At 39.2% G+C, this 144,179-nt stretch overlaps 1 protein-coding gene across 12 annotated transcripts; it reads left to right on the top strand.

Annotated features, from left to right (window-relative positions):
• Window positions 1-28,929: 28,929 nt before the first annotated feature.
• Window positions 28,930-110,367, top strand: NETO1 (neuropilin and tolloid like 1). 12 transcript variants are annotated; one of them, XR_006278948.1, is made up of 11 exons: window positions 28,934-30,530; window positions 36,780-36,833; window positions 39,289-39,426; window positions 48,547-48,795; window positions 83,414-83,455; window positions 83,534-83,691; window positions 90,202-90,430; window positions 104,211-104,324; window positions 106,800-107,358; window positions 108,537-108,625; window positions 109,825-109,923. XR_006278948.1 is itself a non-coding variant. In XM_043508182.1 (11 exons), exons 1-10 carry the CDS (start codon window positions 30,503-30,505, stop codon window positions 108,609-108,611), a joined length of 1,608 nt encoding a protein of 535 aa, XP_043364117.1. In that variant the 5' UTR covers window positions 28,934-30,502; the 3' UTR covers window positions 108,612-108,625; window positions 109,825-110,367. The 12 variants fall into 12 exon arrangements, 10 of the variants coding, with proteins under 10 accessions (XP_043364121.1, XP_043364119.1, XP_043364117.1 ...); XR_006278949.1 differs by lacking the exon at window positions 109,825-109,923 and adding an exon at window positions 109,368-109,774; XM_043508182.1 differs by having other exon boundaries at window positions 108,575-108,625; window positions 109,825-110,367.
• The last annotated feature ends 33,812 nt before the right edge of the window (window positions 110,368-144,179 follow it).

Here is a 144,179-nt window from a genome sequence, read left to right as displayed (position 1 = left end):
TCCGACAGCCAGATGCTTTTGAATGGACCCTGAAATCATTTTATTTACTCATTGTTATTGTTTTTTTATTATTATTATTTTCTCTGGTGTCTAGACCTTGACTGTACTTTGACCAAGAAATTTGGACCTTGACAAAAAAAATTGACTATCGCTGACCTCCATCCATCTGCTTGCCTCCTGGACACCTTTTCCTTCCTTGTGGGGCTCCCACTAACCAATTCTGTCTTTGAGAAAGTGGGCTATAGGCACCTAGTCTCTTTGAGGCTCTTCAAAAGCATTCCTTTTAGTTCCTGTGCGGAAGCGGGGATGCCAGGTCAGACAGAGCTTCCTAATACTACAGTCTGTGATCCACAGATCTAGAAGCTAGTGCTCCCCACTACTCTATTGGTGTCAGACAACCAACATAAAGAAGAAAACTAGTGGCTTAGAGGGACAGTGGCCTCACCTGACGGCTTTCCAAACAGCAATGGGGTAGTGCCGGTCCCAGCGCCATTTATAATAAGTGAACTGCAGGAAAAGGGAAGATGCTCATGGGATGGTGGAGCAAGACTTGTAATTGAACCTAATTTCTTCTGAATCCTAGATGGGAATTTCTTTATGGGGTTTTTATCTAAAACTTTGGAACATGAATCCAGATCTCAGTCTAGACCAAACACCATCAAATTTCAGATCTATGGATCCAAATTTATTTTGCCAGCTCATCTTTAATACCAATCAGCTAGAATAAGACTCTCATTTTAAACGGGTGGTGATTTAAAAGTTAACAGTTGCCACATGGATAAGAGATCCGTTTTAAAACCTGCAGCAATCTCAGATACCACTGTGTGTTTTAATGGCAACCATTATGTCTCTTATATAATAAGGACCTCTTGGGTGATCAGGGTCAATATCCTGCATCAAGTGGAATTATTTTAGAATCTACAGAACCCTTCAGATACATGTAACTAATCTCAAACACCTCTCGTAGCTTCCCCATAGCTGCTTTGTTAAGCAAGCTGATCCATTGTCTAATTGTACTGTTTTTCTTTTTATTTCCAGCTGAAGAAACTCTAAACATAAACAGTCTTTTGACTGATGAATGCATTAGATGTAATATAAACTTGATTATCTATTACTTATTCATTGGTTTGCACAAGTTTCAAAACCCATACTCTCTTGCAAACAATCTTTTGAATGTGACACAGAAGTTTGCTTGGCGTTCTGAAGAAGCAATAATTTTAGGTTGAAGGACAGTGTCTAAAGAAGATCTTATAAGATAAACTCACAAAAGTTGCAGAAAACATGAAGTATCATAAAGCAGATCGTCACTAAGCAACCACTTATACGCTGAACAGATGGTAAAATAAATTCGAAGGAACAGTTTTTCAAAGATCAAGGTTTTCTAAAGTAGAATGTTAGAATTTTGTTCTCTTGGACTGTTTTGCTGAAGTAAAATACAAAAATCTATTGAATAGAGGATAAATTAGCCATGACTATGGAAACAAAATGAATATTCAAAATATTTACAAATAAAACCATGTTCACACACCTACTGTAGCAATATGAATTTGTAAGTGAATATATACTGTAAATTACATTAAAATTCAGGTTCACTTTTTATTACCACTCATACATTCTTGAATCATTCAGGAATGATTAGAACTAAAAACAAAAATTATAAAATTAAAACTTTTAAATATTACCATATGCTTGATACTATTCAATGAATTTGGAATAGTAGTGTGTGTTCTTACACTTTAAACTCTGAGATATAGCTACTCATTAAGTGGTGTATATTTAAATATGTCTGTAGGTAGTTATCCAATATTTTTTCTCTTAATACATAGTGACTCTGCTCTCTGGAGGCAGAGAGCTAAGGAATAGCATATAAATGCTACTATTATGGATAGTAATGGATCTTTCATTTCATATAACAGTGGTGGGGCTGATACTCCTGAATTCCTGGTCCCTTGTGTCAATTGCTAGCAAGTTGGATTTTTTGTTTGGGGACTGACTTAATAGTTCCAGTGTCTGGATCCTTCTGCAATACACATGTGCCTACATAAAGGTGCAAAATACCCCAGTCTGGCAAACTCTTAGTGGATGCAAGTAATCATTACTACTATGGATAAACTTGTACAGTATTGAGCTCCTGTATTGATGTAAATGTAGCTTAGTATTTTGTGTTAGGATTTTATCTACATGTAATGCCAAGTGCATACTGTACTGGAATAAGCTACATAGAAATAAGAATCTGCCCCAAATCTGGAAGGGCTTAACTCAAGAACATCAGCTCAGGTGTGCAAATGTTTGCAAATGAGCTTGCTGCTGACAAACAGTGACTCCCTAGCTAGCTATCTCCATCTCCCAGGCCTCCCTCTCCTTACCTTTTTGTTCCATCTTCTTCTGGTGAGTTTTGGGAGCTGTGTGGCTTCACCCATATTCAAAGCATTCCTAAAGATGGGTGACCCTGCAGGGTGCACCAATTTACCCTCATCTAAGCAGAGTCTTCAGGAGCACGCTTGATATGGGCCACCTCCTTCCCAGATGATACAGATAGAGCCCAATAATGCAGCTGAATGAGAGAAATTCTGCAGTCCTTCCCAGGTTAAGTGTCAATATCGTACTTCAGAATCTGTAGCTATAACTATAGAACCTTGGTGGGCTCTTGAGCAACTGTGTACTAGGAAAAAGAAGCCCACAATGCTAGTTTGTAGTCATTGGGTAGCTCCCAGCAGCTTTCTTAATAAAGTTTTTGGATTATCACTACCATGGCAATATCTGCTGGATTTAAGCTCTCAAACTAAAAAAAGAGAAGACTGAAGTGTTGCTGGTAGAAAGAGAGGGACACATTTTTTTTGTGAAAGTCCCCAGAACACTGACCTCTCCTTCCATTCATAGATTCCAAGGACAGAAGTGACTTTTTTTGTGATTAACTGGTCTGACCTCTTGTGTAACTAGGCCATAGAACATTCTCAAAATAATAAATATTTGAATTTGAGCATATCTCTTAGAAAAACATCCAATCTTGGTTTAAAATGGCCAGTGACTGAGAATTCATCACAACCTTTGGTAAATTGTTCCAATGGATAATTATCCTCACTGTTAAAAAATTATGCTTGATTTCCAGTCTGAAGTTTTCTAGCTTCAACTTCCAACTATTGGCTCTTGTTATATCTTTATCTGCCCGATTTGAAGAGCTCAAATACATGGGGAACAGGTAGGTACTTATACACTGTAATCAAGTCACACCTTAACCTTCTTTCTTCTCTTTATTAAGCTAAATAGATTTAACCTCCTTGAGCATATTCTATAAAGCATGTTTTCTAATCCTTTAATCATTCTCAGAGTTCTTCTCTGAACCATCTCTAATTTATCAGCATTCTTCTTTCACTGTGGACACCAGAACTGGACATAGTATTGCACTAGTGGTTATACCCATGCTAAATAACCTCTCTACTCCTACCTGAGATTGCCCTGTTTATGATTCCAAGGACTGAAGGCAACTTTTGTCTGTTCAGCAACTGATGAAGCCTCAGAGTCTTACTGGGGTTCATGCCAATCCTGGATCTATAGGTAGTGACAGTAGTAAAAAAAAATTCTCTTCATCTTACCAGGAAATTGTCATTTTATCTTCAATAAGGATCTATCCACAATGACCCAGGTGCTTGGCACCTCTGGATTAGACAATTGTAATTCACTATATATAATGCGAAGGGTGAAGACATCAAGGAGCCTCTGGCTTATGCAGACCAATGACTTGCTTCCTTAGATGGAGAAAAGTCAAGAATACATCACACAAGAGCTCTGCATCTTTCATATTCCCATTTTGTTTCAGCTACCAAATCAAAGCCATACTTGATCTTTAGCTCTTCTGTTGGCTGGGGTCTGGAAAAAACAAGCTGCGTATAATTCATGGACCACCAAGACACCTACCTATGCTCCTCTGAAAGAATACACTCATGCACTACAGATCCAGAATTAAGGCATTCTCATTTTAAGCCTTTAACTATGGAATGACATACTGGAGGAGAAAATACTGAAAACCCTGGCCATTTTATACCACTCTATAAGATGCTCACTTTTCCTTGCAAAAAGCCTCCCTCTAATAACTGATCATTCTCTTTTAGATTCAGCATCTTATAAAGTCCACTTTGGATAACTCTATGACAATATTAATTATTGTATTTGATACCTAGGTACCTTAGAAATAGCTCACACTGAGTATGGGGCATATCTGCCCTGAACTCATGGAGGGATCTCTGACAGACTAATGAATGATAATTTCTTCTCATCATCTTAGTGCTCAAATGTTGCATCTAGCCAGAACCCAATATCTGTGGAGCACAGAAGGAGTATAGCCATTGTACTACTTTCAGAAATGAATCCATTCTCATTCCCATCTGGTTCCAGGCAGCTCTCCTGGGGGGAGGGGGGAAGTGCATGCATTTCTTGTTGTTGTTGTTGTTTTTTGTGTGTGGGGAGTTAGGTCCCTTGGTCCTGTTGGCCTCTGGCCTATCAGAAGAACTACAGCCTTGTGAGGTCTTTGTACTCCCTGATGCAAGCACTGACACTGTAAGCAGTCCCTGCACAGTAGATGCAGAGGGTATGAACACAGTGAAACTGTTCTGGTTCCACTGAAGCAGAGTGAGACAGGGCATGGAGAGCTGCACATTTACTCTTGTGTGTATTGTGCAGAACAGACCCTTGGAACTAGATGCATTCCAGTACAGACTAATGCACAAGTATGACACCTCTATGTGTATGGTGTGCACAGTACCACAGGGGCTTCCATAGTTCTGAGGCTAGCCTACTATGAACTTTTAAAATGGCTATTTCTTGCAGGCTGGAGGAGCCAAAATTCTGGCTCTTTTCCTATTTCCAATTTCCAAATTGTGCAGAATTTTAGCTATTAATATCTATTTCCTCAATATTTATACTGCACCAATCAGAGTAATATCTGTGTGAAATTTACATGGCTTGAATTAAAAGCAAAAATACTTCACTGATACAGGAAGCTAATTCTTCATAACTCCCACAGCACCACAACTGTGAAGGACAGAAAAAAGGAACCTTTTTTGTTTTGGGATGAAATCCAATTTGCTCCTCTACCATGACTTCTTTGTAATCAGCTGCCATGGGGTCAGTTTGTCAGGGGATACTCTGACAACCTCATTATTATTGCCAAGTATAGCTGGGCTTGAGTTTGATTTAAACCAGAGTGCAGTACCTTTAAATAGAGAAATACCTCTGTGCTACTGAAGTGCAATGTCAGCAGAGGACATGAATTCAAGTCCCAGTTTGGACTTGAACATACCCTAGTTGACCACTGGTGAACCTCCTCAATCAATCATTGTGATTTTACTAAATCCAATATAACTTGAATTAACTGAAAAGTTCTTAACATTAATGAAATCCATTGCATGCATGATAATCAGGGTAGGCTATATTTTAGGTTATTAGTTCTCTATGAATTAATATACATCTGCCAATAATCTGCCAATCACTGGATTCACCTTTACTCTACTGAAACATATAGACAAGAACATTTATTTGGGAGAAAAAAAATGGTTAAAAAATAATCTGAGTCTTCAGCAGCATTATATTTCAATGAATTTTCAGCTCCTTGCCTGTTTCATAAGTGATGCATCATCCATCTGTAAGCAAGGCCTTTGCCAGTTGATTCATTTTTCAATGTATCACCTCTGCCTGAAGATAATGCACCTCAGATACACTGATTTAGGACACTTGGTTTACTGAAAGCATCCTGATCTGTCTAGTATGAAGGACCAGTGACCATTTTAAGTTATGTTGTGAACCTTCAGCATTAACTTAATTGTATACATCATTGGAAAGGTAGATATCCCAATTTCCACCAATGTATATAAGTTTGTTTATAGCTCTGATGCTTCTTGGAACATTGAGCCTTATAATTTATTGCAAATTCTAAATGATAAATCCTCTTCTAAATGATATGGGTTTAATGAACACTATGTCAGACTTTTAAAGCGAGAACCCATGTCATTTACAATCTGAAAGCTTGGAATCCTAGCTTTAAAATGGTATAAAGTCCTGAGACTATTCTAAATTGTGCTAAAGAGCAAACTACCTCCAAACAGCACCAGGATCAGTGGTAGCCATAAGGGTGGCATTGTCCTATCCCAAGGTCCTGCATAGAGTGCAGCTTGACTGAACAAAAGGACTATATTCCAAATGTCTTAAACAACAGCTAACATAGTTTGTTTTAGTAATGCACACATTACTGAATCCCAGGGCCAGGTTTTATCTGTCAAAACCAACTTTGGACATTAAGGGTCTGCCTACACAGTGTGGTACTGCATGATTTCTAAAGCACGTTAATGTGTTGTGGGTTATTTGGCCCACACAGTTCCTGCTGGTGCTCACTAAAAGTCTCTAGTGTGTTTAACAGTAGTATGTTAAAGCACATTAGGGAATTTTTAGTGTGCACCAGCAGGGTCTATACGACCCAATTAATGTGCAACACATTAGTGCACCTTTAGAAATAACATCCTCATTGTACACATTCTTGCACTGTGTAGACAATTCCTAAGAAAATCTGATGAAGTTAGTTGTCCCACCATCTTACCCCACTTACCTCTTTGCCTCTACCCCATGATTTTTATCTGATCCATAACAACCGTCATTAGGAACAAGAATTTCCTTAAACCCATTCTGTCATACCCTTTTAAGTTCTCACTAAGTTGGTTGCTGCTGTTTCCAGAATCTTTTAGATAGCAGGATCCACTGGGGCCAATCACCACTCCTACCTCTTCACTACCTCTCTCATGCAGGTAAAATAAGTTGTCCTTTAGCTTCTTTCAATAATTCAGGAATTCTTAGCTGAGACTCAGTTAAAGTGGGAATGATAGGCAGGGAGTTTGAATATAGAGTGAAAACATTCTCAAAGAACACCAGTTATTAAGTAACTTCTCTTACTTTTTAGAGATGACCTCTGCATGTTCTACTTGTAGGTTTAAGGTGTCTGCACTGTGAGCTTCACTACATAAAAGCTAAGTACAGAAATTCTATGCCATCAATAAACTATAAAAAAGCCATTGTACTCCACTATATTAGATTGCTAGAATAATTCAAAAATTATTCATAAATGTAACTAACCATAATTTCTAAGACATGCTAAATAATTCACCATTAAAAATATCCATAAAACAGCTGAAGGAGAAGGGGTAAAAAAGGAAAATTATACTTTTTTGTACTTTGTAATGAAGTCAAGCTCTTGATGAAGCAGTTTGTAAATGCTGCTATTTGATTTACAAGACTGCAGTCCAGATCCATTGTTGCACTTACTAAACACATAATATATGTAGGCAGAGGACTTTCTGGGGATCTGCTGTGTAGAAGAATATATTGTCCTGGTTTTATAAATTATAAAGTGATTTAATCACATATGAAAGCCTCTCAAAAGATTGTAATGGCTGTAGAGTTCTAGAAGGATAGAAGTTAATGCAACTTTTGGGGACAATTCAGAATCTATTCACTGTAATATCCGATTATCAAATAAGTGTATAACAGGAAACTACACTGAAAATATCATTTCAAAATACAATTTGATGGCTGGGCTTTATTATTCTGTAACCTTCTTCTAATGCTTTCTGGGTTCTCTTATATCTGCTTGGAGGAGAGAAATTCATTCATAACATGAACTGCTATAGCTCTGGTGAGAGGCGAATTGAAGCTCACTTCAAAGCTGGATGATTCTGAATCAGGAATGAGGTGTCTGATAAAAAAACAATAGCAGATGTTCCATACTATCATGAAAAAAATATAAAAATGGCTTCTTATGCAAGAAAAACAAATTGTCTTAGTGTAGACAGAACAACAGTCTGCCATTTTAATTAGTAAAATATCCTGGGGAAATAGCTAAAATGAATGGTAAATATGAATATACCAGTGAAAGAGAGACCATTAAATTGTCATTTAAGCTATGTGCCAAATTTACAGAACACAGAAGCAGCAACATTAGATTGGTACCAGTTGCCAAAGGCCTAAATAGAAATAAGAAAGTGATCAACAGCAGCATTGACAGTGTGTGCCAGTATGTCTCCTGGTTAGATTTATATTTGATTGCTCTGATAAATTCTGTTCCTGAAATCAGATTGTGGCAGACATTTGATGCATCAACTAAATCTTTGTCCCAAAAGGCTGAATTTCTACACTAAACAAAGCATGCTTTCAGCTAAACAGTGCTGAATGCTCACACCAAGGATCTATCTATACAGCATACTAAAGCCCAGAGCGATGGGACCTGATCTTGTGGACTCTGTTTCCAAGCCTTTGCTTGAGTATTCACACCACATTATTAAACCTGTGTTTATTATTGCTGAACCTGAGTCTCACAGCTGTACTACACATCCAGGCTGTGTTACATAGCCATTCTGACTTGGATCTGTGGCTTGAACTACATCCACATAGCAAAATGACAGATCTTGGACCCGAGTCACAACAGGATTTGGGCTCTGACTCCCCCATAGCAAAGTCCTAGGATCTGAGTCCACAGTGCTTGCTGACCCAGGTCAAACTGATTAGTGTCTCTACAGAAGGGGGGCTTGGCCTGAAATTTGTCACAGAGCCTGGACTTAGTGTGCTGTTTTAGACATACCCCACGAGACCAATACTACTCTCCTACTAAAGTCAATACAAATCTTGCCATTAACTTCTGGTCCAAAATAGGCATTTAGCTAACAAAACCACTACATTGTCAATTACAGCTGAAAAAGTTAGGGTAGGTTTGTCTTATTTCAGCTGTACAGAATGGTGAAACAGCTATTGGCCAAACCAGACAATCTCTATGCAAAAGAATAAGTGGACACAAATCAGACATCAAGAATTATAACATTCAAAAACCAGTCGGAGAACACTTCAACCTCCCTGGACACTCAATGTCAGACCTAAAAGTTGCAATTCTCTACCAAAAAAGCTTCAAAACCAGACTCCAATGAGAAACTACAGAATTGGAATTAATTTGCAAACTGAACACCATTAAATTAGGCTTGAATAAAGACTGGGTGTGGATGGGTCATTACACAAAGTAAAAACTATTTCCCCCCCCACTGTTACTCACACCTTCCTGTCAACTGTTTGAAATGGGCCATCCTGATTATCACTACAAAAGGCTGGGTTTTTTTCCTTCCTGCTGATAATAGCCCACCTTAATTAATTGGTCTTGTTACAGTTGGTATGGCAACACCCATTTTTTCATGTTCTCTGTGTATCTATATCTTCCTACTGTATTTTCCACTGCATGCATCCAATGAAGTGGGTTTTAGCCCATGAAAGCTTATGCCCAAATAAATTTTTTAGTCTCTAAGGTGCCACAAGTACACCTTGTTTTTTAGTTATTGCAATGTGGCTAGAAACAGGGTGACTGAATTTTCAGTCACTGAAACTCTGCTGAAGTTGACTGCAGTGAAAATGCAATGAGTCTAAGTGACTGAAAGCAGAAGAGATTAGGGTGATTAGACAGTGAGAGCATGCAGCAGATGATTACACTGGGCATCAGAGACTTGTGCCTGGGCAGACAACCTCCCTCCCTCTACTTCCACCATGGAATTGACTTTCTCTGTAAGGGATAGTTGGCTCAAGGACTTGTGCAATTCAGGTAGGCTCACTGGAAGGCCCTGAGGATGTGTATTGGGAATGCAGGAGTGACACTGTACCCCATATTCTTCAGTGATATTATTATGATTTTTGACATAATTAGAATGTATTTTATGCAAGATAAGTCACGTGAGGTGTCATTGGAAAAGTTATGATTTCCTGAATATGATTATCGTATTTGTATGCATATCATTTTTGTATCTGAAGTTGTGAATATTGACTAAGTATTTGTATTTCAAATGTAGTTACACCTGGGTAACGCTCACTAGACAAGATGCTTTTGGTCTAGATAGTGGGTGGGGAAGGGCCTATCGGGGCAATTGGCCATTAGGAAAAAACAATAGACCTTAGGAGAAGCTTATCTCCCACATGGGGTGCCTTCCTGAGAATGCTACAGGCAGCCTCTGAGTAATGGCTGCTGTGACTCTACAAGGACATGTGATGAGACCACATGTCTTTAGACTCCATCTTGGGATGTCAGTATTGTTCTACAGCCTGGTCTGGGAACCAAGGTTTGGGAACAAAGGGTTCCTGCCATATGCAAAAGTTATATAAAGCAGGGAGTGACATCTGGTGTTCTTCACTCCCCACACAAGAAGACTCCTGGAAACACCTGAGGAACAAAGACTGAACAGGTGGAAGTGCTGGACCCAGGCTAAAGGGATTTTTATCCTGTGAATGAAACACCTGGGGATTCCAAGCTGTAAAGCAATGCAGTTTGCCTCTTAAGAATCTACAGCCTGCTTGTATCATCTCTTAGGGTGAGAATCTGGTCTGCTATTCATATTCAATCTATTTAGTGTATTAAGCTTAGTTTACCTAGCAAATAAATAAAAAAGTAATCTGCTTTGATCTCTTTGGTATCACTTATCATCACATAAAATCTATCTTCTTTTGCAGTTAATAAACTTGTTTTTGCTTTATCTAAACCAGAGAGTGGAAGCTAGGTTAGGGACTCATAACTCAGAGGCAAAATGCTGTTGCATATTTCTCTCCACATTGAGGGAGGGGTGAATTTTATGATCTTACGCTGTACAGTTTCCTGTATAGTGCAAGACTGTATAACTTTGGGTTTATACTCCTGATGGGGTGCATGCCTGAGGAGCTGGGAGTGGCCTTCCCATGCTGGTGCTGGTCAGAAAGCCTGCTTGGAACTACAGCATGGTGTGCCCCTACTTGTATGTATGCTGGTGAAAGTGCAGAATGGAGGGCTTTGTAACATGTCATAGCAGTAGTGTGAGAGGGAGCCCAGGCTGGTGGGTCTGTGGACTCAGTGGCACCTCAGGAGGGAACCCGTCCCTGCAGGGTGTTGGCATAGGATATGCCTGGCTTATCTGTAAGGGGCATATATGCATAGACAACCTGATGTCTATCTCACCATTTAAGAAGGTCAGGGACTCGCTCATGTGGCCAATCCACAGGGAGGTATAAATACAAGGTCAGAATATTTGCTGTTGTAAAACTAATGGGGACTACTCTGGTTTTCAGGAACAACAGTCATCCTAGCTTAGAAATAGCAGTGTTGTAAGTTGCAATGTCTACAGCACAAGGTTAAAAGTAAGCTTGAAGGATAACTTAGATGCTTAGAGCATACATGGAGTAAAAAAGCAAGAGGGTGAGACTACAACACTTTTAAAAAGACGTTCTTTATTAGTCCATATACATCTATTTTTGTTCAACAAAAGTATTATTTGCTTCATAATTTTTTACTGATTAGCTAAATAAGTTATCCTAAAACCTTCCTTAGTGATCTCTGAAATATTACAAGGAAACCATTCTTTATCATGATACCCATTTAGTGTCCTTAGTTACTGCCTTCTCCTTTACATTGGACAAAAGAAGACGATGGAGAGGAGTGTTAGATGGACATATAATCTATACCCCTGCAGCACAACCCTATATAGATCAAGGAGCTACTGAGATCACCACATCAAGGGTGCTGCTAGGGCAAGGATTTGGTACATTGCATTTCCCAAATGAAACCTGTTGAGGGGAAAAATATCTCTCATCATGGAGTTTCAAATAATTTTTACAGATGTGTTTCATTTACTGGATATAACATTTTTCCTCTGCATTAGTTTAATGTTGCTTTCCTCTTCAGACTGCAGTTATCCATCTGGCAAACACCAAATGGCCTCCTTAGTTTTTCTGTATCCTAAATTTACACAGAGATTTATCCAAAATGAGTATAGCAACTAAAGTTTACAGCTAGCTTAACTTGCAGTATCGGTTGTAACCTTTACAGATCTTCAGAGAATAGCCACAAAAATTTGATAGAATAGGATCACATTTGAGAGGAAAGGCAAGACAGCAATGAGAATGACATAATCATGACCTCCAAGTCTCACCAATTATCTCATAGAGCTGGCTGGAACATTTTCGGTCAGATGAAATTTTAATAAAATGGTGCTTTATCAAAGCCAAAATGTTTCACGGTGATGTATCAGTTTCCATAAAACTTTTGCTGCGAAGGGAACATAAGAAAAAGGTGTGCTTTCCATACCTGGGTGATCAGGGTACTGACCTGGGCTATGGGAAACTCAGGTTCAGTGCTATGCTCTGCCTAATAGAGTTTTCTGGGATGAAAAATTCTGCTCTGAATCAGGCACCAACTGAACTCCTAGCAACCTATCCACCAGGCTGTAGAGTGACACTTGTATTCAGGTTTTGGTTTTAGTCCAATTCAGAATGAATATTTTTTTGAAAGTTGCTTGTAACCTGGAACCTGACCTTGTGGACCCTTAGAACTAGAGAAAAGATTCTATGCCAGCTTTCCAGAGGCATTGACTTCCAACTTTGATGATTCATAAGATATTGGAAAATAAAGTGGTTCCTTATTGTAAGTTCTAAGAGACCCAAGTCCTGATATCCATCCTATTATATATTCTTGACCAACTTGAATAATAGTTCCCTCCTTCAAAGATAATGTATCACTGGCAAATTTTATGTAGCTTCAGACTATTTGGTGGTTACTCTTTTTCCTACTTTCTTTGTCAATATTCTACTGTTTCTAGGTAGCTTTTATTCTTACCACCTATATCATTCAATACTAGGTGAGAGATTCCGTGGCTAATGTGAGTTGTTGAAATTGGTAAATGAAATCTTGCCTGTCTCTTTCACTACTTCTGGAAAGGCTTTGTGCTTTTTTTTTCTTCCTGTAGGAATGGCACTATATTTTGCTTGAGGGTATTCTGCAGAGAGTAGTCTATTTTTTTGCACACTATTTTGTTATACCTTAGAATACTCTGGATTAGTATCTCCAACATCATGCTACTGCATCTGACTTTTTTCCCACATCAGCATTTGGCCATATAAATTATATGTATGTCTTATTCTCTCATTTTTTAAACTACTAGAGAATACATAGGCAAACTGCAATGAAACACCTGCCCTAGGATAGTGGACTGTAGATGCAAAGCAAAGAAGACTGAAGTCACCAGTCATTACCTCAAGGTCAGAGGAGAAGGCTTGTTTTAGTTAGTATAAAATTATTACTATCACTATGTTATCAGAATGGCTCTCCCCAGATGTATTTTTTCCCCTCCTACCCTCATTATGCGCAGCCAGGGAAAAGTCCTAGTTTTAGTCATCAGGTCTTCAAATTATAATTTGATCTCCTTGTTGAGTCTGGTAACCATGCAATCAACTGACTAGTCCAGCTGTGTGGAAGATCTGAATATTGTTTCTTTAGGCTGCATTTCAGCAGGTGGATAAGCTGCTTGCTCAGCCAGTCCATCTTGGCATGCAGTTTCCTCAGTTTGGGGTCTTTTATGATGCATGCCAGGATCCTGCAACTTTAAGTATTATGGCCATTTTGTGCTTCTCTGCTTATATACATAATGAGGAAATGATTATTCAGCCTCATTCAAGCTTTCCTTTTATGGTGTCTTTGAAGCATCCTAATGTTAGATCAAGGGTAAAAAATGCTTTCACCATTTCTGGTACATTGTGTGATGTCTATCCATTCAGAGCTATTCAAAATTTCACCCCAAGCCCTTTTTCCTCCTCCACCCAACATTGTCATTTTGATTTTTAGTAACCCTGAAACACTCAGTTTTGGAACCTGCAGAATTACTCCACCCCCACCTATGATTAAAAATATGTCTAATTTACTAACTTTTTATGTTTAATCATCTAAACTATGGTGCTATAACTATTCACAGTGTCGTCAAAGGAGCACATACACTGTTTTAAGCATGCTTATTTTAGCTGTAAACAATAAGAACTCTTCTATTTGGGCTGTGGTTATGCAATACTGTACTTTAGGAAGGGTAGATTAGATAGTTAGATGAGCCATTCAAGAAAAGGTCTCTTTTTCACTGTACAAGAATTATGTGTGCATAGTTGTCATAGGCACTCTGGAGAAAGCTCTACTTACTCTGGAGTGCAGCCAAATCTTGTGAACACAGTTCTTGATAATGTCATTTTCACTGGGAAGCAAACACTCCCTTTCATTTACTACATCTGTATGAAATCAAAAAACCCACTAACATCTCTATTGTGATTTCAATTTTATCCTACTGTCACTTTATTTGTTCATTCATACAAATAGAAAGCAGTGTCCTGTCTAAACTGCAATATCCCAAACTAAAATATTAGTTGAAAAGTCATTCCTCCATACAACCAATAAATGAACATGGGGGGGAAAACACAAATAGTAATTACAATCTGTGCTAAATCAAGTAAAGAAAGCAAATTCAGACTATGATATGGGTTGACAGACTAGGATTAAGAGTCTTATTCTTAATCCAACTTTAACTCATTTTTATAGTGTCTAGATGGTGGTGTGGCAGGTACTGTAAGATCACTGGATCATGCATTTGGTGAATCACAGACACACCTGTAAACATGTAGTGCAGAAGAGAAACAATTAACATCAAAACTTCTGAATTAATAGAATGTCCTTCCATTTGTATGTGCAAGTCACAGCATTAAAGTTAATTTCATTTTTTTCTCTTTTTAATATAGCCTTTGGAGAGATTTTTTTACAAGGCTGTATTGAGAGACAACAATTCACTGAAATGAACAACAATATTTTAAATAGGGAAGGGCATTAGTTAGATAAATGAAGAGTTGGACTAAAACCTCCTTTTGAAGTTATAATCAAACTGGCCTTGAAGCTTTTTTTGACATTCTTTTAAAAACAAAAACAAAAAAAGATTTTTTTTAAAAAAATGCTTCTCTGCCCTTCCTGGTGTCAGTCAGTCAGGACTAGCGCTGGTCTGCCGGTGGGTCTAGGTACAGAACTGAAAGCAAAGAGATTGTCACTGTTTTTGTGCTCTCCGTGACTCCCCCGCTGGCACCCAAAAGCATGGAGGAGGCAGCCATTTGATTCAAATACAAAGTAACAGCAGCCAGACATAGAATGTTACAGGGGAGGGCCAGAAAATTGGGATAAGGAGTCCAAGGGGCAGAGAACTACGACTGGCAAGGCAAGGAGACCAGCTGTAGGAGCTGTATAAAATGATGAGCTGGGGGAGACTGGGACTGGCAAACTTAACAAGGAGCCAATGTGTAGGAGGAGAGCTGGGACTGACTGGGTGAAGAGACTGGGACAGGTTGCTAAGGGAGGTAAGAACACTGAGATTGGATGAGAAGCCCATGGAGGGAGACAGGGACTGGGAATCAGTGGGGACAGAGAATGTGAGGAAGGTGGGCAACTGAAGACTGGAGAATGAGTGGGGAGGGAACTGGGAGAGACTTGGGAAGGAGACTAGGGGAGAGAGAGAGGAGAAGTCTAGGGCTGGGAATAGGTGGGTCTGGGCTGGAGAGGTTCAGACTAGGATTTGTTGGGCAAAAAACCTGGGACTGGGAGAAGAAGCCTGAGGAGAATGGGACTGGGGTGAGAAGTAAGTAGAGACAGGACTAGGACAGGGACCTGTTGGAACAGCCAGGACAGAAGGTGTCAAGCTTGGGAGGAATGGGCAGAAGAGTCTGCATGTTCTCTCCATAGCCTGAAATGGATCTCAAGACCCCCAAGTCTGACCAACTCTGCTGTCAACAAATATCTCTGAACTTCACTAGAAAAGTGTGCCATACCCCTCTAGTGTTGGTCCACAGAGAGGATAACAACCTATTACTGCCATCAGTTACTGTGTTAGCGCAAGTGTTAGAGGCCTTTACAGTGGATCTAAATGGTCCAACCCTGCTGATGAAGCATGTGGGTGCCAATATGATGCCACATGTTGAAATGTGTTTTCCCAGTATGCATTTTTCCTGTGTTGGGGGAAAAAGATGATTATGTAATTAAAGACTGTATCATACTACATACACACAAAGGGAGCAAATTACATTTTCAGAGGTAACTTTACTTCTGGCATTTCCTAAATTTTGAATGCTTGATTTTGCAACCTTAAAGGTCTGTTAACATAGGTTTATGTATATCCTATACAGATTGTTATACTGCACTGATCACCATAGTATCTGAATAAAAGTCCCAGGGCACAGCTGCAGCTAGTTGGGTCAGCTGACTCAATCTGTGGAGCTAAAAATTGCAGTGTGGAGGTTTATGCTCAAGCTGGACCCCAGGATCTGGGCTCTGCCCCTCTTGCAGGGTCCATGAGTTCAGGATCTAGCCTGAGCCCCAATGTCTACACAGCAATTTTACAGCCTGACAGCCTGAGGCACACTAGCCCAAGTCAGCTGACCTGGTCAGCCATGTGTTCATGTACCTACAGTGTTTTCCAGTGAGTCGTACATCAAGCAATGCACTAACATTTGACGTGTTTTTTCTCTCCTCCTCTCTGGTGTGTGCAGTGCAGTTTTTTGTTTTAGAATATTTGTATAATATATATATGTGTGCACACATGTTGCTCTGTTTGCGAAGGCAGGTCACATATGCAGCTTCCACTTGGAGCAGCAGATGGTGAGATTTGTGGTGGTGCTTAGTTCCTGTGGCAGTTCACTCCACCGTTCTGACTGACCCCCAAGAAATATCTGTCTCCCATACAGATGAGTTTTATTCATATTGTAGAATGTCCCATTGTATTAGAGAGGTAAAATTATCAACCACTGTCTTCATCCAGAGTTTCTCATTTGTTTAGATATCCTGGGCCCAGGCCATTGAGAACTTGGAAGATAAAGACAGAGACCTTGAATTTGATTTGAGATTCTAGAGGAAGCCTGTGTAGAGAGCAGAGAACAGGTCTGCTGCATTCATGGTTGCCTCTGTTGCTAAGGGGATGTGCTGCAGTGTTCTGCACCAGTTGGAGTTTTCTACGCACTGAAGGCTTCGTATCCAGGTATACTGTATTGCTGTAGTCCAGCTGAGAGGTAATTTAGATATAAATAACTGAGATAAGATGGAGTCCTCTAGCCAATTGGAGAAACTTATTCCCCCCTCACATTCAGACTCCTTTGGATGCAGACACCCTTACTAATGTGTAACTTACACTTTGAGTAAACTGAAGCAGTTGTAATTTAAACAGGATGGAGATCATTTTAACTCACTGCTTCTAGGGAAGACTTGTCCTATGTTTTACCCTCTCTGTGAACTTGTAAAGAAGCAATTAGTAGAATTTCACAATTGGGGACTAATTCCTCCTGTAGAGTGAATGGCCTGAAGGGAAGGGCTATATACCAATTGATTTGTTCATAGTGAGTTGGAAGGAGATTAATGAGAGAATCCCGTAGCATAATTAAGAAACGTTGTGCCTGATCCTCTCAACTCCCATTGAATTCAGTGATAAGATGCTCAGATCTATGCTCTACACTTATTTTCTCTTCTATCTTTAGAATTTTTCTTTGAATTTAGTTGAATTTACTTCTGGCTTGTAAGCATGAGGTTCTGGGACATTTTGTGTGTGCGTGTGTTTGTTTTGTTTTTTTTAAAGAAACAGACGAGTCCTCAAATGGGTTTTCTCGGGCTGTAAGTAGAGAGCAGCAGGACTTTAGTATTTAGTGTTCTTTTAATTAAAATAGCAGTTTACTCTGAGCCTTGGAATTAATTATTACTTCTTGAATTGCCTCTCTGTTTTACTAACACTGTGTTTGACAGTTTTGCAACTGAATATCTGAACAGGAGGCTGTTCATTTTTAGAAAGCTGATGCAGAATATATCGAGTAAACTGAACTATAATTGTCATGTACAGATACGTAGTATTCATCTTAAACATGAAAACCTCTGTGGAATTTTCATATGTGAGCTTTGAGTGAAAGGTTGTTCAAAAGATAGAAATCAAAACTAATTTTAACATTAGTGACCTAATGTTAATAATTTTTTTCTCCAACAAGGACTTGAAATACAGCTGATTATCCTTCCACAGACCAAGCAGTTTGCATTTTACAGAAAATATGTACTACAAAAGGAGTTTTTATAACCAAATTTACTGTTGTACAGAGACTGATTATAGCAGCTGTATATCAAAGCAAGCATTTTAAATGAAACTTTATGAAATGTTTAATCATGTAACTACTCATTCATGTAGGCAATATTCAAAAAAGAATTATATGTATAGTTAACATCTTGGAGAGATTGCAACCACAACAAAATTTCAAACATTTTATTTCTGGAAAATATAAGTTATGTTGGCTTACCTTGGTCAGAGCACTGTGTTTGATATCAGTTTCCTAAAAGACTCATGTATGCAAAACAAGGTAAACATCTGCTTTAATTAAGAAGCTTGCTTTCTAGGCTGTTGCTTGAAAAAAATCCTTTCAACATATACAATTCTGTAAAGCTTAAAACTAAATCTCTTCTTAATGGGAAAAACTATTGCAATATTTTGTCACTAGTTTGCATCTGGTCTGTCTGCGAACTTTCCTGCATATTTTGTTCCTGGCACAAACTGCTGTCACTTAGGGTGAAATTCATTTCACCAGGGTAAAGCCAGTGTGAAAAGGCTTTTACACTTTTTCAGTACAGTGGAGATAGGATATGAAATCTATTGCCCCTTCCACTGCAACCAAATGCAAGAGTTCAGAGTTTCAGCGTGAAGCTTCCCTCTAGTCCTATTTGTACCTATTTTGCTGGGTCTGGTCCCACTTGTAGCAACCCCATCATTTGCTTGGTAAACATGAACATGGTGGATCTCTCTTGGTCTACCTCCATTGTTAACCTCAGTGCTAGTCTCTGAAAGTTCAAGGGACAACTGTGCAGCACACAGCCTGTGGGGAGCTCACCCCCACTCTGCATGGTCACTCTGCTTGTGGATTTTTGAATCTCCCTTTCTTGAGTAGAAATCTAAAGGCTTGGTGCTGCATTCCTTATTTGGTGACACCATTCTTAGTAGTCTCACAGGGAAAGTCAGTGGAAAGACTCCCAGTGAAGTCAAAGGAAAGGCTTCCAGGGCTTTATCCACAAAGGAGATTTAGACCCAGTATTGTCATCCCTAATGTTTAGGCACCCTGAAACCTAGTGGAATCCACGATCCCAAGTTAGGCATCCAGGTCTCCCAATATAACGCATGGGGCGGGATGGGCACCTAAAAATGTCTTGTACAAAGTCCAGCAAGCTGAGTGGAAAGCTGCCTAAGCTAGCCAATAGAAAGAAAATGCTGAGGAGAGGGGTGAGGCTTCAACTCTCTGCAGAATGTAAGTGTTTAAATCCAGGCTGGACTGAGATTCCTATCTCTACTTGATATTCATAGCTGTTAACCCTTTCCAAGAATTAGGTGCCTAAGGCCTTTCTTGCAAAAATGGAGGAGGAGCAGATATTCTTATGATAACCTTTAGCCCAGTGGTTAGAGCACTCACCTGGGATTTGGAAGACCTACATTCAAATCCCCCTCTGCATGCTGTGGTGTGGGGCCTCTGAACCTAAGTTTCCTACCAGCCATCTGAGTGTCCTGACTACTGGGCTATGGGATATTCTGGTATGCAAGAGGGGTCTCAATCTCTCCTATTGAAGCTGTTCCACTTTGTATAAATAAAGCCATTGGAACGGGGACCTGAACTTGGTTCTCCCACTTTCTAGGTGAGTTCCCTAACCATCAGGCTAGAGAATCGTTCTAACACGTTCTGCCTCAATAACCATTTAATTCATTTATACAAAGTAGAACAGCTTCAACGCCCCCAGAATACCTTGTGGTTAGGGCACTCACCTGGGAGGTGGGTGACCTAAGTTCAAATCCTTATTCCACATCAGGCAGAGAGGGGATTTGAACCCCAATCTCCCACATCCTGTGTGAGTGCACCAAACAGTGGGCTAAAGATTTATGGAGGACACCATCTCCTTTGGCCTTGTTTTGTGCAAAGTCCAATACATTAGGCTTGCTCAGAACACACCTACTGGACTGGGCTCTGTAGGCAAGATAGGCAGGAAGGCCTAGTTCGAGGATTCCACCAGGTGTTAGGCATAAACTACGTGCCCTGGTGTCAGGACATAGATAGCTCTGCACATGCCCAGCAACAGAAATATAGGTGCTTAGGGGACTTCACCAGCAAAACTTCGGTGCCCAGAGATGTTAGGTGCCTACAGGGTTAGGCAGAGGCTGAGCAGGAGTTTTGATTATCTAAATTTTTGGATGTAAGCACCTAAATCCCTTTCTGCATTCTTTCCTTCTATTCTTCTCCCTCTTTCTTCCCTGCCCCTTTTCTTAACAAAACCAAACCTCAAGTCTAAAGTAGATGTTAGTCTGGAAATTAGCAGTGAAGCCAGCACCTTAGCTGGTGTAAATTAGTGCATCTCCATTGAGCTCAATGGAACTGTACTGATACATACCAGCTGAAAAATTAATCAAAGATATGCAATCAATTCAACACATGAATAGAACCCTTCCTCATTGACGATTGTTTCAGCATACTTACTGGTATACCATCCTGTTACATTAACTTTGACACATAATGGTGCAACTCTAGGTGCAGAAAAAAGAATTAAATAACATGCAGCATTCAAACTTCTTTTTCCCCAGAGTTAAGAGTACAAACTAGTGCCTACAGCAATATGTGTAGAAATTAGTGTTTTTCAGGGCACCTACCAGTAACTAATTTGAATTCAAGAATCAGTGGGATGTTTTGTCTATCACTACCATTTCACTACCAGACATTTACTGTGTCTGAAAGTTGAAGTTTTTAACAGTGCCACATGATTTCCACAGACTTCTATCTACCATATGATACTATGAACAGTCTATTTTATTTAAAATAATAAAAAGGACCTACCTTTTCTCCTCAGAGTGAGGAGAAAGTATTTGTTCTAAAATTTAAATAAAATCCTATTAATTATCCCCTGGAAAATGTAATTAAGATATTCCCCCCAGAAAAGTGATGAAATAAAAATTAATTGAATTTTCCAATTAACTGCTTTTAGGATTATGCAATATGAGTTAGTTATATCAGTGTAGTTTATCCTAATAAAAAGAGGTGGGTTTTTTTGTCAAAGGCTAAAGAGATTGTGTAATAAGCAACAGTGGAAAAAACTATGTACAGTAGAACCTCAGTTACGAATTACGAAGTGACCCGTCAACTGCACACCTCATTTGGAACCAGAAGTTTGCAATCAGGCAGCAGAGACAAAGGGGGAGGAGGGGAGAGTAAATACTGTACAGTACAGTGTTAAATGTAAACTATTAAAAAATAAAGGGAAAGTTTTTTTAAAAAAAATTGTTAAGGAATCTGTTTCTGTGCTTGTTTCATTTAAATTAAGATGGTTAAAAGCAGGATTTTTTTTCTCCAGTTTCAAAAGCTGTATTAAGTCATTGTTCAGTTGTAAACATTTGAAAGAACAATCAAAACATTTTGTTCAGAGTTATGAATAAGGATATGAACATTTGAGCACAAACAACCTCCATTCCCAAAGTATTCATAACTCTGAGATTCTACTGTACCCTTAATTGAATAGTAAGTTTTGCCCTAAGGTAATAGGACAGAACAGGTAATTTTACTGTAAATCCTTTGTCTCTAGTTACAACACATTATTTTTTAAAACAAAATTTCCAGTTCCAACCACCACTTGATATTTGGCATTTTTTCATACAAATGTACCCATTGGAACTGGAATGCCAAGCAAGGCTATAATGAGCTGTGTCAATAGTCAGCACAGTTGGATCAGGTAAGTATGTAGTAAGTTATTAAAATATGCACATGTGATGCTGCATAAAATGTGATATCCTGTATATTGTGTTAGTCTTTGAAACTTACATAGTTAGGCCATAAGCCACTTAATCAACCTTAATGGCCCAAGGCCCATTGAAAACATTTTTCATTCACATGTCAAAGACAGACAGACAAAATAATACTCTGTTTAGTTACTGCAAATACTACACGCTGTAGTTAAATGTGAATTATAGAAGCATATTCTCTTCTGTGCCAGACTCCTGCTTAGCATTCCCCAACTCTAGATGGTGGGGGAGAGCCCAGAGCTGGCACACTTACCCCAGCTGGGAGTTCTCCTATTTCATGGGAATTCTCTTTTGGCTGTCTTTGGCCAATTCCCAGATACTTTACATCTCCTAAAAAACATGGAAAGAGGACAGATTTTAATAGAGAATCCAGACCAAAATTTCCATCTTAGCTCTCCAGTTTTGTTCTCTTTATAATTTTGCTAAACACATTGCTTTTGATACTTTCCTCAGCTGGTCTCATCCAGATGTGACTTTTTTTAAAAAGTTTGAGCAAAATGTATGCAGGAGCTTATTTTCATATATGCTTTTTGGAATTATGCAAATATGAAAATGAGCTCCTCCAATATGTTCTGCTTTGTTATATCTTCATATTGGAACTGATGTAACTCATAAATAGATGGAAATATAATTTTCAGCGCTTGTTTTAGAGTCCTCATTGCAGAAGATAAGAACAATTCCAATATGAATAAAATTAGGTCTAATTTTTTGCACATTAGAGTTGGTGTGCATGGGCTACACTTATGTTTTTTCCACTGAATGCATCCGGTGAAGTGAGCTTTAGCTCTCGAAAGCTTATTCTCAAATAAATGTGTTAGTGTCTAAGGTGCCACAAGTACTCCTTTTCTTTTTGCGAATACAGACTAGCACGGCTATTACTCTGAAACCTGTCACTTAGTGCTGTTTAGCAAAGTGAATCTTTACAGATTAAGATGCCTTTATTAAGGATGTCTCAGATTAGGAGCACCATAGAGCTGAAACTCAAGAACCAACGAGTTCTGTTATTGATTGATTGTGTCACTGTCTCATCATGAGGTTGTGATTAACTGCTCTGTACTTCAATTGGGGAAGTAACAATAGTTATTTTCCTACCTTAAAGAAATGATGTGAGGATTTTTTGAAAATATTTATTTTCATCTATCATACTCCAGTAAAGTGGGGGAAGTAGGTTTAAGCATAAAGTTATTACACAGGCATTGGAGAAGCAGTTATCAACTATTTATAGTCTCAGCGTAGTACCTGAGACTATAAATGATGCAGCATTTTATGTTTTTATGAAATTACATAATATAACCATCAGAAGGGAACACACATACATTTGACCTTGCATTTTACAATACCATTACTTTTTACCCAAACATTTTTATTAAAGATTGGTTACATGTTAACTATCATGATTAAAGGGTCCCCCATAATTTGAATATGAAGACCTAAATCTACTGACTCGTCATCAAAAACAAGCACTGCTGTATGTTGATCCCACATTCAGCAGAACTTTTCTACCCTGTTAATGATAGAAGGTTGGTGGTGATTGGACATCTAACATAGTGAATGTCAGTTAAAATGAGGTAGGATCAGAGGCTAAAATAGGAAAAGAAGAAGTTAAAAATTACTTAGACAAGTCACCAGGGCCTGATGAAATGCATCCTAGTCTACTCAAGGAGCTGACTGAGGAGATATCTGAGCCATTAGTGATTATCTTTGAAGACGGGAGAGATTCCAGATAAGTGGAAAAGGGCAAATATAGTGCCAGTATGTCCCTCCAGCAGCTCCCATTGGCCTGGAGTGGTGATCCTGTGGACACGGCAGGTAAACAAACCGGCCCAGCCCACCAGGGGCTTTCCCTGCACAAGCAGCGGAACAAGTTTGGGAACCACTGATCTAGAAGATAATAAGGTGATGAGTAACCATCAGCATGGATTTGTCAAGCAAGAACAAATTGCGTCACACCAATCTGATAGCTTTCTTTGACAGGGTAACAAGCCTTGTGGATAGGGAGGACATGCTAGACATGGTATAGCTTGACTTTAGTAAAGCTTTTGATATCATCTCACATGACCATCTCATAAACAAACTAGGGAAATGCCTAGATGGAGCTACTATAAGGTGGGTGCAAAACTGGTTCGAAAACCATTCCCAGAGAGTAATTATCAGTGGTTCACAGTCATGCTGGAAGGACATAATGAGTGGGGCCCACCAGGGATCAGTTCTGGGTCTGGTTCTATTCAATATCTTCATCAATGATTTTAATAATAGTATACAGAGTACACTTATAAAGTTTGCAGATGAGGGGAGGGGTTGCAAGGGCTTTGGAGGATTGGATTCAAATTTAAATTTAAATTCAAATTTAAAATGACCTGGACAAAATGGAGAAATGGTCTGGAATAAATAGGATGAAATTCAATAACGACAAATGCAAAGTACTTCATTTAGGAAGGAAAAATAAGTGCATACATACAAAATGGGAAATGACCACCTAGGAAGGAGTACTGCAGATAGGGATCTGGGGGTCATAGTGGATCACAAGCTAATTATGAGTCAACAGTGTAACACTGTTGCAAGAAAAGCGAACATCATTCTGGGATGTATTAGCAGGCGTGTTGTAAGCAAGACATGAGAAGTAATTCTTCTGCTCTACTCCACGCTGATTAGGCCTCAACTGGAGAATTGTGTCTAGTTCTGGACACCACATTTTAGGAAAGATGTGGACAAATTGGAGAAAGTCCAGAGAAGAGCAACAAAAATGAGTAAAGGTCTACAAAACATGGCCTATGAGGGAAGATTGAAAAAAATGTGTTTGTTTAGTCTGGAAAAGAGAAGACTAAGAGGGGACACAATAACAGTTTTCAAGTATATAAGAGATTGTTACAAGGAGAAGAGAGAAAAATAGTTCTTCTTAATCTCTGAGAATATGACAAGAAGCAATGAGCTTAAATTGCAGCAAGGGAGATTTAGGTTGGACATTAGGAAAAATTTCCTAACTGTAGGGTGGTTAAGCACTGGAATAAATTGCCTAGGGAGGTTGTGGAATCTCCATCATTGGAGATGTTTAAGAACAGTTTAAATAAACACCTGTCAGGCAATGTAGAGGGGAAGTGGACTAGGCTGAGGGCCAGTGAAAGGGATGACTGGGATAAACTGATACTGGAGTTGGAGAGAGGGTCTAGGAGAAGGACAGGCTGGAGGCACAAGGAGCAGAAGGGGACAAGCTTGGGGAAAACAGGGGCAGAAGTGTCTAACCACTGAAGTTCGCTCCTCTCAAAACCTACAGTAGAACTCAAGATTCTTCTGCCTGTAAAGAGCAGTGAAACCCACTGGCAAAATGTGTGTCTCATCTCCCTCTAGTGGCTGACCCACATAGAGTATGATGACCTAGTACTGCTGTCGCTTTGTTTATATAGCACTGTTTTTATATGTGCACTGAATAAGGTGGGGGTCCTGTGTTTAAAAATAGTACCTGTTATGTATTTAAGGACTATGTCATAATGCATATGAGCAAAGGGGCCAAATTAAGGAAACCTTTAATTCTGGCATGTAACTGTTGAATGAATGTTTGACTTTTCAACTTTAATGTTCTTTTTTAATGTTTTAAAAATATAATTATATGAATAATCTCTGATCAACTCTCAAGCCAGTGTAAGTGGGCAATTTACCATAGACTTCACGGCAGAACTGAGTCTTGAAAAGAGATTTGAAGGAGGATGGGAAATTGGCTCTTTGGATTCATTTGTGGTGGGCATCTGCTACATGAAGAACAGCATGGAAGGAACTGTAAAGTTGTTTGTGGAAGAAATAGACCAATGGGTGATAAAGTCTGGCATCATTAATGTATTTTTCCATTTCTACTTATAGTCTAGCTATTTTTTTTTAAATAAGCTTTTTAAAATCAAGGTTTCCAACTATTTTACCCAACTTTTTTTTCTTTTTCCCTTTCTCCCCTCCACACATAGTCAGGCCCATATCCATAAAGGGACTTAAGTGGGAAACCCATGTTCAAATCCCTTCTCCTCAGGAAGAGGGGGAATTGAACTGGGCTGTCCCACAGCCTGGTGAGTTCTGTAACCAGTGGACTAAAGGCTATATGGGAGGCTGCCTGCCTCCCTCCCTTCTGGTCATTTGTGATGTTTATATATGCTCTGAGAGTACTTTCTAGATCAGGCCCCAGAGGTGAGAAAGGTAGGATAACACCTAGTTTCAGCATCTGCTGGGACTTAGCTCTGAGATAAATGCTTGGACACCTAGACTGAAGTGTTCTATACATGACCAATAGCAGAAATAGGGGGATTTTTTAGCAAAAAATGTAGATACTGAGGCATTTTAGGTGCCTCCACAGTTAGGTGTCATCTGAGCAGAGATTTTGAGGATCTCAGTGACACCTATGTTTTGGGCTTGGATTCCTGAAGTGGGAGTTAAGCACTTTAAATCCTTTTCTGGATTTGGGCCTCAGTACTTAAAAGGGCCTCATCTTGTAGCTCCACTCAAACACCCATTTAAAATCAATAGGAAGGTTCAGGGAGAGAGGCTTACAGGCAAGCTGTGGTATAATGGGATTATGTGATGTATGGTTATAAAAACAGAGAACAACATTTTGAGTTATATGCATGTTAAACCATGTGTGAACCAAGAACGTACACTTTGGGCATATTGTTCATTTTGATACCTAAGATTAAAATCTTACTCAATACAACTCCCTTGAAATTTAGTTATACCCTAATGTATTTAAATAGAGTTAAATCATGATGACCTTATTGAGGGGAAAATTTCCATTTTAAATCAATGGCGTTTTGACAGTGAAAGGTATACAGGATTCTAGCCCACACTGAGTTGCCCCAAGGAAGAATTAAAATATACTATAGTCACCACTGTTTTTTCAAAACCATTTCATTACATGGGAAGCCTCCCTTTTTCAGTTTGCTGATGAAACTTGATAGGCTGGCCAGATAGAGACTAATATAAATACATTAGGCATTTATTATGTAAACTATTTACCCATATAAGCAAAAGCTTGTGTAGTGAAAGGTTTTTGCTGGCCCAGTAAAGCTACCACATTCCCTACACTTATTATGTACATATACATAATAGGTTTTGCAGCTATAATCTGAAAAATCTTAGAAAAAACATACAACCACCCAAGAGCAGAAATTAAAAGGTGAAGATTACTTTAGTGGCTTGAGGTTTACATCTTCCAAGGCTATCTAAAAAGAATCCTCCAGCAGAAACTGATTTGTGGCTAGCTTCCACATATACTTTTTCCTCTAACAGCTTCAATTTTTCTAAACCTGTTTGTAGAAACAATAAAATAAGTAGTATGTGACATCTAAACTAATCACAGAATTCCTGAAATTCCTACCATAAGGTAGTCCATAGTAGTTGAGGGATACTATGACTGTCACTTCATTGCTGTTAATTTCCAAAACCCAGCTATTCTGAACAGTGTCCTGGCTAAAATGAACACATGCCATTCTATATTTGTTCTGTGCCTTCCCTCTAAAAGCTCCTTGGCAGCAGGGACCTGTTACATTTTTCTCACACTTCCCAACATCCACACCAGCTGCTATGGAAACAATAATATTGTGATGGTGCTCTCGAATTAAACAGTTGCACAGATCAAGAAGCTAAGGGATCTTTAAAGCAACCAACACCTGTATGGGAACATAAAGAATGCATCTAGCAAGAGGGAGAATATGGAAGCTTAGCGTTGTAAAATGTGACACAGCACATTTTCCCAGAACAGCAAAATCAGCTGTTTTGTGTCTACTTGTACCTTAACCTTTTGTAAATAATTATAACTTGAAACTTAGCCATATGGATGGCTGCATTGCCCTGCAGGAGATGAGGCCAATCTGCTTATAAACAACCTTATTACAGTATGTTTCCAAGCCCTCCCTTTTCAATTGCGCTACATGTTGCTTGTCTAAGAAAGCAAGATTCCGCACATCTGCATGATGGAAGTTGATCCTCAGCTGCCTCTCAAATATACCGCAGATGATGAGGTTCTTTTTGACTGGGGAGAGCGAGCGAGCAGAGAGTGCGAGTGTAACTAATTTATTAAGAGTAACAGCTGCCGTCTTGATTTTTGCCTCTAGTAAAGCGAGTAACAGAAAAACCTAGGGAGTATCAAGCGACCAGTCTCCTTGCCAATCTTGTTTCCTCTGTATTCCTTAATACAAGTAGTCCGCTGCTGTGTCCTCCTCACCCAGCAGGATTGTAAACTACATAAAGTCAGGCAAAATGGATGGACTGATGTGCGAATCCCATCGGCCAAGATTATTTCACACTCTTCTTGTGTATGGAGCTGGAGCTGACAGACTGCATATTTAACTCTCTATGGCAGATACTTTCCTGGCTCCAGATTACACAGTAGCGGATCCACAGCACAACTGGAAATATGAAAGGTGAAATGAGGATCTTTGATACATCCAGGCTGGTTTACTGTAAAATGAAGTTTTCTTGTCATACACCTTTTGGGCTTAACAGCTGTGCGATTCAAGGGTGTCCTAAAGGTAACACAGAGACCTGCTTTACAAAAAGATAAGGGGTTTTTGTTTGTTTGTTTTTAAAGGAGCCAAGTCAGTATAGCACACATCAGCGCCTAATCATCTATTTATCTCACAACGTGTGCGGCCATTTAAAGACAATTAACTCTGCGCGATCACGCATTAGTCATTACACAACAGAGGTTGCGTTAAAGCCTCCCCAGAAAATCTGGGAGGCAACTGATTTGGGGCAATAGCCACCCACGTTCTTTTGAAGGGCTGCTTGCAAAACAGAAGTGCAAAATCAATCTTCAGGGGGTATTTCAAAAGCACCAGCAAATTTGCATCGGTTGGAGACATGACGACGTCTACATTTAATTAATATTAATGCATGACCTCCCCACCCCACCCCGCCAAGCCGAACCTAAAGTGTGTTTAGTTATTGTCTCTCTATCTGCTTTCCCTCAACACTTTTCTCTTTGCAGATGGAATGAGCTTGAGGTACGGAGAACAGGGGCTTTTGCTTTTTGCAATCGGTCTGTTTCTTCCCTCCACCCCTTTGGCAGCCTGGAAACGAGAGTTGGGGGGTTTCTATCTGATCCTGGCTATGCTGCGGGTCAGGACCTTCCCTCTCCCGCAGCCTGTTCAGCTTCCTCTTCCTCACCCAAGCCCAGGGGAGGGAGAAGGAGGCGATGCACGCTCTCTTTCCGGGCCTCAGCTTCGCTGCTGAGGAGCAGGCGTGGGAGTCGCAGGACCAGGGGTGGGAACACCCCCAGCCTTTCTCACTTGGGGCAAACACCGCGGTTCTTTCTCTTTCCCATTGCCCCCCTCGCCTCCGCCTTTGTTCCCTCCTCCATTTCCTCCTGCGCCGGTGTCTTGAGGTCCCTGTGTAGAAGGAGCTGGTGTTGCGGACTTAACCCAGGGCTGCTGCGGTGGGAGCTTGCCGCTGCTGGCAGGACCAGGAGCGGGGGAGGAGACTGCAGTCCCCCCCCCCCTTGCATTTTCATTTCTCTTTCTTTCCGCCTTCCTGAGTCGTCCTCTTCTCTAGATTTCCCCCTTCTCTCTCTCTCCCCCCCTTTCCCCCAGTATTCTTCTGCCACCTGTGTTTGGGCTGAGAGCTGGCTGGGGAGGACGCTGGGGGGGAGAGTGAGGGTGAAAGATCTGCCTGCCTGCCTGCGGATTGATTGGAAGCGGCGATCGTATCTGCAGCCGAAGGATTAACCGCTAAACTTTTACTGCTGCCTGCCTGTGTGTGCATGTGTGCGTGTGTGTGTAAGTAAATGGGGGAAATCTCAGCTCAAAGCGGGAACGTGTCTTGTTTCCTTTTGACAGATGCAGTTGGTGGGGTGAGGAACAATGAACATTTTCTTTAGGACATAAAGTGAAGGAGGAAAACCCCTCCACTGTTCTCCCCCCACCCCCCATTCAACAATCTACAGCAACCCTCCCCCCCCCCCCCCGGCGTGGAGTGAATGGAAGAATCTCCGGGATTTTCTTCTGCTCTTCGCCCTGGACTGTAGGCGTGAGGGGATCTCTCTCCACGTACATCCATCTCTCTATCTCGCCATCCATCTCCGGGAGGATCTGAGCCGGTGCAATGTGCTTTCGGCCTCTTGCTCCTGCTGCTGCTTGACACTATGCAACACGCAGAGAGAGGGCTTTTCAAAAATGGATTGGTTCGATTTTAAAGGACGTCTTCTCCAATAAGGATTGCAGTGCCCACAAATATGACTAAATCTCCCGTTTGGTAAATCTTCCTGCCCCCCTCCCCTTCGGGCTCCCTCCCTCCACCCCCACCCCTTCAGAGGACCAAGGGAGCTGATGACGGACCCATTAATCCTTCCTTCAATGCATCAAAAGAACCCAAAGGTCTGGGAAACGCTGGGCTTGAAATCCTACAGGAAATGCTTCGACCGGCTTTTGGTTTTGTATGAAACCGGCGATTAGGGGGGAGGGTTGTGCGAGCGACACCCCCCCCCCCCCGTCCCGTTGCCCTGGCCTCTTTCCTGGCCCCCTTTTGATGTGCTCTTTGCCAGGTGCTTGTCCTCAGGTCTCTTTCTCTCCGGCCCCTCGCCGCCAGTTATGCAGACTCCCTGTCGTACTCAGCGGCTGCTGCTTTTGATATGATTCAAAGATGGGGGGGGGGGGGTGGTGATGATCGCTCTGGTGTGATGGGGTTGAGACGGCGGTGATTGTTTGAAGGCGAGGAGGAGAGAGAGGAAGGGCTGCTGCTACCCTTCGCTGCGTGTGTGGGCTTCAGTTTTCCTACTCCATCCTCTGCCCACCACTGGACGTCCTCCCGTATCTAAATGGAATTAGTGGAGATCGAAGCCCCTTGTGTAAGGAACAGACATGATCCATGGGCGCAGTTTGTTTCACAGTAAGTATCTTTCCTGAAGCCGCTCTGCTTCGCAGGGCAACTATTTTTCCTTCTTCCAACAGCACAGGTGGAGACGGTTAACACTGGGAGGCTCACAGCTTCAAGGCGCGGGTTTAAGCTCCCCCCCCCTCCCCATGCAGTATAATTGCAAGAGGTGCACGAAAGACGTAGATATAGCCTGGCGTTTGCAGTGACACATGCACTGGTTTGTTGAGTTTGTGGTGATGAAAGGGAGGACTGAGTATACCTGTAATTATAGAGAGAGCGAGCTTTCAAAGTAACCGGGGGGGAGGGGGGGTGCAAAACTAGCAGCTAAAAGGTGCTGTAGGGACTGATCGATATACCATCTCCTTGCTTGTGGGATGCTAACGCGGGTTAACTCTGAGGCTTGGGTTTGAACCCTCAAATGACAGACCCGAGGATCTTCAAACACGGAGCTAAATTCTGCTCTTCTCCTAAATCACACCGGTATTAATCCAGAATAGCTCCATTGATTTCATTTTTCAGAGTAGCAGCCGTGTTAGTCTGTATCCGTAAAAAGAAAAGGAGGACTTGTGGCACCTTAGAGACTAACACATTTATTAGAGCATAAGCTTTCGTGAGCTACAGCTCACTTCATCGGATGCATTCATCGGCATTACTTCGGATTATTGCCGGTGTCACGGAGATCTACGTTTGGCCCATGGTAATCAAAATCATTTAACACAATGTGGTGGATTAAAGGATAGAGTTTCAGTCACAACTAGGAATTTACTTTTTTTTTTCTTTTTCCCCATCAGACCCTTAAATGCGATTTTCAGTGTTAGGGGCGGTCTATTCTGGATGCTAGTATGTGTTCTCGACTGATTTGAAGAGCTCAATGGGAAGGGATCAAAAGCCCTGGTAGCTTGGTCTTGGTTATGAATCTATTCTAACGCTGCGGCGTTCTCCATCCAAAATCCGCTAAGCTTTAGCGGTAGTTCATGTTACTCTTGCAGAGCATAGTTACGTGAATGCTGTGAGTTGCGCATTGACAATGGTTCGCATTCCGTAAAAATCACCTGTCCAAACAGGAATAGTAAGGAGCGCCAGGAGATGTAAAAAACTCGAGTTCTTGTGTGAAAATAGCAATGGGGCCTATTGGGTGGTCCGGAAATTGTCATTTTCTACCCCCCCCCCCCCAAGAAAAGAGAAGGTGTGAAGAGTTGGTTGTGAAGAGTTTAAACTACTCTGAAAGAATATCCTTTAAAGATACGGCTAGCTTGTAAAATAGCAATAATATTTTTTAGAACTTGTTTTCAAAATTCTTTAGTGGGTTAGACCTTACATGTCAAGTTACATTCTTGAGCAACTGTTATGGCCAAATGATAAGCCTCTTCAAATATGGATGTATAATAGAAATATGCACAGGTCCATAATCAGAGGAGCACTAATAAACCTAATTACAATTCGGCTAGATGATGAGAAATGGGGGGAGGAGGGGAGATCAACAAGAAATTAGGTGGTATCCTGCTTTTTTTAAAAAAAAAATCCCTAAACCTCCATGATTGCTGATATTGGTGTCTTCCTTTCAGCAAAATTTCCTGACTAGCAGTTTTGTCTGAATAAAGATTGCAGGATCAGGCTCTTCTTTTGGCTTTTTTTAAAAAAAAAATATGGGAAAGATTGTATTTGTCCTATAATAAGAGGGGAGGAAAAGGGGAAGGAATCAGGTGTTACAATTGATTTAATATGCAAAATATTGTGTTTGTAATCCAGTAAATTTAACCCATTGACAGATAAGCATATTCATCTTGAGAAATTTCTCCACTGGTTAACATTTATCTGCTTGACAGAAATATATTATTGAGTCTTTGCCTTGAAATTTAAGGGATAAGTTTTCATAATTCTTTAAGCACTGAAGAAAGAAGTGGGATTTTGTGGCAATATAAGTATTTTTTATGCTTTAAAGCCCCCAATCCAAATTACTCTATTAAAAGTAAAGGGACCAAGTATTTCACTTGAACAGTACAGCTGTGTTGGATACAGTATATCAGGATTAAGCAGAGTCTCCTTAAACTTTTCTTGTTTCTTTATTATATTTTATTCCAAGATTATTTCTTTTACTGTTTATCATCAATACCATCATGCCAAGTTGTAAGCATAGCTCTCCATTTTGCGGCAGTGTAGGTAATTTAATTAAAAAGCTTTGTTTCTAGTGGTTAGAACTGAAAGCTGGGATTTAAGTGACTTGGATTCTCCTCTCATCTTTTCTGCAATGTCGCTGGGACCCTTCACCTGGCTTCTCTGTGCCTCAGTTCCTAAATCTGTAGAATGGGGATGTTAATATTTAAAAGCGTGATGAGGTCCTCCAATGAAAGGTACTATATAAGGATAAGGTGATGTTTGTTAATTATGTAGTAATCAGTGTCTTCTGAGAGAGCTAAAAGGTTTACTAGATTGGGGGTTGGGGTGGAAGATCATAATCTCTCTCCATTGACTCATCAATGATTCCCATTCTCTTTGCAGAGCACAGGTTTTTCAAATGCTATGTTACTCACATTTAGAAAATGCACAGCTCCAGAGTCTCAGAATATATACACTTAGAATTAAAACAGTAATAAATAAATAACTTACAAACTGTCCCAGCAGAAAAAGACATTTACACACATGCCATTCGACCCTCACCATAAGGCAATACTTGGTCTTCACCCCAGGAAAGCCAGGGGGAACAGGGACACCCTGTAGCATGATCTGGAGTTCCTCTATCTGCCAGAATCTAGATTTGGTGGAGGGAAATATTAAGGAGTTGGGCTCCTTCACATGAATGCCCTGCTAGCAGATTCCTCCCATTTTATCCATAGAGCTACTAGCTTGAGTAGCTCAGATTGAAATTGCCATGGATTCATGAGGACAGAAAGAGAGAGCCTCTGCAGTTAGCTTCATATTGTAAGTCTAAACCAGCATCTTACACCATCCATAAATTAGCTGGCAACCAATGGAGATCATAGGCACAATTGCAATGTGCTTCCCGCATGGAACACAGCTTTAGTGAATGAGCAGCTGCATTCCACACTAGCTTCAGATTCTGAGATGGGACTACATGTTCAAATATGTACAACATGTTGCAGTAAGGCCATAGATGACTGGAGAGATCCATATCTGAAAAAAGCTGCTATTTTCTTGCCAAGTGTAAATTAAGAATGCTTTACACCATTTGCAACTTCTACCTGCATATCCAGTAGCAGCTGGGGAGCCAACAAGACAGCTGGACTGGAAAAGTAATGGTGGATATGCTCCCAGTGCATTGTTTTTTCATCACTTAAGTCTTTCTTTCTTTGAGACTAAACTTTGCCACAAACCTCTGCAAGGCTCGGGTCGAAAGACCTAGAAATACAGATTTGGGTGTCATCAGGATACTGAAAGCACCACAGACTATATTTTCTCTCCAACTGACCCAATGGTTTCATTTACACATTGAGTACAAAAAGTGACAAAACAGAAAACAGTGTGGAACTCTGTATGAAAGGGTTATTGATGTAGATGGCAATTTCCCAGTGCTATCAGGACAAAAAGGAAGGAAACTGTTCAAAGGCAACCTTTGCTGTAATCTGTGAATATATCAACAGATTTTCATGGTCAGCAGTATCCATGGCAGCTGATAGATCTAAAATAATCAGGATGGATACTCAATCTTGATTAATAACTGGGAAAAGAACCTGTGCAGTCTTTATACGATGCCCAGGCTGAAAAAAGCGAAGATGGAAAATCCAGGGAACTACAAACCACTCAGCCTCACCTCAGTCCCTGGAAAAATCATGGAGAAGGTCCTCAAGGAATCCATTTTGAAGCACTTGGAGGAAAGGAAGGTGATTGCGAACAGTCAAGGTGGATTCACCAAGCGCAAGTCATGCCTTACCAACCTGATTGCCTTCTAGAATGAGATAACTGGCTCTGTGGATTTGGGGAAAGCGGTGGATGTAATATATCTTTACTTTAGCAAAGCTTTTGATACGGTCTCCCACAGTATTCTTGCCAGTAAGTTAAAGAAGTATGGATTGGATGAATGGACTATAACGTGGATAGAAAGCTTGCTAGATCTTCGGAATCAATGGGTAGTGATCAATGGCTCGATGTCTAATTGGCAGCCAGTATCAAGAGGAGAGCCCCAAGGGTCTGTCCTGGGGCTGATTTTGTTCAACATCTTCATTAATGATCTGGATGATGGGATGGATTGTATGTTCAGCAAGTTCATGGATGACACTAAGCTGCAGGGAGAGGTAGATATGCTGGAGTGTAGGGACAGGGTCCAGAGTGACCTACACAAAGAGGAAGATTGGGCTAAAAGAAATCTAATGATGTTCAACAAGGACAAGTGCAGAGTCCTGCACTTAGGATGGAAGAATCCGGTGCAGTGCTATGGGCTGGGGACCGACTAGCTAAGCGGCAGTTCTGCAGAAAAGCACCTGGGGATTACAGTTAGCCAAGAAGGCTAATGGTATATTGGGTTGCATTAGTAGGAGCATTGCCAGCAGATTGAAGGAAGTGATTACTCCCCTCTGTTCAGCACTGGTGAGGCCATATTTGAAGTATTGCATCCAGTTTTGCTGCTCCCTGCCCCCTCCCCCCCCCCCCACACACACAGGATGTGGACAAATTGGAGAGAGTCCAGCAGAGGGCAACAAAAATGATTAGGTGGGTGGGGTACATGACTTGTGAGGAGATGCTGAGGGAACTGGGCTTTTTAGTCTGCAGAAGAGAACAGTGAAGGGGTATTTGATAGCAGCCTTCAACTATCTGAAGCGGGGTTCCAAAGAGGCTGTTCTCAGTGGTGGCAGATGACAGAACAAGAAGGAATGGTCTCAAGTTTCAGTGGGGGAGGTCTAGGTTGAAAATTAGTAAAAGCTATTTCACTAGGAGAGTGGGGAAGCACTGGAATGGGTTATCTAGGGAAGTGATGGAATCTCCATCCTTAGAGGTTTTTAAGGCCCAGCTTGACAAAGCCCTGACTGGGATGATTTAATTGGGGTTGGTCCTGCTTTGAGCAGCTGGTTGGACTAGATGACCTCCTGAGGTCTCTTCCAACCCTAATCTTGTATGATTTGATGAATACCAAATGGACTAGGGCGGAAAAGACCTGAGCATAACAGGTACTGCTGGAGCTGTTCTCTACTCTCTTGTTTTGTCACATTCCCCTGCACATGATCCAAGACAAGGTGATAACTGTAGAAACTGTCAACATCAAGAGATGATTTCTTGAGCAAAGGTGTAACAACCACCTTTAAAGAAACTGTCTCCTGGCTTTTCTGAAAAGAGAGAGTGTTTATGATAATGGCCACAGTATCTCCTTACTAGTCTTCCCCAGTCTAAAGTGCCATGGATTTAACTCCCAGGCTGCAAATTCCAGAAACTCGGGAAGCATCAGCAGCTTGAACTGAAGCAAAGAAAGACTTCATTGGTTCTCACCAGATTTGATCCGCCACTGTGGATGCAGATATTTTGGTCCAGATTCAGCTAATTTTATTTGCAAAAGAAGTTATGAATTCCTCACAGCAAGAAATAATTGCCTCATGTAAGAAAGTTCAAATAAACCAGATCTATCATTTTCCCCCCCACCCCCATCCCCCACACAGAACAGTTCCTGTAAGTGGGACTTTGCAGATGCTTTTGATCGTGATGTGAAAAAAAGATTTCTCCTTCTTGCACAACCACATTAGTTTTCAAAAGTTCTTTATGCATGGCTGGCCTTAGGAAAAATGGTGCCCTGGGATACCTTGTCTTTTGGCATCCCCGGGCCCTGCTACCTTCCCATTGCCTTGATCTCCCTTCCGTGGCGTCACACTCCAGACCTGCAGCATTCCTTGCCTCTTGACCATGGTGCCCTGGGCAGTCATCCATATCGCCCACCATAAGGCCAAACCTGTCTTTATGCCACAACAAAGCAGATATGAAATGAGACCTGTGCCACCAACCCTTTATAGCAGTCTTTCTTCTCACTGTGTTTGTAGCAGTCACTTGACTTTTTATTGATCCCAAATTATGAACATACAAAAAAAATATTGGCCGCCCAGTTTCTTATTTTAATATTGAAAAGGGGGGTGGGAAATTAAGGAGGGTGAACCCAGTTGCAAATAGATATATTTTTAAAAGAATGTTATAATGCCACCACAAAACAGTCTGTTATTGTACTGTAGATATCTTTAAATTGTATTATATTGAGATAGATTGTTACAGTCGCTTTAATTGCGGGCATTAACCTCATGTTGTACCTAATGTATTTTTGTCTTTCAGTTGTAGCAAGTCTAATCATCCTACACCTGTCTGGGGCAACAAAAAAAGGAACAGGTATGTTATTTATGGGGTATAGTCTCAATTTCTGGACATCTGTTTAGATATTTCAATATTTCATAATGTACGCGTATGTATTTTTTGCATCAATAAAGTGAACTGATGAAAATTCAAATATAACTTATTTTATAAATTTGCAGGTAGCATTAAATGATCCAGTGCCTGATCTTGCAATGGGAGGTTATTCTGAGTAAGGACTAGCATTGTCGATTAATCACAGTTAACTCATGCGATTAACTCAAAAAAATGAAAAGCATTAAAATTGTTTTTCTACATTTTCAAATATATTGATTTCAGTGACAACATCGAATACAAAGTGTACCAGTACTCACTTTATATTATCAGAGGGGTATCCATGTTAGTTTGTAGCCACAAAAAACAATGAAGAATCCAATAAATGAACACAAATCAGACATCAGGAATGGTAACATACAAAAGCCAGTAGGACAACACTTCAGTCTCCCTGGACATTCAATAATAGATTTAAAAGTAGCCATCCTTCAACAAAAAAACTTAAACAGATTTCAAAGAGAAACTACAGAGCTACAATTCATTTGCAAACTTAACACCTTTAATTTGGGCTTGAATAGGGACAGGGAGTGGCTGGCTCACTACAAAAGCAATTTTCCCTCTCTTGCTCTTGACACCTCCTCATCAATTATTGGGAGTGGACCACATCCACCGTGACTGAATTGCCCTTGTCAACACTGGTTCTTCACTTGTAAGGTAACTCCCTTCTCTTCTTATGCCTGTATCTGTAATTTTCACTCCATGCTTCTGAAGAAGTGGGTTTTTTACCCAAGGAAGCTTATGCCCAAATAAATCTGTTAGTTTTTAAGATGCCACTTTATATTATGTTTATTACAAATATTTGCACTGTAAAAATGATAAACAAAAGAAATAGTATTTTTCAATTCACCTCACACAAATACTGTAGTGCAATCTCTGTATTGTGAAAGTGCAATTTATAAATGTAGATTTTTTCTTAAAAAAATGTTTCGGTTACTGCACTCAAAACCAAAACACTGTAAATCTTTAGAGCTTCCAAGTTCACTCAGTCCTACTTGTTCAGCCAATTGCTCAGACAAACAAGTTTGTTTACATTTGCAGGAGATAATTCTGCCTTCCTCTTGTTTACAATCTCACCTGAAAGTGAGAACAGATGCTCACAAGGCACTTTTGTAGCAGACATAGCAAGGTATTTACATGCCAGATATGCTAAACATTTGTATGCCTCTTCATGCTTTAGCCGCCATTCCAGGGGACATGCTTCCATGCTGATGGCGCTCGTTTTAAAAAAGTGTGTAATTAAATTTGTGACTGAACTCTTTTTGGGGGAGAATTGTATGCCTACTGCTCTGTGTTTTACCTGCATTCTGCCATATATTTCATGTTATAGCAGCCTCAGATGATAACTCGGCACATCTTCTTTTTAAGAACACTTTCACTGCAGATTTGACAAAACACAAAGAAGGTACCAATGTGAGATTTGTGCTGTAGCTAAGAATCTTCCAAAATCTGATCCAGAACAGGGTGTGGAGCATGCTTTCAGAAGTCTTAAAAGAGCAACAACTCTGTTTCAGAAACTACAGACGCCGAACCACCAAAAAAAGAAAATCAACCTTCTGCTGGTGGACATCTGACTGAGATGATATAAATGAACATGCATTTGTCTGCACTTCTTTGGATAGTTATTGAGCAGAACCCATCATCAGCATGGATGCATGTCCTCTGGAATGGTGGTTGAACTATGAAGGGACATATGAATCTTTAAAGCATATGGCATGTAAATATCTTGCGACACCTGCTACAACATTGCAACCTGAAAACCTCTTCTCATTGTTATGAGAAAATGTAAACAAGAAACGGGTAGCATTATCTTCTGTAAATGTAACCAAACTTGTTTATCTGGGTGATTGGCTGAACAAGAAGTAGGACTGACTGGACTTGTTGGCTCTAAAGTTTTACATAGTTTTATTTTTTGAATGCAGTTATTTCTTGTACATAATTCTACATTAGTAAGTTCAACTTTCATGATAGAGATTGCACTACAATACTTGTATTAGAAGAATTGAAAAATATGATTTTATTTTTACAGTGCAAATATTTATAATAAATATAATCATGGTACACTTTGTATTATGTGCTCTAACTGAAAGCAATGATTGAAAATGTGGAAAATATCCAAAATATTTATATAAATAGTATTCTATTATTGTTTAACAATGAAATTAATCAGGATTAATTTTTTTAATCGTTTGACATTTAAAAGGACTACCTATTCAAGCCCTGGAACCCAACCCTGTTCCCATTGAAGTCAATGGTAAAACTCCCATTGGCTTCAATGTAAACAGGTTTAGACTCTTAATAGGGACTTATTATCTTAAATAGTTACGTGTACTAAATGTTTTGTGTGATGTGATTTTTCTCCCCTCCCCCTGTTTTTAAGCAGAAAAGCAAATCACTTCAGAAGGGCAGAAACCAGTGCAGTGTGGAACTTGGACAAAATATGCAGAAGGAGGCATCTTCACTTCTCCCAATTACCCCAACAAGTATCCTCCTGACAGAGAGTGCATCTACATTATAGAAGGTGACCAGCCAGTGACTCCCATTCATCTGAGATTAACTGGGTTTCTCACAGATAATGTCTTTCATCTCATATGTGTCCTAGGAATTTGTGAATGATGATTCTAAATATTGGAAAATATGTCTGATAGTTGGTCAAATGGGAGACAGTATTTAGAGAAGCAATTTCTTGACATCTTAAATGATTGCTTTGTGGGAAAGGTACTTGTAGTGCACACAAGTGGAGTCTTGACTAATTCTGAAGCAACACACAGTTAACGACTACAATGTAATTATGTAAACTCACTTGGGGAACTGACTGTATCTAAAATTGGTTCCATAACATTAAACTTTTTCAAGGATTTTTTTAAAAAAGAGAACAAGTAAAAGACCCTAGAATAAAAAAGCATCATGGAAGCTTCTTAAACATACTATAACTGAATCATAGAAGGTATGCATAAAAAGGGAAGCAAAAAGGCAAGATTCAAAACTAACTCTGTGCAACCGAACAAAAAAGCGTGTGTGTGAATGGAGCTTATTCAACCCAAACAAGTGTCTGTAATTAAAAAAGAATTAATAATAAAAAGTAAAGTGATTCCAATAAAAAGGACTATACGCTATGGCAGGTAAAATGGGATTTAGAAGAATGAATAGCCCAAGGTATCAAAACAACTAAGAAATTATGTAAGTACAATAGAAGGAGGAAGCTTCAAAGAAAGCAATTAAGGACATTACACACAAGCTACATGATTTCTTTCCTTTACAGCACAGATTGATGAACATTGAGGAGATGCTTGAAAAGATGAGGTCTGGGGAAGATAATAAAGATTTAGGTACTGTCAGAGTTAACAGTGTCAAAAAAGGTGGGTGCAGGAACAAACTAACAAGTAATAAGGACCAGATGCAATTCATGTAAGAGCTGGGAAGGCAATCAAGCTGCTACAGTGATAATAGTCCTATGCCTTTCTAGATAGGTAGAAACATTAGATAAGAATGAAGTAACTGAGGCCAGATATATAAATGTACTTAGATGCAGATAGGCGTCTAGTGGGATTTTCAAAATCACCTAGGATACCATTGTTTTCAATGGGATTAAGCACCTGTCTGCAGATTTAGGCACCTAAATACTTTTAAAAATTTGGCCCAGAGTTGCTAACAGTATGCTATCTTATAAAAATCTGCTACCATACCAGGACACTGAAGGGCAGCAAATGTTGTATCAATCTTTTTATTTTTGAAAAATAAGTGAGACAAGGTGCGGGAGGTAATATCTTTTATTGGCTGAACTCCTGTTGATGTAAGAGACAAGCTTTTGAGTTTTCATAGAACTCTTCTTAAACCAGGTGGTAGAGAGGATCTTGGGATCTCCAGACTACTGAGCTCTACTTTACCAGGTAAATTGATTAAAACAAGAATTAGAGAGAATTATAAAATGGCAAGATGAATATGATCTGGGGACAAACAAGCATGACTTCTATAAGGAAAATCGGGCTTCTCCAGTCAACTAGAATTCTTCCTGTTCAAGATCTGTTAAGGAAACTAAGCAGTCATGAGGTAATAGGTTAAGTTCTGTCATGGATTAGAAATTGGCTAAGAGAAAAACACAAGAGTAGGTCAGTTTTGAACATGAAAAGGTTATTTAACTTCTTTCTGTTACTGTGATACTTATGCTCCTAGAATCTGAGCTTCTTGCATACATTAATTAATGTATCCTCACAACATCCTTTTGAGGTTTCTTATCCCCCTTGCACAGGAGATGAATGGAGGTACAGTGATATTTCTCAGAGTTACAGAGGAAGCTTGTGGAAGAGATGAGAACAAAGCTCTAGTCTGGTGCCTTATCCCAAGACTATTTTTTTTTCTCTAAACATTGGGGTACCCAAAAGATCGGCTATTGTTGATTGAATATATTCATGAATGATCTGGAAAATGGGAGTGGACAGTACTCTGACAAAATATTCAGTTTACGTAAAATGATTTAGGACAGTCAAAATTGCAGAAATATGTGTGGAATTTGAAAGCATATAACTAAGATAGGCAAATAGGTTGCAAGATGCAGATGAAATTCTATGTTGACAGATACACTGTACATTGCATTGTAAGGAATAATTTGAACTACATATTACTGTGTTTTAAATTAGCGGTAGCTAACTAACAAAACAAAACACAAACCTAGGTGTTCTTGTACACAGCACACTTAAGTTCTCTGCTTAATGAGCAACTGCTCATTTTTATTTAAAAACAAACAAAAACCTGAATATTAGGATGTATATGGAATGAGATTAAAAAAAAATTGCTGAAGCCTTATGATGACATTATGCAATATGATCGTAAGCTCTCCCTTTAAATGCTGTGGTCAGTCCTGGTCTCTCTCTCTTTCTCTCTCAAAAATAAAGAAAGAGGCAGGACAAGAACAGGTCAACTGGTGGGCACCATAATGACTAGAGGTGTGGTAAGGTTTCCATAATAAGAGAAACTGAAAAAATTGTAATTGCTTACAGAAGAAACAAATAAATGGGGACAGGATAGAGCTCTCTAAAATAAAGGCACAACAAATAAATTGGGTGTTCCTTTCTTTACTTTTTCTACAAGACATAAGTATGACTAACAAAGAAACTGAAAGAATAGTTTTGAATATCATATTACTGTGTGGAACTCATTGTCACACGATATTGAGGTTGAGGGTTTTCAAAACAAAGATTAGGCACTGATATGGATAAGTTAAAGTTACATACAGTACATATTAGAGACAAGGTGACTAGGTAATATATTTTACTTTTGTCTCTAATATCCTGGGACCAGCATGGTTACAAAAACACTGCGAATAATGGGTATGTGTATATTTTAAATGAAGGATGAATGACTGGTAAATTTGCTAATGCCATTTAACTCACATCATAAAGATGTGACTGTCTATTCTGTGGAAAAAGAGTACTTGTGGCACCTTAGAGACTAACAAATTATTTGAGCATAAGCTTTCGTGAGCTACAGCTCACTCAATGAAGTGAGCTGTATCTCATGAAAGCTTATGCTCAAATAAATTTGTTAGTCTCTAAGGTGCCACAAGTACTGAGCTGTAGCTCACAAAAGTTTATGCTCAAATAAATTTGTTAGTCTCTAAGGTGCCACAAGTCCTCCTTTTCTTTTTGCGGATACAGACTAACACAGCTGCTACTCTGAAACCTGTTATTCTGTAGGAATTTAACAAATAGGACATAGTAATATAGAATTCCCATATTAAATCAGACCACTGATCCATCTAATTTGGTATCTTGTTTTCAACAGCAGCAACTACCAGAAACTTCAGACAACAGTACTAGAATCCCTATAATGAATAGAAAGGAATAAGGTGCACATGTGGGAAGCTTCAAGCTAATCTCTATCTCTGTATATGGTTTATGCCTTTATATTCATAGCCTTTATATGCCTTATACATTGTTATCCTATCTTATGTAACCTGTGACAATGAGTTTCATAGAATAATATATTTAAAAGTATTCTTTCAGTTCCAATATAATATAATGAAAACACACAATAGGGCAATAAAAACAATAGCACAAATCCTGAAGTCCCTACTGAGGCAAAATTTCCACTGACTTTAATGGGACGGAGTAAGAGCTTCAGAAATTGACCTAAGAAAAGGAGTACTTGTGGCACCTTAGAGACTAACAAATTTATTTGAGCATAAGCTTTCGTGAGCTATTTGTCCTGTCGTACTGAAATAGTATTTCATTTTGCTATAAAATAGTTTCAAAATATTGTAGCTCATCTTAAATGTATGCCATTCTTTTAGCATTTTAAAATTGCTTTAATAAAGAATAGGTGTCCACAATAGGTGCTATGATCATCATCTAAAGTACCTAAATGTGGGGAGGGAGGTGATTCTGTTAGCAGACGGTTCTTTAATCTAGCTTTCAAAGACGAAGGAAGAGCCAACAGCCAGAAGCTGAAGCTACACAAATTCAGACTAGAAATAAGATGTAATTATTTTAACAGTTAAATTTAACAGTTAATTTTAACAATTAACCATTGGAACAACTAGGGATGTGGTGGTTTCTCCATTGCTAGAAATCTTTATATCAAGATTGGATGTTTTCTAAAAGATATGTTCTAGATCAACCAGAAATTATGGGCTCGATGCAGAAATTGCTGCATGAGGTTCTATGACCTGTGTTATGGAGGTCTGACTAGAAGATCAAACCAGTCTCATTTGGCCATACAATCTGTTAATATGGGTGTGGTCTTGCCTTTTTTAGTAGGGAAAGAAAGTTGTGTGTTTTTTAATTTCATATTGGGACAGATCCTGCGTATGCATCACACATGCACAACTTCTGCTAGGCAAAATTCACCGCTGGCATATTCAGGATTAACTTCAGTAACTGCACTTGCTTTTGCCAGCAATGAATTTGTCCCATTGACTTCAACAGGAATTGTGCATATGGAGCACCTTCAAGAGCTAAGGCTTTTACTTGTATTAAATATATTCTGAGAATGACACAGACACACATTATAAAATATATTTCAACTTTTGTGCTAGATGTGTAGAATCTTGTTACTTGCATATTTAGATCAATTCAATAATTATTCTTCAATTAAATGCATATTTATAAATATAAGGAGGGAGTGCCTGGGATCATTTTTATGAACTTGAGATGTCCATTAAATTTTCCAATTTATATATATTTTGGGTGTTAATATTGCCTGCCTGTTTCCTTTATAATCAATACAAAATTATTGGTAGATCTCTTGAAGGCCATCCATGTTTTCCCAATGATCATTAAGTTTCTTGTATACACGTTCTCTGTATATAAATCTTGTAGGGCTGTCATATTTCACTATATTAAAAAAACTGTCTGCTTGAGTAACATCATAAGTGGATTTACATAGTATATTTCATGGAGTTTTATGTTTGTATAATTTATTATCCAAAACAAGTAAAAGGATCTGAACAACTGGAGATACCAAGTATTTAAGCAAATTCATTAGTCCTGCAGCAACTCATATTTCTGAGAGGTAGATGTTTAGATCATTGCCTCATTTCCAAACAATCTGCTAAATGAAACAGAATTTTTTTTCTTAACTTTAGCTGTTAGTTACACAGACTTACAGGCTGCTCAAAATTAAAACCTTAATTGTGTGAGTTTTGCTGCAACTGTTAGAACTAGTTAGCAACCAATTTCTTTTTTTCCCCAGCAAAAGTAACATCTACAAACAGCACTTGTGTAAATTAATTAAATTAAAAAGATGACAAGACATTCAAGCATTAAGCAGTCTTTCCATGGTATTAAAGTCTCAGAAGAAAAATAATTAGAAGCTTAATAAAGAAGATTTTTAAGATTTGATGAGACACCAGCAGTGTTTTTAATCACATCCTTTGCCTAAACTGTAACTATAGGCCAAATTCCTATGGCCATCAGTGGACTTTACACATGAGTGAGGATTTCAGGATTGACCCTCCCACTAATGAATACATTTTCCTGTACACTGTGAAGGAAAGTATAATCTAATAGTTGTGGCGGGCCTGCTTGAGAGCATAACTGTGTTGCTGTGCAGTAAACTAGGGCACAAAAAGGGCTTCATAGAAAACTTTCTTGCTATAAGCAAAGAGGAGGTTTGGTAGAAATCATACTCTTGTGTATTCAGTATTTAACGAGAAGCGAGGATTTGAGCTGTGGCTTTTTCAATCATCCATAGATATTTTCAGGAACATTTGGATCACTTTGTTGTTCAGACAAGATGTAGTCAGTTTGAAACTCTGATCTTTAAGTCTAAACACAGTATTCAAAAAAGGCAATGCAGTTTAGGGGCCAAATTGTTCTTGGCCTTTGTGTGTCTGGACAGGAGAATGGGATAGGGCCTGGGACCCCTTCCTATCTTGGGATACCCTCTGCAAGAATTAGGGATAATCACAGTCCTTACAGTTGGGGGAGCACAAAGTGCTGCATCCGAAACAGAGAGGGTGAGGCTGAAAGCTCTGTCTTTCTCTGTACTGGGCTGTCTAGTAGCCTGGGCATAATAGGAGTAGTAGATGTTACAGCCTTAGAGCCGCTGGTGCATGTTCTGTACACAGGAGAACTCAGGACAAGCAAAATCCCCACCCTGAACACCCCAGGAGGCAATGGGGCCCTGTACAACCTCTACTCAGAGCTACATTCTCACATAGGCAAAACACTCTCAACTGAGTTTAAAAATAAATATAAGGAAAGGAAAATAAACAGTAGCAATATTCAAACCCTAAAACCAATATTGATATAAGGTTCAGAATGCTGTTGTACAGAATGAACTAAATTTTGCACTCCTTAGTCCAGCAGATGCCAATGAGAGTTTTAACAGAGTCAGGACTTCAGGTCTGATTCTCACTTACCTTTTACACCACTCTGGCAGTGTAATTTACTTATAAATGACAAAGTGGTATAAAAAGGTCTTAGTGTAAGTCAGAATCCTCTCTGCAGTGTTTCTCACAATACATTTAATAATCTGTGGAAATCAAGCAATGTTTGGTCAAGCATTTGTTTGACTATGAATCACTTCCAAGATTTCTCGTAGGATGTATTGGTGTGATGGAGAGATAGGGTTTTCTAACACAGGCAGTTTAATTAAAAACAAACAATATATGAATTAATGTCATGCTCCCAGAAGCAAAAGTGGAGGGCCCACCCAGAGCCAGATCCTTGTCTTCAGTGGCACTGCCGATTAAAGAAATGTGGCCACGCATGCAGAAAGCTCTGTGCAACATGAATAAAGGTGTCAGAAACTGGCCCTACCTGAACTAACAATTCAGTGTTAGTTTTTGAAACATGTTGCAAGAAGCTTAATAGAATTACATATGAATAACATGGGTAAAAGATGTTCAAGTCACCAGTGACCATTTTTATTGTGATTTAAAGGCATATTGTCAACTTAAAAATGCCAGGGCCTGATCCTGAAGTCCATAAATGAATTGAGAGTTGGTCTCTAAATATCTCCTTAAATCCAACATTAACATGCAAAGTATGGTCCCAGTTTTTCAAGGTGCTGATTCCTCTCAGCTGCTCTAGCATAACAGTTAGTTAACCAATATTGCTATAAACCCTACCTTATGTGAAGTCAATGGTAAAAAAGTCTAAACAAAATTAATCATATTTTCAAGTTATTCTGTTCATCACTGTAATTTAAAAGATCTTTGTCTTTGAACCTTATTCATAGTAGATTAATAAAACATTCTTTACAAACTGTGGATTAAAACATGATTTTGTTTCAGTTTTATAGTCTTAGTCATAGTAACAGATTATTTTCATTCCCAGGAACTGTGAATATGGTTCATTTCTATGTAAAGATATAGGTCCTGCTCCTGTTGTTTACTGCATGGGGTAATAGGATGGAAAAAAAAGGAGCGAGCGAGGGAGGGCGAAAGAGAGCTTCCTATAAAACACTGTAAATTTGCCCTCCTGTTCCATAATTGTGTATCTATAATTAATAATTTCCTGACTCTAAACATCAAATTTGAGGGTAGGTAAGTTTTTTTCAACTTTTAAATAATTTCCCCAGTAAACGTGAAGCACATTTTAAATGAAAAAATTAGAAGTCAGTATATTTCACCATAAAGAATATTTCTCCTTAAATAACTTCTAATCTACATATGAACATTTTTCTCAGATTCTCATATAAGTCAGTTCTCATACATTTGTGCTATATTTTTTCCTATAGCTGAGCCTCACCTTTATAAATAGAATGTCTCAAATCACAAGTGTTTCTTATGGAATATTGTACCAGTTTTATTATTCCTTATTATGTAGTAATTTAGTATATTGCAATCAGCCTGCTTTCTGAAGTGAGTAGTGAGTCTTTCTCAAAAGCTCTTCTTTTTAAATTATTAAAAAGTTGTGTGTTTTTTAGGTTTTGTTTGTGCAACTGTTTTCTAACATTTTCTTGTTATTCTACCATGAACCCTGCCCATGTATAAAGGGGTGAAAGATACACTGGGGTTAGAATCCTGTCTGTATTTAGTTCCCATACTCAAATTATGCACCAGGCCCAGAATTTGGCTCTAAAGTTCCGATTGTGAAAAGCATGGTTATTCCTGCAAATATCCTTTTGACTTCAAAGAGAGTTTTATCTATGTGTAGAATCCAGGACATGACCTAATAAGAGGAATTTAATAAAATGGTCCTAGAAAATGTCTGATAGTAGAGGGTTCTCTAATCAACAGAGGCATAGCAAGATCCAGTAGTTGGAAAATAAAGATGGAGAAATTCAAACTGAAAATAAGGCAAACATTTTTAACTGTGAGGGTAATTAACCATTGGAAAAAGTCAACTAGATGGATTCTACATCACTTGTAATCTTTGATTTTAAAAAGTCTTTCTAAAAGACATGCTGTAGTTCAACCACAATCTATTGGACTTCATGTGCAAATTACTGGGTGAAATTCTCTTGTCTTTGTTATGCAGGATCCGTACTGGCCATAAAAAACCATGAATTTATCTCTTTAATAGTCAAATCTTTGATTAAGTGATCATTTTAAAGTATCTTCAAGGTTTCCAGTAGCATATTGTTTGTTCTTTAATTAAGGAAATTAATTTTACTTGTTCTTTGGGTGGTTTCATAAATGATGTTTCCCCGTATTTAATATTATGTTTCCAGTAAGATGGTAAAATTATTTAAGGCCAAATTTTGTGTAGGATTTATACACAGGCCTCTCATTGACTTCAGTGCATCTGGGACAGAATTTGTCTTTAGTGTCATACTCTAGTTCTGAAGAAGGAATTCCTCATCTTCATAAGCACTGAAGAAAAGTATATCTTCCTTAAGATGTCTGAGGAGAGTTTTTCACCCATTAATTGGATTCCTTCAGAACTTCTCTGGGAACCAACTATTGCCAAATCATATTTTGCTTTTTGACATAGATGGTTTTCTTAGCTTACTTAAGAAATAGTGTTGGAAATGCTTTTTCATAGGATAAGAATAGGTATGTAAGTTAATGTAGTGAAATTTAGTTAGGCTACTGAAGATGTCATAATTTTCAGATACTGACCAGAACCATTGATTAAGAAAAAAAGGTAATAGTGTATAGACAAACTAGAATGTATAAATTTATCAAAATTTTGAAAGTAAAAAAATTAGCAAGTTTTTAACTGCACAAATTTTGTTTTCTTTCCCCCTCTAGCTGCCCCTAGACAATGTATTGAGCTACACTTCGATGAAAAATATTCTGTAGAGCCTTCTTGGGAGTGTAAATTTGATCACATTGAAGTGCGAGATGGACCTTTTGGCTTTTCCCCAATCATTGGACGTTTCTGTGGACAGCAAAATCCACCTATGATAAAATCTAGTGGCAGATTCCTGTGGATTAAATTTTTTGCTGATGGTGAGCTGGAATCTATGGGTTTTTCTGCACAATATAATTTCACACCTGGTGAGTACAAAGTGTTACACTTTTGGCAAAAGGTTTGATTTTTACAGCTTGCTTTGGTGGTAATGTAGAATTGTGCAGCACTTCAATATTTTTAATGGGAATATATTTTAATTTCAAAGAAAATATATTTTTTAATTTAAACTTCTGATGCCCTGTTTGTTTATCCATTTTGCACAACACACCCAGCTTTTTTCTCATATTGAGTGGAGGGACTTGTGTAATGGTAAAAACACATTGTTTTCAACAGAGTTCTATTATAGGAAATCATTTAAAATCCTTTATCAGGAAGTATACGGTTTATATTTGATTGTTCTGCTGTGTAGTTTTTCCTTCAAAGTGATCAGCAATAAAAAGTATTTTAATAATAATTAAAAAAAGGAATTCTCAGAAAATTACATCACTGCTTTTTCGCTTTGCTTTATTAGAGATGGACTATCCTATACCTGTGCTCTTTAGGGGAGATAATTGGCAAACTGCTGCATGCATTCCAAAAGGTAGTTTGAGATCCAAAGCATAATGTGTTCAGCTAAGTGCTCCAGTGAAAGATGTTTCCAAATCTCATTTGCAGTTGTACAATTACACTTTCTTTATCAATTTGTCTGTTTAATTTATTAGAGTAAAAATCAAAATTTCTAGTCATACTTCCAGCTAAATGTTGCCTCAGATCATTACAATAAAAAAGTTATTTATTTTATTTTTGGCTTCAGTAGCACTGCACTGCAGTCTTTAGGATTTCATGGCATTCTATAGGGTCTCTGACATATGGATCAATGACTCATATTTTAATATAGCTTGCTCAGAGGGATTGTACTTGTAATTATGTATATAATTTTGTCAATTATGTAATCAATGTTTCAGTTAACTTGTATTGGGTATAGCAATATTCTTTTAGAACATGAGCAAAAATCAGTCAGACACAAATCCTGCTTGCTTCCTTATTCCAGTGGTACCACAGAAGTTAATAGGACTACCTGTGTGTAACTAAAGCAAACAGGAGTTAATCTCAAAGGGCTCTACACAGCTTTATTTATCTGAAACAAGTAAAAGAGATAACATAAAATTAACAATTGGGTTTCAACTAGATATTAAGCTGAAGGATATTGTCTCTAGAAGGGGAAAGTGTACCTATAGGTCGGACATGCATTTCACATATACAATAGCAGAGCTACTTATTGATGTCTGTGGGAAATTTTTCAGTAAGATGGTGGCATATATAGACTTTGGTTTTCTATAAACAATTGTGAATGGACAGAATAATATTCCTTGGGTGAAATTTTACTGAAGAGCCACATGTGCTTACCTCTTAAAAATTGGATTAGCTGTGATCTGTCAGTAACAGAGGCTCTGTGGGTTTCACCATATTCCCTCACCTCCCTGCCTCAGAAAACGTACTTAATTCTAGATCTCCATATCCCTCATATTTCAAAGGAGCTATGGTGCTTTGGGCAAAATGGATGGTGTTAGCACAATCCACAACTTATTCCATCTAAAAACTTCTCAACTGAAAAAAACAAGTTCCGCTACCATGTTCTATTCCTCATTCCTCTTCCACTGATGTGAGTTTTTTTCTGACTAAAGATCAATAAATTGCTATAGCAGCATAAATTACTCAGGTGGAATAGCTCTTTTTTGAAAGCGTCCTATATGAGGACTTGGAAAAAAATAAGTGAGTCTAGGAATACAGGCCATAAATAAAAGTATAATTCACCCAGACACAATTCAGAGTAGTGTTGTCGTCTTCCTTACCTTTGATTTGTGTATTGTGAAGGTCAGCAATAGTTAGATCTATAGCCAGTTATAACTTTAAAAAGAGTGGGATGTAGGGGTTCCCACTCCTGTCTTCCAAGATAAAGACAAAGCTACATCTCTGGATGATTTTTTATATATATATATATATATATATATATATATATATATATATATATATCAGGTCTTCCTCATGTTATTACCTGGAGGACTGGGATTGAGGAGGGGAAGCAGAGAGAAGCTCATCAGGAACACAGGAGACGTACGGATGAGGATCGTAGGTCCTCTATTACCAACTTGGAGAGGTGATGAGGGTGGGATAATACTCCGCAAAGGTCTGGCTTCCATGAAAGGTGATTTTTCTCCTCTTCCCCACTTCTGATGTTTGTGTGAGGGATCAGGTCTGGATTTCTCAAGATCTGTAGCCTAAACATGTGGGTGGGGTGTGGGAAGAGGCAATTGGCAATCCGGCCATAAAACTGACAATCCCAAGGGGAGTGTTAAAAAGGAGCAAAGGGAGGAGTGGCTGGCTCATGTGCCTCTGTAAATTGCACAATTGACCCTTTAATGTCACTGAAATTATACTCATCCTGGGCCATAACTGTCTCTGATACTCACTTTTTTTTTTTTTTTTTTTTTACAAAGTAAGGATCAAGGGAAAACTGACAACAAGGCTTGCGAACAAATAAGCAGAAAACAAAGAGATTTAAACAGAGAGACACTTGGAAAACATTGATACATAAAGAGATGTAGGAGCTATAATGGACAGAAAATTAGATTGGAACTTGCATTATGGTTTGGTGGCAAATGCAATAGATGCAATCAGAGCTTTCAATGCAGAGTCTTCACGTGATAATGGGAGACTAAAATTCCTTTTTGCGTCTGGATTGCCTCTAGAATACTGCATTCAGTGCTGGGCATCTCAGTACCAAAACAATGCACACAAATTTGAGGGGCATTTAGAGAACTAAAACGAATGTAATTATAATGGAGAGACTGATTTATAAAGAAAGCTTGAAAGAAAGAATGTGTATAACTTGGCTAATAATGACTCAACAGAAAACACTACTGTTTAAGTCACTTGAAAGTTGTATGCATGAGGAGGGAGAGGAATCCTTTAGGTTGTCTAAAGGGTGTATAACTAGGCCAAAAGGGATGAAGCTAAGAAAAGAAAAATAAGGCTTAATATCAGGACAAACAAACTTCCTAATGGTAAAATCTATTAGTCTGGGGAAATTATAGAAGCCCCATTAGTTGAGATATTTTAAATCTAGGCTGGATGAAGTACTAGAAAGGAAATGATATAGAACAATCCTGGCAGAGGGATAGATTAATAATTTACAAGTATTGGACCTTTTCTGTCTTCAACTTCTTTGATTCAAGAGAAAGAGCTGCCCAGGAGGTATTTGGAAACCTAAATTTTTGCACACAGACTCTGCTGTATCTATTTAATGTAAAGGTTCCAGTGCAAACTTCAGAAGTCTTTTGTGGATTTTATTCATTAACAGTTGTGTGGGGGTTTTTTGTGTGGGGACAGGGTATTCTGGCATCTTATGACAAATGAGACCATTGTCATACTATTTAAATGGAACTGTAGCTATTTTCTTCTAATTAATACTCTGAAATTACAAGTATAATGTAAAACTTTCAGCATGAATAAACTCAGAAACAAACACACTACAAATATGATTGGGTACACACAAACGTACCTATCTCTTTCTCACTAATAACTCGGAGAACTATTTCAAATGACTGAATTTTGCAAATAAATCTTTTCTAAAAAATAGTAGTAAGGCAAAATGTGGATTCATGAAGTCATATGTACAAACTTAGTTTATTTCTTTGTTTTTTACTTTTGAAATTTCAGATATTTGGGCTGAAAAAAATAGTTACACCACTTTTTTATTAAATGTTTTATGACTAAATACTTGAGAACGCAAGATTATACAAGCGTTGAAGCATTTTGAGATGTGTAAGGTATATTTTTTAAAATAAATGTACTCATTGACTACCCTTTCAATTTTATTTTTTAATTTTCTAGCTGCTTTAGTTTAGGCCTACATGGAGCTCTGTGTATCTGTGGAGTTCTTCCTAATCCACAAACCAGTGTTTTCACTCTTTAAAATGTTTTTTGTTTGCAAAATTTTCATGAAAACGGAATAATAAATGTACTCCATTTTTAGAGCCCTGAGCATTTTGAAGCTGCTGTTGTCTGGCACATTTTGATCTTAAACCATGTTGTCTGGAAAGGTGTCTCAACTTGTGCATATGTTTTTGGTGTCTCAACTTGTGCATATGCCAGGGAGGATCACCCTGTACAGACTACCCGCTGATTTCTTAAAGGGTGGTATTTTAACATGGTCAGACAATCACTGATTCCTCCCCTCTATGGCTCCCCTTGTACTATCAGAGCCTTTTCCTCCTTCCCTATAGTATACTTTTCTGAAATTCTCTCTCATCCATCCTCTGTGTTTGGCTACACCACACAGGCCCATTCTCCATCCTGACCTTGGAGCTGCTGTGGCTGCACACCAGGTGTGCACATATGCACCTCTTTGGGCTTGTCTTGTTTAGAAAACTTTACTACATTAAGACACATTAATAGCATGATGTTAACTGACTATCATTATCTACAATGAACAATTAGTTAGCTAACACCTGTTATAACACAATGCAATTTCCTAGTATAGACAAAGCCTCTATGAGATCTGCAGCCTTCCTGACACTATAATATAGTTAATTTCACCAACCTAACCTTCCAACATCTCAGTTTCTTGCCCCAATGCCCCCGCCCCCCAAGTATGGAATTATAGTTCTCACACTGTTCTCTAGGCCAAGGCTAAATATGTTGTGACGGTGACTCCAGTGCTAAGACAAGCTACAGCAAATGTCAAGTTACAGCAAAGTAGTCTTAGACACCAGACCTCACTCTGTACCTTGGGTGAAATCCTGGTCTTATTTTAATCAATGGCAAAACTCAAAATTCAGTAGAATTTCACCCTTGTGTGAAGCAGGGGCAGGATTCTTGCATCATCATTGATAGTTTTCTTAAAATATCCACTCAGTGTGCAGTGGCAGTCAAAAAAGCTAACAAAGTAAGGAACCATTAGGAAAAGGATAGACAGAAAATAAGACAGAAAATACAATAATGACTCTAAATAAATGCATGGTACACCCGCATCTTGAACACTGTGTGCAGTTCTGATTGCCCTATCTGAAAAAGGATATATTAGAATTGGAAAAGGTACAGAGAAAGACAACAAGTATAATTGGGTTCAAAAATTAATTCTATTAGTTCACGGGGGATAGGGCAATCAATGGCTATTAGCCAAGACAGTCTGGGGTGTAACCTTATGCTCTGGATGCCTCTAAACCTTTGATTCCTGAATACTGGGACTGGACAGGAAGAGATGGATCACTCAGTAATCGCCTTGTTCTGATCATTCCCTCTGAAACATCTGGCACCTGCCACTGTTGGAAGACAGGGCAGTGAATTAGATGGGCCATTTTTCTGTTAAGATTTGTATGATACTCAACTTTTCCCAGAGTTAGGAAATAGAGCAGAGTTTGGCCGAATATATGAAACCATATTATGATGTTGCTAGGTGTTATTTACAAAGGAATAGTATCCCTGTTCCTCAGATAAGCAGTCTGACACTTCAAAAGAGAATAACTCTTGAACTCAGAAATACATCTGAAAACACATTTGGTGTCATGTTTAAAAACATCCAATTTATAGAATAAGCTGTGTGGGTACAGCAGTGTTCTGTCACTGTTTCAAAATATCTATCACATAATAATTGCTTCTCTATTTTTTTATTTTTTTTTGGTGGGGGGGAAGGAGATACAGGGAGAGGAAGGGTCAGCACTTTCATCCTGCTGCATGAATGTCAGTAAAGTGCATAATAGCTAAGTACAGTTTCAAACTAGAGGTGGGCCTGATGCTAAACCCCAGATTTGAACAGCTCAGGAGCTTGTAGTAAGTTTGTAAATCTGGACAAACAGCTTAATGTTGTGGATTGCCCATCTCTGTTTTAAAACCATGTCTGTCCTGTGCCGTGCCTTCTCATTGACTCTCATTTTGCCACTAAAGTTTACTAAGCAATTAAGAATGGTTTAGCGTCAACTGCATGGGAAGCCTGGGCAGTCTGTTTTTTCAGGCTTCTGAAAACACCTAGTCTTAATGAGTATTTTCCGAGGCTTAACATGTGTATTAGTATAGTCACTCCCACTCTAGTAACTAATTATTATCATTCCTGACATCTCCCCTTCCCCTTTTTAAAAGTTACTTTATTTCTTCTAAGACAATACTTTTAACCTAACGTATATTTTGTTAATAGATTCTGAATACTTTTCAAAGTCACTTAGTCCATTACAGTTCACATCACTCCCATGTCTGGCAAGTTTTTCTTTTTTCTAATAGCCCTTACCAGCACTATTCCAGGATAATTATGTTGTTGTTTCATCCTGGCACTGCTGTGGTCTATGGTAATTCTACATTTGGGGATGTGGATGTCTGCAATGATTCTCCTGGAACCCAGGCAGTTCTTTTTCCTTCCCCCACTTATCTCTTCTTTAAGAAGTTGAGTTTTCACTATGATGTCCTGTATCAACAGAAATCTCAGATGCTGCAAAGACTGCAAGTAAAGCTTGACAATTGCCTTTGTACTTCTGACAGTCTATTTTCTATGCATATGATTGTGGTCCTTCTGCAGGAGCAGAGGAGGGTAATATCTCTTGCTCGTTTTAAGCTGTTGCCCTCAATTTTCTTATGGACTGGTTGTCAGGCTGTCCATTTAGTGATTTTATATGCCTGCCAAAGAATTTTTTTTATATCTCCTTGCCTTTCTTCCAGTTATATTTGTAAATCCGGTATTTGCTTAGGTCTGAATAGCTGAGGTCTTGTGGGACATAAAGACTTTGTTCATGTTTCCATTATGATCTGTTCTTTTGTTGATTTATGTGACAGACACATAATCTCCTGCAATATACTACAAAAATCTTTTTGAATTAAGTTTAGGTATTATTGTGTCAGGATTGTATGTAACCCTTCAAGGTGGGAGATATGATAGATGTGGGACCTCGGAGTTCAAAAGATTACACAGAAAATGTGCCGAACAAGTATGGACTTTTGGAACAATAAGTGTTAAGTGGATTTTTCTGGGGAATCCCAAGGGAGAGGTTCATGCAACTTCCCTAACTGTGGTTATGCAAATACCCAGCCTGTTGAAACCATGCCCAGAAGAGAGGGTCATTGTCTGTTAATTACCTGTTACAGAAGGTTAAGATCAAAGACCCAAACTGTATAAAGAAATGGCTGATCTGCCCATTCTAAGTTCTGGTTCTGGATTTAAGAGGGATGAACTTGTAAGCACTGAAAATACGATTATGGAGGACTAAAACCTACCAGGTTGGAGTTAAGGTGACCTCTAGTGAGCTTTTTAGAATGCATGTAGGGATTTTATTGTTTTCTCTGTAATTCTTTGTCTTAGGAATTACTGTACTTCATTAGAAAGAGCTGTGTGGTAACTTATAACTGGTCTTAGCCCTCACAGAGAAAGCAAAGCACAGGTACTGGCCTTTTTTTTTTTGGCAATCTGGCTTGCTGGGGTATCAGAGTGTAAGGTGGGGAGCTGTGCAACCTTAAAGTCCCCGGTCAGGAGGGAGTGAGACGTGTGTGTCTCTGTCCAAGGAGCCTAAAGTGGGTGCCCTTGGTGGAACATGGAGAGGGAAATACAGGTGTAGTTACCTTGAAACCATGACAATTTTTAAGATCCAACAGGGATAGCTATGGCTCCTTATTGACATGATTAGTTTCTTTGACAAATGTTTCATTTTGAATAGCTATTCTGGCATTCCGATTACTCTGTGGTTATTTTGAGAAGGACGTGATGTGTGCAAACTGTGGTGAGACTTAGAAAATTTCTAAAACTCCACACCTGGCAATTGGAGTCTTTTACCAGCAGTCAAAATTTCTGACTTTCTACATCCTGTTCATAGTGACTTTTATAAAGGCAATTGCCACCCTCGTTGTTTGATAGTGTTGAAATGCCCATGAATTTATTGTAGTAATCAATTAATAGTGTTTGTCAAATTCAGATTTGTCTTCTAAACTTTGATACACTTTCGCTTGGATTTCTTGACCTGACAGTGTGCATGACTTAAGAAAATGGTTACATATAGTTATGTGAGCACTCATCCCAGGGCATCTCTTGCCCTTTGCTTACATTTTCAATACTTAGATAACTGCTAGTGAGCATTTTTGTTCAGCTTTCTCCTTTTATCAAAATATTGTCCTCACTAATTTATTCATTAAATTGCCTATGTTGGCTCAGTTACTGTCAATGTGATTTAGCTCTTTTGGGGATCCTTGCAAAAACCTTTCTTCAAAATGGGCTCTCTGTTTCAATATGAAACACAACTAAATTTGGAAGCAGTAATAGGTATGTGCCTCATCACATGAATATCCTGTTCATCAGTCTCACTAATGATATTAGTGTGGCTCTGCCTACCGACCTGTTGAAATATCCACTAAATGTAATTCTTTCAACTTTAGTACTACATATGAGTTCCCACGGTACTAAAGACAAAGACCAAATCATATTCACAAGAACTTTTACATGGACTTCGGTAGCACCAGGATTTGCCCCAAACCATTTTTAAACAAACCTTTAAATGGCTGGTAAGAGATTTCGATATATATCATGTTTCTCTCTTTCTCATATCTACCCATTGCCATAGTATATGAGCACCTCACAATCTTTAATAAATTTAAGCACATAATTCCTCTGTGAGGGTGAAAGTACAATTTATCCTTCCTCTCGCCAAGCCTTCTCTCTTTATAAATATATCCAACTAGAAATTATTGAGACATACTCAGACTTAAAATATATTATGAACATTGAGTTAAGGTTGATAGTACATCTTAGTAACTTGAGGGTAAAACAATATACAGGGATGTTATTGTCCCAAACACAAGTATTACTAACCCAGAAAATTCGAAGCTTTTAAGTTAAGTCTAAAAGAGAGCCAAACATAGGCTCATAGACTTTAAGACCAGAAGGGACCATCATGATCATCTAGTCTGACCTCCTGCACATCACAGGCCACAGAACCTCACCCACCCACTCCTGTAATAGACCCATAACCTCTGACTGAGTTACTGAAGTCCTCAAATCTTGATTTAAAGACTTCAAGTTACAGAGAATCCATCATTTACTCAAATTCAAACCAGAAAGCAACCTGTACCCCATGCTGTAGAGGAAGGTGAAAACTTCCAAGGTTTCTGCCAATCTGATCTGGAGTAAAATTCCTTCCCAATCCCAAATATGGCTGTCAGTTAGACCCTGAGTTTGTTGGTGAGACTCACCAGCCAGATGACTGGGAAAAAATATCTGTAGTAACTTAGAGTCTTCACCATCTAGTGTCCCATCTCTGGCAGTTGGAGATCGACTTGCTAATAGTAGTTGGAGATGGACCATATGCCATTGTAGGAAATCATCCTACCATCCCCTCCATAAATTTATCAAGGTCTGTCTTGAAACAAGTTAGATTTTGTTGACCTCATTACTCCCTTTGGAAGGCTGTTCCAGAACTCCACTCCTCTAGTGATTAGGAACCTTTGTCTAATTTTCAAACCTAAACTTATTGAGGGCCAGTTTATATCAGTTTTTTCTAGTGCCAACATTGGCCCTTAAACAATTCCTCTCCCTCCCTGGTGTTGATTCATCTTTTGTATTTATAAAGAGCAATCATATCTCCCCTCAGCCTTTGGTAAGCCAAGCTCCTTAAATCACCTCTTGGAAGGTAGCCTCTCAATTCCTCTGATCATCCTAGTAGCCCTCTCTGCACCTGTTCCAGTTTGAATTTATCTTTTTTAAATGTGGGAGACCAGAATTGTTCACAGTAATCCAGATGAAGTCTCACCAGTGCCGTGTATGTTGAGTATGGAAATGTATAGTTACGGCATCCAGACAGCCTTAAGTTTGCCCTGCTATGGTGCAATTAAACAAACATACCTTTGTGATGAGTATATTTCAGTGTTTGTGGTCCAAAACTAAGTTCAATTAAGTTTTAAGAATGTGTTTTCCCTCTCTCTCCCCCCCAGCCCATGACCCTAGTTCCCTTTGTCCAGACACAGCTCTCTCAAATCCTGGTATAGCTAGCAAGATCTACCTGTTAATATGACACCAGTAATTCACTGCATTTTCATGCAAGGGTCAAGTACCAAACAGCAGGATGACACAACAGACATCGCCTTAGTGCAGGGTCCTAGAGTCTGACATCCTTTTATAGTATGTCTTCCTAATGCCAGGCAATGTTATTTCCCACTGTTTGGATTAAGTATTTATTGGCTATAGGTGGCTTTGAAATTAATTTTGGCGGATCATTTTTTTGTTCCTGAAAATATCTGAAGATCTTTTTAACATGAGGAAGTGTTGGTATTTCAAAAATTGCTTTTCTTTAATCTGGGTTATAAAATTAAGACTAGACATAGTCTGAAATTTGTTGACATTACTGCTTTTGATCAGAAAATTCTAATTCATCAAAACCAAAACTTTTTTGCAGGAAAAGGTCCTTTTCAATAAAGCTTCTGTTGGGAGGTTTTCCAGGCCTAATATGTAATTTCCTGTCTGAAAGAGGCACCGACCCCCAGAATAGTCAAGAGCCTCACACTCAGTTGGGATGTGGGAGGCCCAATTTCAGGTCTAGACTCCAAATCAAGCAGAGTAGGAACTTGAACTTAGGTGTATCACATCCCAGCTGAGCACACTAACCACTGGGGTATTGCCTATTCTGGGATGGATGACTTTCTCTCTCTGGTTTTTCACTAACATTTCAAAAGGTCTCAGGTTTTCATCCCAATGTGGAACAGGAAAAAAAAAATCTTGAAAATTTTCTCAGGAGAGGAAAATAGTTTCATAGCCAGCTCTAATTAAAATATTTTTGCTCAAATTACATTCAGTACAATGATTTTTTTAAACTATTAGTTTGTTTGGTGTCATTATTTTGGTCTTAGCAAAATTTGCCGAAATTCTTCACTGTGCCCTTTGAGGCCCATGTAGCAAATCAGAAAATCAATGACACGGTCTAGAAAGACTTTTTTATATGCCTGGGGACAATACCAAGGAGCATTCACTTAAGCTTAAAACAACCAAGTAACTAAATCTGACTGTGATTTAGCAAGCATGTGCTTAAAATTAGGCATGTGCCTAACTCCCACTGAAGTCACTGAGATTTAGCACATTGGTTTCAGTGCTTTGCTGAATAGGACAAATGACTAAATTAAGGCCCAAATTCTGAAAATATTTTTTGTATCTGAAAACTTGGCTACCATTTCTTGAACAGTTTCCATCAAATAATTTGTTTTATGCCTTTATTCAAATCACATGGATTGATACATATTCATACTATATTTGCCTTTTCATTCACAACCATACATTAATGCAGTCTTGTTCTACTTATTCATTTAATCCCCAACTTTTCCATATTCTCATGTTCAGTTTATTCTGTGTATAAGAGAGCAAACTGAATTTTCTTGGTGCATGAATCACCAGAGTTACTGATTTGTCTGTATTCACATGCTATCCTTCTTCAAGAAATCCTAGCCTTTGAAAGAGATCTCAGAATTGTCTGTGTTCTCTACATGCAAATAGGTGGCATTTACAGCAACTGTTTTTATGGCTAAATTCACTGCTAGGCTAAATTGTTTATTTGTTGCCTTAGTTTTTGGGTTTTTTTAGTCCTAAACACAGTTAGTACATCAGATTTTATTATTTGGAAAATTAAGTGATACTCATTACAGCAACAATTTGTATTTCTTTATTTGCCCTTCTACTGGAATTTTGTGAACTGAATATAAAATAAGCTTTGCTGTAAACTTTTATATTCTTTCCCTAGCTATGGTATTTCTTGGAATAACATTGCATTGCCAACTGAGATATTTAAAACAGGAATGGATAAAGCACCTGAGTATATTAAACTGCAAGAAACAATCCTTCATTTAGAAGGGGCTGGGCTAGATGACCTATTATCTATCATTTATTTATTCATAATTTACATAGTAAGCATAGTTCCTGTGCTCAGCATTGTACAGACATCTAGGAAGACATGGTCCTTTCTCTAATTATTTTTCATCTATATCTTTTATGCTTCTATGTTTGTGTATGTTTTATTTTTTCATTTGAACCTTTTGGTTAAAAAAATCTGTATTATATACTAGTAATTACACATTCTAAATTTTAAACAAAAAATAAAAGTAGAAATTTAATTTTTAAAGGCCAAAAATACACCCAGGTATTTAAAGCTAGCATCAGAACTGGGACTAGTGGTTATTGGATCCGGCATGCAGATTTCCTCATACCCTCTTAATGGCTTCCTCAAGCTTTTCTGTAGTTCTTCTAATTAAAACCATGGGTGCAAAGTGCCTTGTGCAGATTTCCAGACAAGCAGGTTGGCCAAATTCTTCTCTGATGTAAGTAAGTGCAAGTCCATTGTCAGCAATTGAGTTGGACCTACTTTCAGTCAAGTTGAATTTTATCCTGCATCTTTTACTGTTGAAATATAAAAGTTTGGTAAAATAATTCAAAAAGCAATTAACGTGTTAATACAATTGTGAGTTTTATAAAGTTTCATGGATCATTGTGACAAAGTAGAAAGCTCTCAACGATATGTTCACTGCTTGTGTGGTAGGTGCAACCCCCTTGGCAATAATGGAATGGGGCCCATTTATGACAGCTTTGAATTTGGCTCAGGAAAAGCTTTTCTTTAAAAAGAAAAAGAACAGAAAAAGACCCCAGAAGGGATCGATGAGTGAAAAACACTGTTTGTTTAGCTACAAACCCATTTTATGTGCTTACTGCTCATCAATTGTTGTATGAGTGATCCTTCCAATATGACTGAAAAGTGAATTGACAATTGTATTTGTATAATACATTGCTATAGCTATTAATATAGAACCTTTCATTCAGAATATTCCAGTGGTATGCAAATAAAACCTGTAATATAACTGTCAACATCATTAGTCCTTCCCTTAGAGAAACATTTAATGTTAAAAATGCAAAGCATAGTCAATACAACAAATATTTTTGCTACCTCTTTAAATTGAGAGTGTCAGGCTCTGATGACTGGACTTAATTATGTGAACTTGCACTGTTTTCATAATCATGGTCTGCTATTCAAAGGGAAGGAGTGTCTTGAATATTTGTGCTGGAATTCATTTGTTGAGAATTAAGCTTTGGTGAGCTGTAGTGTACAAGCTAAAATATGTACTAGACTAGAAGAAATATTGCAATGTTTAGGTTAATAAGAGCTCTTGCTACCAAACAACTCAGAAAGCCATCCTAAGGGGATGAAATTCCTATAAAAATTTCAAAGATATAAGCAATTTACAAAATGTTCTTGACAAGCATTTTAAAAAGACTGCTTCAGAAGTCATTACATGTTAAAGATTTAGCAAGATTATGTGAATACATTGATAGTGAAAGACTAGATCTAATACCTAGGCCTTGCATTAACAGTTTTTAATTCCTGGACAAGATTATAAAAATTGTACTGCCAAGGAATCTTAAAGAACTAATATTAAAAAAAATCATCCTTGCACATTTATTATTAAAAATCCTTACTAACATGACAAAAGCAGACAGTGTAAAATGTGTTTTTCTAGTCACATATCAGTCCCCTAGATGACACTGAAAAGCCAGAAGATGTTGTGTAACAGGACTTACAAACATCATTTGACAGATGTTATCTAGTAGTTGAAGCTCCAGAGGCAATGTTATCAGATCTGCTGGTTGCAGTATGTGGGTTAATAAAAGATTGTATGATACTTTTACTACTTGTATTTCCCCGTCACTGCCCTCTTTCTCTACTGTAGTTGTTTTCTCTCTGATACATGAACATTAAAAAAGGGAATAGAGGACAATTGTCTGGAAAAGTTTTTTGTTCTAGAAGTCATATATAGATTTCATTATAGGGATTAGGGAAATTGTTATTACTGGCACTGACCATAAACTTTAGTATAAAGTAGTTTTGAAATAAGACATTGTAATTATAATGTATATGAAATGTGTACTGGGGTGAGGGTGACCTAGTAGTTTAAATACCAGGTTTGGCTATGATTCTCTGGAATCTTAGGTTCTAACACCATAACAATATTTAGCATAAACATAGCTTGCAGTTTGCTTGTTGGCTGTATCACAATGATGTTTTATGTATGGATCAACAGTTTGTGAAGTGCTTTTAAATTAAATGTTTTATTTAAATGTGAAATGATTACTGTGGTCCTTTAGATCAAGTTTAGGAAAAAATCCTGTTGTTTGGCAGCCAAAATCCTGATCTGGTGAAGTGAAATTTAATTTATTGCCTTCCCACTGGATAAACTATTGACCTACACTTAAAACTCCTGAGCGCACTGATGGACTAGAATGTTTGACCTGATGCTGAAAATGAAAATGGGCTTCCTTCCTCAGTTTGCTTGTAAACACTACCAAATAGCAGATAATTTGCCTGTCTAATCCACTACTTTACTAAATTTAAAGTAGTGGATTAGACAGGCAAATTATATATATATATATAATAGTTGATGAAGAGTATCCAAAAAAATTATGGATGCCATTTCTTCCAAATGACAATATTGTCCTACGATTGCCATTTTATGGTGTTTGCAAATGGAACTGAAATGAAATGTCAGTTTCCATTTTCAGCTGTAGGTTTATTACACCAACCAAGCAATGAAATCAGGATTTCTAAATCCAGGTTAGATTATGGTCCCAATCCTACTCCCATTGAAACTGATATAAAAATTCCAATGGACTTCAGCAGCAGCAAGATCAAACCCTTAGGCCAACAGTTTGCAATATAGAGAGAGAACACTACAACAGTTCAATTGTAAAAAATCATTGTCTACTCCCCTACCATTATGCCAAAGAATGTGGCAATCAAATTTGAAATATAGGCAAGCTACTTAAAAAAAAGAAAAGAAAAAAAAGTAGACTCTTAGATAACTAGGATGTTTTGTTTGTACTTTTTTAATGTTTAGAACACAAGTTTCTCAAATTGTGTTTTATGGGGCTTCAGTGGTCCACAGAGGCATCTGTGGGGGTCCTCAAAGGAAACAGTTTGAGAACCAGGCAGTGTGGTTACTGGTTTCTTGGAAGGGTTGTGGGGTACAGGGGATGTTGTCTGTCTAACAAAGTGGTCTGCAGAATGAAAAGATTGAAGAACTCTCAATTTAAAATTCACTTTCTTGTTTGTTTGTTTTTTAATGCAGCTATATAAATAGGCCAAATCCCCTGAGATGGGATATTAGATGGATGGGATCTGAGTACCCAGGAAAGAATTTTCTGTAGTATCTGGCTGGTGAATCTTGCCCATATGCTCAGGGTTTAGCTGATCGCCATATTTGGGGTCGGGAAGGAATTTTCCTCCAGGGCAGATTGGAAGAGGCCCTGGAGGTTTTTCGCCTTCCTCTGTATCATGGGGCATGGGTGACTTGAGGGAGGCTTCTCTGCTCCTTGAAGTCTTTAAACCATGATTTAAGGACTTCAATAGCTCAGACATGGGTGAGGTTTTTCATAGGAGTGGGTGGGTGAGATTCTGTGGCCTGCGCTGCGCAGGAGGTCGGACTAGATGATCAGAATGGTCCCTTCTGATCTTAGTATTTATGAATCTATGAATCTATATGAAGTTATACTATAGGTCTATTTCACTGTTTGTACAAGCGTACATCTTCCACTGATACTAATGGGAACTACATACATTGTTGTTTGTTTGTTTTATTATTTATCTATTGCTTAAGCAGTAGCCAATTTGTGCTATGTGTGAGTATAAACTATTTTTATTTTAGCAAAATACATAGTGGGCTATGCAGTAGGGATAACTATACCAGACAAATGAAAGGCTCATCTAACCTATCCATCGGATGCATGAAGTGAGCTGTAGCTCACGAAAGCTTATGCTCAAATAAATTTGTTAGTCTCTAAGGTGCCACAAGTACTCCTTTTCTTTTTCCTTTTGTTTGCTTTTAAACCTGCTATCTATTAATTTCATTTGGCGACCCCTAATTCTTGTGTCCTGAGGAGTAAATAAAACTTCCTTATTTACTTTCTTCACACCATCATGATTTTATAGACCTCTATCAGATTCTCATTAAGTCATCTCTTTTCCAAGCTAAAAAGTCCCAGTTTTATTAATCTCTCCTGTTCCATTCCCATAATCATTTTTATTGCCCTTTTCTGTGCCTTTTCCAAATCCAATATATCTTTTTTTCAGATGGGGCAACCACATCTGCATGCAGTATTCAATATGTGGATGTACCATGGATTTAAATAGAGGCAATATGATATTTTCTGTCTTATTATCTATCCCTTTCTTAATGATTCCCAACATTCTGTTAGCTTTTTTGACTGATGCTGCACATTGAGTGGGTGTTTTCACAGAACTATCCACAATGACTACAAAATCTCTTTCTTGAGTTGTAACAGCTCATTTAGACCCTATCATTTTATTTGTATAATTGGGATTATGTTTTTTAATGTGCATTGCTTTGCATTTTTCAGCATTAAATTTCATCTGCCATTTTGCTGTACAATCACCCAGTTTTATGAGACCCCTTTGTAACTCTTTGAAGTCTGCTTTGGACTTAACTATTTTAAGGTGTTCTATATCTCCAATATTCTCTTTTACAAAATTCTGATGAAAAAAATCACACTTTTAAAGGTCATAATTATTGGGAAGGAGGAGGTTAATGCCACCCTCCCCAAATATCATTAATCTGCTTTGATATTGTATTTTGTTTTGTATTCTCAAAAGTAAAGTTCATACAAAGTATTTGAGCAGATTTAAGATGAATTACACAATCTACTGGAAGATAAGAGTTAAAGAGAAATACCTTGTTGCCATGAACTGGAATGAGGTAAAAATATTCCCAGTGCCAGTTGCTCCTCTATTGTGCTGAACACCAAAAAAAGCTAATGAGAGTAGAAAGGCGTAAAAATGCCTCAGATGTAGGCTGGGAGGGGGAAGGGAATGGTGTTCCTGTTCCATGAGAATTTTTGCCATTTCAGAAAACATTCTCATCCTGAACTTGTCGAAAAATCAATCTCAAAAAAATTAACTGACAAACTGAAACAAAACACAAAAACAATGTGGATCAATCAAAATAGAGTAATAGAGTTTAAGGCCATAAGGGACTCCAAGATCATCAAGTCTGATCTTTTGTATGTCACAGGCCACCAACACCACCAAACAGACACATGTTAATCCCAACAACTGAAATTATGCCAAAGTATTTCAGCCCGCAGGAGACTAGATTATTATGGACCACAGGCAGAGAATAGGAGGGACTAAGGTGCACCAGTGCTCAAGGCCTCCTGCAAAGGCAGGGAAATGCTTACATTAGATATATCCAGATAATCCTGGTAAGTGACCTGTACTCATACACTGCAGAAGAAGGTTAGGAAGCCTCAAGATCACTGCCAGTCTGACCTGGGGGGAAATTCCTTCCCAAGCTCACATATGGTGATCAGTGTGACCTTGCTCATGTGAGCAAGAACCATCCAGCCAAGCATCTGAGAGAGAGAGAGAGAGAATGCACGGTGCCACCTCAGAGCTGTGGCCCCCCTGTCCAATGTCTCATCTTAAGCTGTGGCCATTGCTGAGGTGATCATGTTTCATTTTGATAATTATGAAGTATTTTCTTTTGATTATGACCTTAATCAAATCTTCTTTTGAACCCTTTGATCATGTAAATTAAGTTACATTCCAAAATAAAAAGTAATTCTGAACCAAAATACCACAACTTTTCATTTAGAAAATGTCTAAATGAATTTGGAAACTTTTTCATATTCTTTTCAAATCAGACAATTTGTTGAAATGGACCCATTCTTGCAAAAAGTTTATTTTGAACAAATGGACACTTTTCAATGAAACGGCATTTGTCAAAAAAAATTCCTGGCAGATCCTCCCTTTATAGTTCTGTGCTCTCCTTCTCTTGCTGGGGCTTTGTAAGCTTTGGGGAGATATGCTAGAGAGCTGCTTATGCAGGGTGCTCTCAATCACCAAATGATTTAAAGCAGAAATTGATAAAGTAGCAGAATGGGTAGTGACCAATGACACAACAGGGGAGAGAATCAATGGCAGCCTGGCTTCTGAGAAAGCTGTATTGCCAGGGGCACAACAGTGCAGAGGATCTGGGTTTCCCTGCAGATTTTCTGGGGTCTATGAGGGTGGGCTTCTTTTCCTCTGCATATTCTTCAGTCCACAGCTTTTGAAGCTGCTCGTGTAGCTCACTGTATGGGCTGGCTAAACCTTCCTCCTGCAACCTGCAAGGGGCACATGTGTTGAGAACTAGAGATGAACTCAAGGAGTTGAATAATGGTTCGTCTCTTCCACTAAGATATTGTGTTTGGGAGGAGAGAATTTACATCTCAGTGAAGTAGAACGACTGTCCAGAACTCTTCAGTGTTGTGCATGTGCAGATTTCTATTCCTGATGGAGAGTAAACCTGCACACCCTGTGATGCTGGTTTTTGGGAGTATGAAATAACCTTTGTTATAAGAGGGTTCTACTTTGCGATACATACTGTAACTTTTTAAAATCCAACATTGTTAGACACTGAAATAGTTAACAAGTATTTTCTTGCCTATAAATATTTCTTAGAGTGCCGTTGAGTCCAAAGGTCTGTAGGAGTTATGGAATCTTCACCACCTTTCTTGGTCCGACTTTCAGGAGCAATATGTCTATTTTAATCTACTGAGTTGTATATTGTACTGCCATAAGATGAGGCAAATATACATACCCTTAATGCAAATATTGTCATCGGCGTGGTTCATACACATTTGGGATCCCTTGCAGTCCTATTCAATTGGACTCTTCACTTCAGATCAAATGTTCCTTGTTGGCTGCTCTGCTATGCCTCCTAAGTGCAAAATTGGGATGAGAATAAGGGGACATTCAAAGCTGGTGTCTGCATTTGTGGAGACCTAGGGAAACAGTACATGAGTGTTCCTGTTAAAGTACAGGAGGAAAATGTGAGGTGCCCCAATTCAAGCTGAGAAGCTAGGTGAAATCTTTCAATTCCCCTTGAGGCTCCCTTTTTACCACAGAGCTTGTCGTTGGCATGATGCTGCTCTTATTCCAGATGACATGGCTTTGGAGCATGACCTGGAAACATCCCACTGGCACCTCAGTTTGTCCCTTCTGGGATGGGTCTCATTACGGGGCCAGCACCAGATTAGGCAGCGCTATTTGAACCCACCCAGATATTCGTAAATATACTTGGCTATTGTAAACTGTTAAAATGGGTTAATTATGTTCATATGTAGTCCTTCAAAGGAATTAGAGATTGTGATGAATTTATGGCATGTGCTGTTTATAGGTTCTCATTAATGTTTTCCAAAGTCTAAATCCTTTCCTGTAAAGCACAATTGGGAGAGAGCCTTTTCCTTCCAATAAAGTAACCAGGCAGGATCCCTTCAACAACCTCAGTAATTTGCTATGAGGCTGGATGTAGCTCATGTGCCAAAGTGTGTCCCTGGGAATTTGATCTATAGGCTAGGGCAAGAGCCCAGCTGTCAGACCAATTGACCTATGTACTGCTAACAGCAGTATATGCTAGACTTCAGCAGAACTCCTGGGTAAACTGATCCATCTTAGAGAAGCAACCTAACAGCTGGCTATGGCAGCCTACCCTGTGCCATCTCTCTCTGTACTGTAGGGTGCCTGTTGTGCTGGCTATGTAGGCATCAGTGAACCGCTATTCCCACACCAGCCAGGCCACTTTTCTTAGGGAAGCCTAAAAAATGAATGAGCCAGATCCTGAGCCCTGTTACTTTTGTGATATTAGAATGGCTGAAGTTACATAGCTCAGCCACACTCTATAACATCCTCCATCCTGAAGGGTTAACACCATTCAGATATGGCTGTATAAGGCCTTCGGGGTTGTCCAACGCTCTCCCAGGCCAGGTTCAGAGTCCATTACTCCAAGGCACCTGACCAATGGGATATTATCTGGAGGAGACACTCAGTATGTTCAGTGCTTCCCCAGTATTCACACTTGTGTGGCTTTTTCCCTTGTTGATGCTGTTCAAGGAGACAAATGGTCTGTATGGTCCCAAGAGTGATCTACTGGCTCAGACCTGATTTATACCTAAAACTTTAGTTGACCTGCTACTTCACGCAGGATTGTGAAAAATGTTCACACCCTGCGTAACATAGGATGACCAATCTCCACCGTAGACACAGTTATGTCAATGGAAGAATTCTTCCTTTTATCTCCCTACACATCCCTACATTGATGGAAAGCTCCCTTCTGCCTGTGTAGGAAGCATCTACGCTAAAGAGGCACAGCTGCAGTGCTGTAGCTGTGCTGCTGTAGTGTAAATGTACAGGTCTTTGAAGTAGAGCAAAGTCCTGGGCTCATTAAGGCTGATAGATAACACCCGGTCAGTAGATCAGAAGATGAAAGGGCACATAGCCCCACATTTTTGGGCATGGGGCCATCTTTCCATGTGTTTGTACTGTGGGTAGCATTAGAGGATCTGATCCCTGACTGGGGCCTCTGAGTGTTATGGTAATAGAAGTTATTATAATTTTTATGTTGCCCAAGGAATCCCCACCCAGGTAATATTTTTGGTCTTGATTTAATGTTGTGGACTCCAGACTTGGTCCCTCTCTATTCCCCTCAAGAGCTAAGCTTAGGGCATGATCTTACTGTCCCTGCAATCCATTCTGCACTTGGTCCCCATGGAAATGACTCAATGGCCTGAGCAGGTCAGCCTAATATATAACTGCGTTAGCTTGCTGTTTGGGGCTTATGTACCCTTATGGTCAAATAAACAGAGTTGAGGAGTTGGCTAGAAAAAATATTTTTTCATATCATTCAATTTTTTCATTTAGAAACATCAATATCAAAGGACCAAGAATAAAAAAACAGCAACCTACATGTGTAAGACTGAGTGCTGCCTGACTCAGACTGTACAATCCCATTGAAGTCAGTGGAGTTGTACAAGATGTACGTCAGGGCACAATGTGATTCAGTTTTTGATGACGAAAGTGGGTCAAGATCAGGCAAGGTGAGACAAGGAAATCAAACTGAGGCCAACAATTTTATTTTGAAAGTTTAAAGCTCATTTTTATATTGAAAGTTGGAGCTATTTTGACAATTTCATAAGAAATATAATGAAATAAATATTTAAGGCATCACTTAAGTCTTTTTAAAATAACTGTTTCATATTTCTCATTCACAAGTAATGGGCTGTGTTTCTGTTAATGAAGCTTAATTTGTCACATAACATATCAAATCATTTCAATTTTCACAGGACTTTGCAGCATTCTTTTGTTATGATTCCCTTACACAAAGAGAAACTTTGTACTCTCAATTCAACGACACTACAAACACCCAAAAAAGTAAGACAAATTAAGATATCCATGTGAAAGTTCCGGGAGTGTGTCTCTTTCCTTTAGCAAGCTACATCCACTAGGCCAGCATACAGCATGGATCTTAGACACAGTACCCAGAAAACAAAGATTAAATACCAGTATAGAGTTATTACCAGCTGTAATGATTTTAGAAGTTTTCCAGGGTTTCTATTGAAGAGAATCAGAGAAATGTTAGGCTGGAAGAGATCTCGAGAGGTCATCACGTACAGCCCCTTCTGCTGAGGCTGGATCTACTCAACAGAGACTATACCTGAAAGGCTGTCCTTGCTTACAGACAGCCCGCCAACCTGAAGCAAATACTCACCAGCAACCACACAAGAAAACCACTAACCCAGGAACCTATCCTAGCAACAAAGCCCATTGCAAACTGAGTCCACATATCTATTCAGGGGACACCATCATAGGGCCTAATCACATCAGCCACACTATCAGAGGCTCATTCACCTGCACATCTACCAATGTGATATATGCCATCATGTGCCAGCACTGCCCCTCTGCCATGTACATTGGTCAAACTGGACAGTCTCTACGTAAAAGATACAAATCAGATGTCAAGAATTATAACATTCAAAAACCAGTCGGAGAACACTTCAATCTCTTTGGTCACTTGATTACAGACCTAAAAGTTGCAATTCTTCAACAAAAGAACTTCAAAAACAGACTCCAACGAGAGACTGCTGAATTGGAATTAATTTGCAAATTGGATACAATTAACTTAGGCTTGAATAAAGACTGGCTGTGTCTTTACACAAAGTAAAACTATTTTCCCAAGTTTATTCCCCCCCCTCCAGCCCCACTGTTCCTAACACGTTCTTGTCAACTGCTGGAACTGGCCCACCTTGATTATCACTACAAAAGGTTCCCCCCCCCAGCTCTCCTGCTGGTAATAGCTCATCTTATCTGATCACTCTCCTTACAGTGTGTAAGGTAACACCCATTGCTTCATGTTCTCTGTGTATATAAATCTCCCACTGTATTTTCCACTGCATGCATCTGATGAAGTGAGCTGTAGCTCACGGAAGCTTATGCTCAAATAAATTTGTTAGTCTCTAAGGTGCCACAAGTACTCCTTTTCTTTATACCTGAAAGGTGTTTGTCCAACCTCTTTCTTAAAAACCTCCAGTGATGGAGATTCTACCCTTGGAAGCCTATTTCAAATCTTAACTACTCAAATGTTAGAATGTTTTTCCTAATATCTAACCTAAATCTCTCTTGCTACAGATTAAGCCCATTACTTCTTGTCTTACCCTCAGTGGACGTGGAGAACAGTTGATCACAGTCCTCTTTATAGAAGCCCTTAACATATTTGAAGACTGTTACCAGGTCCTCCCTCCTCAGTCTTCTTTTCTCAAAACTAAACATGCCCTCCCAGTCTGACCGCCGACCATTGATAATTACTTTTCTTAGTACAATTTTTCAATCACTTTTGCACACACCTGATAGTGATTTCATCTAGATCACATTTCCCTAGTTTGCTTATGAGAATGTAACGTAGGATGGTGTCAAAATCCTTACTAAAATCAAGATATGTCATGTCTGCTGCTTCCGCATATCCACTAGGCCAGTAACCTTGTCAAAGAAGAAAGTTAAGTTGGTTTGGCATGAATTGTTCTTGACGATCCCATACTGGCTATTCTTTATAAAACTATTATCCTCAAGGTGCTCACAGATTGTTTGTTTTTAATAATTTGTTCCAGTGTCTTTCCTAGTATCAATGTAGGCTGACTGGTCTATAATTCACCAGATGCTCTTTGTTCCCCATTTTAAAGATAGGTACTATATTTGCCATTCTCGAGTGCTCTGGGACCTCACCTTTCCTCCATGAGTTCTCAAAGACAACTGCCAACGGTTTTGAGATAGGTTCAGGTAGTTCCATAAGTACTCTAGGATGAATTCTTAATAAAACCACAACATTCTTTCTTTTGAAGATTTCCTGGTACCATAAACTAACATGTAGGAATATTTCTTGGAATTGAAGTATGACTGTACAACTGAAAAGAGCCATTGGAACAAATTCCCTTTAAAACTTCCCACACCAATAACTATTGAAATTTAGATTGAGGTGGTGGATGTTTTTAATTTAATGGGTGGGTGGGCTGTTGCTTCACTTATAGAAGCTTTTTCTCTTTCTTATAGTACAACTCAGTCCTCTTATTTGTACAATTCACAAAAGAGATGTTTTCTTTTCAGGGCTCTTCTACTATATTTGAATTGCTTCTGAGATTTCTTTAACATGCTTTCAGTTGTCCCTTAAAATCTTCTGAGTTTGTCATAAGTTTTACAGGTAGTATTTTCTTTGTATCCTCAAATGCCAAGTGACAAAACCACATGAAATATCTTAAAATAATCCTAGTATTCTATATTGAATTGTGCAAGCTCTGTGATTTTACACAGGAGTATTATGATACTTCCATTGGAGAGTATAGAACAGATTAAATTTTTGGAAATAATTTTAAGAGTAATCTCACTCCATCATTTTCAAAAGAACTAAGTGCTAGTCCTAGCTACCATGGCTTTTAAATCCATTGAGTCCCTATTTAGTGTACTATGTGCATTTGTACATAAGATCTGCTCTCTCTAAGTTCCATGATAGACAAGTACATGTAAGTACTAGAATTTGTTACCAGCTGCTTGATATAAACTAGAATACTTATTGCTTTTCAGTTTTTCAATCAGGGCAACATTAAATGCTTATTTTTAGCTTATGATTTAATGAGTCAAATGAAATGGTTTCCTTATTTATCATTAGCAGCCTGCTGTTTTTACATGTAGAAACTAGATGATATGGTTTACTTATCTTTTAAAAATGAATAACAAATTGGTTCAGTTTTTGTTCATATGCAAGTGTCAACCCAGCTAGCAACTGCAGTAAGTTACAGCTTTTTCTTGAGTAGTTTCCTTATGATTATGTGCCCTGCTGTGCCTTTGATCAGTGATTTTCAGTAGCAGTGACCATTTGTCTTGCACATGCACTCTCCACATCCTCATGGCCCATACTGAAGATATATAGGGTAGATCAGGAGAACCACCCTCAACCACCTATAGCCTGAGATAGTGAATCAAGCATGCCCACTTCAAATTTTCAGAGTATAGTTTAGCTTAGTTTAGTTGGGATAGATGGAGTTTGTTGTTGGTGTTTTCCATTTGATTGTTCTTCTCTGTTTGAGGGGCTATTCTGGGCTTTTACTCTCTGGGATAAGCTGGGATCCTCAGGATTTAAACATTATCTTTCCTGCTAGGAGGCTGTTGCAGTGAATGATGGACATTCTTGCCATCTCTGAAGTTTGTGAGACATGCATATAGCACCTAAGTGTAAGATCTACTCCTCATTCAAGAGCAGATCTTGTAAAACTAGGGATATAAGGTTCTTGATGACGGAGCAAGCCATATGACCAGCTTCTGACCCAGGCTCCGAGAACCCTCCTGTACCATGGCCACTGAGCACATTTAGTGTCCTTTCTACCTCTGGATCCCAGTCACTGAGAGCCTCAAGGAACTCTGTACTTAGTATTTTATTTACTTCAGAGCCTTGGTCACCAAAAGCCTTGGGGGATGTGGCTTCATCTGTGTCTCTGGTACTGAGAGCCCCACAAAAGTGGAAAGGTACTGGAAAGAAGAGCAGGAGTCTCGGACACCAACTCCAAAGAAAGCTCCAGATACCTCAGGTCCAAGGATATACTATTGAGGGTCCAAGTGATTCTGGAACTGGGAAGCCATTTAAAGCTACTTCTATGAGCCATGTTTCTACAAAGTGAGATTTGGTACCGAGGTCCACTTCTACTTTGGGTGCTCATGCCCATAAAAGCATGCACTATACCTCAAAGAGAACTACACCATGCATACCTAAGTATCTATGTCAGTACCCCAGACTTCTATATTGGAGTCTGAATCTGGTTGGAAGCATTCGGTGCCCATAACTTCAAAGCATTCCACACAGGTACCTGTGTCAGTACCAAAGTCAGAGTCCACAGAATCACATTCATTTCCTGTCTATGCACCATTGGTATAGCAGGAATTTAGTATTCAAAAAATCTTGTGCTGAAGGAGCTGAGAGTCTCCATTATTTACTGGTTTCAGAGTAGCAGCCGTGTTAGTCTGTATTCGCAAAAAGAAAAGGAGTACTTGTGGCACCCAATGCATCCGATGAAGTGAGCTGTAGCTCACGAAAGCTTATGCTCTAATAAATTTGTTAGTCTCTAAGGTGCCACAAGTACTCCATTATTTACTGGTAATCAAACACCTTTCTGCACCAAGGACTTCTGAGTCACCACCTCCATGTTTTTCATTCAGACCCACTATTTCATCGATTTCAACCATCCAGGGTGAATAGTGATCACCTCCCCTGGAATATGTTGAGGAAGACTCTTCAGACTCACAGATTTTGGTTCAGGGATTTCTTCTCTATGTTGTAGGAAATCACCCTCATACGTATTCTGAGAGAATGTAGGGAAGACAACCTCATTTCTGTCAATATGGTATGACCAGCAGTGGTTGCCACTCCTTTTCTGGGTGGGGCCCCCAGTAACCTTTTGGGACTTCTGGGCCATATAGTGTCAGCAATTTCTAAGGGCCCCCAGTCATTCTCGCAGGGACCATAGGCAGATCCATTCTCCTCACACTTCACTCCCACCTCACCTACCAGAACCAGTGGAGGAGTACTCTGAGGAGTAAGAGGGAAGAACTGAAAACAATGCAACTCCTCACACAGATATTTCTCCATCATTGTCAGATGAGGCTGTAATGCCTCGACCACCTTCCATAGTAGACAACTTTAGAGAATTCCAGGAGCTGATGAAGGAGATCTGTGATATGCTTCAGATTCCTCTGGAGGAGGTCCAGGACTGTCATCATTAGCTCCTGAGGTTTTGCATACTTCAGCTTCTGCACATGTGGCCCTTCCTGTAAATGAAGCTTTACCAGAGCCTGCTAAAACTATCTGGAAGACTGCAGCTGTGGCACCTCCAACTTGTAAATGTGCCAACAAAAAACATTATAATCTGGCCAAGGAATTTTAAGATTTTTTTTTAACACCTGATACCAAATTCTCTGGTTGTAGAAGTGGTTAATAAACACAGTAGATGCATAACACAACATCTGCTCCTTACAGGAAAGACCAAAAGCAACTCGAGCACTTTGGTCACAAGAGTCACTATTCTGCAATGATGCAATTCAGAATTGCAAACAAGTTCTTATGTACGAATACAACGATCTGAATTAAAATAAATTCAACATCTTCATTGAACTTTTGCCAAAGGAGCGCTGTGAACAATAAGACCATCAAAAATGAAGGGCAAATCTTAGCAAGGATATCTGTGCAGGCCTCCTTAGATGAAGCCAATACTGCAGCCTAGTCCACTTCCACTATGATAATGATGCAGAAAGCATCCTGGCTCTAGTTGTCCAACTTTCCTAGGGAGTGCAGAGTACTCTGATGATCACAATTGTTTTGGGATTCTATGGACAACTTTCTTCATATTTTGAAGGATTTGAGGCCATGTTTAAATGCTCAGGATTTATATACCTATTTTATGCAAATAAAAGAATTTAGCAGGTCTCAAACAGCATAGAGATCTCACCTAGCTCTTTCCTCTAGTTTCTGTAGACCAACTAAACTATCATCCAAGAGACCCCAATATTAAAAAAAAAAAGGAAGTCAGCTTCTGTAATGACTACTTCATCTCGGCCATCCACGTCATATAAATGCTAGTTTTGATGACTTGATCAAGAGTCCAAACCATCCACTCTCCAGGAATCTATTGCTGCACCATTCCACTTTCCTTCCCCTTTTTTGGATATCATCTTTCCCATTTCCAACCTTCATGCAAGAGAATAACATCTGATAAATGGGTTTTGAAAGTAATAACATCTGGTTAGTCCATCCATTTCACTTCCATTCCTCCTTGCCGCCCCTTCTCCTCTTTTCAGGAACCCATCTCACGATCAGTTGCTGACACAGGAAGTTGCCTCTCTTCTACACTTAGGAGTCATAGAACCAGTTCCAGCCCAATACAGGGGTAGAGTTTCTATTCCAAGTACTTTCTGTTCCCCAAAAAAGAATGGGGAATGGAGACCAATATTAGATCTTAGTCATCTAAACAATTATGTGGAACAGCAGAAATTCAGGATAGTGACTCTTGCAGCTATGTTTCCCTTTCTGGATTCCAGGGTTTGTTTGCAACTCTCAGCCTTCAGGATGCATATTTTCATGTTGTGATTCACTCCTCTCATAAAATTTCTTCATTTTATAGTCGACCGTTCTAGTATTGTGTGCTCCCTTTTGGCCTCTTCTCTTTCCCAAAGGTATTCTCAAAGATCATGGCAGTTGTAGCTGCCCACCTAGGTCAACTAGGGATAATCATCTTCATTTATCTCAACAATTGGCCACTTAGGAGTCAATCTTACTAAGAGGTCCTATTGGCAATACAAATTATAAGGTCTTTGTTCCACAGTTTAGACATTTGACTCCATCTTGAAAAGTCCTCTTTGACACCAGTACACCAGATAGATTTGATAGGAGTTTCACTGGATGGTGTGACAGATTCATGCCCCTAAAAAAATCCAATTTCAAGGATTCAGATAAGTCCTCAAACCTTAGCAAGAAATTGTCTCCAACTATTCAGTCCTATGGCAGCTTGTATCTTCGTAACCCAACATGACAGGTTACATCTTCAGTGCTGCTTCAGTTACAGCTTCAATTTATGATCCAAGAATCCCAATCTGGACTAGCAACTTTCCCTGTCAGGTTCTGGACTCACTCAACTGGTGAAAGACCTCTCCAAAGTTTGTGTGGTAGTCCCTTTCATTATGGCTCCTCCTACCATCATTATAATTTTGAACACATATATATTAGGATGCACTGCACATCTAGGGTCAAACACTATCTAGGACAAATGGTCTCCACAAGAGCTTTGTCTTCATATCAGTCTTTTAGAACTGAGATCAGTCCAAAATGCTTGCACTCATTTCCTCCCACTGATCAGAGCCAAGTCCATCAAGGTCATGAGAGACATGCTATGCATCAATTGCCAGGGCAGCACTTGCTCCCTCTTGCTTTGTGCTAAGGAAATAAAATTCTCTGGAATTGGTGTGTAGCCAACCAGATCTTCATCTCTACTTCCTACCTCCTTGTTACATGGCCAACTACCTCAGCAGACATTTCTAATATAATTTCAAATGTGAATTGGACTCATGGATCTTCAGCAACATATTTCAATCATAGGGGTTTCCCAAAGTGGACCTCTTTGCCACTGCCATCAACACATAGTGCATTTTTTCTCAAGATGGGACTCTCAATTATTGGGGGATGCCTCCTTATTTTATGGACAAATGGTCTTCTTTACACATATCCACCAATTCCATTACTCTTGAAAATACAAGATCAAGCTGGACAAGGCCAAAGTCATTTTAATTGCACCAACTTGGTTGAGACAAGTTTATATCCCTACCTCATTTGAATTGTTTCTCATCCACCAATGAAACTTCCAGTCATTTGCCATTTGCTGCTTCAGCATGCCAGACAGACACTTCACCCTAATCTGGAAGTTCTGCAAATTGATGATTGATACTTCCTGTTCAATAGAGGTGCAACAGATTGTGTTAAACAGCAAAGGGTCTGAGACATACTCATCTTCCAAAGTGAAGGAGATATCAGCTTTGGTGTACCAGTTGAGTTCATTCATTCTCCTGTTCATTCTTCTCTTCCCACCATCCTAAACTATCTGCTGAAATTAAAAAAAAATTCAGGTCTGCTATCAGGTTCAGTTGGCAGATATAATAGCTTTCCTGATCTTGTTGATGGCTTTTCCGTTTTTACTCCCCCCACAATATCAAGATTAGTCTGAGGATTGATAATCTTTTCCCACAGATTAGAGAACCTATTCTAATATATGGGATTTGAATCTTATTCTTAGTTGCCTTATGAAAGATCCTTTCGAGCCATTAGATGTGTGTGAATTGCTGCATCTGTTTATGAAAACTGCTTTCTTGGTAGCCATCACAATGTTCTTCAAGGAATAGGTCTCATTATTCCCACACTCTAAGTTTCTACCTAAAGTAGCTTCTCAATTTCATATTAACCAGACCATTCATCTGTGTTTAGCGCCCTCCTCCCCAACCACATAGGATAGACAGGAAGCTGTCTTCCATACCCTGATTATCAGAAGGGTGTTAGTTACTACAGAACCAAACTGTTCACACTGAAGTCATGGGAGTTAAGGACACTTGTCCCTAGAGTTTTACAAATAAGAGATGATGAACCAGGTATTTCATAAGATGTCTGAGCAACACAATCTCAAGTATGACCACACCCTTCTAACTCCAAGCCATTGGCCTAGCTCATTGATAACACTCCTTGTATTTAAATTTCATAGTTTCCAAGCATTTAAGAAGCAAGATGTGTTGCTTTCTTATTGGAAAGAATGTAGAAATAAATGCAAGATAGATTCCACAATGCAGTTGCAAAATAGTTTCTACTTTCTCCCAACACATGTTCCAAATACATCATACATTAACATAAAGCATTCGGTTACACAAATTCCAGAATATATACCAAATGTTTGTTTTTGAATTTGGAAAGTCTGTGACATCTGTGCTGTATTGTGAAATATGCTTGTTTTCCAAATGTATATGCAACATGGAATCTGGTGTTATGCTGCTTGTTGTCATGAGTGATGTCTCCTTTGTAGTGGTGTGTGTTATGTGAAACTTTGGTTTTAGTTCAGCACAATGGAGAAATATCTACAGTAGGCATTATGGAATCTGTGTTGTGTGTCCATTGAATAGTTATATTGGGCATATTTTGTACAGAATGTTGAGTTGGTGCAGAATCATTTTGAACATGTTTTGGAGAGTTTGTTTTGCTTATATATTGTAATGTTATAGTAATTGTACATTTTGTTGCACAGTTTGCTACATATATGTTTAAATAATAAGTAAATAACAGTGTTGTCCATCATGTCTTCTTGGTATAAGTATGTGAAATTTGAAACTGTGTGAAGTTGCTAATTTATAACGCTCTTGTGAAGTGTTGAGGGTGCTTGACATCCACTGAAGTCAGTGCCAGTTGAAAACGCTCAGCACCGCATAGGATTTGGCCCCAGATTTATTTTGTTATGAGTAAGAAAAAGTGAATCAGGCATTACTTCGTAAGTTGTCTGACCAAAACATTAACTAGGTAATTTAGTTATTGGCCAGATTGCAGTGACCTTCAATGGACTAATGGGTGTGCATGTGTGGGGCTATATAGCTGCACGGGAAGCTACAGTTTGCTTAAACAGTCTGGAAAAAATGATGATGTTGATTTACTTTTTTGAAGAATTAACTGACATGCCCACTATAGTAATCCTTGATAAGCTCCTGCCCATGGAAACACCTTTAATGTTCTCTTCTCCTGTCTCCTATTGATATCCCCAGTGCTCTCATACTCCCCTTATGTAAGAGATGTCATCCATTTTTACAAATGCCACAGATAACCCCTGCCCTCTCTTTATGGATCCCAGTGAACTCCCACATCTTTCCTGTTTTCCTGCAACCCACTGTAAACATCTCAATGCACTCCTTTACTCTCTCATAAGAAGCCTCTGCTGTACTTCTGCTTCTCAGAGTCTTTCCAGTGAGTTTTATATGTATTTGATTTTTAGGAATTCCATTAATTGTGAAATGGGCTGCAACACCATCCACTTTAAAGATGCCTTGACACCTCTCATTCCTTTCAAAGACCTTTGCTGCTCCTGTAAATACTCAATATGATCTTTTTAAAAGCAAACCAAATATGCTACAAAACTTTCCATTTATAGATTCAAATGCATTCCTGTAGTCTCCCATGGAGATTCTTCATGCTTTTCTCCATGCTATCTTTATAGACATTGCAAGGCATCTGCCCCTTCTAGAGATTCCCTCCAGAGACTTTCTAATGCACTCCAATTTCCCTTAGAGGTCCCTCTATCCTATCCTGTTTTGCTGCCTTGTAGATCCTCCTGGACTTGCCCATTGTTTCCTCCAGCTGCTAGCAACAGGATGTTTGTCACCAATCAGAAGATTTAGCCACTCAGTATATAAATAACTTAACAAAGATTCTGCTCTGCTTTACTCTGACTGAGCAGAACTAATAATACATGCACCATCTGTTTTTTAAAATCATAAACAGCAGCCTTCTAAAATAAACCATTTAAAGTTATATTATTTCAAAAACAAACAAATCTACTAGCTATGTGTTATGCAAATAACAAACTGTTTGAACATGGTTCAAATTTCAGCCTCATCTATAATGTATAACTTCTATTCTAGGGTGTTGCTTTATTTATTTATTATGTATTTCTGTATACAATATTTATATTTTATGGAGCCTATGTGGAGTAGCATCTGGGCACCTTAGTTCTTCTTTAATCTCAAAATCAAACCTCATTATTTTGCTACAGAAAAACTTCAGAAGGACAGGTTTACAAAAGTCCTGAGCAGCCACATCCCCAGTAGACGTCAATGGGAACTAGAGGTCTCCAGCATCTCTGAAAATCAAGCCCAAGGAACTTCCACATGAGTTAATTAAAATCCTGTTGGAACAAGTGAGCCTGTATTCTGGCTTTGATTGGACTTGATACAAGAATTACTAGGTGAAATTACTGGGCCTGTATTATACAGCAGATCAGGCTAGATGATCATTATGGTCCCTTCTGGCCTTAAAATCTACAAGCCACTTGAAAGAAAGAAGTTACACAGGTGAAGGTCATCTAGTGAAATAGGATGTGGAGTGAGTTTTACATCAAGAAACTACAGCAGATGTGTCCCACTTTATCTTGATACATGTAGATCTGTGCTATTCTCTTCCACTTTAGAAGTTCAGTTTGGAAAAAAAGGAAACAAAAAATTTCTTCCAACTTGGAAATCTTCACTAGATTTTTATTCAAAGTACAAGAATTCTTCCAATTCTGCTTCTGTCAAGGGCTTACAGATTGAAAGCTTTGTTTCCTAGTTCGTCAGTGTATATTTTCTATTCCTTCATTCAGTACTTTGTTCTTAGGAAACTATCACCACTTGCCATATTCCTGCCTCTTTCCCCCTCTGTAAAAGTCTCTGGAACTGTCCAGAAACTCTGGGGAGGGGGCAAGAGAGGCCTTGAAGGGCCTGCCCCCTATCCTCAGCAAACATAACACATGACCAGAATGACCCTCCTTCTCGGAGCAGCTGTGGCAACCCGCAAGGAGGGTGTATGTGTGGGTATGAAGGTGCTCCCTGTTGCTAACTGAAAACAAGAAATTGATGAGGCTTTGATAGGCACTTGTACTGCCCCAATTTATTTAAACCTTACTATGAATATTCCAAATCCCCCCCCCTTGTAGATTAAAATGAATAAAACAGCTTGGGCCTGAGTCTCCACTCCATCTGAGATAGGGGCTATGGGGATGTTGTTGGGGCTCCGTGATTCAGAGCATCTCAGCCCTGAAGCGAGATGTGTGTGCATAGGGGCAGCCGTAACTTATGCCTACAAGGATTTGTGCAGCAGAGTTCATTTTTGTCAGGCCCTGTCCCACCTACATCATCTCCCTCCTGCCCCCCTCACGTTGTTACGGGGTATCTGGAGCAGCAGGTGACAGAGCCACCTCTACCACTCAAGAATTAACTGGTACAGGAAGAACTCTCTCCTGCCCTTCTCCTGGCACAGTGCACCACATAAGCAACACAAAGTGACCTTAAAGTTGCCTCAGCAGACCTGAGAATCCAGCTCATGAAAGTTTAAACCAGCTGTTAGAGAAAACTGAATGGCTGCATTGTATGTAGGATTCTGTGGTTTGGATGTTAATTTGAGTTTGTAGTTAAATTAAATAGATTCCAGTTATATAAATGTCTTGCTTTAGCTATAGGTATTGGTATCTAAATTCATTAACTGGTATATTTAATTAAATTTAGGGTTGTTTTTTAAAATGTGTTCTGCTTAACAATTAATGCTGATTGTCTGCTCAGATATATCTGGAGTCCCTTTAGTTTGTGGGCATTTAACCTATATTCTGAAACAACAAAAGATAATTACAAAGAACATAAATGCACACTAAAGTGTACAGACACATAGTGTCACAAAGTGATTTTACGGATTCAATTTTTAAAGCCAATGTATGATAACTGATCCAATAAACTGAACATTCTTTCTTGTTCTTCTTCTCCTTGTATTGACTAGCCCTGGTTGAGATGGCATTGCAGAAATTGTGCAGCATTTCCATATTTCTGAAGAATTTTTTTCATGCTTTTAAGCTTTTGATACAGTGACCTACTTCTGAGACAATAAAATAAAATCTATTGAATACATAGATTCACTGGACCAAACTCTATCATGGCTTATATCTTGAACTATCCCAATGAAGTCTGGGAAAAAGGTGGCCCAGAATTCTAAAAAGTTCAGGAGAAGTTGTGACAAAGTGTGTGTCATAAGTATTTGTCACCAATCTGGGGAGACCAAATCTTATGAATTTTGACAAAAATATCAAGACAAGCACCTCTTTTCCCCCTTGTTTTCTTTCTCATGAAGATAAAGAGACAACCTGTTGGAAGCCGGAATATGCATGTCAAGGAGAATGATGATATGCTACACGGTGATTCCTGAACAATGACTAATCTAATCTCAAGAGATCATCCTCTCTTGAAATATTTTAGTCCCTTTCACATTTCAGTTCTGGGCTTCTCTTGAATGGTGTCTTCAGACTGTGCAAACGTTGTGAAATGCTGATTTGTATAACGTGGACACTTGTCTACTAGGGCACAGAGCTGAGACCAATCTCGTTTCACGTAAGTCATGCCTTGGCTATAAATAGGGTACAACATTTCTCAGAAATTAAAGATAGTTGTGTGTATGAATGTGTGTGTGTGTGTGTGCACTAAAACAGCAAGCTGCATTATATTCATTAAATTTGTTCACTCGTATCTCCTGGAAAACTGGTATTGTATTTATTAACATCCACGAGGCTGATTTTTGACAACAACAGTGGCTCAACTAGTGTGGGATTGCAGATCATTCAGATATCATGAACTGCAGTGTAAGTTCCTCTAGCCATAGTAACCATGCCGTGCAAGGTTGTGAAGTAGGCAAGGGGATCCAGTGTGCAATGTCTGGAAAGATAACCACTTGCATTAGCTTGCTGCATCAAAACACCAAAGGGATGGCTGTCTGGTGCGCTTGCCCTGAAAACATCTTTTGTGTTCAGTAATAAGAAATAGGGATGGTGACAAAGACATTTATGACCATAGCAGATTTTCATAATGGAAAATAAAAAGAGCTTAATAGTAAAATGGCAATATGTTTTGCATTATCAATTGTTGCTGTGGTCTTTAAAAATTGCTGGGAAATAAGTGTATAGATATTCTCCCACAATTGCTTGTAATAGTCTACTCAACTAAATGTTATAACAAAAATATTGAATATTGATTTTCTCCTTTCTAAATTTTTAAGATCCGGACTTTAAGGACCTGGGAGTTTTGAAACCATTGCCAGGTTGGTATGCTAGATATTTCATAAAACTTGGAGGCCTTTGCCTTCTGCTGTAGAAAATATTTTTTGCTTGCTGTTCAGGTTTCATTTTTGTGGTATTTTGTTACTCAGTTTGTGAGTTTGAGATGGGAGGACCTGAAGGAATTGTGGAATCTGTGCAAATTGTGAAGGAAGGAAAAGCTTCTGATATGGAGGCAGTTGACTGTAAATGGTACATCCGAGCACCACCACGATCCAAGGTCAGTCCTGATTCTACCTACTGATTTGGCACTTAATTTAAGAATACAAATATGATGTATATTTTTTGTACACACAAGTTTTGCTTAGCAATTTTGCAATGTTGAACTTTTAAACTATTATTTTTCTTCAGTGTTGGAATGTAATATGTCACCTTGCTGTCACATTAACATTAATTTGCTATAAATAACAATGTGGGCAGCATAATGGGTAATTTTCTCCAACACGTCTTTACTCTGAGCTTTAAAGAATCTGCAAATCTTGTGAACTGTGAGGTGATGTATCCCTTTAGTTTCCAAATTTTACTCCTCATCTTTATGTTGACACTAAGATCATGTGTCCAGTATATGAAATGTTTAAAAAACATTGCCAAATCCAATAGTATCATCTTCTGTTTGTCATCCTGGAAATTAGTGAAAACAGAGCCATGGTAAATTCAGATATCTTTAGTCTGGGTCCTACACTTCTGAGAGTGAGCCACTGATGAATAGACCCCCCATTCTTATTTTTCCTCCGTAGTTGTCAAAGTTTTTGTCTTTGTTTCCTCAATAGAATATAGCAAAGGGATATTTCCCCTTCATCTAATGGTTCCCTTCTTTAGTTTTATTATAGTGTCTCATTTGTCCAGGGCCAGCTCAGTAAAGCTGGGCAAATTTTTTCAGATAAAAAGTTTATTCACCCAGTTTGAAATCAACAAAAAATATTCAGAAATTTAGATTGAATTCAACTAATAGTTTTGATGACTTTTTTTCAGTCAAAATGCTTCTTTTGATGTTTTTGAAATGAAACATCTTGACTTTTAGTTTCAAGCCAATGTTTCATTTTGAAATGTAGCTAGTTTTATTTAAAAAAATGATTAAAATGAAACAAAATAGTAATAAAAATTTCAGTTAGGGTTTGACCAGAAATTTTTTTTTGGTTTTATATTTCAGCCACCAAGTGAAAAATACATTATTTTTGCAGCTTTACTCCTCAATGAACACTTGGATTAATTACAGATGGATAGCACACCATTTCTCCTCTCTTCTGGAGTGGAATAACTTTGCACTCCTCACCTATTTCCACACACATTTTCTAAAGGCAGCACAGCAGTTGATGTTCAAAAAATGTTTTTTACCAGTGACGTGAGGGCACTACCCCCTCAGCAGAACTGCCTCAGAGTCCAGGCTTTGCAAACTAGAGTCTGTGTGCACACCAACTTTAGAAAGCTGGGAGATAAATCATTTTGTGTGTTATTACAGAGCAGAATGAACAGAATGTACCTAGCTTTTATAACATTTTGGCATTCAGTACCCAAAAGGAAAAGTTGCCTGAGAGTTACATAAAATTAGATGACAGATTTGTGGCTGCACTTCTCTATTCAATGAAAGTTTGAAGGAAATGTGGAATAGTTGTGTGGCAAAGGATAGAACAGGATTATTGCAAATACCTACTTTAAGCTCCTATTTATTAGATTACTTTCAGATAATTGCAATATAAATACAGGCTTTCCGCTAAATAGATTGGATTCCCATTTTCTGCTAGAATAAAGAGCTATGACTGATGTTGAATGTGTAGACTGAAAACAATTATTGGACCATACTGCAAAATTAGTTATTGATAGGTGTATCAGCAAAAAAACCCCAACATTTATGCTTCCCTAATTCTGGGCTGCTTCTGGAGCTGGCATAGCCTGCAGAATAAGTTAGGCAGAGCCCAGTGCTGCTCTGATTTATAACAGCTTTGCACAGATGTCTTTGTTCTGTTCCACAGTTCAGAATAGCCAGAATGCAAAGTGCTCCAGCCACGCACTCCTCCTCATCCTTGATATGCTCCTATTCCAGGAGCTGCACAGGAGGGTGGCATAGGCCTACTTACATCACCCAGGCACCAGGGGAATTAGCTGCAGCAGGGGCCGGGTGTACAGCATTTTGAAGTCAGATCAAGAGCGAAAGGAGCTTTTCTTTCACACACATTATTCTTGGCAGTTGAACAAATCCTTTCTTTATTATGTGCTTTGTTTTGGTGCCTTACAAAGAACTGATTTTTTGCACACAAGTATTAAGGCAGTTATTCTGGGAAGTGCTTTGAAGCTTTTCCTAACATGCCTAATCAATCACATTGTCAGCTCAAACTTTTGGTGAATGATTAAAAAAGAAGAACACATCAAAAGTGATTCACAATGAAGAAATTATAATCTGACTGTTTTACTGAAGTAATATATTATTCATAGTTTACAATCTTTCTTTTCCTTTAATATATTCAGTCAGAGCTTTCCGTTAATTTCAAAGCTAAATAAAAAATAGTACAATTCAACCAGCATTTCTTTTTTCATTATTATGGTAAAAATACAAACCTGAAAGGTGACAAGACAATTATTTAAACCATAATGAGATCAGGGATATAAATTATATATGCCACAGCTGCAGTGACGCTTTATCATTTTTGTTGCTAATAGCAATTGCATTTGCAGCGACATCTCAAAGCTCTGTAAAAACGAATACCCTAAAACTGTGCTGGTACTTTTCTCCCCACCCCCCAATATAACGTGGAATTAGTGGTTTGAAGAAAAGGGTTTCATTGAAATTTTCTGACATAAATGTGGAAAAAGAAGATACAGTGGTTATGTTTCTACTTTATAGTATATTGTATAGTCAAATAAGAAAGACCTCATAATGATGAATATGGTCATGTGCAAGTGCTTATTTCAAATACTAGCCACTCAGTTGTTCCACATTGAAATCAGTGGCAAAATTCCCAAAGACCTGAATGGGGGCTAGAACAGGCCTTACATTTATTTAAAGGATTTAGTTAACTTTTAGTTAACTTTTGTGTGAAAGTTTCTTATGTACTGGCATTACAAATAGCACTTAAAATCAGAATAAATGAGATTAGAAAAATAAGAAAAAATGTTCTCATTTTAAGTTGGATCACTTTAAGCCTGACCCAAAGTTCAGTAAAAATCTTGCTGCTGACTTGAGTTTTCGATCATGAGCATTGTGAATTAGATAGCACAGTCAGTTTTACTCTTTCTTCCAGCATAATCAGTTTGCTAGTCAGCTTCCACTATTTGTGTGGGTGTTTCACACATCCTCAGATTAGAGAAATATAGGAATATATAATGATAAAACTACACAAATTGGCAAAGGCATGAAGGAGCAGGTATAGTACCTGAGATTACTTTTCACTCTTTTTTTTTTTAGCTGACCAGATACCAAGTTGTCAGAGTCCTTTTAATTGTGATTCAGTGTTTAGCAATGCACTGAATTAGGTCTTTGATCTTGTGAAGCATTGTGGGACTGATCAAAACCCGACTGAAGTCCAATGAAAGACACTGATTGATTTCAATATGCTTTGGATCAAGCCTTGGTTTCCTTGTGTGAAGTTCTGAATGCACTCAACTCCTGTGACGATCATTGAGAGTTGAGAATACATGGAAACTCACAGGATCAGGTCTTCCTTGGCTTGAATGTACAAATCTACATTTTGGTTTTGGAGCTGCTCTTTCCTTTGCACGGTTGACACACAGTTTTAAGCTAATTATTTGAATCCAATGCATCAGTGTTAAGTTCTAACAAATCGATATTTACTATACCAAACTGTGCTCCCAGATACACCAGTAATGCCAGAGCTGAAGTCCTGTGACTGAAAACAGAATTGGGACTAGGAAACAAATATATTTTATTTATGAACTTCAGATTGTTGGCTTGTTTGCAAACAACAGGGAGGTGAAAAAATTCACATTATCATCCTTTTTGTTCCTTGTCTGCTGTCATATTAACCTACTTTCAGAAACAGGCTACTTTTTTATAAGGTTAAAGGGTGGTAGGCCACTGGAGGTCTTCAAAACAGAAGCCTGCAGAAATAAAGAGGAAATGTGAAGTGAATGCCTATAATGAATGGATGAGTAAATTGCACTGAGTGTTACAATATATTGTGAGAATGGTATTAAGTAAAAGTGATGAAAATTTCCCCTGATTTATTTTGTCAGGAATGAAAGCTGTTACCCCTAAACTAGTCTTACTATTATTATTTAGCTTTTAGAATAATGCATTTGTGTGGTTTTTGGAATGGGAGAGTAGTTGGCATGAAAGATTCAGCCATACTTTCAAATGCTCCTTCCTTGTGGAGAGTGCAGTTGGGGTATAAATATAGTAATTAACTTCAATGATGTGGTGAAGGCCCTCTGGGGTTCCCTATCAGAGATCCACATGTGAGAGTAGATCCATACTCCTCACTTTCTTGAGAACTGGTATATTTGTAAAACACTGGTTACAGACTCCAGGAGAGGATTTTGGTGACACTGCTTGTCAGAAATGCCAGATCACGGTATGACATTGGGTCCTCAGCAAAAGCCATGTATTCTGCCTTCCCCCTTTACGATAACTTGTAACCATAGTGCCCATCTAAGGAGCATAGGAAAGTAAGATAACAATTAACGTCTCCATCTTGCACAGGATGTTATGCAGAGCTGCACCAGTGCAGGACGAGCACTGGGGGGGATTGTGCTTCGATGTCTGTTATGTTTCTCCTTGCGCACAGGGAATGAGCAATCTGCTCTATTCAGTAGAATGTGACAGATTGTACTCCACAGCATATGAGCCATCAGTACAGAAGTGGCATGACCCTGTCTTTCCCACCCACCCTTTTTTTCAGAGTCTTGCTTTGGCAGGGGCATATGCTCCCCAGAGCATATGGGCTGCTACTGTTGAAAGGCCCTGCACAACTATGCAAGTAGGAGGAAATATTCCTGTTTGTCTCTCCCTGCTCCACAGGATTGCCAGGAGACACTCACAATCTGGCCCTTTAACAGAAAAGTAGTTGCCTAGAATTCACAGTCATCTGCTGGTGGCCTGTAGAGATCTGGCTGAGTGCTTGTTGGAGACTCTCTTGCTTGTTTCCAGCTCCTCCTACAGATATGCCCAAATCTTCCTAGCAAAGAGAAGCCTGGAGCTTGTAAAAGACTACTGGATACAAAGTAGTCTGTATCAGGGGCTAATGCTATTTAAGAAGTGGAGGAGAGGAATTAGGAGCTTCTGTGAGGACTGGAATCCCCTATGGGACTAGAGAAACCAGCTGTTAGTAACAGAGGAACATCTGGGGTAGTTGGGGTGAGGGAGGAAGTAGGAGGAGAATGAAGAAGTTGAGGACCAGAGGGAGAAGAGGATGAGGTGCTTGGGCAGCATTCATGTGCAGGAGAAGGTAGCCGGGGAAAGAGAGAGGAACAGAACAGATAGTAAGGAAGGTGACAGTAAAAGCAAAACACAGATTAACTTTTAAAAATACACTTATTATACATAAATATCTCCTAATTTCTACTTTACCATGTAAGTAATTGCTATAGATGCCCCAAGGATGAATTATATGTACTCATGAGTGATAGCAGAGGTGGTCCCCAAGACAATGTACCTTTAAAAAGGTCAGTATGGTGAGGAAAGTTTGACAACACATGAAAAAGAGCAATGTAATAATTCTTCTGTCAACTTCAACTATTAATTGTGTGTGTTATATGCAAAGTACAGTACTGTAGATAGAACTCAATGAAATAACATTTTGCAGACAGAAGAGTTTATGGATTAAAGCAAAGTGTTCCACTTTTATAGATCAACACAACTTAAGTCTCTTCAACTTATGGTTTTTTATAAAGTCCACTAAATTGATCAGGAGTAAAAATCACGTTAGAGCAATTTGGTTGGAACATAACCTTCTCAGTCATGCTCATCAGTGTATGACCACTCCAGTACACCCACTGGGAAAGAGCTTGAGCTGTTTTAAACTGTTTTACTGGATTCTCTAGCCAGGATGATTATTTTAGTTACATTTGATAAGATGGCTTAAAATTCCAGAAAAATATATTTTTTTTTATTAAAACCTCATAGGGTTTTAGCTTAATTTCTCTGAAACACTGTTGGTTTCATCCCTGTTGACTTAATGGTAAGGGCTTTGTTGATAAAGACCGAGATGGAGGCCAGACTGCTTGGGGAAACATGAAGAGATTAATGTTTGGGTTCTGAATGGCTTCTAGATTCTCACTTCCTGAGTTAGTGGAGCTTAGCCATGTCACAAGGATGACACACATTGACTCTCTGGAGGGAGCTGCAAGTGTTTGCCTTATTATTCTTCTGGCTGGGTGAGTAATTGAGCAATATTGTGTCAGTACAGGAAGAAGTTTCTGACCTCTCAGCAGGCTGGATGATTAGAGGTCACACTTTCTTCTCCTAAAAGGGATACATTTAGGAGTTTAAATTGGAAGCTTGCGGTCTCAGAATAGGGAAGAAAAGAAGCATTTGGACCTCCTTTAGACTAGACTTTAGAACAAGGCAAAATGTGATGAAGAATAAACAGTACTCCGTTGGTGTATTGATGTAAAAACAATAAAAGTGGCCTATGTTTTGTCACCGCTAATAGCAAAAAGATGGTGATCTGATTATAGTTCAAGTGTCTATTTTTCACCACAGGGAAAAGTGCTGTTTAATTGTTCTTGTTCCTATTTTGGTTTATACAGTTCTTTTTTTGTTGTTGTTCTTTTGTAGATCTATTTACGATTCTTGGACTATGAAATGCAGAATTCAAATGAATGCAAAAGGAATTTTGTGGCTGTCTATGATGGAAGTAGCTCAGTGGAGGATTTAAAAGCTAAATTTTGTAGCACTGTTGCTAATGATGTGATGCTGCGTACAGGTCTTGGGGTAATCCGCATGTGGGCAGACGAAGGCAGTCGAAACAGCCGGTTCCAGATGCTCTTCACATCTTTCCAAGAACGTAAGACTCTAAGCACTCTATCTTTCAATATGTCAAATGATACAAGTCTCATAAACTTTTAATGACACTTTCTTCATACAGAGTAAGAACTGAAAGAAGTTCCTTAACAAGCTATTAAAATTGCAAGCCAGGTATTTATTTCATACATTACACTGTGTGATGATTTGTGAGACAGTGGTTAGATGATAGGACTGGGAAGCAGAATGTCTGGATATCAATTCTAACACTCAATTATTCTATGACCTTGAGCAAGTCTCTTAACCTCTGTCTGCCTCAGTTTCCATTTATTTAAGGTGAGGGTGATCAAACTGAACAGAGGTTTCTGTGAGGCCTAATAACTGACTGTTTACAAAGTGCTTTGAGATATTAAGATGAAAGGCACTGGAGAACTGCAATATGATTATTTTATCACTAGATTATGTGTGTATATTAATAAGCAGGTACATCATATCCTGTTAAGTAAGGGATGATGGTTTAAATTCTTTTATTTCATTTTTAGTAACCATAGAAATTATCCAGAAACTTTACATGAAGTTATAGTTTATAAAAGATACAAAAACTTAAATTTGAATAATATTCATTTTTGGCAACCTCTTTTTGTTTAATCTGTAGACTAAAAACAGCAACAACTCTTTCAGTCATAGTAAGAGGAAAATACAGTCAACACTGCCAGCTAGCAAAAATAATTAATTTAAACCAGTTGTGATAAAAGCATATGTTTTTGTTTAATGAAAATAACATGGTTTTTTTTAGGAAAGGACTATATGTTCTTTATTTATTTATAAACAATGATTAATGTTATATTTAAACATATAATCTTTAGTGCTATGCATCTCGCATCTGATGTACAGTACAGTGAAGTAAGTAATAAGTGTCCTGGGGAGGAAGGGGTAGGTAACACAAATATAGGCAATAGCAATAACTTGTAGCCAGATAGACAGAGTTCCACAAATAAAAAGATTTGGTTTACCTGAATGCCATCAGTGACTAGAATGTGTGCATAATCCCATCAAATACATTCTTCATCTGCATTCTGTATGTACCCTATGATGAAGCAATGAGACTGTAGAGGTGAGCCTTTGTAATTCCTTAGTTTGACTCTGATTAAATATTCTTGACGCTCTACTGACCTGCAACTATGTTTTAAGGTATTGCAGCCTTAAGGGTAGTTTGTGTTTCTCTTGTCTATAAATCAAGCCTGTGTGTAAAATATAGAGAGAATCCTCTGTTGAGATTATACTGTTTTTTTGCTTTGTTTCCTTGGCTGGAGAAGTCTTGAATATTCAAGATCTGATTGATTGGAAAAAAGAAAAAAAAATCTTTCTCTGTTACCTTAGAAACAGAGAAATAGGCATTGAGGATTCACTGCTTCTAAAGAATCAAAGAGTAATGCATACGATCATCTATTTATGACCAAGATTTGAGCAAGTATATGTTTACAAGGCTTTGAAATTCAATCATATCCATGGAAAACTATTTTTTAAAATTTGTATTCCATGAAACCTGGAAACAGTTCTGTAAACATTATTCAGCCAACCCTCCCCCACCCCCCACCCCCCAAAACCAAAACATATCCAACAACAGCTGGTGAGTAGCCACTTTATAATAAACATCATCATGTGTTAAACCACATTCTGGCAGGATAGTTGAAAACCTTTCCATGTCGTATTAACTGGTCAACTTCCTCTAAACTGTCACTGACATGTTAAAATCTTAGCACACATTAAAGGCTAAATTCTGCCATCAGAAACATGCACCACATCAGTTGTCCAGAGATGATTATGTACACAGAAGATTATTGCTGTGTGTCTGAGTTTAAAGTTAAAGCATATATATGAGGGCATGGCTACACTTGCAGATGCAGAGCGCTTTGAGTTAAGCCAGCCTTCGGAGAGCGCAGTGGGGAAAGCACTGCAGTCTGTCCGCACTGACAGGAAAAAGCGCACTGGCATAGCCACATTTGCGGCACTTGCAGCAGCATTGGGAGCGGTGCATTATGGGCAGTTATCCCACAGAGCACCTCTTCCCATTCTGGCGCTGTGGCTTGCGGGAAGGGGGCAGGGGGCGCGGCATTCTGGGTCCTGTCTCAAAGCCCCGTGATGCATCGGTTCGCATCCCAGCAATCCCTGTGCTTTCGTCCACATTTGGCGCCATCTTTCAATGTTTTCTGTATTGCCCGCTCGGTCTTCCCTTTCGGTCTGTGGGAATGGAGCCCAAACTGCTGAGGAGTATGCTGGCGAGTCTCACCAGCACGTCACATTTGGCAGTCGAGTTATTCCTTATGATCCAAAGTGACAGTGAGGGCTCCGACGATGATATCGACTCAAGTAACGCATATGACACGAGTTTGCTTGTGGCATTCACAGACATGCTTACCAGTATGGAACACCACTTTTGGACTCGGGAAACAAGCACTGATGGTGGGATCACATCGTCATGCAAGTCTGGGATGACGAGCAGTGGCTACAGAACTTTTGGATGAGAAAAGCCACTTTCATGGGACTGTTTGAGGAGCTTGTCCCCACCCTGTGGCACAAGGACACAAGATTGAGAGCTGCCCTGATGATGGAGAAGCGGGTGGCTATTGAAGTCTTGAAGCTGGCAATTCCAGACAGCTACCTATTGGTCGCTAAGCAGTTTGCAGTAGGGAAGTTGACCGTTGGAATCATCTGATGCAACTTTGCAGGGCTATTAATCTCATCCTGCTCAGAAGATCAGTGACTCTGTGTAATGTGCATGACATTGTGGATGGCTTTGCACAAATGTGTTTCCCTAACTGTGGAGGGGCGATAGATGGCACACATATTCCAATTCTGGCACCAGCCCACTTAGCCTCTGAGTACATTAATCGGAAGGGGTATTTCTCTATGGTTCTCCAGGCACTTGTGGATCACCTTGGGCATTTCACTGACATTAATGCAGGCTGGCCCGGAAAGGTGCATGACACATGCATCTTTCAGAACACTGGACTGTTCAGGAAGCTGCAAGCCAGGACTTTTTTCCCAGAGCAGAAGATCACCATAGGGGAAGTCGAAATGCCCATTGTGATCATTGGAGACCCCACTTACCCTTTAATGCCATGGCTCATGAAACCCTACACAGGGAGCCTTGACAGCAGCAAGGAATGTTCAACAACAGGCTGAGCCGGTGCAGAATGACTGTGGATTGTGCTTTTGGCCGTTTAAAGGGCCGCTGGCATTCTCTGTATGGGAAGCTGGACCTGGCCAATAACAGCATCCCCGCGGTTATATCCGTGTGCTGTACCCTCCATAACATTTGTAAAGGGAAGGGTGAACAATTCACTCAGGCATGGAACTCGGAGGTTCAACACCTGGAGGCTGAATTTGAACAGTCAGAAAACAGAACTATTAGAGGGGCCCAACTTGGGGCTACAAGGATTAGGGATGCCTTGAGGGAGCAATCTGAGGCTGAAAGCCACCAGTAATGTCTGGTGCCCTGCATGGGAATGAAGTGCAGTGGTTCCAATGTTAGTAGGAATCTGTGTTTGCTACACTGACTAGCAGTGCCTGTTTCTTTCCTGGGCTAAGGTATCTTTTACTTTATGCAATAATAAAGAATATTTTCAAAGCCAAAAAATCCATTTATTGAAAAGAAACACAACTGCTTAGGAAACAGAAAGGGAAAGGGGGTGGGGTAGGGAATGGTACAATCACAGATTTGTGTATGTCCTGTTATCATACTCAATCTTCCTGTCTGGAGTGCTGTGCAATGAGTGCTGCACTTCAGGATGGCTATACTGCATGTTGATGGGGGTTGAGTGCAGTGGGTAAGGGTCATAGTTTTCAGGGCTGGGTAGTGAAGCTACAGGTATTGGAGGCAGCTGGTGGCGATAAGAACCCGGATGTTGGGGAAAGTGGGTTGGAGGTGACATGGGGCACAAGGGAAAGAGTTTTGGGACAAGGGCTGCAGGGGGGTTGGGCACAGTAGTGCTCCGCCTTCATGGCTACGAGCGCCTGGATCGAGAGAGAGCCAACAGTGGCCGGGGGCCCCTATACTGAACACTGTCCCCACATTTTCCACAGGAGTTCATCCTGGAAGATATCTTGCTGCTGAGGGTGACCTGGGAAGCAAGGAAGGGACTTCTACTGCAATGCGGATTCCACCTGTGTGAAGCAATGGTCTCCCCGCCCCTCATGGCACAGTGGTGCAGTCAAGTTCGCCTTACTGGGACAAGGAACACAGTGGTTCTCCCGAGAAACCTTCACAAGCTCATTGCCAAGTTCTGGATGAAACCTCTGAAGATGATAACCACTCTATAGTTGGTCCCTGAGGATGATTACCATGATGTGAGAGAGCACATTGATGCCCTATTCCGCATGTCGGCATTCATGCAGCCTATACCCTTCTCATCCCAAGAGCCCGCACCGAATAACTTCCTTTCCAGAACAAAAGCCGCTTACCGAGAACCTCCTCTGGTGTTTGTTCTTCCCCGAGCATCAGCCACTGTGACTGGCTACCTTCCTCCTGGCTTGAGAACAGCTCCAGGCTGCATGCATCTAGGGATTCCGGGGTGTCTTCCTCCGTCTCAGCACCCTCGCTCCTGCTTTGCTGCTCCTTCTCCTCCTGCCTTGTTGAACTGGGCTCTGAAATGTCCATGGTGGTACTCGGAGTGGAGGTGGGGTTGGCCCCAAGTATTACGTCCAGCTCTTTGTAAAAATGGCAGGTTGCAGGGGCAGCACTGGAGCGGCTATTTGCTTCATGGGCTTTGTGGTAGGCATTCCGCAGCTCCTTCACTTTAATCCTACACTGCAATGTGTCCCAGTCATGGCCCTTTTCCATCATGTCCCTTGATATCTGCCTGAAGATATCATAATTCCTATGGCTGGAGCGCAGCTGGAACTGGACAGCTTCTTCCCCCAAACACTGATGAGGTCCAGCACCTCACCATTGCTCCATACTGGGGATCGCCTGGTGCCTGGAGGCATGGTCACCTGGAAAGATTCACTGAGAACACTCCATGCCTGGCTGAGCAAACAGGAAGGGGATTTTCAAAATTCCCAGAGAATTTAAAGGGCAGGTCTGACGGTTGGTCACCTGAGGGCAGGGCAGTAGAGTTCAAAGTGATGACCAGAGTGGCTAGAACAGGCATTGTGGGACACTTCTGGAGGCCGATCAGAGCACAGTAATAGACCAGGGAGTCCACACAGGCACCGTGGCACTCCAGCGGGGGCATACAAAACATTATTCGACTCTCCGAAGTGGAGTACCAGGAGTCAGAGTGCTCTATGTGCCTTGCCAGTGTGGACGGGCAGCGAGCTAGTGTGCCCGGGGCTTCTTTAATGTGCTGTAACTCGCAAGTGTAGCCCCAAGCTCTGATATGCCAACTATAAGACACAACATGTGGGGATGAAAAGTCTAAGTCTTTTAGCAGCACATGGTAATGATGAGATCATCCACACAGAGAGGATGAGATTTGCAGGTTTCCTGGCATGCATCATTCAGCAACATAAAGATCAGGGAAAGGGAAGCCACAAGAGTAGGCGGGGAGACCTGTGTCACCACTATGAGACTAACCAAGAAATAGCTGTTCTATTCATTCAGAGCCAAAAAGGAAGAAAAAAAAGGCAATTCCTTTGCTGGGCAGGTGGCATTTCACTGTGCCATGAGTCTTCCTTGTTGATCTCTGCAGTTTAATAGTATTTATTTCACATGTGCATAGACAAATTACAATTATGAAAGAGTGGCAAAGTAGAATGTTCTTACATATTATGATGGGTGTCACCAAGTGGCACTGTTACACAAATCTTCCAAGTTCCATTTCTTAGAGTGCAATGTTCACGCTTTGGAACACATTCTATGATGGTATTAGTTTTTGTTATGCAAGGCTTTGTGTCGTGGCAGTGGTCCTGATGGTTTGCAAGTAGCAGGAGAATTTGCTTTCTGCCTCAGTTTCTCATTAGAATCAATTCTTTAGGCACAGAATCTCCCTGGGAACTGGACATTAATTCTAGGTAGAGAAATCTGAAAGAAGACTTTGCCTGAATACTGTTTAAGTACCTATGTTCCAGGACTGGTGTATATGTGTAAGTAAAACAAGTTGATGCTTTAGAATATACCCAAACTCTGCATCACTGATTTCTCCTCCAGTGGGAAGCTGTCCTGCAAGAACCTGGACATTTGCTATTGCTCTGCAGAGGAATGACAATGGTATCACAACTGAACACTAGTGTCGGAAGTAAGGGCAACAGTATCATACAAAGCGAGTCTAAATTGATTGTACCAACAAAACTCAGTGACTCATTCTAATATGACTGAAAAAGTATCAGAGACTCTTAACACGTCAGTATTAACTCAGTATTCAGTGAGTAGAATCATCAGCTGTATCAAATATCATTGAGTTTTGTCCATTTAAGTTCTGTCTGTTCAATTCATCTGGCTATGATCCAATCCCATTTTGTGTTCTTTCAAAATACAACTTCATTTTAAAATGCCCTTTTACCTTGCCCCAATAGTAATAATTAATAATTCCTATACATGATAGTCAGTGACTGCAGCATACTTTAAATATGAATTTTAATTTATATTTAAAGTCCAAATAACAGGAGCATAAGGAAAGGGCAACAAAGAAAAAAAAGCTGTTTGTTTGCACGTTCAGATGAGACTTGAAAACTATTCTTCCCTGAACTATCCTTATAAATATTATAGGTGTTTCCTTCCCCACTTACTAACTGTTCACTTCACCTACCTTAACTCTGACAGTGATCTCCAGCCTGATTAATGACAGACATACTATCTACAGAGAGCTATAGCCCCTTCAGTGAGCTTTGCTTCTGAATAGCCACACCTACGCTTTAACCTAAAAGCAGACTCTCAGAACCTGGATATATGGATAACCGAATATCCCTCTGTATGCACAACAGACAAGATGCTCATTTTATGATTTCTGACAGCTATTTATTAATACTCCAAGGCTCTATCCATAATCCTGAGTGCACTGGACATGCTTGCCAATAAGGGAATCTCCTTCATCCAACCCCCATCAGAAAATATTATTCTTTTAGCTCCCTTTATCACCATCCTCAGTTTAAAAAAAGATTGCACTGAGCCTTTTAGAAGTCCTATTATGCTTGGCTGCCTTAAAGGAGGCTCTACAATTCTTCCTAGTTTCCTTCTCTAAACCCAAACATATTCTGATTGTGGAATATAGGACCAGATTTACTTGCACAGTGCTACCAACTAAATCCATCCTTCCAGCCAAATTAGCCTGCCCAAAGAGGACTGCCTCATGTAAAGGCAATCCTCCAATTGGATTGAGACAGTATAGGGACTCTATTATTTATTATGTTTATTATGTTAGTTCATAACCGAGCGTGTGTTAAACACTGTACATATACATAGTAAGAAAAAGTCTCTGCTATGAAGAACTTAGTGGTAAATAGACAAAACTCATGCTACTCTCACTCCTTCCCACTAGCATAGTAGGAGAAAGAGGGAATGTTTGGGATACCCTTTGCCACACTGATCCTCAACCCTTTAGGGACATTTTGTTGGCCCTTTAGGGACAATAAATGTTGGTGGGAAAAGGTGCAAAACAGAGACAGACTGAATTAGTCTAAACAAAAAAGCCTACTGATATAATTCAAGGACTATGTTAAGATCCTGCCTGGTACACAAGACAAATGTGGGACTGGAAGTCAATGAACTAAAATTGGTGTATTAGAAAATAGGCCTAATTGGTGGACAAAAGAAAGGGAAGACGACCTATCCCACCCATCAATCCCTTATCTGATTCTCCAAAAAGGAGACTTGGAAGAAAAATTGGTGGAAGCTAATGCAACAATTGCTGACTGAAATAAGGGGAAAGATTGAGCTTCAACATCATGGCTGCCACTTCTGCGATTTCCTGTGACCCCAAGATACACTGTAACAATGTTGAACCTTCCTCACCCTAATCCTGAAGGATGTCCTGACCCGAGTGAGTCAGAAAAAAGGGCCCAAATGACACCACTAGCTCTTGCTAAATCTGAAACAGCATCAGTGAGACTTTGTTGCTCCCCCACCTCCATATGTTCTTTTCCTTCCTTACCTAATTTCTTCTCTTGCCCATCTCTCTCCTTTTGCCTTCTGTCTAATAAAAGTCTGGTTTAGCCAGCCAAGACTGTATATTTTGCAACATTTCTGAAAGCCTGTAAAGAAAAAGAGGCAGCTAAAAGCAATGCTCTAAATAGCCTGATGCGAGTACAAGTTTTCCAGGCCCTGGAGTGGCTGTTAAGGCTGAGTGCTGTGCCTCCGGCTTTCCAGTAGTAATGTTGAAAATGGGTCAACACCAGAGACAAAAGCTGCATTTACTATCTTTTCTCTTCCCTTTGTGTTTGTTCTGTCTTCTAGAAACTTGGACTGAAATTTAATAACAGCAAGAATAACAACATCTCCATCTCATCTCAAATAACTTCATCTCTCCCTCCCGCCCACCCCCCAAAATAAAGTTATCATCGTCATCTTTAACACCATCTAAAATGATTAGCAGGGTTTCCTTCTAAAATTTCTCCATAACAGGAGGGATAGGGAATAAGGGATGTTGTTAAAATGAAAACCTTAGTTAATACTTTACATTTCAATGGTTTTAACTGTTTTTCCTTCTTTTCCTGTATCTTTATTAAAGGGTTCAAAGGATTTGTCATGATGTGTTTGCCATGGCACTAAGCAGGCTGAGGCCTTGTATACCAAACCCTGATTCTTGTTTAAAAATGTTGTATGGAGTCATGTTAACACCTTTGACTCTTTGGGCCCATTTATGCTATCAAAATTGATACCTGACATATCATTTAAGAGTGGCAGAATCTTGACCATAATCCACATTGTTTAATGTTAATCAAACAGTTACAAATTAAATTAAATTAAATTTAAAAAACCCTTAAGTACTAGTGTGTATCTACTGCTAACCCTTAGCAAAATTCCCATTTATTTAAATTGTAAGCTCTTTGGGGCAGACATAGTATTTCTGTCCTGTATTTGTATGTTATTTAGCACAATGGGGTCCTGGTCCCTGACTGGGGCTCTGAGGGGTACTATAAAACCAATAATAAAATAATATGTAAACTGACCAAATGTGCTTCAGGGTAGCCATAAACAAGACAGAATGGCATTAAGTAAAATATTGTTATTGACAAGTTCCAAATGGCAATGAAGGTGTTGGGTGGGTTGGTTTTTTTTGTTTGTTTTTTGGTACTATGCTGTCATTAATGTTAGGAAAGGAAAGTACACATTATGTCCCCTTCATGATTAATAACAAGTGTATTGTAGTGTGCACTATTTTAACCATTTTAATGGCATAAATGAAGTGGAAGATGTATAGCATTTTTTCTCCAGTGTTTGAAGGAAAAACCTTTTCTCACTGTTTCAAGGATGGTGGGAAGAATACCTGAAAGATTTCACTTCTCATGATCTTGTAAAAAGAAATTCCTTCTTCTTCAGTAAGGAGGAATGGGGAATAAACAGTCCCAATTGAGCCGTTGGTTAAATGAAAATATCTTGCTCACAGTGCTGTGACTTATTTGACGCTCAGGGGGATTGTGTGAAATGTGAACTCACTTCCCAGCACCCTCTCTGCTATGTGTTGTCGTGGGAAATAGAGTCACTAGTTCATCTTCTGGTGTTTTGTCTTCATTGCAGAGATCACACTGTGATCAATGCCTTGCTTTGAGTACCTGAGTATGGGCATCCCCATTGCAAAACCCTACCCTTATTGGTCTGTCCTCATTATTTCTACATTCATTCTACATACAGTCTCAGGGAATATACTATGTTTTTTTGGTGATAAGAATCTTTGATTCTTTTCCAGTCAACTATCCGTTGCAGGAGAACTAGTTGGTCTATTCTTCAGGAGAATTGTATAAAGGTGCTGGAGGACCATCGGCTCTTGAATAATTTAGCCTGCATCCTCACCACCAAGTGGGTGGTTCCAGCCTGAGTTTAAACAGAGCACAGATTCTAACCCACACCCTCAGCTGGCTCAGTATTAAATCACCTCCAAACCTGAGTCAGAGGCTTTTCTGTATGGATGGTTAGGAGGGAGGTTTGGGGTAGAAAACAGGTAAGAGTCTGGGTTAACTGTGCAGTGAAGAAATATCCTAGGAGAAGAGATATGGCAGGAGGAGGACAGGGAAGAGCTGCTCCATTGCTGTTTCTGAAGAGGGCATGCCTCTGAGAATTCACTAACCATTCCATGGTAACTGAGCTCAGCTGGTTTGTGAAGCTCTGGCCTCACCAGTTCAATGACAAGTTGGGATTTGACCTCATTCAAATATTTTGACACTTCTGTATAATATTGTTTGTTTTTTAGAATAGCCATATAAGCTTACAGAAATTTGGTGAAGGTAAATAATAGTATATTTCACTCACATTATACACAGACATCAAATATACTGTATATAAATGTGTGTGTATCATACACTCTTTTTGGGGTTGTAGTAGAGGTTTGGGTTATTCCTGAATCATAGTTGCTTGAACTATATATATAACATGTTTCTAGCTGAGAGGACTGTTTGCTTTACTTTATCTTATCTATAGTTAAAAGCAGCAAATTAGATTTTGAACAAATAAAAAAATACTGCTTTTTGTATTATATAAATTGGGCATATGGAATGACTCTCAATTAGAGCTGTGCAAAAAATTTTGGACAATTGGTTTATTTGCTGAAAAGTGTAGTTTGATGTTGACTAAAATCATTTAAGAATTTGACACAAATTTACTGAATAGTTTTTTTGGGAAAACATCAGAGTAGATTCACAAGGGGACTTAGGCTCCATTTACAAAACAGAAGGAGATGGTGCCTGATTTGGAGCAGAGATTAGAAGTTGGGTGTCTTTGCAGATGAGGGCCCCCAAATGCTAGGCTTTCAGGGGAGAGGCCATTTTGTATCTTTTATATATTGGGGTTTTAGTCATTGTCCCTAACGTGTGCTGTAAGAAGAAACAGGTTTTTTTTCTTTCCGTGAGGTCACCCATTTACTTCATATTCTGAGTGTTGAATGTGTTTTTAGATCCTCTGGTCTTAGTGCACCATCTTGTGTCCAACATTTTCAATAGCTGAGAGGATGTGAATCAAGCAGAAAGCAAAGATTCTCTGTATTTGTAACATGGCATACACTGTCATGAAATAATGCTTCAATGACTGGGCAGCAATTCAAATGGCAATTGGAAAAAGTATTAGATGGTTTTAAAAACTGCCTTTAACTGGTGCATTAATTTGATATGGACTATTTAAAACTAGAATTTTCTTATGTTTTGAGTTAAAATTAAAGTTATAAAAGAAAAATAGAGCAAGTTAGCTAATATGATGGGTTCTGTTATAGTTTGGTCATTGTGTTGAATGAGTGTACATTACGAACTTCTAGTTAAGTCTCCTTCTGGGATCTTTATCTAAATCTGCTCTGAGATGCAGGGGAAAAATGAGTGTGGGTATGTCAGTCAAGTTCCCAAATGAAACTCTTGAATAGTTATGAAATTACACCTAACTTGGATGTCTGCTGAGAGAGGCTCCAGTCTGGAATAGCAAGCGTTTTGCAGGAGCATTTGCAGAGGTGTGTGGAGAAGTGTGTGCTATGTTTTCTCACATTGCACTTAGCTGTAGCCAGTGATATAAAAAGCTACATTTTGTGAGCAATATGAATTTAAATTTCTGAATTTAAAATTTCCCCTAACATTAGTGACACACAACCTGAACTCTGATCTTTTTCATGGTCAATTTCTGAAACTTTTAGGCATCCCACCAAACCCTATGATCAACCATCCCACTCTACCTGATGCCATCTTCATTCTGTCTTCTGTGCCATATTCTTCAGGGGACGCTAATGACCAGCTAAATCTCTTCACTAGTCCACTAGTCATCTCTAGTCCACTCTGTTACTTTCTGGAGTGACTGAGATGCCCACATTCTGGAGTAGTGAGGCTCAGCTGAACTTTTTAGCTTTTTAGCTGAACTTTGGTTTTGAAATGTGGTGTTTAAATTCCAAACTCAAATGGTCATTGGGGTGGAACCGTCAAAGATTCAAACAGAAGAATAGATTCCCCAACCTCTGGAGTCCCTGTAAGCCAAATAGGCCAAGTTTTCACCCAGCTGTACTTTGACATGTATTATACATTTAACTCTACCAATTTATAGGGTTGGCTTTTTTAAAGAGCAATACAATGATGAAAACAAGGAAGGGAAAGTCTGAGTGTAAACATGAAAGACCTTTTAAAAACATTAAGGTGCTATCACAGAAATACATATTAGTGATCAGACAGATAAATATTTATGCTTTTTTAAAAGTATTTAAAAGGTATATTATTTAGCTGATGGAGCATACCTGCTCTGTTGGAGTCATTACAATCTGCTTGGCTAATTAAGTGGCTTTTGGTGTATGTGCTAAAATTGAAAATACACATTATAGCTATTATGTTCTATTGGGTGACTATTTTTTGGGAAATGTACAAGTTTTAATAACATTTATTATTTGCTTAACAGACTGTAACAGCTCTGAAGAAGCTGTGATAGTCAATTATGGAAATCTGCAGTTAGACACTTTTTAAATAGTGGATTTCTTTTTGTGTGATATAGGAAGCCATGAAGTTCCACAGTATAAATCCTTTGTACTGTTCTGAGTTTGTAAATCTGAAACTGCTCTAAAATAGTCTGTCTCAATGCCAAGCATGTGTGTGACCATAAGTCCTACCTAAAAAAAAAATAGGACACATGCTATCATGAGAACAGCAGTTGACTTCTAAAGTCATTATTGTGCCCATCACAATCCTTTCAGATTAATCAAAGTGAATAGATCATTTAACAGCTTTCATGTTTTTTAAGCAAATGATTTCAGTGTTATGTGAGCACAAACATTTGCTGAAACCAGTGTGTTTATATTGGTTTTACTCTGATATAACAAAACAGTTGCCATTAAAAATGCTCAATAGTTCTTTGAATTTCTTCTTTTTAATAAAAGGAGTGTTACTGAAGTGACACTTAATATATGTAGCATTAAACATTTTTTAATGTTACCATTTTAAAGCATTTTGAAGGAGAATTCTTACCAGCCTAATACCTGAGGACTTTCAGCAGTTGAACAGCGTAGTTCATTGATAAGCACGTACAATTCCTATTGATGGCACTGTTTTTCATGTGCATACTGATGGCCTTCAGATCAAATTTCATCCTGAGGCTTTAGTAGTAGCATTGACTTGATTTCACCAGCCTATTGCACTTTTGGGGAACTATGCACTACTCGTGGCTCATAGAGCTTTATAATCTTTGTACATATCAGAAGGGCGAATTTGCATTGTAGTTCTTCTTTCTTATCATTCAGGGTATTTTATCTGAAGTTTCTACACATTCTAAAATGAAATATTTATTAGAATAAAAAAAATTGGGCAATAGTCCGATCCATGTTAAACATGAGAGAAATCCTGTGCCCCAGATTAGTATGCTGTGTGTGACTTGAGAGTTGAGTGGTGCGACTAGTATAATAAAGAATTACTGCTTCTGAGGAACCTCTGTCATATAGCTAGTTGCTGTTTAATATTGCAGCATTGGGGAGGGACAGCTCAGTGGTTTGAGCATTGGCCTGCTAAACCCAAGGTTGTGAGTTCAATCCTTGAGGAGACTATTTAGGAATCTGGGGCAAAAATTGGGGTGTAGTCCTGCTTTGAGCAGGGAGTTGGACTAGATGACCTCCTGAGGTCCCTTCCAACCCTGATATTCTATGATCATTCCTAGGTGTTCTTAATATTGAAAGGTGAGTGATTTACTGCTTAATATTGGTTTTCTTTCTTTTTGCTTTTAGCCCCCTGTGAAGCCAACTCATTTTTTTGCCATAGTAATATGTGTATTAATAATACATTGGTCTGCAATGGACTCCAGAACTGTGTGTATCCTTGGGATGAGAACCATTGTAAAGGTAATGTATAGGTATATAGAACTGGAATTGTCAAGATAGTTAACTATGTAGGGAACAGCATGATTATTCTCAGTGACTTATTAACCTATGTGCCAGACCTACGGGTTAAGGCTTCATGCAAGAGCAAATAAAGGGCAGTATACAGCAGCCAACTGAGAAAAAGAAAAGGGATGGAAACACTGTTGAACTTGCCTAAAAGGTTACCATTTTGCTTTGCTTTTGACTTGGTTGTATAGGTTATGACCCATTGGATGGCTGTCTCATTGCTTGGACTCTGTGTCCCCTGCTTTCTTGCATGTATATGTGAAGTTTAGTCTGTTATTCAACTTTGGCGTCCATGTCATAGATACCTTTACAGTAGTGGGGCAGGAGGTGGGGCATAAACGTTATTTGCTCTTTTATGAAGTGGGCTAGGAGGAGAAAGAAAGCCTTAGGCTGTCACTAGCTACTTTGACATCAATGTGGGTGGCTGAGGAAGTTGGGGAAAAGCCTCCTTTATCATGTTTGAAATCAGTTTTCCAGTTGTGATGCCTGTCGCTAATAACAGCAGCACTGAAACCTCAGGAGCAGCAGGGGTAATTCTGTATCAAGCAGCCAAATCCATGCATAATCTCCCAGTTAAGTTGAAATGTAAAGAATAGATACAGGAAAGCAGGCATGACGTCTGTGTCATGGAAACAGATTGGCACTCTTGATCAGGTGGTGGCATTGGTTTCCAAGTGGACTCAGATTCTCTTTACTTTTGAAAAATTCAGCATTTGTTTTCTTCAGATGATTTAACTAACTCTCCTTTGAGGCTGTGGACACCATTTGCTTATTCTGTCACTGCAGATTTGATCCTGGAAACATGAGATAAGCCAAATTTAGGAACCAATCAGGGGAAAAAAATGAGGGTGGCTTAACAATCAGCTTATAAATCCACTGAAGTCTGTAAAATCCTCTGACAAGCAGGGAAAGAAAATAAAATGCAAATGAACTCATACCGGCAACAAACACAATGAAGCACTTAAAATGAGTAATATTCCTTGCCGAAGCTAGGCTTACAGTTGAGGAAAAGCTATATCACTTTTCTTTTTTCTTCATAAATTAAAAAAAAAGAGGGGGGGACCCACTCCTCCCTTTAATTTCTAGAATGAATCTCATCTACCCTCGTTTAAGTGCCATGCTAAAGCTGTACCATTACCTCTAAGGCATATTTTTTATTTATTTCCCATTATATTTCTTACTAGAGAAGTAGATTTGCTGGCTCCAGCAAACACATAGGCTGATTGCAATGCTGCTGCTTTTTGAATCTGGTGCTGCTGCCAGGTCTTCATCAGTTGGTTGGAGGACCCTGGAACCAATCTACAGTAGCAGTCCAATGGGGAGTGAAGCATCACTTTAAATACCATGAAAGCCACAAGAAAAGGTGCCTGCAGGCCAAGCAGGGGGTGTCACTGATTCGTTGTGAATGCCTTTGAGTTTGAAGTAATCCCAATCTGTTATACATTAGACTGACAGTAGAAATGAAGCTGAATTAAAAGTTAAACATTATTCACCATTTTCCATTGAAAGTCATGTATCTAAAGTTCCTGTTATTGAGAGGTACTGAACTCTTTCAGCTCCCATTGAGTGCCACCCTCAGCCCACCCAGGCACCTGTAAATTAGGAAGCAAACCACAGAGAAATACACAGAAGAGGGAGATGAAATTAAATTCTTTTTCTGAGAGTTCACTGAACCTTTTTAATGCTGGGACAGATATGTTAGCAGGCAGGGAGAATTTCTCTTTCTTCCCTATATTAACAATGAGCGAGATTGGCACTTGGCAGCCCATAGAAAGGTATGGGTAGTGTGTAGGATCAACCTTTGAGTTGAAGCTAGTGGTGTTCTGAAGGATCATATTCATTAACATGGTTCTAGGAAATAAAATAAATAAAGGCTGATAGAGGATTTTTCCTGGAAACCTTATTTTGAATAACTCCTCCATTTTCTCCTGATTCAGCTCAATCTTTGAATATCATCAGCTCAGCTCATCAATATTAGGAGTTCAGATGAGTTCCAAATGCAGAGAAATATTTATTTTTAAAACCCCATAAACTAGTCCTGCTTTCATTGATCTCATTTCCCAATCTCATATATCTAGTGAGGGGAGATGGAAGTAAAACAGAAGTGTTGTGTAGCAGACTCGTGATTTGTTTTGCAATACAATGGGGATTTGGGGATGAAACTAAAGACAGTGTTTAAAAACTAAAATAGCCTTTATTATCTTTGAGTTTGATTATGTCCTGATTATCACTTGGCAAATGGGAAAGGTTGTGATATTGGTATTTGATTGCTCTATCTTTTATTAATACCATTTTTTATTTGTTTTTACAAAATTGCTTCTGTAAACTCAAACACAGAATAGAAACAACGTTATGCTAAGCATCAAAACAGTTATGGCTGTGTTTATTTTTTAATCGGATATTAATGCTGTGCTTTTCTTCTTTACACAGAAAAAAGAAAGGCTAACATTTTGGACCAACTGACCAATACCAGTGGGACTGTAATTGGGGTGACCTCTTGCATTGTGATCATCCTCCTTATTATCTCTGTTATAGTACAGATCAAACAACCTCGTAAAAAATTTGTCCAAAGGAAAACAGACTTTGATCAAACAGTATTCCAGGAGGTGTTTGAGCCTCCTCATTATGAGTTATGTACTCTTAGAGGGACAGGGGCTGCAGCTGACCTTGCAGATGTTGCAGATGACTTTGAAAATTATCATAAACTGCGGAGATCATCTTCAAAATGCATTCATGACCATCACTGTGGATCACAACTGTCTAGCACTAAGGGCAGCCGTAGTAACCTCAGCACAAGAGATGCTTCTATCTTGACAGAAATACAACCGCAGCCTGTAAAGCCCCTCATCCAGCCCATGAACAGGAGAAATATTCTTGTCATGAAGCATAGCTACTCACAAGATGCTGCAGATGCGTGTGAGATAGATGAAATTGAAGAGGTACCAACTACAAGTCACAGGCTGTCAAGACATGATAAAGCTGTCCAGCGGTCAGTATCAATAGATTTTTGATGAAGACTATTGCATAAGGACTTGATTACCCCTAAAATATTCTTGTTTTCCTCATTTTTTATACATTTCTTTTTATTTGTAAGTTAGGCCATAATATTTTTTCCTGTCTTTCTCTCTCTCCCCTCTCTCTTTCCCCCCCTTCCCCCCCCCCACTCTATCTCCACCTTCTCCCTTCCTGAAGCCCCTTACCCCTGTTCATTCATTTATTCTTTCATTCTTTCTTTCTTTTACACTCACACACATTCACACACACCTCTCAACTAAGAGTGGGTACAATTTTTACTAAACCAAAGAAGTTTTTGATCAAATCTAGTTTTTTGAAAGAGCTACATGCATGTGGTTTTCTTATAGCTAAGAGGTGGCCTTGAGTATTGTCCTATAATCCATGAAAACAATAAATTAGTAAAAAGGGGTAGTATTGACCTATTTTGGTGCATGACAGACCAATGCAAAACACACTTCAGAGATAATGAAACCCCCTTTCTTATGAAACACTGTTTTCTACAAATTGAATGACAATATTTTCAAAATATTACAATATTTGTTCTGTTATTAACCATGAGATCACTGCTTGTCATTAATCTCTCTCTCTCTCTCTTAAAATGAGGCATTTCAGTACTTATAGAATATTCATATATATTTACATATAAAAATGTTGTTGAGAAGAGTCTTTCTAATCCATGAAAAAAAGTAAAGTCTGGCATTTTTTAAATACAAAAGCTATTTTTACTGTGTATTGCATCTTGAATGCCTGTAAATAAGAATGATTAAAAGTTTACAAGTAAAAAAAAGGAAAACAGAAACACTTATGAATGACTTATTTGGAAAAGAGCACTCAGAAACTTTTTATATGTATTTGTGTTTTGCCTTGCATATATTATTGTTGTGCTTTTGTGTTTTATATGCCCTACATGGTTGGTTGGTTTGTTTGTTTGTGTGTGTGTGCGTGTGTGTGTGTGTGTGTGTGTGCACATTTAAGCTAGCTAAGTCTCTGAAAAACTCATCAGTTATTTTAATCTAGTTGCATGCCAGTGTAAATGGCTTGATGCTATGGGTACAAATTGTTCAAATTAGCAAGATATATACTTTTTATTAAGTGTGTGTATGCATATATTTCTTTTCTTCTATGAAAACATTATTATGTTGAATGAAATAGCCATAACATTCCAGGTTCTGCCTCATTGGGTCTCTAAGCAAACATGAGTCTGAGTACAACACAACTAGGGTCTAAAAGGAAAATTCAAGGTAAGTAAACATACATGAATGCCACATGCACCATCTGTTGCATTTCATTATATGTTGTTTTATTTGAAAAAGTTTGATAGTTTTCAAGATATATGCTAGCTAGCTAAAGTCTTTGTATATAGAGTCAGTTTTGAATATCTATGTATAGAGAGAATTTAAAATTACAGATGACTTCTTTAACAATATAAACTAAACATTAAATCTATTAAAATCCTTATACTTGATAGCTTTGTAACGTCCCACTGCTAAATGTGATCTGCATTTTAACACATTATAAAGACAGATGCTTTGCATGGATGTGGTGTTTCATGTTTCATTGATGAAAATTACATTTTAAAAGTCCTATCATGTGATACAGCATGTAAAACCTGGCAGCCTAACTTATTTTAGTTATGAAGATATGAAGCAACCTGTTGTCAATTCATTTGAATCATTCAAGTGTGGTGAGGCAGAGTTTTGGGAGTCAGTAGTGTCATTTTAATATTTACCATTTACAAATCATTTTACTTGTCATTTACTAGGCTGTTCATTTGAAATTAATTTATTACCACAACCATTTATCTGAATAAATATCATCTCAACTTTCATAATGAAGTTACAGCTAGATCATAGGCTATACACATATGTTATATATACAATTGTTATACAGATGTTTATATCTATTTTGTAGGGAGAAAATATAAATGCTTTAATGATTTTTATGTAGATAAATATATTTGTTTACCTATATTTTCCTTTATAGGGAGAAAATATTTTAACAGTGTTTTGTTTTCAGAGAAGAACTATTTATGCAAACATGGGGACTATGAAAAGAAAAATCTAGAGTGAATTATTTCAACTGTCTGGAAAAAAAAGGGGATATATTTCTAAGTTTCATTCCACTGCCTCTATCCAAACCTAAGAGTTACAGATGTTTCTTACTTCCTCAGCAAGATATTCCCATTGCACAATAACATATTTCTTTTGTAATTTGGTTGCTAGCCACAAAGTGCTCCTTAGTTTTTAAATACATTTTGAGATTTACTGGAAACTTGAAGAAGAAATTAGTTCCTGGCTGAAACTATCCTAGCTTTATTTTTTATGTTCGTATTATTTCAGTTAATACATTTTATGTCTTTATCAGCTTGTCTATTGTGTGATATGTGAAAGAAGATTTTACATTGAACTTTTGTTATATGTATATTGTTTTCATTATATAGACTGCTTGAGAATAGTGCGCTCCTGAGTGATTTTGAACATGCTACAATGAAATGTGAAACTATGGACCATGGAAACACCAGATAGAGGTTTTATGGACTCTCTGACCATTTATTCTCATATCATGATAAAGTTCAGCAAACTGTATTGAGTAAAATTACTAGATGGCAATAAGACTCTAATTATTATCATAATTGGTCATTTTTCTTTTTCTTTTTTTCCTCTTTTTAAATTAAAGTTACGAAGTAAGATACCCAATTTCAGGAACAATTTATTGAAATCAGGTATTTAGCCATTCATAATCACTTCAATAGAAATGTTTGTTGGATTTGCATCTAGCAAAATGACTAATTTGACCACTGAGAAAATAATCTGCATGTATGTTACTGAATATTTGAGTTGGCAAAAATCCCTTTTATTAGATACATTGTAAAAAGCATGCATTCACAATTACTGTTGTTACTGTTCCATTTCTTTGTGTCATATGCTTGTTACTTGTAACTTTTTATATAAAGATACATAAAACAATGTATAATAATTTCTTACCTTGAGTTTTAAGATAATGTTTTCATTCACTGAAGCAAAACAACCTTACACAGAAATTTACCAAACCTGTTTCTATAAGGTTATACTCAATATTCAGCTTTCATGAACTAAAAATCAAACCAAACAAATACTTTAGAATCGCCCCGCCCTCCAATATTTCACCCTTTATAATATATTAAAAGGTTATATTATATACAAGGAATATTAAATATAATATGTAAATATGATATAGTATATTGAAATAAATATTTTCATATTATGTAAAAGTAAAAATGAAATGAAATGAAACATTTTGATGTTGCCAGAACAAAATGTTTCACCTTTTTCCCTTCAAAAGTTTAATCAAAATCCATACATTCCCACAAAAACCTTTGATGTTTGACAAAACTGCCTATTTTTGACAGAAAACATCTGCCTAAAACATTTCAACCAGCTGTACATACAACATCCACAATACAAGTGCAACACAAACAACAGCCGTGAAAGATGCCTATACTTCTCTGCTAATACTTACAAGAGTGCTAAATGTGGCATTGGAGACATTTGTGAACTTGAAACTTGTCCTTTTAGAACTAGACTGAGGGCTGGACTATATTAATAAAGTTTCATCTGTTTGACTAAATAGAGTTCAAACTGATCTAGTTTAAAGTGGTGTAAAACCTAATGTAAATGCACTTAACCTGATTTACCTTTTGGGTACTTAACTCTGTAGCTTACTGATGTACGCTATACTGATATAAGCAAGGGTTAAATTGATTTGTGTGTGTCTACATTTTAGGTTTGCACTAGTTTAATTAAATCAATTTAGTTAACTCAGTGCAATTTTTCTAATATAGACAAGATCCCAACCCAACTTGCTTATTTCTCATTGTGTTTTTTTTTGTAGCAAGTGGAATTACAGTAGTGTTGAGGGGTTTTTGTTTTTGTTGCATGTAGTGCTTTGTACTTCCTTTTCCTTTTAGGTGATAGTGTCAACCAATCACCGCTTTCAATGTTTCCTGGCCCAAACAACGTATTCCAAGTCCACAGAATCTCAGCTTTCATTAAAATAAAAGAAGTCACTACAAAAGAAGCAAGTTTCTGGGACTCATGGTTGCAAAGTAAGCCATCCAGATAGGAGCAAGGTGTAAATGGATTCCATCTGATTTCCTGATTCTTCAGACAACTTAAAAATCACTCTGAGATGTGTGACTATCCCATCCTCCATGAATATCTTTGGGGTGTTATCTCTAAGTGGGTGGAATTGAGATGGGGTAGGGTTGGGAGTTGCTGGAGAAAAGGAAGTGTAGAGGGAAGAAAGGTAGAGATATGGGGAACATGCAGAGGAACAATGAAGGGAGGATAGGCTGGGTAACTACTGGAGGGTGTTGGGAAGATGTGTAGATGTCACTCTTTTCCTGTAATAAGTTGGTTAACACACCAGTGACTGTGTTAAGATGCTCTCTAACCCTCCAACATGAAGGAAACTATTGAACATTTCAGAATTGTGTATAGATCTGCTTTTGTTGTGCTTTGCAGAATGACTGTCTTGCAAACAAGGATCAGGCCTTAATTTTGTGTTTGCTTGGCCTCTGTCCCTCTTTACATCGTAGGTCCCTGTTGACACCCAAGAATTTTCCAGTTAAGGTAGCAAAAATGAAGAGTTTTCTGAGTTATCACAGATCTTATAAAATTGTGCAATTCAGAACTTTGTACAAAGAAATTTCCCATCTGACCCCTAAGTCTATCTCCTCGCCCTCACCTATTCATGCAACTTACAAACTGGGATCAGCTCACCTGCCCACTCTCCACTGTTGCTAGAATTCCCTTTCTGACCATTACCTTGTCTCCTTCAGCATTGCTCTCATGCACATTTTTTCTTCCCTTGCTATCCAGGCTTTCATAACTTTGCCATCTTGTATCTTGACTACCACTACCTCCTCCATTCTTGACTCAGCAAATGAAATTTTGTCTCTCTCAAGTCGCCTCAAAATTCTGCTGCTTCACCTTACCCTTTGTATAAAGTGCAATGCATTATCAAGCTGTTGACGTGGCCTTATCTTCATTCAGCCAGTGATGTCAGTCTTCATTATCCATTAGACCTCTATTTCCACAAGTGCCTTCATGCTTTCTCCCATACTGCACCTTGCACTTAGGAGTAGCTCCCCATAAAAATCTGTAAAGCCACCATCTTAACCTCCTTCACACCATTTCTTAAAACTCACCTCTAATGGGAAGCCTACAGAACAATTGAGAATGACAAGGGAATCAAGATGCTGTGATTGCTGTTTATTGTACTAAACATCACAATACCATGGTAAATTTGGACCTGTTTGTGTTTCCACCTCTTGTTTCTCATTATATTATAAGGTGGTAAGTTCTTTGAGGCACGGATTGTGTCTTTTTAATTTCATAAATTTCTGCATCTACCGATTCATAACTGGGGCCCACAGAGGCTACCACAATATATAATAATAAATGTAAACCCATTTGTTAACCCACATTCCATTTGAGATTCTTGAGAAAAGCAGTTCCCATATTAGACAGACAGAAGCACCGTATCTGTGCTTGGGGAAGTTGAAACTGCCTAGCCTGTGTGATTGAGACCCAGGCTGTCAGTGGGAGCTGAAGCGGAGAAAGGGAGAAGTTGTTGCTGGGATAGGAGCCTGACGGATATGCCTAGACAATCAGCCTAACACTGAGAATAGCCTACATGGGATAAAGAACACCCAGACATGGGCAGCTAGCCCAAACCAGCACAGTGCTTGGTGTAAGCCTGTATGCAGATCTGGCCTCAGATATTATATAACCTATGCAGAACAGAATAGAACTGTGAAAAGGCCAAATAATTTTTCAGTCACTTAGAACTTTTTTATCTAATCAGCTTTGATCAAAAGATTGACAGAAACCTCAACATGTGCTTCTGATATATCTTATTTTAAGTTTTCAACATTTGTCTGTTTGGAGTGGCTTGAGGGAGTAGGGAGCAAGAATGTATAGCAATTTTTTTAAAATGAATTTGGGAAATCCATAGATTTTCAATCTCTCAAAAATGGCCAGATGGACTTTATATAGTCATTATTCAGTGGAGCCTGCCCTGCCAACACTTTTGAGTTGAGGAAAAAGCATATTAAATTTCAGCCCCCAAATATTTTTTTAAAAAATGTTTATGAGCAAGTGAAAACAGAGGGTCATACCAAAAATTGTTTAGCAGCTTTAACTATAGCATTCACTAGCAGGTGAACATTACTAAAATGTAAAAGAAAAAATGCAAAGAGTAATATCCCCCTTATTGCCCCTAAATTGAGGTACCCAACTTAAGGTGTTGATGTTTAAAAGTGAATCCAGTGCCCACTGAAGTCAACAGGAGACTTTGCATTGACTTCAGCTGACTCCAGCAGGCACAAGATCAGGCTCTTCGGTCCTAATACAGTGAGCTTCTCAGCACCCTAAACTCCCACTGATGTCAGTGGAGTTGAAGGCCCTCAGAAAGTGCTTGGCATCTTCCAGGATCAGACCCACTTCCTTTCACTATTAAACCAAATTTGCACATGTGTGGATGATCGCACAAGGTGTAGGGTAATGAAGAATCAGACCTGATCAGGCCTGGTCTTTCTAAGATATTAAAAATCAAATTGGGTATCTCAAGATAGTTAACCCCAGTTGGAATACCTCTTACTATCTAATGTAGACACAGTTTAACATCTTTAAAGTCACCTTGTAGAATTTTCATTTACTTTTAAGAATACAGAGAGCCTCAGATATCATTACAGTGGCTACAATGGCAAATAGTTAATTAACCCATCTAGTTTGGGCCATGCCTCTGACACTGACACAAGTGCTGGATGTGACTGGAAGGTGTTAACCTTCACGTTGAATATTATATATATATATATATATATATATATATATATATATATATAAAAGCTCCTTCCCAATATGGAATATGGCCCAGCCAGAGCATTCACAATCTTAGCAATACAGCTGAAAATACTGAAGTTTTAGCCTGCTAGCCTTATTCTGTAGATGTATTTCTCCTGTGTGAAAACAACCTCATAATTCAAGGCTACAGGAATGAAGCAGGAAGAGATAGTAGCACAACCTAAGAGAAGAATGAGGAAGAAAGGCAATATATTGGCTTGGAATGAGAAAACTAAAATGTGGTAAGTAATGAACACACACTCCAATATGTTCACACAAAGGAACTGCTTCTAATCCTATTGAAATCATTTAAAAACTCCTATTGAATTAATTGGGATAAATTTTGGACCCAGATGGCAAGTTGGCTTCTAATCTCTCCAGTTAGATTAGTTAAACCAAATCCTGTGAGGTGGACAACACCTTCTGAAAGGTGCTGAGCATTCTGAGTGTTCTCAGAACCTCACAGAATCGGCCCCCTTATGCCCATATAGCAAACAGATTCCTATAAACTTAGTTTAGATTGTAAGTGCTTTAGGGCAAGGTCCAGTCATTTGTTCTGTGTTTGCACAGTGCCTAGCACAACAGGGTCATAGGCCATCACTGGGCTCCTGGATGTTACCACAATGGCCACAATAATTAATATAATTTCAAAAGGGGAAAAGCTGGTTCTGCCCCCTTTTTATCTTTGGCATCCCCAAACACATAGTCTGTGAAGCTAGGCTGGAAAGCAAGGCACACTTGTCATAGCCTGACCATGTTTAAGCAGGTACACATGGACTGTGCATGCAATGACCTTGTAATTAGTGAGCTCTCATGCAATGGCTGGATGCACACTGCAGCTGACACCTGGGCCCTGTGCTGACTGCACAGGGTGCTGTGTGCTGAGCCATTTTGCACATGCCATTGTGAGGCAGAGAGTAATTTTTATATTTAAAAATAAGATTTTGTGCTCAAAACTAAAGTTTGAGCAAAGATCTCCAGTTAGATCATTCATGTACTGGAAACATTGTGGATGCTAATGCATTTCAATTTGTAGAAATCTCTTTACAAATTCTGGGCATACTTTAGTGCTGTGGAACTTGTCAGCTTTCTATCATGGCACACATTCTGTTACATACTGTTTACAATCAGTGAAAGTATTATCGAGTGGGATTTTACTGCTAGACCACAGAGAGACACCCGTATTGGCGTCTGATATTCTGTCACTCACTATGCATGCCTCCAGGACACATGGGTTCCTTAATATGAACATATGAATTTGCACCTGCCAGAAAGCAATAAACTGTCATCTGCTCACTGAAAACCTCAAGTGTTCCCAAGCCAGTGCTACAAGTGATTGGATGGGTACTACCAGCAGAAGTTGGAACAGAGAGATGCAAAAGAAAGCTTTAATCCATTTTCAGGTATTTCACACTAGGCATTACAAAATGTATTTCATCTGCTGGGATAAAGAACATAACTTAAAAGGATTTACCAGTCCATTTGATGCGGAGATTGTTCACATTCTATTCAAACAAAAACTTATCCAATTACAATGCAATAATATTCAGAAAACATCTGTTATACAAAACTGAGATTAAATACAATCAGCATTGATTTTCCTTTGTCATTGGGTTTGATTTTTCTAACCCAGTCCCACTTAATTATAAAAGCTGTCAAGCAAAGCTACCTAGCAGAAGCCAATTGAGAATGGCTTCAAGAAGCATATAAGTGGAGGTGGATTTTCTTGTTTGGGTGTATGGAGTGAACTTGATATTAAAGACAGTGAGCACCAGTTGAAATTCATAGGCTGTATGGGTGTTCAGTATTTTTGAAAATCAGAGGCATCATACGTATTGGGTGCTCAAATTCAAAAGGTAATTTTCAAAGCCAAATATGGATAATGCTTAGCTCTGAAAATTTACTCCAAGTGCTGGATGCCCAAAGCAATACGGGACAAAAATGAGTGCTCAGGTGGCAATATTTCCAAAACCTCACTGCTCCTGTAAAGCCATGTCCCCCATTTAAAGTAGCTCCAAACACTGCATCAGTTGTGTCAGCTATGCCATTCCTAAGAACTACAGATCCAGATATAAGAGAAGAGCCCCTTAGCTTGGAAGGCTGATAGTGGGGTGGTAACATAGCACTGATCTGTAACAGTAGGTGTAGGCAGCACATCTACTTTAAATCTAAATCACTGGGTCATGAGACTTATCACTTCAGAAATGACAAGAAGCAGTTGGAGAGGGACTAGGGAATGCTACAGTTCTGTTGGGGAAGAGAAAATGAAGGTATAATAGAGGTGACTCCTCCTGCTTGGAGAGAAGGAGTAAAGAATAGATGCTGGCAGTCAGTCTTTGGACCAGTCTATAGGACCCTGTGGGGTGGGAGGGCTCCACAGCTCTGGCTCCAGCCTGAGCCCAGACATTTACACAGGAATGCAACAGCCTCACAGCCTGAGCCCCATGAGACCTTGTCGGCGGGCATGAGACAGTTGTGGGTTTTTCTCTGCTGTGTAGACATACCCTTTGTGACTGGAGGGCCAGGAATGAGTGGGATCTGTGGCATGTGAAGGGTGGGTGGTCGATCTGCAGTGGGGATTGCAAGCACAATGGAATGGTCTCCCCTCTCTCACACAATTCTGCATGTGTTTCAAAAGTGTCATTGACTTAGCCCAGGGCATCAAAGCAAGGTGCTAATCACTTTGAGGCTCGGAGCCATTGAGTTTGAGCTTACCTCTTGCCAAAGGGAATTCATACATGTCTGGGTAAGACACTTGAATGGGGCAGGAACTGATCAAACCTCAGAAGTTCTCACTCACAGGAAACAGACATTTTGAAAATGAAAATTAGGTTAAAGTGGAATGAAAAGAGATTTCCCAATTTTCCTCTAATCTGAAAAAAAATTCTGAAAAAAAATTGATTTTGATTAAAAAATCATTTTGAGATTCTAAATTCTTGTTTCAACATTCATTTTGTCCTCCCCTCACATTTTATATTATTGTTGCATTATTTCATAAGATGCCAGTAATTGAGTCAGATCCATGATTACGACTGACATGTCATAATATGACCGAGTATAATAATTTAAATAGTCATTGATTTTAAACATAAAATAAACTATAAATTATAAAGGTCAGCAGCTTCTTAATACTGACTGAAACATTTGTATTGTCTTTTCTAGACCACAGTGTCTCCTGAATGTGTCAAACTGTTTTATTACAACACAAACGGGGATACTTAAGCTGGAAAAAAAAAGACAAAAATGTTTATCAGTTCTAAATAGCATCTAACTAGAGGTGAAAGTAAACCAGTACGCCCCGGTACGGCGTACCGGTAAGAGCCGGTGCGCTATACCAGGACCGGCTTTCCGAGAGGGCAATTTAAAGCCCTGGGGTAGCAGCGGCGGGGCTGCGACGGGGATTTAAAGGGCCTGGAGCTCCAGCCGTTGCTACCAGCCCCCCGCCCCCGGGGCCCTTTAAATCCTGGTCTAAGCCCTGCTGCCCGAGCCATGGCATAGCAGAGGCGGGGATCTGGCAGGGATTTAAAGGGCCCTGGAGCTCCAGCCCCCATTACCCTCCCAAGGCCCTTTAAATCCCCGCCTGAGTCCTGCTGCCCGAGCCCTGGGGTAGCGGCGGCAGTGCTCCAGAGGGGTTTTAAAGGGCCGGGGTGGTAGCGGCGGCTGGAGCCCCAAGCCCTTTAAATCTCCGCCTGAGCCCTGCTGCCCGAGCCCTGGGGTAGGGGTGGGGAGGCTCTGGCAGGGATTTAAAGAGCCCCAGAGCTCCAGCCACCGCTACTGCCCCAGCCCTTTAAATCCCCGCCAGAGCCCTGCTGCTGAAGCCCTGGGGTAGCAGTGGTGGGGCTCCGGTGGGCATTTAAAGGGCCAGGGCAGCAGCAGCGGCTGGAGCCCCAGGGCCCTTTAAATCCCCAATGGATCCCGGCCACCACTACCCCAGGCTCGGGCAGCAGGGCTCGGATGGGGATTTAAAGGGCTCGGGGCTCCCCGCAGCTGCTACTGCAGCGGAGCCCCAGGCCCTTTAAAGCTCTGCCAGAGCCCAGAGCCCTGGGTAGCGGTGGCAGCCAGGAGCCCCCAAGGCTCCTCAGTGATTTAAAGGGCCTGGGGCTCCGCTGTGGTAGTGGCAGCTGGAGCCCTGGCACCTTTAAATCATGCCCGAACCCCGGGGCTCCCAGCCACCTCTGCAGCTGGTAGCTCAGGGGTGATTTAAAGGGCCCCGGGCTCCCAGCCGCCATTACCGCAGCTGGAGCCCTGGCCCTTTAAATCAAGATTTAAAGGGCCTGGGGATTTAAGGCCACGCCTCTTCTGGTTGAGGCCATGCCCCCTGCTCAGGACTCTGGGGTACTGGTAAGTCCTCTAACTTACTTTCACCCCTGAGCTGACCTTAGTTATTTTACACATAAAATAAAAATTAGATTTTCCACTACATTATGTCATGTTATAACATGTCAGTAATAGTCAAAATGAAAATGTAGAATTCCATACAATAAAAATTTTCTGAAAAGAATTTTTGATTTGGTTGGAATTTGTCTGCTGGAATGGTCATCAAAATTGACATTTTTTTATTTCAACTAACCTGATAGCTGTCATCAAAAAAAGTGTTTTGAGAAAAAAAATCCGACCAACTCTAATTAGAACTGCTACTGCATATCCTGTAACTGCTTTGTAGTGTCCAGCAGTGTTAATTAAGGAAAGCCGCATAAAATTATTTCTCCCCAGATATATTTGCTTGCTTTGCTCCAGGTTGAGCCCCATTTTATTTCCTGTCTTTATTATTAACATCTGTAATTCTTTATATTACTTTTTCTACTGGCATGGAAGACCGTGAAAAGGGAATTATTCCCTCTAAAGAGGTCTCTTTGTTTAGTTAGATCTTGATCCTACCCATTGAAATCAGTGGGGAATTTGCCATTAATTTTAATGGCAGTAGGACCAGACCCTTAATGTGTAATTTCATCTTTCTTTCAGATAACTGATTAACATATTAAATAAAACCAGAATGATTGCTACACCCCCAACATTTGTATGGTTGCCATCCTTCCATCATTGCCTTTCCTTCTACCCTTCATCCAGCTTTCAGTCCCAGTGACAGTGATTGCACCCAGACCAATGAATTAATTCATTTTAAGTAAATTCTTGCTGAATATGGTTTCAATATTTTTACTATAGTACAGATATATTAGGAATTCTCAGCATTCATTTTGTCCAATAAGGGCCTGAATCCTGAAGCCATATACACCCGAGCAGTGCTGTTGATTTGTAAGACAACTTGGGTTCTAATTGAATCACAGAAATGTAGGGCTGGAAGGGACCTCAAAGTGGTCATCTAGTCCAGTGGTTCTCCACTAGGAGTCTGGGGTCCCCTGGGGTGGGGCACAAGCAGATTTCAGGGGTCTTCCAAAATAAACCAGAGAGCAGGATGGGTGTTAGACTTACTGGGACCCAGTAAGTAAGGCAGAAAGCCGAAGCCCGAGCCCCGCTGCCCAGGGATGAAGCCAAAGCCTGAGCAACTTAGCGTTGCGGGACCTCATGTGTCATGTGTCCCTAGGCAAGTGCCCTGTTTGCTACCCCCTAATATTGACCCTGGTTTTTAATGTACTGGATATGCAGAAAAACAGTTAGTGTGGCACAGGTGGGCTGTGGAATTTTTATAGCATGGGGGTGGGGGAGCTCAGAAAGAAAAAGAACCCTTGATCTAGTCCAGCCTCCTGTGCCATATTATTTAATATGTTAGTTTGACATCTGTAATATGCAAGATCTTGGAAAAAATTTTGAAGGAGAAAGGAGTTAAGGACATTGAGGTCAATGGTAATTGGGACAAAATACAATATGGTTTTACAAAAGGTAGATTGTGTCAGACCAACCTGATCTCCTTCTTTGAGAAGGTAACAGATTTTTTTAGACAAAGGGAACACAGTGGATCTAATTTACCTTGATTTCAGTAAGGCATTTGATATGGTTCCACATGGGGAATTATTAGCTAAATTGGAAAAGATGGGGGTCAATATGAAAATTGAAGGGTGGATAAGGAACTGGTTAAAAGGGAGACTACAGTGGGTCATGCTGAAAGGTGAACTGTCAAGCTGGAAGGAGGTTACCAGTGGAGTTCTTCAGGGATCGGTTTGGGGACCAATCTTATTCAATCTTTTTATTATTGACCTTGGTACAAAAAGGGGGAATGTGCTAATAAAGTTTCCGAATGACACAAAGCTGCAAGGTATTGCCAATACAGAGGAGGACTGGGATATCATACTGGAAGATCTGGATGACCTTGTAAACTGGAGTAATAGTAATAGGATGAAATTTAATAGTGAAAAGTACAAGGTCATGCATTTAGGGATTAATAACAAGAATTTTTGTTATAAGCTGGGGATGCATCACTTGGAAGTAACAGAGGAAGAGAAGGACCTCGGAGTATTGGTTGATCACAGGATAACTATGAGCCGCCAATGTGATATGGCCGTGAAAAAAGGTAATGCGGACTTGGGATGCATCAGGCGAGAGATTTCCAGTAGAGATAAGGAGGTATTAGTACCGTTATACAAGGCACTGGTGAGACCTCATCTGTAATATTGTGTGAAGTTCTGATCTCCCATGTTTAAGAAAGATGAATTCAAACTGGAACAGGTACAGAAAAGGGCTACTAGGATGATCTGAGGAATGGAAAACCTGTCTTATGAAAGGAGACTCAATTTAGGCTTGTTTAACCTAACTAAAAGAAGGCTGAGGAGAGATACGATTGCTCTCTATAAATATATCAGAGGGATAAATACCACAGAGGGAGAAGAATTATTTAAGCTCAGTACCAATGTGGACACAAGAACAAATGGATATAAACTGGCCATCAAGAAGTTTAGATTTGAAATTAGACAAAGGTTTCTAACCATCAGAGGAGTGAAGTTCTGGAACACCCTTCAAAGGGAAGCAGTGGGAGCAAAAAGCATATCTGGTTTCAAGACTAACCTTGCTAAATTTATGTAAGGGATGATAGCCTAATTTTGTCAATTAATTGATCTTCAACTATTAGCGGTAGATATGCCCAATGGCCTGTGATGGGATGTTAGATGGGGTGGGATCTGAGTTACTACAGAGAATTTTTTCCTGGATATCTGGCTGGTGAGTCTTGTCCACATGCTCACGGTTTAGCTGATCACCACATTTGGGGTCGGAAAGGAATTTTCCTCCAGGGCAGATTGGCAGAGGCCCTGGGGGGTTTTCACCTTCCTCTGCAGCGTGGGGCATGGGTCACTTGCTGGAGAATTCTCTGCACCTCAAAGTCTTTAAACCATGATTTGAGGACTTCAGTAGCTCAGACATAGGTTAGAGGTTTGTTACAGGAGCAGGTGGGTGAGATTCTATGGCCTGCGTTGTGCAGGAGGTCAGATTAGACTATCATAATGGTCCCTTCTGACCTTAAAGTCTATGATTCTATGAAATTATAGAGTGTAAATGAATGCTGTCTGTTTTTCCCCCCAGACAGTAATTCATTACCTTTCAGACAAAACTTTTATCTTGCAAATGATAGGATTACATTTTTGTCAACCTTGAATTTCTTTTAAAAAAATGTTTTCATAATGTTATTTAATTAAACTCAATCATTTGTTTCTGAAAACCCTTCAGACCAGAGATTATTACTTCAAATTGGTGCCAGCCAAGATAAATGCATTTTGGGCCAGATTGTGGTGCTAGTAACAACTGCTGTGGGAGACGGCATTGCATTGGGGGCAATGGCTGCAGATGAAACTACAGAGGGAGAGATGCAGGAAGAATGTTGCTGTGACCTATTGGGAAGCAAATATAAGAGCATCAACTACTACATCCTGGAACTCTTATGCTGCCTAAGCACTAGCTCTTGATACCCTAGCCCCAGAGATGCTGGGATTCTGGTTGCCCCTTGATGGGTGTGTCAGTATGGGGTGTGGGATAACTCCCTTGTAGAACAAGTATGAATTCTTTTGAGTTTCACTTAGTCCTTATTAACTCTAGAGATTTGCTCTGGTTACAGGCATTGATGACAAAACACAGGTACAGCTGCATTGGTGCAAACTTGAGATAGGCAATACCACTGTAAACTGAGATATACACTTCTGCATAGAGCTGGGTGAATTGTTGATTTTTTTTTTAATTTGATTGACCAGCAAACCCCTGCCTGCCACCCCATCAGAAAAAAATATTCAGTTCAGTTCAGAAAAAGTTTTGAATTTTTTGGCAAATTGGAAAAGTGTGGTTAGATTTGGAGAAGTGTGTATTCCCGTGTAACCTTTTGCCTAGATGACAGGATATTTACCTAGTATGTGGAAGATCCAGGGACTTGAACTCAGCTCTCTCCCCTCTTAGGTGCATATCCTAAACCCCAGTCTACCAGCTGTTGTAGGTTCAGTTACTCTCAGTCACTTCTGTTGAAGCCAAAGAATATTTAAGTATTTATACAATGTGAAAGAGAGTGAGAGCATCTGTATGGACTTTGATTAAGGCACTCATCTGAAAATTGGAATTTGAATTTGAACCCTACCTCCCAGGTGAGTGCCTTAATCACCAGGCTATAAATCACTCTCATTCTCTCTCTTTGGCCTAATTAATATTACTGTACTTATGGGAAGCAGAACAGCTTCAACAGGAGAGATTGAGAGTAGAATGTTCACCGGGGTGGGGAGCTGAGGTCAAGTTCCTGCACTGGGGTGGAGATTCAACCATGTGGCTCTCTCACTTAACCACTGGGCTAAAGGTTACAAGGACTGTCTGTGTGTGTGTGTGTGTGTGTGTGTGTGTGCGCGCGCGTGCACGTGCGCATGCATACAGAGACACACACCCTTCTGAAGCTGGCCCTGAAAAACTTTTTCCCATCCAAAATTAATTGGGTTAGATTCATAAATATGTCAAAACTTTATTTTTCAGATAAAATATTTGAGTGAAAAAATTCAACCAGCTCTACTTGTGCATCTTACCCCATTTCAAGCAGGGGTGAGCTACACTTATGCAAATCATGACTTTGTCTGACTACACTGGTGCTGGGTGACCATGACTGAAATCTAGGAACTCCTTCTTTCTTGTGCAGCCAGTTGTATTATTAGTGTAAGTAAGGACCAGCACTAAGGACCATCAGAAATCTTACTATTTTCTGCTCTAATTGCAGGTACATTTCTTCTACCTTGCCTTTTCTATCATAAATATATAGCAACAGATGTGTGTGTGTGTGTATATATATATATATATATATATATATATGTACACCAAAACAAGACACTCCACTCTACTGCACTGCACATGCAGCTACTTCTGGGGAGAGGATGAGAGAAAAAATAACATCTGACAGATATGCAGTCACATTGCTTAATGCATTACTGGATGGTGCATGGATACTACTGTGAGAAGCATGGTATATTAAAAGCTATATAGAACAGAATGGATAGTCAATGGTCTCTGCACCAGGACACAGCCCGGGTACTGATTCTGCACAGTTTCATTTGTTACCCCCCATGATATTTATTCTGGACATTCCCTCATTTGAAGTTTGTTTTGTAAGCAGTTCTTAATCATCTACTGGTGAAGCACAGTTCTACTGCTTTTTATCTTATGTGAAATGTCTGTCACACGGAAAATCCAGGTTAATGGTATTGGAACATCAATGTCACCAGAATAATTTTTTATATTAAATTACGTAGTGTGATTTGTTTGTTAGTTTAACTCTTTTCTTGCAAATAAGTGGTGAAGTGGTTATTGTCTATTCACCTTTTGCGCATACAGACCACTGCAATTTTAACTCAAAGAACCTCAGAAAATGTAAGCATTCAATTCAAATCTACCCATTTTCTGTAATAAATGTTTGAGGATATTGATGAAGAATTTCTCCTCTCATGTACTGATCCCAGAAATGGTTTTGAAACCTGATAAAATGTGACCCACAAATCTGCTGTACATCTAGCCATGTTAAATGAATTTGTCTTGCTCTGGTATGGGAAGGAAAAAAACAAACAAAATGTTATGCTCCCTTAGTGGTATTAACTGTAACAACATTGCATCATTTCATCCATCTTCAACTCCAGGCTGTAGTATGATATATTTTCATACCAAGAGTGAATATTACCTATGTTATGTACATGATAGCAACACCAGTTCTTTATAAGAATGTAATTACTGAATGCTTTCAAAGTGCCTAATTATATTGCTGTATTTGAATCTGTTGTGGCCTTGTTCATTGAGCTCTCTAGGTCCTTGGGAGACACTAATTGTTGCTCTGAAAGTGTCAAGTTTCTTATTAACATTGAATGTTTTAGAACTGCTGCAGCTGATACCTTGGTTTAAGTGTTACGAATTTTGAAATTAGCCTAAAATAAGATTGAAACATATCATCTATACTTCGCAGTTCGTGGAGGCATTGGTCCTTCAGTATGATCCTTCAGGGATAATGCAGTAATTAAAATTAATTATGGCATGACAAGGGTTTAAAATCCTATGCTGTTAGTTTTCTTAACCTCTGCCACACCATCTAGTTCTCAAGCACAACAATGTGTCTGTGAAGTCCTGCCAGCAGAACTGTTCCAGGTGGCTGACAACTTGGTAAATTTTTACTGTTTCCACTTGTAAAAAATATTGGACTATTCTGATTGGGAGAAGTTTTCTATTTATTGTTCTACATGGACAAACCTGACTGGATTAGGTCTGGACTGGCTGAATTTAAAGCAGTGTCACTCATTGAGGTTCTAGATTTCTGGGCAACCTTCTGACATGGGAACTGGAATCTTACAATACTTGGCTAGTAGAAAGAAGTGGGGTTGGTAGATGAAGGTCTCCCAATAACTCTACATTATTTTACTAGTTAAGCTAGATCAGAGGTGGGCAAACTACAGCCCATGGGCCATATCCAGCCCGCGGGACCCTCCTGCTCAGCTTCTGAGCCACTGGCTTCTCCCCTGCTGTTCCCCCTCCCACCCAGCCTCAGTTCACTGCACCATGCTCAATGATCTGGGCAGCGGGGCTGCGAGCTCCTGGGGCAGCGCAGCTGCAGAGCCTGGCCTGACCCAGTGCTCTGTGCCGCGTGATAAGGGGGCAGGGAGGGTTGGATAGAGGGCAGGGGAGTTCAGGGGGGGTGGTCAGGGGGTGGATGGGGTTGGGGGGGTCAGAGGGTGGGGAAAAGGGGAGTTGAATGGGGGCAGGGGTTCTGTGGGGGCAGTCAGGAAGGAGGGGGGGTTGGATGGGGTGGTGGGGGGAAGCCAAGGTTCTGGGGGCAGTCACGGACTGGGAGAAGGGGGGATTGAATGGGTGCAGGAGTCCCAGGGGGCAGTAAGGAAGAAAAGGGGTGGTTGATGGGGACTGTAATGACAGAAAAACCTTCAGGGGTTCCAGGTTGGATGGGTTGGATGGGGCAGGAGTCCTGGAGGGGGCTTTCAGGGGGCGAGAAGCGGGGGGGGCAGATAGGAGTGGGGGCCAAGCCATGCCCCTCTCCTCTAACCGGCCCTCCATACAATTTTCGAAATTGGATGTGACCCAAAGGCCAAAAAAATTGCCTGCCCTGAGCTAGATAGTCTTCAAGCAAGCAGTTGTTAAATCTTTGCTCAGTGAGCAGTTTCTTGAATCTAGTGATCTCACCAATCATTGCTATGTCCTTAATCTGTAAATTGAAAAAATCTGTAAGCAACAGCAAAGCAAATTAATGACTTTTATTCTAGCAAATATATGTGAACCCTGTATCTATTCCAGTGATCAGTATGCAAACTAAATGCAGATCAGTCTTGTTTTCATCAGATCCAGATTGTGTGAGTTTTTTTTGTTTTCCCGCTGCTTTGCAAGGACTTGAACTTGGATGAGACAGAGGTGGCGAGATCTTAATCTAGACAAAAATGAGGTGATGCTGGCATGTTAAGGGAAGGGTCTTACATTTTTTTCACACCCTTCTTTTGTGCAGCAGGTTTGCAGTTTGGGATGGCTGTGGTATTCCCATATACTACAGGAAGCTAAAATGGCATTAGTGACCAAGAATGCCTTTTTTCATTTGCATTTGGTAAGACATGAGGCCATGTGTCTCTGATCTGGGCCTTAAAACAGTTATCCATGCCTATGTGGCCTGTGGATTGGATTATGTGGTATTCTCTGTGAAGCTGGGTTTCAGCTGGTGCAGCATACATCTGTTGGCCTGCTTGATCGAATTAGCCTCACCGAGCACATTACAACAATTTGTCACCATCTGCACTAGCGTGTGTGTATGTGGGAGGGCGGGTATTTTGCTTCTGGGAGCAAGATAACTGTGTAGCCTTCATATTCTCTCTCTCTCTTTCACACACTCACAAAATCTATGTGAAAGAAAAATGTAAGAAAGGTATCTTGATCCAAAACCACTCCTGATTTATCCCAAGATAATCCCAAATGACAACAGATGCAAACTTTACAATGCCACACACTTTTTTTTATTGTGAGTAATAACATAATATATATGTAAAAGTAATATATTAAAATGAAATCTTGCTATGAAATGAGGTCTGTGTTTGCGTGTGTACAACCAGACACAATTATAGCTTGTCCATTTTAATTCCTTTTTGGAAGTTCTTAAAACAACGTTGGGTTTTTACATTAAAAATAGTCATTTTCTTTTTTAAACAGAATGTCTCATTGATTGCATATGAGCTTGTCACAGGGTGGCTGACCCTTTAAGCTTTAAGGGGAGTTGAGCCTTTCCTCACCAGTGACAGATCAGCTCCTGCCCAGCTGACACGGATTAGCTAGAGATCAGGTGATTATAAAAGCTTGGAAGTGGCTCAGTTGAAGTGGAGCGCTGCAGGAAGGAGGCTGGCTCTTATGTCTGGCCCTAGAGCTGAGTGACTTTCAGGGAAATGGCCTATAGGAGGAATGGTGAAGAGCTGTTAGAAGCAAAGAGGTTTGGCAGGAAGCCAGCGGAAGAAACACGGTACAAGGTGGCATTTCTTACCATTTTTATGTTGCAGACATACAACTGAATTCCTGAGAAAAAGGGCCTCACCAGACTTTGCCATGTCAATCCTTCCTGGCTGGGGCGAAAGGCCGGCAGCCTATAGCACTTCCACTTAAAAAAAGCAAAACGTGGTATGTCGTGGTGATTAAAATCTTAATTGCAAAGTGATTCCTAGCGCTCACTCTCTGAAGGAGACTACATTTCTTGTCTTCTCTTTCTTTTATTCTTGAAAGGTACAGGTAAAGCATGAACAGCAGTAAAGCAGTCTTTTCCACCACGGTGCCTCCATGCTGCCTAACTAAAATTTGCCTAACTAAAGGATCATAGCTGCAGTTAGAGTGCTGTTCAGTCTTGGATGAGATGGTCCACACTGTTTTAGGTAAAAAATATAAATAGATTTATTAACTATAGAAAGATGGATTTTAGGTGATTATAAGTAATAGCGTACAGACCAAAGAAGATTACCTAAGAATTAAGCAAAATCGCAATTTACATCTCATACACTAGACCGGATTTGAATCAAGCTGTGTCTCACCCTGTTAGATAGTACAAGTAGCTTGCTGATGTTTCATACACAGGCAGGACATTCTTCTTTCCTTCCTGGGACCAGCACCTTCCCCCCGTTCAGTCTTTATTCCTAAGGTGTTTCCAGGTGTTGAGTTGTAGAGGGAGTGAGGCCCCTTGGTGATGTCACTTCCCCCTTTAATAGTTTCCTTCATAGAGTGGGAACCCCTTTGTTCCAAGCCAAGTTTCCAGCCTAGTTTGTGGAAAAATACAGTTACCAAAATGAAGTTCAGTATCATGTGATCTAGTCACATGCCCTTGCACCCTCTGCTGATTTCTAGCAGGGGCCAATACCCATATTCTAGCTAGAACAGCCTCAGGAAGGTCATCAGGTGTGGATAGGCTTCTTCCATGATCCGTTGGGAGGTAAGTGTTCTTTGATGGGCCATTCAACTTGAATAGTTCCTTCACAATGTGCTGGCCAGATTAGAAGTAAAGCTGTGTGGGTTTCAAAGCACATTTGAAATACAGATGCATAGTCAATATTCATATACCAAATATCCAGATACCAAAATGGAACATGCATACAAATAGGATAATCATATTCAGCAAATCATACCTTTTCCATTTACAACTTACATGACACATTTTGTACAATGTGCATCATAATTATGTCATAAGCATATAAAAATCATACCCCTATGGTGAGTATGGGGTTCAGAGAGTCACAGGGGTATAATAAATGCATATCCTTTGTACACTGGGCACAGAGGGGACTTTACCCACTAGCAAGTGTGTGTTATAAAAGTATGAGCTTTAATATAATGCATTTACATTCCAGAAGCCCTACTGTGTGTATATGAGAGAGAGATGCCTGGAAGATGAAAGATGAAACGGTCCAACCTGATTTTGCCAGGCAAATATGTGTTTATTGAGTAGCTGTTCATGTTGAACAATCTTTTATAGTTTGATGCTAGCATGTCAATACTTTTCATTTGTTTCTTTTCCTTGAGAGGCCCAGTGAACGTGCAGCAGGATGCAGTTAATTTTGTATATTAATTGTCAGAGCCTTAATATATAGGCATAGGTGTTTCTATTGTTGTAACTGAAAAATGCATCCTCTTGGTCTTGGAAGTATTATATTATTTCATGAACCCAGGTGGCTTCTAATTAGAATTGTAGTTGCTTGCGAGAACATTTTTCGTCTCTGACAAACTACTCAAGTCCTATTTGCACTTTCATGGCTCTCAGATGTACCTAACACTGTTATAACAGAGATAAAATTCTCTATCTTTATTCTACACAACAAAAAGAAATAATAAAATAGTTACCAATTTGTCTCTCATTTAGAAAATGAACAAACATTTATCCTGATTCACATCTATATATGGCTTTATACTATACACATTAGTTATTTAATACTCTAATCTTTTTATTATTTGGTCACCACTACCATGTATTTTGATTTTCCTCTTTCAAATTTTTCAGATCTTTCAAATAAGCCCTTAATCTGGACACCTGAGAACTTGTGATAATTATATCTTACGTTATGCTTTTCCCAAGACTAAGAGGTTTTTTTACTGTGATATCCTGAATAACTTCCAAGTATTAAATCTATTGTACTGTATCTAAAAGTCTCCTTTATAGTTTCAACAGGAGAAATTATTCTTCACTTTGTTTTGTAAAACCATGGGTATAATATTGCAGAATATCACTATATTTCACCTAAAAGTTGACTGAATTTGAAGTGATCCCTTTATTGTTCAGGGTACCTCCAATGAATAGCATCTCAAGTGAATTTGGGCTCAAAGGCAGGAAGTTTAGTATGTTATGCTACCTAAAATCCAAGATTGGCAAATGATATTTCTGAGGCACGACCAGTGACCCAGAAGTCTGGAATGTGAGCTACAAATGTATGATTGGGATATTTTATACTGGTGATGACTGGTAAGCTGAAGTTTTGTATTTAGTATGGATAAGGTTGTCTCAAAGCTTCTGTTTCCAAATCTGGTAACTGCAAGTATAAATGGCTAATTAGGTGCATTTGGTATCTGGCTTGTTTATGTAATAAAGATAATTGTGCATCAAACATACATGAAAATTGGGCCATAGATCTATAATACATGTTCAGACAGAACCCTCATACTCATTACAAATATTGTAGATTCATTCAGTCTAAATTTAACATTGCTCTATTATGACAGTTTTTATTTTAGTTAATCAGTGAAACGCAAAGGATTAGTAGAACTGCAACACTTAATTGATGGTCCTCTGATAATCTTTGTTAATCATGTCAGACCATTCATTTATGTGTCAACTCCATTGCTGGCCCAATGTAATTTGCAATCACTAGTAAACTGAGATTGTCTTTGTATAGTACCATAGCTGCTTACATTTTAATCAATTGTTGCCTATATTGTGATATATACCTTATACTGAATGTCATATGAATTGTAAATTGTACAATTTATCTTCAAATCTCCTATACACAACAGGAATTCTGGCTTTAATGAAGTCAGTGAGAGTTTTGCCATTAATTTCAGTAGGGCCCAGATTTCACATCTGGTGTTTTAACCAGTTGCAGGCAGCAGTATATCAATTTATATTTGCAACTTACACAATACTGAGTCTTGGTTTGGGGGGAGGTTAAAGTTCTGCTCCTCATTCTGAGAATAATAGATCCAAAATAAACTTTTAAATATATGGCTAAATTGTGCCCATCTGCTCAGACAGAGAGCATGGGGGAGTAGGGTGCACAAGGATTTTTCCTTCAAACTTGCAGCCATTGGGCACAATATATTTCTAGTGCTCCCCGGAATGCAGGACTTGTTCCATTCTTGTAACACTTTGAGAGCCAGCCGTCTTAAAGAGAACTGTGTGTAGACAGGGCCATAGATCCACTCAGCTCAGCATCAGTTAGCTAAGCTGGCCAGGCACATAGGGAGAAGTATGCTGAGCTGGCTGGAGGGATGCCAAGAACTCCTTGAGCTGAGAGCATGTTGACTGAACATGGAAGTTTACTTATTGAATAGGTTAATAAGATTGGTTTAGTTCCACAGAAAAATTATTACAAAAATAATAGCATGATGATTGCCTTCTATGGTGGAGCTAATTACCTAGGTCAGCATTTGGGCTAGGTCTGTGTCATGTCCTATTTGCTCTATAAAGGAACTAGCTTGTATTTGGGTACTGTCTAAATTGCTATAGAAATAATATTTATAAAGTGATGGTGATTGGAACCATTGAGATGTGATTAAAGGAGGCAAATTCTTTTAGGTGGGTTTTGCTACTATTAAAAAGATAAGCAAATAAAAAATGGTTGACTGCAATTTTTAAAAGCACTTCCAATAAATATAATCCAAATGATTGATTTCTGAGAAAATCTTTCTATATTAGCATTATTTGTCTGGGTTTTTTTCCTTCCTGCCTTCTGGCCATTCCTTTGCAGTCAAACATATCCTTATTATCAGCATGAATGCAATTTTGTAGGACACGCCAATGTTTTTGCACTAAGCTTAGAAATATCATTTGCAGAAGGCACTTTAGGAATTAGGTTTTATGGGCCAGTCATTATTGCCCTTTGCTGTGATATCATCTCTAAATATAGTGTACACTTCCCATTGCTTTTGACCCTCTTTGCCTCCCTGCACTCACTTCCTCTTCTCCGTCATAGCAAACGTAAGTTACTTGTCATCACTTTGAAGGCCCTTCACAGCCTGTCCCTCCCTATCTATCATCTCTCATTCAGTACTGAAAGGGTGACTTCCACCTTCCATCTGCCCGTAATGTCACTTGTTAAACTTTCAAACAAGCACCTTTGCACATTTTTTCCCATGCTGATCCTCTCTTTTGGAGGTACACCCTTATATATTTTCAAAACCACTTAATTGTTTTCCTTCAAATCCCTCTTGAAAACTCTCCTTTGCCAAGACACATATACAAACTTAATAATGGTTAGGTAGCTGGTGGGCTGAGACTACTGCCTCTCATGCTGACCAATACTGTCTCTTTGTTTCCCTGTGGGTCTCTTTGAATCCATTTGTTGTCTTTTGTCTTATACTTCGTTTTAAGCTCTTTGGACCAGGGACTCTCTCTTTGTTCTGTGATTGTGCAGCACCTAGCACAACTGCATCCTGTACCAGGACTGTGGTCCTAGGGGCTGCGATGATACATAATAACATGCCATTATTTTTTTTTAATTTTTGTTTTATTTCCAATGAACCATCATCTTTAGCACGTTAGGAAATTATACGTGAAAATGAAATGTGATGATAAACTTGTCTGATATGGAATTTCACTTCTCTGTGAACCGAAAAATTATTTTAAATAATTATTTGTTATAAGTCTTTTTTAGTACATGTGATGCTCTCTCAGGGGATCCTGCAACATTAAGTCACTGTGTTACCCTTCTGTTTCAGCAAGAGAGAGCTATTCTAGAGCTTCAACAATGTCTTAGCTCCCTGTCATGCCAGTCTGTCTGCCTCTGACCAGCAAACTCCTCAAGACCTCTATCCTGCTGCTTGTTCTTCAGTGTGCAGGCACCGAGCCCCTTATTCACCCTCTGGTAAATTTGCTTTCTTGATTGGCTTGATCACTTTGTTTATCTTAGATGCAAACAAGGTCCCATGCTTGTAATCAAGCCATGCTGTTTTCTCCTCTCCTTCCTTTTTAGCTTGATCACCCGAGACTAGGTAAATTCATATTCCTTTGTCTATTGCAGACTTTTTTTTAATCAACTGTCTCCAGAACATTTTAAGAAGATATTTCCAGCACACATACATAACTCTTTATACACAACCCATACATATACCACATAATGATATCTGTGACCAGTGTGCCAGCATTAAACTCGTGATACCTTACAACACAGTGTCTGGCTAAATATTCTGACAGCAGTTTCTTGGGCGTAGTGAGCTTTTCAGACTTGCTGGCATGTATTGTTACATAACAACAGTGTGCCCTTCTCCAGTTGGCATAAATGGACATTTAGGATCACAATACAGTATGAAGAAAGAAGAATATACCTGTTCTAAGCATTTTAAAGTTTGCTAATTCTAAGTGAAACCAGTAAAGAAAAAACTTCTGCTGTCAGTTGTACCTATTCATTTAAAGGATGTAAGCTTTTACATCCACTAGATGGGAATACGGATGTTATTTAAGCTGAAATCTGATTTGATTGATAATCTGCTAGAACCTACACCTAAGGATCAGTTAGTGCTTTCTAATTTTTCACAATTTCATCTAACTAATGGAACAATACAGCGACCATCTTTCCCTTAATGAAGGAAGAATTATAGTTTTATGTTGAGGATATGGAGGGGGACACACACAGAGTATGAATAGTATGCAAATCAACCAAAGAGGAGCCCACAGGCAATTCATTAATCTATTCAAGCTCCATTTACTTCTGTGAGGTTTTTTTTGCACCAAAACAATTACCATTTTATTTAATTAAAAAGCATACATCTTTTGATCTTGGAATATTGTTTGCTAATTTTACAGCTCCTAGCCAAGTTGAAATAAGTTTTCTGCTGCTTTAAATAGTCAAATGTCTCCCAGCAGAAGTTAATCATTTTTTTTTGTGGTGGATATAGCACAAAATACTTTAATTATTTAGGGTTTTTTGTCATGGTTACTTACTGCTTTAGTGAGAAACAAACATAAAACTTAACAGTTCAGTCCAGAACTGTAAATTCTGGAAAAATGGTCAAGAAAAGTTGCATATCAAATATATATAATATTTATATATTTGGGGAATGGCTCTGATTTGGCCATATTGTCCAAAGGCAAGAGAAAATGATCAAAGAGGTGCTTAATGTTAGTCAACAAAATCATCCTTGCATATAGTCAAATTCTTTTAAAGGAGATGCATTGATCATGGCATTTTTGGATACTCCTGAGTAGAAGCTGGTACTTATAAGGAAACAAGATCATAAAGACATCGTGATGCTTGGACATTTTCATGCTCTTCCTAAAAGGATAGTGCTGTATCGCCAGAATTTTAGTACGGGGCTCCATACAACTTTTCTACCTTATATGACCATACTTTCTTTTTTTGTCATCTTTCCCCCAAATCCATTAATTCCATACCTTGTTTCCCCTTAGGTTTTAAACAATGAATCTAAAAACACAGATCAAACTCACTTTGTGGTGTATGCTTTTAAACTTAATAAGCAGAGTTTTAATAAACAATTAAAAGAACAACACTGCTCTTGTTATACTGAACAATTTTCTGGATAACTCAGGAACTGTACAAAGAAACACAATCTAAGATGATCATGTAAAAAGAGAAGTGCTACCAGTTAAAGGGATGTTACCAGATCTAAATTTTAACTGGTGTACAGAAAATATGATACTTATCAGCTAAAGCACTAGACTTCCAAAGGGATGCACCTGCATGGACTCTTACACGTGCATAGAGTCCAAGTGACTTCAATGGAACTCCAGACAGATGGATTCTTTTGCAGAATTGTCAGCCTAAAACAGTTCAGTTGCCATGGCACAGTTGACTGGGTGACTGTTGAACTTAGCCTGATTAGCTTAGTTCCATAAAGCTCTACAAATAACAGCATTGCCCTGACTGGTTTCCTTTTGTTGTGGTGGTTTTTGTTTGGCTATGGCTAAAGGCTGTAATTTAATTTCAGTAACTGGCAATGGAAAATTCTGGAAAAGTAGTGGCTGGTCAGTGTTCCTACTGGAATGTAATTGGCAAACTAGGTAGAATGGCAGGATTTGTTTTGAGGCCGTAGAATACAAAATATAATTTACTGGCTGCATCATGGATTTTCATCACTGAGTTGTCCTGTGTTTGGAAGCATGCTGTATATTCATGAATTACATATACCATAACAACTGCACTATGTTGAAAGCACTTTTTTCTTTGGCCTCCTTAAGTCTATTTTGTTGTAAGAATTGTGTTTGCTACCTCTCATAATCATAAAAGGAACAAATAAATCTAAGGAGGAACTATCTAAAATCTTTTATGGTTTATTTTCTCCTTTTGTCCCTATGTTTCTTTTAGGGATCTATAGGCTCATCTCAATCCATTGTCAATGGAACTATGCATGTGTATAAAAATATTTGAGCTGTTGGCCAGTAATGATCAAGATTTTGGAGTTCATAGCTATCAGTTATTGAAATGGGTGAAGGAACCTGAAGACGTACTACAGGAAATAAATGTAACCAAAATTTCAGAAACATATGTCTTGGGCCTTAGGTCTATTTCTGTGTAGTTTAAGATTTAGTTAGTGGGCCAAAGAGAAAAATGGGGAGTAGGGTATAAATTAGACCACTCTGCAGAGGTATAAAAGAGGTTAACTGGGTGTAACATAATCCCCCACTTTAAAGTACTCCTCTTTAAATCTTCTACCATTTGCATGATTTACACTCACATTGACAGAGAGAATCTAAGGGTAGCTGGACATGATGGGGTCTAATATAAGGGATCTAACATACATCATCTTATACAGCACTTCTAAATTACATCCAGTATCTTCAGTTTCAGTTGGAATGCACTATCTCAGTAACTTCAAAGTTTGTTTCTGGCAGCAATTTTGATTCTAAGTGATCTGATCCTTTGATTTATACCTATATTATTGGGTTGGCTTCAGGGGGGTTACAAAGGAATCATTTAGCCATCTGTCTTCTGATTAGGGCTGTAATGAATGATGAATACTATAGCACAATGAGCAAAATCCTGTTCTGGCTTATTCCTTGTGCATTTCCACTGAAATCTGCACAGGGTGAAACAACAGACTATAAACTTTCTATACTTTATTATTTCAAATTATACAAAAATAAAGTATGGGTATTTTGATAAATGTTAAAAATAAATAATACAAATAAACACATGCAGCTACCTTTCCCCACCTACATGATCAAAATATCATTAATAACAATAATTAATAAAAACATCCAACCCTCTTTATGATATTGTTCATAAGCAAGGACATTTTATAGATGATAATAGGCTCTTGCTAGAGATTTCTCAAGAAGAAAAAACAATGAAAACAAGCTCCCTAAACTATGCCTTTACCATGCAAAGACTTATGAACATGCTTAAATGTGCATATTATGAGTACTCCCATTGATTTAATCATAGGATGTAAATGTAGGCATGAATCTCTGCAGGATTATGGCCTATAATAATTTAAATCCTCTCCCCTCTTGAGGACTCCTGACCAATGTAAAACAGCACAATACATATGCTAACAAACTTAAAGAAAGCCTTGTATTGTGCTTTTAATGCCATAAAGAATGAATGAATGACCTCCCTAGCCATGTTCTACTCCTTTAAGGAGCAGAGCGCAGTGCCACCCCCCCATCCCCCACACACAAATGTGCTTTGGCGGGCGGGGGGGGGGGAATGGAGGAGGCTGGCCCCATGTCTTTCTGGTACCCTATATCAGCTAGAAATATCTTTCAGGTACAAGATACTAGAAGGTACCACCCTGCTTGCACTCCTGTTCATGGCAGAAATTCATAGGACTAGTTGCTTGAGTAAAGTTAGGCATATGCATGAGTGTTTGCAGGACAGGTGCCTAAGTTATGAATAGTCTCAAAACAGAACAAGCCTGAAACTTTAATAAATATTTTTTTCCAGAACATCTTTGTGATCAAGAAAAGATTTTAACAGCATTGTTATCTTTTCTATAGATATATACTTCAGTGATGACAATTTCATCCCTATTGTCAGATTGTGCTATGTGTGGCAATTCAATACCAAAAAAACCCAACCAACCAAAAAAAAAGCCACCATCATTTTCTCTGTAAGATATTATGGTAAGGATTAAATGGGTGTGTCACTGTTTGTTTACTGTAAGTAGGAAATGTGTCGCAGCTCAACGTGTGGGTCAGGAGGGTGAGCCTGCATTCCTCTGGCACGTGTTTTGTTAAAATTCTGCAGTTCTCTTATCGTTCAAGAACAGCTGGCTGTTAAAAGTTGCATATTGTGTCAACTGAGCTCATTCATATTTTGAAGTGTGTTTATATCTCTCAATATGGAGTTTTATAACTTTCCTCTTTTACTTTTACATCAACAGTATTAACTACAACTCATGTTGCTCATTTGCTATTAAAAGTAACAGATGGTATGTTAAGCTGTTCTTTTTCAACATAAAAATGCACTTGACTGACATTAAAGTGTGGTCTGGAAAGTGACTCTCTAAAATGCCTTTGAGTTCCATATTTACTGTTTCTCAATGATTTTCAGCTCAAATCTGCTCTATTTATAAGTTACAGGATGGCTTTTCTAACTGCCAATGCTTGCAAACTCAGTTTGAGTTGTGGAAATCAAGCTGAGTTTTTATGGCTCCTGCATCACTAAGAATAAGGACTTTGCAATCAGAACACAATTAAAAATTCTGTTGATTTTATATGAGCCAGATACAGAATCTAGCTCAATCCCCAAGATGTATGTCAGCCCTGCAGCACTAGCAAGGTTTTACAAATAAAAATAAAAAGCAAACAATTATTTTAGTCAGGAAAGTAGCAAGGTGCAATTACACGCTTCACCCTTCTCCTCTAGTCTCATGAGGGCTAATCAGAGACAAGGGCAGAGAAAGAGGCAGCCTTCCCCTCCACATCCACCCATCCACTACTTATATTACAGGATTAGTGGCCTCCACAGTCACATGCAGCTGGATCTGTGGATTTGACCACCGATGCCATTCAATAGTAAGTTAGGAACCTATTAGATGTTTGGTGATATTTGCTTTGCGAGTAGCTGTTGTTTAGAAGAGGAGCTGTTTTCAGGTGACAGGCTGGCAACTGACCGTCATTGGCTACTGTTAGGCATGGTGTTCCAGTACCTCCCATACACTGCAGGGTATGTGGACATCTTCAGCAACCAGTTGCTGTCCTGTGCCAGTGCTAAGGCTCCTCTTCCATTGTGTAGTTCTGTGTATTCAAATAGTCAAAACATTTTGATACGCCTGTGAAACAGGAGTTTGGAACAAAGCTCTGCATATGCTGCAATCACGTCTTTGTGTTGGATAGTAGGGGAAGCGACTATGGTGTAGTATAAGATGAAGCATAGTAATAGTTAAAGCAGAGAGCTCAGAGTCAGGTGATCTGGATTCTGTTTTCTGCATGGTTTAAATAATTGTGTGCACCCTGAGACCATTTGGAGGATAAATGCTATAGAAGTACAAAGAACTATATTATTATTCCTATAGTGGGAGTCACTGTCATCCAAAAAGAAAAGGAGTACTTGTGGCACCTTAGAGACTAACAAATTTATTTGAGCATAAGCTTCATCGGATGAAGTGAGCTGTAGCTCATGAAAGCTTATGCTCTAATAAATTTGTTAGTCTCTAAGGTGCCACAAGTACTCCTTTACTTTTTGCATATACAGACTAACACGGCTGCTACTCTGAAACTGTCATCCAACTCACTATGCTCAAAAAGGTGCTGCCCACCAAGGGATGCTGTGATCACACTGATTCACAGTGGCACTGGGGTATTCTACTATGGATAGGCATCCATGTATCTATCAACCAGTAGTCATTTTGATTAGTACTGTGAAATCACTAATCAACATGCTTCCATGGCTCATACAAAGCTGAATTCTCATAAGCTCAGTAACTGCTGTCACTGAGTAGACACAAGCTCTGATTTTACCATCTTACTTCCTGGTTTGAACATACAATTTAGGCAACCATGTCCACAATATAAGAACATAAGGTGAACAGAACAGAACAGGCTACAGCTTCTGCGCAAGGACCATTGAACATAGACTTACAGACTCACACAAGGATGATTATGAGCCTCCAGTGTGATGCAACCATGAAAAAGGCTAAGGATGCATCAGGCCAGGTATTTCCAGTAGAGATAAAGAAGTGTTATTACCATTGTACAAGGTACTGGAGATACCTCATCTGGAATACTGTCGGTATTCTGGTTTTCCATGTTTAAGAAAGATTAATTCAAAAAGGTTCAGAGAAGAGCTACTAGGTTTATCAGAGGAATGGAGTACCTGCCCAATTAAAGGAGACTTCAGGAGCTTGGCTTGTTTTAACCTAACAAAATGAAGGCTGAGGGGCAATATGGTTGCTCTCTATATATACATCAGAGGGATAAACACCAGGGAAGGACAGGAATTATTTAAGTTATGGGCCAATGTTGGCACAAGAACAAATGGATATAAATTGCCTATCAATAAATTTAGACTTGATGAAGGTTTCTAACCATCACAGGAGTCAAGTAGTAGAACAGCCTTCTAAGAGGAGTAGTGGGAGCAAAACATCTAACTTGTTTTAAGACTGAGCTTGATAAGTTTATTGAGGGGATGACATGATGAGATTGCCTACAATGGCATATGGCTCATTCACTACTGCTGTTAGCAAGTATCTCCAATGGCCAGACATGGGACACTAGATGGCAAAGGCTCTTAGTTATTACAGAGCATTCTTTCCCTGCTGCCTCAGTGGTAGATCCTGCCCAAATGTCCAGGAAGGAATTTTCCCCTAGGTCAGATGGCAAAGATCCTGATGAGTTTTCACATTTTTTGAAGTCTGGGGCATGGTCACTTGCTGGTTTGAACTAGAGTAAATGGTAACTTGAAGTCATGAAATCAAGATTTGAAGACTTCAGTATCTCAGACAGAGGTTATGGGCTTATTACAAAGTGAGGGTGAGGTTCTGTGACCTACACTGTGCAAGAAATCAGACTAGATGATCATGATGGCCTTCTGGACTTAAAGTTTCAGTTTAAGACATGATCTAATGAAAATTTTGGGGAGGGGTTCACTTAGAGTTGGCTTTTTGTTCAGTTGCTTTCCTAAGCTCACATTTCCTGATCCTGTTATGATATATTGGGGTGGAGAAGGTATTTGGCATGGGTTATTTGGCTTGCTTTCTAGAAGAAGTGAATCTTTTAGAGAGATTTGAATGAGGAAGAAGTGAAAGTTTCGGTGGACTGTAATTGGGAGATCTTTCCATGCCTCGACGGCAGTATGGAAATATAAGTGGGAGAAGTGTTCATCTTTTTTTTCTTTTTGTGCAGAAGAAAGGGTTGGAGAAAGACTGCAAACAGAGAAATCCTGGAAAGATAAATCAGAGCTGGCCAGAAAGTAGAATTTCCATACTGTGGAAAAGTCCAACTTTTTGAAAAAAATGTTCATCTTTAATCAGTATGAAAAGTGAAAGTCTCAAAATATTTCTCAGAATGGGAATTCTGAAATATTTTGATTTGTGAACACTGAAATGACCTTAACAAAATATTTCATTTTGATGCTGTGGAAATATTACAATATAAAATCTTATATATGTATAAACATAAAATATTAAATATATTAACATTAATTATAAGTTACAGTAAACATTAAAAACGAGCACAAAATAAAATGAAAAAGTTGAAACTAAATACTCTATTTTGATTTCAATTCTCTCTGTCCTCCGGTCGGGCTGTATGGACGCCAGACAGGAGATGTAGGGAGGTGAACAGTTGTTCTGGTTCTGCTCCACAAACATGCTGCTTTTATGAGGAGGGGCATGCAATTCTTGGCTGCGACCCCAAAACGCTCTGTGGAGACTTCCCAGGAGCCCAAGGCAACCTTGCACAACAACAAGGAGGACATTGTTGACAAGGAAGACGACGAGGAGGAGGAGAATGTGAGGCAGGCAAGCGGAGGTTCCATTCTCCCTGACAGCCAAGGACTATTTTTAATCCTGGAGCCCATCCCTTCACAGGATTAGTTGGCAGTGGAGTGTGATGCTGTGGAAGGCATCTCTGGTGAGTGCACATTTCCAGTCAAACATGTAGGGGTTACATGCTATTATTTTTTATGTTTAATATTAACAAAAAAGTAGATGTAGTGGGTATTGGTGACCACTCCAGCTACAAGGAGGGTGCTCTCCGTAAAAGACTGTTTATGTGCACAGGGATGGCCCAGGAATCCTCCATAGAGATCTCTAGGAAATTTTCATGGAGGTACTCTGCAATCCTTTGCAGAAGGTTTCTGGGAAGAGCTGCCTTATTTCATCCACCACGGTAAGATACTTTCCTGCGCAAGTCCAGTATTAACTCTGTTGGCATCATTGCAGCATACAGAATTGCAGCATAAGGACCAGGCCAGTACCCAGACGCTTGCAGCATCTGCTCACTTGCTGCCTCTGTTACCCTGCTAGCCTGAACACTGGCTAATCAGAAGCCACCCCTCCATCCCCCGCTATCTGTTCAACGGTGTTTAAATTAGTGAAAGAAAACTTACCAGTGGACAGGGTGCAAACAAATAAGATTTATTAAACAAACAGAGAACAGGTAAAATACTAAGCAAGGACACCAACCAAGACATAAACAATAACTACAGAGCTACTCGGTTGTTAACATATATAACTGTGGGCATAAAGCCCAGAGCCCCCAGGCCCTTTACATACACTAAGGAAAATGGCTAAACAATAAAGGGTTATTACAATACCATTTCTTGTAGGATGAGAAGACATAGACACTGAAGGGAATGATGAGCAGGACCACAGGATGTGGGATCAGGAACACAGGACACTGGAACACGCGAGGATGTCACACAGGTAAGTGGCCAATCTTCTTATCTTCATTCTTCAATACTTGACATGCAATCCTGAGTGTGGTATGTGGATGACTGAGGGAATCACAGATGTGTGCAAGTAAGCGTAAATAGGAAACCAGGTGAAATAAGATGGAATACCACCAGTCTGGGTCTGACGTGAGGCTAGTATCTATGCATATGGGCACCTGACTGTCACTCTGATGGACAGCCCTGAGGGATGGGTGAACTCCCCTTAAGTTATCTCCTGTTGCCAGACAGATTATTGGTCACCTGACCCTCTCCTTTCCCACTCTTTGGGGGAAAAGGGTGCCAAATGCTCCATGAAGGAGGGTACCCAATATGGAGGCCAACAAAACCTAGTGAAAATAAAATGGCCAAAGGGGAGATAACATGGTAAAATAAACATCTCTGTAACAATCCTCAAGAGAGTCTGGGGCATATCTGGGGGAAACGGGGGAAGTTTTCAATGCTAGTCCTTAAACCGCAAACAGTTCAAAAAGTAATCCGGCCCACCATCCCCCTTTTGGGTGACATATGGATCCCACAACCATGCTTTCCCACACATGCCCTGGTTGTGGTTGGAAGAGGCAGCCTTCTCCTCCACATCCACCCATCCCCTACCTATATTACAGAATTAGTGTATTGCAAGCAGCATTAAAAAAAAGGGCATATGTGGTGGCTTCCTGTTTGTCTCCTTCCCTCTCTTCCCCCACCCCCCACGCCAACCTGGTGTCGCTGTTGTAAAAAAACCAGACTATCTGGGGGGCTTTACACTAGTACCTGTCTGCAAGCACCATCCAGATAGCTAGGGGAAAGGGCTACTTGCATGGCATCATATTGTTCTGCATGGCAGCTCCTGTATCATCTGTATAAATACTGCAGGATAAGGCGCAAGGTGTTTATACTGCTCACAACAACAGTATACAACTGAGTAGGGTCCATGCTTATGGTGCTATGTTGTCTGGGCAGGTAACCCAGGCTTGTAAACAAGGCTTGGTTTGTTTGCCGTTGATTTCAGGGAGGAAGAGAGGGAGGTAAGTGCATCATGGAAGGCTAACATCATGTTCCCATAACCACCCGCACCAATGTTTTGGTCCCATAAGGCATTGCAACCCAAAATTCCACTCAGCTACATACACTTTGGGATAGCTACCCACAGTACAGCACTGTGTAGCTATCCACAGTACACACTGCGTAGCTACCCACAGTGTGTCGATGCAAGCCCTGCTAGTAAGGATGCATTCCACCGACACAATGAGCATAGTGTGGACATGCAAGATTGACTTGCTTAAATCGGAGGCTTGATGTCAACTTACATGAAGTTGACCTAACTTTGTAGTGTAGACATGGCCTGTGATTGTATGATTCTAAGAGCTCCCCTTAAAATTGCAAGAGTTCATTCCTCCAAACTACTTTTGTAAGGGAGGACAATGGCTCTAAGCAGAATTTTGTAAAAATTGAAAAATCATGTAATGAGTCTGCTTTACAAAGTATAACAGAGACATCTGTTGGCAAAGAATGGGAACTTTTTACAGGAAAGATCTGTAGTCCTTTGAATAAATATTCCTTTCAGAGAAATGTCAGGCTAGATGTCCTCTCTTGGAGAGGATCTCATATCAAATCCTGTTTCTGTCCGACTACCCTGTCAGAGTGTGATGTATTTGGGTGTGGAAAGGATTTGCATACCCTCACTTCCCCACCACTTGGTCAGTGTTTAGTGATAATTAGTGACTGGTCTCTTTTCTTGTTCTCCTGCTCCAGCTAGCTAACATTAACTTCCCAAATGCCTTTACTCATATGTGCACATATCACCACAAGAGGGCTCAGATAATGTGTAACTGTGGGTGAAATAAATATCTTCTTCCCCTTTTGGACTGCTGTATCTCACATGGATTATTTCAGTATAATAAAGCCAACTGCATACCCCATTAAATCAAAACCAGAATCAACACATGGCAGCATTGGATGTGAAAGTCATTGATGTGATGGGTCACTTGCTAGTTTAAACTAGTGTAAATGGTGAATTCTCTGTAAGTCTTTAAACCCTGATTTGAGGACTTAGGTAACTCAGTCAGAGGTTATGGGTTTATTACAGGAGTGGGTGGGTGAGATTCTGTGTCCTGTTATGTGCAGGAGGCCAGATTAGATGATCACAATGGTCCCTTCTGACGTTAATATCTATAAGTCTGAGTCTATGGGTCTATGTGGCGATGTGCCCTGGCTTATTGTGCCGTAATGGTATTTCCCAGGAAGCATTCATCCACCTCTCTGAACAATCTCAAATGCTCTATCTCATGACCTTCTCATAAACAAACTAGGTAAATACAGCCTAGATGGAGCTACTGTAAGGTGAGTGCATAACTGGTTGGAAAACTATTCCCAGAGAGTAGTTATCGGTGGTTCACAGTCAAGCTGGAAGGGAAAATCAATTGGGGTCTTGCAGGGATCAGTTCTGGGTCCAGTTCTGTTCAATATTTTCATCAATGATTTAGATAATGTCGTAGAGAGTACTTTTTAAAAGCTTGTGGATGATAACAAGATGGGAGGGGTTGCAAGCGCTTTGGAGGATAGAATTAATATTCAAAATGATCTGGACAAACTGCAGAAATTGTCTAAAGTAAATAGGATGAAATTCAATAAGGGCAAATGCAAAATACTCCACTTATAAAGGAACAATCCATTGCACACATACAAAATGGGAAATGACTGCTTAGGAAGGAGTATTGCAGAGAGGGATCTGGGGGTCATAGTGGATCTCAAGCTAAATATGAATCAATAGTGTAACACTGTTGCAAGAAAAGCAAACATCATTTTGGGATGTATTAACAGGAGTGTTTTAAGCAGGACATGCAAAGTAATTTTTCATCTCTACTCCACCCTGAAGTATTCTGTCCAGTTCTCGGTGCCACATTTCAGGAAAGATGTGGAAAAATTGGAGACAGTCCAGAGAAGAGCAACAAAAATGA

The sequence above is a fragment of the Dermochelys coriacea genome, chromosome 2 (genome assembly GCF_009764565.3).
Source record: "Dermochelys coriacea isolate rDerCor1 chromosome 2, rDerCor1.pri.v4, whole genome shotgun sequence".
Lineage (NCBI taxonomy): Eukaryota > Metazoa > Chordata > Testudines > Dermochelyidae > Dermochelys > Dermochelys coriacea.
The sequence above is the reverse complement of the archived record's forward strand: the minus strand, read 5'-3'. Positions and strand labels throughout refer to the sequence as shown.

Excerpts from the sequence above, each read along its gene's own strand:
- NETO1 (XM_038393450.2), top strand. The coding sequence starts at position 30,503 with ATGATCCATGGGCGCAGTTTGTTTCACA. Across the intron at positions 90,431-104,210 it reads CTTCACATCTTTCCAAGAAC|CCCCCTGTGAAGCCAACTCA; the intron begins GTAAGACTCTAA and ends TTTTGCTTTTAG. Across the intron at positions 107,359-109,824 it reads CATGATAAAGCTGTCCAGCG|ACTGCTTGAGAATAGTGCGC; the intron begins GTCAGTATCAAT and ends TTCATTATATAG.